This window comes from Dermochelys coriacea, chromosome 1, assembly GCF_009764565.3.
Source record: "Dermochelys coriacea isolate rDerCor1 chromosome 1, rDerCor1.pri.v4, whole genome shotgun sequence".
NCBI classification, from domain to species: Eukaryota; Metazoa; Chordata; order Testudines; family Dermochelyidae; genus Dermochelys; species Dermochelys coriacea.
In genome coordinates this window covers 286,054,603-286,167,751 of record NC_050068.2, presented here as the reverse complement: position 1 = coordinate 286,167,751, position 113,149 = coordinate 286,054,603, and the positions used below count along the sequence as shown (strand labels likewise).

Below are 113,149 nucleotides of genomic sequence, written 5' to 3'. Positions count from 1 at the left end.
ATATTTGCTTTGAAGGAACTATATTCCTTGAAAAATGTCTTGTTGTTTTTTACAAAAATTAAATTTTAAATTTAAAAATGAAATTTTAAGTTGTGTCCAGTTCAGGCCAGCAATTTATTGGATGATCAACATTAGTCTCACTCTTCATTACTAGGTGTCTGTGCCTGTTCCCTTGAAATCCCCATCACTCTTCTTTCCTTAATCAGGGACTTATTCTGAAAACTTCAGCAATGAGAAGTTGAAATGAAAATTAGAACAGTGTTAGTGTAGGCTTCTGTAATGATGAGAAAAGTGGACGTTGGTGTTATACAACAGACAAGTGTTTCCTTTTCATATCCTGAAGCCATAATGACAGACTAAAACCTACTTGTGGATCTCCTAGGTAATTTTTTATCTTAAAAGGACAGTCTGTAGGCTTGACTGCTATTTTTTTTTTTACTAACTTCCTTTCTTTATTTTGAATACTGAAGGGAACTTTGTTTCACAAGGCTAGATAAAATGCATACATTCTTTACATAACTCATTTTTCACATTCTAGCTCATAAATGTTAGAGACATGCTAAAACGTGGAGTGTTGCTCTTTCCAAGTAAATGCAAACTCCAAGTTGACATGTGGGCTTGGAGAAAAAACTCTCTCCCTGTCAAGGACTTAACTACGTTGTGGTAAAGGTCCATGGATGCAAGTCATGGTTTATGCTAGTTCAAAGAATCTCCCTCAGGGTTTGCACCAGAGCAGTTACATCAGTATAACCATGTGTGACCGGGATCTCAGGGGGGCCAGGCTGATATTGTTCAATTAGGGCAAACTGCAAAGAATGGGGCAGATATTCCCCAAAACTGGTGGTTATTCTAATATTGTACTTAGATTCACCAAGCCAGCAACAAAACAGCTTCTACAATCATAGGTGCCAACTTTCTCTCTATCCTGGGGGGTGCTCGACCCCTCCACCCTAGTCCTGCTCCCACTCCACCCCTTCCCCCAAGGCCCTATCCCTGCCTCGCTTCCCCCCCCGAGTGTCCCCCCCACGCATGCCACAAAACAGCTGTTCTGTGTCATGCAGGAGGCGCTGGGAGGGAGCAGGAGGAGTTGATCAGTGGGGCTGCCAGCGGGTGGGAGGTGCTGGGGTGAGAGGGGAGCTTGGCTTCTGATGGTTGCTAAGCACCTGCTAATTTTTTTTCCTGTGGGTACTTCAGCCCTGGAGCACCCCTGGAGTTGGCACCTACATCTACAATACCTTATTGGTTACCCAGATGCCGGTAATACAGTTCCCTTATAGTAGCCCAGTCTTGAGCTCTCACCCATACAGCCAAGTCAAATATGATGAAGATTACTAAAAATCTTATTCATCATATAAAGAGTTCTACCAATCCCAAAGGATCAGCCATATCAGCCACTAGGTTAATGAATATGTCAGATCTTACCCCAATGCACGCTTATAGCCAATTCTTATTAACTAAACTAAAATTCTATTAATTCTCCTCTTTTGCTTCCTGAGTTACCCTAGATCAATGATTCTCAACCTGGGGCCCACATGCAACCCAATTAGCACACAGCTGCGGCCCAGCTCAGCTGTGTGATAAAGGCTGTGGGTATGCCGGGGGTCTCAGCTGCCCAGGAATAGAGGATTGTGCTGCCCCACCGCCTAGTGTGGCGGGGTCAGGCTCTGGCCTGCCCTGCCCTGCACTGCGGGGTCTGGGGCCCGGGGCTACCGTCTGGCCCTGGATGATCAGGGGCCCGAAGTCCAGGGCAGTTGGCTGGCCCTGTGAGTTCCGGGTGCCTGAGCAGCTGCGTAGCGGGGGACTGGGGCTGGCAGCTAGCCTGCCCCACATGGCGTGGGGCCCAGGTAAGCCGTCCCATCCCGCAAGCTCTAAGGTCCGGGACAGCTGCACAGTGGGGTCCCAGGCAGGCAGCTGGCCAGCCCCACAGGGTCCCAGGTCTTGAGGCAGCTGGCTGGCCCTGCGAGCTCTGGAGTCTGGGGCAGCCGCCAGGTCCTGCAAGCTCCGAGAGCCTGGGCAGCCATGCATTGGGGGTCCAGGGTCAGGGTCTGGGCTGCCAGTGCCCTGCCGCCCAGCCTCTACGACCCAGTTTACACATTGTAGGCTGCATATGCGGCCCACAATATGTAATAGGTTGAAAACACTGCCCTAGATCCTAATTCTTTCACTTCTTTACTTGAACTTTTATCTCTGTCCCATTGCAGTCCTTTCTTGAGGGCTTCAGTCACTCACTTTTTCCTCACAGGGTATTCAACTTTCGCAATATGTCCAAGTCAGTTTTACTTTCTGAGTCCTATTTGTAATGGTCCTGCCTTTTGATCATACATTGCTCCTGATCAACATGCAAAATGTTTCTTGATACTCATTGGAGTTTTGCTGCCAATTGAAGACAACACATGGACCTTGTTTTTCTGCTCTCTTCCCCCTTTTTACTTGGGTGTGTGTTATTACCAGTCGTAAGGGCAACATCTTAGCTGTACTCATTCTTTTATAGCTCTGTTTTCTGCTTCATATGTTGCCTCTGTTATATAAGTAATGTTCCTGATGTTACATGACAGCTAGGATTTTGCCATAGTTTGTTCCTGCACTCTTTCGTAGGGTTCTTTGCTGTTGCCACACCTCCCATAAGACCCTTAAACGGCCTTATTTGTCTCTTTTTACAATGATTGTTCTGTTTTCTATATGGCCAATTTGTAGTATTTACTTAATTTGTTTTCATTGCATTATGGTTATGATTCAGATTCATTTTCAAATAGTGACCATCTACATTAAAACACTCGTGCGCGTCAGTTCTCTGTTCTTCATTGCAGTCATCATGTTTTTCTGTGCATGCAAGTAACTACAGCTAGTGTTTTTTTGGTAATGAAGACTTTCTTCCCGGGTGCTTTTGATTATATGCCTCAGCATGGGTACCCTTTACCTCTATCTGCTGCTTACCAGAGGCCAGTTTGTTTTCTTAGTCTTTGGGAATGGTCTCCAAGGCCATGTCTATGCTACTGGGTAAATTGACACTGCTGTGATAGATACAGTGGTGTCAATTTAGCGGGTTTGGTGAAGATATCCTAAGCCAATGGGAGAGTGCCTCCCGTCGACATAGCGCGCTGTAGACACTACTGTAAGTCAACCTAAAATTACGTCGACTTCAGTTATGTAACTTATGTAACTGAACTAGTGTATCTTATATCGACTTACAGTGTTAGTGTAGACCAACCCCAAGGGATCTTCCTTATAAAAGAATCATAGGATCATAGAATATCAGGGTTGGAAGGGACCTCAGGAGGTCATCTAGTCCAACCCCCTGCTCAAAGCAGGACCAATCCCCAACTAAATCATCCCAGTCAGGGTTTTGTCAAGCCTGACCTTAAAAACTTCTAAGGAAGAAGATTCCACCACCACCCTAGGTAATGCATTCCAGTGTTTCACCACTCTCCTAGTGAAAAAGTTTTTCCTAATATCCAACCTAAACCTTCCCCACTGCAACTTGAGACCATTACTCCTCGTTCTGTCATCTGCTACCTCTGAGAACAGTCTAGATCCATCCTCTTTGGAACCCCCTTTCAGGTAGTTAAAAGCAGCTATCGAATCCCCCCTCATTCTTCTCTTCCACAGACTAAACAATCCCAGTTTCCTCAGCCTCTCCTCATAAGTCATGAGTTCGTCCCCTAATCATTTTTGTTGCCCTCCGCTGACAATTTTCCAATTTTTCCACATCCTTCTTGTAGTGTGGGGCCCAAAACTGGACACAGTACTCCAGATGAGGCCTCACCAATGTCAAATAGAGGGGAACGATCACGTCCCTGGATCTGCTGGCAATGCCCCTATTTATACATTCCAAAATGCCATTGGCCTTCTTGGCAACTCAGTGTTGACTCATATCCAGCTTCTCGTCCACTGTAACCCCTAGGTCCTTTGCTACAGAACTGCTGCCGAGCCATTCGGTCCCTAGTCTGTAGCGGTGCATGGGATTCTTCCATCCTAAGTGCAGGACTCTGCACTTGTCCTTGTTGAACCTCATCAGATTTCTTTTTGCCCAATCCTCTAATTTGTCGAGGGCCCTCTGTATCCTATCCCTACCCACCAGCGTATCTACTTCTGCTCCCGGTTTAGTGTCATCTGCAAACTTGCTGAAGGTGCAATCCACACCATCCTCCAGATCATTAATGAAGATATTGAACAAAACCGGCCTGAGGACTGGCCCTTGGGGGACTCCACTTGATACCAGCTGCCAACTAGACATGGAGCCATTGATCACTCCCCATTGAGCCCGACAGTCTAGCCAGCTTTCTATCCACCTTATCATCCATTCATCCAGCCCATACTACTTTAACTTACTGGCAAGAATACTGAGGGAGACCATGTCAAAAGCTTTGCTAAAGTCAAGGAACAACACGTCCACTGCTTTCCCCTCATCCACAGAGCCAGTTATCTTGTCATAGGAGGCAATTAGATTAGTCAGGCATGACTTGCCCTTTGTGAATCCATGCTGACTGTTCCTGATCACTTTCCTCTCCTCTAAGTGCTTCAGAATTGATTCCTTGAGAACCTGCTCCATGACTTTTCCAGGGACTGAGGTGAGGCTGACTGGCCTGTAGTTCCCAGGATCATCCTCCTTCCCTTTTTTAAAGATGGGCACTACGTTAGCCTTTTTCCAGTCATCCGGGACCTCCCCCGATCTCAATGAGTTTTCAAAGATAATGGCTCTGCAATCACATCCGCCAACTCCTTTAGCATTCTTGGATGCAGCGCATCCGGCCCCATGGACTTGTGCTCGTCCAGCTTTTCTAAATAGTCCCGAACCACTTCTTTCTCCACAGAGGGCTGGTCACCTCCTCCCCATGCTGTGCTGCCCAGTGCAGCAATCTGGGAGCTGACCTTGTTCGTGAAGACAGAGGCAAAAAAAGCATTGAGTACGTTAGCTTTTTCCATATCCTCTGTCACTAGGTTGCCTCCCTCATTCAGTAAGGGGCCCACACTTGCCTTGACTTTCTTCTTGTTGCTAACATACCTGAAGAAACCCTTCCTTCTTGTTACTCTTAACATCTCTTGCTAGCTGCAACTCCAGGTGTGATTTGGCCTTCCTGATTTCACTCCTGCATGCCCGAGCAATATTTTTATTCTCTTCCATGGTCATTTGTCCAATCTTCCACTTCTTGTAAGCTTCTTTTTTGTGTTTAAGATCGGCAAGGATTTCACTGTTAAGCCAAGCTGGTCGCCTGCCATATTTACTATTCTTTCTACAGAAAGAAAGGTTTGTTAGAAAATAAAGTAAAAATAAAAAGTTGTGGCATAAAATCTCATTTTAAAATCTGAAAAACAACCTCACTAGATAGGATACTTTATAATTAGTCTGTTTATGGACAAATACAGTTTTTACATTCTTGGAGTTTGTGTATTTTCAGTATCTTGGCTGTTAGATCTTTCCCTCTGTGTTACCATCCCACACTCATTGGTACACTTGTCATCAGGGAGGTTATTTTCTCTTGTGTGCTTCTTTACATAGTGTGAACGTTCTGTTACCCCGTATAGGTGGGAATATTCTGTGTTACCGTGCATAGTCCTCTAATTAAATATATCGGTCATTAAGACCAATATACATTTTCCATTATGTGAGTTTATTCAATATTCGATTTCAGCCATCTCTAGTCATTTGATATGTGCTGCTTCAAAGGAATCTCTGTAACCTTCATGGAATCAGACTCCTTTCTGTATATCCTCTAAATTTAAGGCATCATTTAACAGACGGATTGATGTAGGGCTTCTCTACACTTAAAATGCTGCTGCAGCAGCACAGCTGCGCCACTGTTGCACTACACTGAAGATGCTACCTACACCAATTGGAGGACTTCTCCCGTCGGCATAGGTACTTTATCTCCCAGAAAGGCAGTCACTATGTCAATGGGAGGAACCCTCCCATTCATATAGTGCTCTCTAACCTGAGAGTTAGGTTGGCATAACTGTGTCCCTTAGGGGGGTAGATATTCCACAGCCTTGAGTGACGTAGTTATACGGATATAAGTTGCTAGTGTAGACCAAGCCTCATAGTATGCTGTGAGCAGAGACCTGTGCCTGCCTGGAGTTCTTCTGAATGTTAGGCCTTGTCTAAATTAGAATGTTTTACCAGTGTAGCTATGTCTGTTAAGAATGCGATTTTCTCCCCACGCCTTTCACATTTCTAACTGACATAGCTATGCCAGCGAAAGCTATGTAGGCAAAAAGTCTTTTTGCTAGTATAGTATATTACATTCAGGGAACTGTTTTAAGCTATAGCATATATCTGTACTGGTAAACCCATTTAAGTATAGACAAGGCCTCAGTTACGGTTTCACTGTGCTGAAGAGTTAAAGTATAACTCTCCTTTACTCATAATTCGAAAGTTTCTGTTTGTTCTTAATTGCATTTTATATCCATTATAGAACTTCTCTTGCACAAATGCTCACAGTAAAATTTGCTTATTACTATCTGAGGCTCTTCTCCTGTCTGTGCTTAAGAGACTTGTATTTTAGTTTAAATACCACTGTTACTGTATAATTATTCTAATAGCTCAAGACACTTTCAATGCATCTATGGCAGGACTTGAAAAATTTGCTTATTACTGGCAAGTAAGAAACCTTTACTGTGTGTGTGGTTCCCATAGTTTCCAACTCTGGCAATCTTGTCAGTATTGGGTGGATTTTTACTTAAAACCCCAACTCCTGGAATGAAATGAGAATTCCACTTGAAAGAAAGAAAGAAAGAAAGAAAGAAAGAAAGAAAGAAAGAAAGAAAGAAAGAAAGAAAGAAAGAGAGCTGATTTTTCTAGTCTTCATCATTGCCCTGAAAGCGCTCGAAGACGTGAGTCCTAAATGCTCCAAAAGCAGAAGGCACATAAAGACTCAATTTATTTTTTTTATTTTTTTAAAAGCTGAATTCTAAGCCATCTCATGATCTTTTAGGGGTCTGATGTTTTTTGAATGCTTTGATTGGCAATAACAGAATCCAGACCCCTCAATTTCTGCAAAATTTAAGCTTTAATTTAAAAATACTATTTGAAAGATAAGCTTCCAGATATGAACTGTTGCACTGCTTTTATCTTGAGTCTTCAGCCTCAGTTCTTCCTCAGCCCACAGCTCCTAGGAAAAACTTGCAATAGTGAGATTTTGATGACTGCCTGCACTGCTTCATCATTTACTAGGGTTACTGTACCATGGAATACCTAGTTAGGATTGATTCATTGAGACCTTTATATCCATTATAGTTTATAAAACTGGAGTACCATGTCTCCACTCCTTTCCAGAGTTGTATTATCCATGTGTGACTTCTTATTGAGTTAGGGTTTTTTGTTCTGTATAAGTCAGATATGGACATTCTTTAGCATGGTTTGGTTTGGCATCACAAAAGCTGTCATTAGAACTGAACAGATTTGTGTGATAGACCCATGGTTAAAGTTGCAACTATTCCAGATAGTTGAAATATAAAATAAGTAACTGTTTAGTTAGTACTTAAACATTTCTATGACCTGGTCTACACTACACAATTAGGTCAATGTAAGGCAGTTTACGTTGATCTAATTATGTCAAAAGAAAAGGAGTACTAGTGGCACCTTAGAGACTAACAAATTCATTAGAGCATAAGCTTTCGTGAGCTACAGCTCACTTTGTCAGATGCATGCAGTGGAAAATACAGTGGGGAGATTTATATATACAGAGAACATGAAACAATGGGTGTTACTATATGCACTGTAATGAGAGTGATCATGTAAGGTGAGCTATTACCAGCAGGAGAGCTGAGGGGAAAAAACCTTTTGTAGTGATGATCAAGGTGGGCTATTTCCAGCAGTTGACAAGAACGGGTGAGGAACAGTGGGGGAGACGGAGAGGGGAATAAACATGGGGAAATAGTTTTACTTTGTCTAATGACACATCCACTCCCAGTCTTTATTCAAGCCTAATTTAATTGTATCCAGTTTGCAAATTAATTCCAGTTCAGCAGTCCCTCATTGGAGTCTGTTTTTGAAGTTTTTTTTGTTGAAGAATTGCCACTTTTAGTCTGTAATCGAGTGACCAAAGAGACTGAAGTGTTCTCCGACTGGTTTTTGAATGTTATAATCCTTGACATCTGTTTTGTATCCATTTATTCTTTTATGCAGAGACTGTCCAGTTTGGCCAATGTACATGGCAGAGGGGCATTGCTGGCACATGATGGCATATATCACATTGGTAGATGTGCAGGTGAACAAGCCTCTGTAGTCCTTTTGTACTCCTTTTCTGCCACAAGTACTCCTTTTCTTTTTGCGGATACAGACTAACATGGCTGCTACTCTGAAACCTGTCATTATGCAAGGCACTGAATTTAGTTGTATGGAGTGGAAATCTATCAACTTCATGAAAAAACTCATACAGATACAGACAGACATCATCTTCCTTTCCAAATGCAAACAGATGGACGTGATACCAAAAGGACTGAAGGTAAAAAATCCATTACAGTCTACGTACCACACAGACTGTGCTGACAGCTTGTGCCACACACTCTCAAAGAAACTGCAGAACCACCTAATCAACGTCCTCTACAGCAAACAGGGAAAGATTAAAAATGAGCTCTCAAAACTGGATACTCTCATCAAGAACCAACCTTCCACACAAACTTCCTCGTGGCTGGACTTTACAAAAACTAGACAAGCCATTTACAACACACACTTTGCTTCTCTACAAAAGAAAAAGGACACTAAGCTATCTAAACTACTATATGCCACAAGGAGCCACAACAATGGTTCCCTTAACCCACCCAGCAATATTGTTAATCTATCCAACTATACTCTTAGCCCAGCAGAAGAATCTGTCCTATCTCGGGGCCTCTCCTTCTGCCCCTCCACCCCTAACATGATACAGTTCTGTGGTGACCTAGAATCCTGCTTTCGACGTCTCCGACTCAAGGAATATTTCCAACACACCTCTGAACAACATACTAACCCACAGAGCCCTTTCTACCAAGACTACAAAAAGAAGGATTCTGGGTGGACTCCTCCTGAAGGTCAAAACAACAGACTGGACTTCTCCATAGAGTGCTTCCGCCGACGTGCACGAGCTGAAATTGTGGAAAAGCAGCATTACTTGCCCCATAACCTCAGCCGTGCAGAACACAACCCCATCCACAGCCTCAGAAACAACTCTGACATCATAATCAAAAAGGCTGACAAAGGAGGTGCTGTCGTCACCATGAGTAGGTCGGAGTATGAACAAGAGGCTACTAGGCAGCTCTCCAACACCACTTTCTACAAGCCATTACCCTCTGATCCCACTGAGAGTTACCAAAAGAAACTACACCATTTGCTCAAGAAACTCCCTGAAAAAGCACAAGAACAAATCCACACAGACAAACCCCTGGAACCCTGACCTGGGGTTTTCTATCTGCTACCCAAGATCCATAAACCTGGAAATTATGGACGCCCCATCATCTAAGGCATTGGCACCTTGACAGCAGGATTGTCTGGCTATGTAGACTCCCTCCTCAGGCCCTACGCTACCAGCACTCCCAGCTATCTTCGAGACACCACTGACTTCCTGAGGAAACTACAATCCATCGGTGATCTTCCTGAAAACACCAACCTGGCCACTATGGATGTAGAAGCCCTCTACACCAACGTTCCACACAAAGATGGACTACAAGCCGTCAGGAACAGTATCCCCGATACTGTCACGGCTAACCTGGTGGCTGAACTTTGTGACTTTGTCCTCACCCATAACTATTTCACATTTGGGGACAATGTATACCTTCAAATCAGCGGCACTGCTGTGGGTACCCGCGTGGCCCACAGTATGCCAACATTTTTATGACAGGTTTCAGAGTAGTAGCTGTGTTAATCTGTATTCGCAAAAAGAAAGAGTACTTGTGGCACCTTAGAGACTAACAAATTTATTTGAGCATAAGCTTTTGTGAGCTACAGCTCACTTCATCGGATGCATTCGGTGGAAAATACAGTGGGGAGATTTATATACACACATGGAGAACATGAAACAATGGGTTTTATCATCACTCTCCTTACAGTGTGGATGATAAAACCCATTGTTTCATGTTCTCCGTGTGTGTATATAAATCTCCCCACTGTATTTTCCACCGAATGCATCGGATGAAGTGAGCTGTAGCTCACGAAAGCTTATGCTCAAATACATTTGTTAGTCTCTAAGGTGCCACAAGTACTCCTTTTCTTTTTGCGAACACTTTTATGGCTGACTTAGAACAACGCTTCCTCAGCTCTCATCCCCTAATGCCCCTACTCTACTTGCGCTGTATTGATGATATCTTCATCATCTGAACCCATGGAAAAGCAGCCCTTGAGGAATTCTACCATATCAACAATTTCCATTCCACCATCAACCTCAGCCTGGACCAGTCCGCACAAGAAATCGACTTCCTGAACACTATGGTGCTAATAAACGATGGTCACATAAACACCACCCTATATCGGAAACCTACTGACCGCTATGCCTACCTACATGCCTCCAGCTTTCATCCAGACCACACCACATGATCCATTGTCTACAGCCAACCTCTACAATACAACCACATTTGCTCCAACCCCCAGACAGAGACAAACACCTACAAGATCTCTATCGAGCGTTCTTACAATTACATACCCAGATGCTGAAGTGAAGAAACAGATTGACAGAGCCAGAAGAGTACCCAGAAGTCACCTACTACAGGACAGGCCCAACAAAGAAAATAACAGAACGCCACTAGCCATCACCTTCAGCCCCCAACTAAAACCTCTCCAACGCATCATCAAGGATCTACAACCTATCCTGAAGGACGACCCATCACTCTCACAGATCTTGGGAGATAGGCCAATCCTTGCTTACAGGCAGTCCCCCAACCTGAAGCAAATACTCGCCAGCAACCACACACCACACAACAGAATCACTAACCCAGGAACCTATCCTTGCAACAAAGCCTATTACCAGCTGTGTCCACATATCTATTCAGGGGACACCATCATAGGGCCTAATCACATCAGCCACACCATCAGAGGCTCGTTCACCTGCGCATCTACCAATGTGATATGTGCCAGCAATGTCCCTCTGCCATGTACATTGGCCAAACTGTACAGTCTCTATGTAAAAGACTAAATGGACGCAAATCAGACATCAAGAATTATAACATTCAAAAACCAGTCGGAGAACACTTCAGTCTCTTTGGTCACTCGATTACAGACTAAAAGTGGCATTTCTTCAACAAAAAAAACTTCAAAAACAGACTCCAATGAGGGACTGCTGAATTGGAATTAATTTGCAAACTGGATACAATTAACTTAGGCTTGAATAAAGACTGGGAGTGGATGTGTCATTACACAAAGTAAAACTACTTCCCCATGCTTATTCCCCTCTCCCTACCCCCCACTGTTCCTCACCCATTCTTGTGAACTGCTGGAAATGGCCCATCTTGATTATCACTACAAAAGTGTTTTTTTTTTTTTTTTTTTTTTTTTTCCCCCCAGCTCTCCTGCTAAGAATAGCTCACCTTACCTGATCACTCTTGTTACAGTGTGTATGGTAACACCCATTGTTTCATGTTCTCTGTGTATATAAATCTCCCCACTGTATTTTCCATTGCATGCATCTGACAAAGTGAGCTGTAGCTCACGAAAGCCTATGCTCAAATAAATTTGTTAGTCTCTAAGGTGCCACAAGTACTCCTTTTCTTTTTGCGGATACAGACTAACACGGCTGCTACTCTGAAACCTAATTATGTCACTGTCTACACTACAGCCTTGTCCTGCCAGTGTAAGTGCTGTACGACGCCAATATAATTCCACCTCCATGAGAGGTGTAGGGATTATGTAAGATTTGTTAGCGTGATGCAGCATCTGTGCACTGCATTACTAATATCGGCTGTTAGTTTTCTCCAGCGGAGCCATGAAATTGAGAAGAAAGCTGGGCAGCTAGAGCCCAGCTCCCTCCGCTCGTCTTTAGACCTGGGGCAAGAATGGACCCAGCTCCCAACGACTTTCTCTTCCTCTGCTCTCAGCTGGGAATATTGGCTGTCTTGTCATTTTCACAGCTCTGTGCTGGAGCAGTGAAATTGAGAAGGCTTCCTAGCTCATGGTGGGGAGCAGGTGGGGGCTGAGGTGGATGAGAAGACTGGGGCAGCTGGACTCCGCTTCCCAGGGGCAAGAAGCCCTGCTTCTGTTGGGGAACTGGGAAGTGAGAAGCTCCGGGAGGCCTGCTGGAAGCCTGGTAGCCTGTGGGGCAGCCAGGCTCCTGGCAGGGAGCTGCCAGCAGAGCTGAGAGATGCGGCTCTCAGCTCCCCACGTTGTGTCTCTTAGTTTGGTGGAAACACTCCTGGTGAGGACGTGCACCACCGACCCATGGAGGGTAGTGTGGACATGCACCACCGCAGTAATTACTGTGGTGACTACAAGTTGACCTAATAAAGGTCGATTTAAGCTTTTAGTGTACACATACCCTGAGTATTTTCAGTATATAGGTACATTTTCAGGGCATAGACAGTTACCATTCACAATGTTTTGCTAAGCTAATTTATGATGTTCATGCATGTTGTTCTAAACTGTAAACTTCAGAATCTTTAAAAGCTTGCAGTTTTATCATGATCTGTGTAACTACCTTCTGTTTCTTTTCCCATAATTAAAAAATAAAGAAATAAAATGAAATTACCATAGTGGTACGTGTTTTGTGATAAGCCTCATGGTTCAGACATAAAAGGAAGTTGGAAAGCTGGTGCTTACACGGTGGCTTCTTTCCTTAGCATACTCATACTCACAATTTGACCCATCCAAGGAATTAAAGGAGGAGCACCAGATATGGAAAAAACACTAATAGTTAGTGGATAGTTTCCATTCTTGGAATATTAATGAAGGAAACATTTTCCTCTTTGGCCTGTTGTGCTTGGAACTATTTATGTTAAGTGTAGCCTTATTACAATTGATTGTCCTACTTCTGTTTCAGTACAATGTAGCATAACTTTTAAAGTAACTAATCATCATATGCTGAGATATAGTCAAAGAATACATTCGTATTTTTTTTTAGGCATTTTCAAAGGTCTTAATTTGCTGTTCCGAGAGTGACCTGTGTATTCCAGCATCTTAAATGGATAGCAGCTGCATTACATTAATATATACGGCTTTCACACCAACATATTAACATTCTGATAATTTGCAATAGTTAAGCTAACTGCTGATGACTTTCTTTTTATTTTTTCTTGGAAACTGTGAAATGGTCTAAAATTAGATAATTTGGTAAAGATTCTGACCCAATGCAATAAACAATTTGTATTTCCAACAACTGAAGGAAAAATCTCAGAGAACTAGGAAAGTGTTTGTGAAGGCGAAGAGACCACATTTGAGTATGGCAACAGCCTATCTACATGCCCCCCATTTTATACTGTTGCTTTGTGAGGGAGTTTTGATTTGGCTAAGACTTGGGGCTACTCAGAAGTTTTTGGGGGCCCAAGGCAAAATAGAGAAGAAAGTTTGAAGAATTCTGTTAAAAACTTTAAAACTGATTTATTATCACTAAAGACAAATCACGTCACGTTTATCTTTCTTGCTTTTTTCTAATACATACTGTTTTAATTTATACTCTTGCAAGATTGTCCTCTGACAGCATCACTAAAGCTGATATGTGATCTTGACCCATGATTAAGGATACAATATAGTCAAGGAGGTCATGGATTCCATGACTTTAAGGAAACTCTGTGATGACTTTGACTTCAACCCCCGTGGCAGAGGCAGCGGCCAGAACTTGGGCTGTCAGTCCCCCTCCGCTCCTGTGGGGTTTGGGCTTCAGCCCTTTCCCCTGCTTGCCTCTTATTTTTAGTAAAAGTCAGGGACAGGTCATGGGTATCTATGAAATATTGTTTATTGCCCATGACCTGTCCCTGATTTATACTAAAAATAACCATGACAAAATCTTAACCTTTACCCATGGTAGATTGGGAGCGGGTGGCTTTTTTTTTTTTTTTTTTTTTAAATCAGGGCTAACTTGCTAAAGGAGCAGTTCCTTCTGGAAACTAAAATAGATAACAAGATCAAAGTCCTTGGAATGATACTGGTCTGCAGGAGAACATTCTGCAGTCTTTGTTCGTAAATCTCATATAACCGCTTAATTGAAGTAATTTTTCGAAACTGTGTGTGTCAGTATGCTTAAAAGTTGAATTTTTTCAACAAAATCCTCTATCAAATCTCTTGGGTAGCATTTTAATTGTTTGTGAGCTTTTATTTAGCTGTTTCAGATTTTCTTCTGTTTTCCCTGATAAGAGTGTCTATAGCAACATAAAGTCAACCTTGAACTTGGTTTTCTTGGTAATATGTGGTGATCCTGTCTTTGTTGTATAATGGCTTCTTCTTTTTGCCCCTGTTCTTCTGGCCCAGGCCAGCTGCTACAAGTTGGGACTCATCAAGAATCAGAGGCCAAGATTCTTGAAGGCGCTCCATTTCACTTACAGGTGATTTCATCAGCCTTGATTCTTCACACAGTGTAAGCTCAGAGTCTTGAAGTAAACATTTTACATTGTTGATGGTTTGCTGCAAGGTTTTAAACCAGTAAAATGAATTTGAAATATATTAACCAGACAGACACATAATCTCCTTTATTATATAAGTCCGCAGACAAATTGACTTCTTTGTTTGATTTCACCAAAACTTGAAGAATTTCTCTCTATGGGTATGTCTACACTTCGAAATTAGGTTGAATTTATAAAGTCATTTTTTTAGAAATTGTTTTTATGTAGTCTATTGTGTGTGTCCCCACAAAAAATGCTCTAAGTGCATTAATTTGGCGGAGTGCTTCCACAGTACCGAGGCTACCGTTGACTTCTGGAGCGTTGCACCGTGGGTAGCTATCCTACAGTTCCTGCAGTCTCTGTTACCCATTGGAATTCTGGGTTGAGATCCCAGTGCCTAATGGGGCAAAAACATTGTTGCGGGTGGTTCTGGGTACATGTTGTCAGGCCCTTCCTCTCTCTGTGAAAGCAATGGCAGACAATCATTTCGTGCCTTTTTTCCTGAGTTACCTGTGCAGACACCATACCACAGCAAGCATGGAGCCCGCTCAGCTCACTGTCACTGTACGTCTCCTGGGTGCTGGCAGACGCCGTACTGCATTGCTACACAGCAGCAGCCCATTGCCTTGTGGCAGCAGACGGTGCAATAGGCCTGATAACCATCGTCGTCATGTCCGAGGTGCTCCTGACCGCCTTGGTAGGGTCGGTCAGGAGCGCCTGGGCAGACATGGGAACAGGGACTAAAGTAGGAATGACTCAACCAGGTCATTCTCTTTAGTCCTGCCGGCAGTCCTATTGCATTGTCTGCTGGTAAGCAGGCAGGAGATAAGGATGGCTAGCAGTCCTACTGCACCATGTGCTGCCAGACAAAGATGTAAAAGATAGATGGAGTGGATCAAAACAAGAAATACACCAGATTTGTTTTGTATTCATTTGCTCCCCCCGCCTCCCTCTGTGAAATCAATGGCCGACAATCGTTTCGGTGAGGTTTGTCGGGGCACCTTGAAAAGTTTAATTGAGATTTAGTCCTCCCTGAAATACGGGGGGGGGGGGGCGGGATAGCTCAGTGGGTTGAGCATTTGCCTGCTAAATCCAGGGTTCTGAGTTCAGTCCTTGAGGGGGCCATTTTGTGTGACAGTTGTTTTTGTTTCTCCTTGATGTATGTAAAGCCACCCCTTTTGTTGATTTTAATTCCCTGTAAGCCAACCCTGTAAGCCATGTCATCAGTCGCCCCTCCCTCCATCAGAACAACGGCAGACAATCGTTCCGCACCTTTTTTCTGTGCAGACGCCATACCATGGCAAGCATGGAGCCCGCTCAGCTCATTTTGGCAATTAGGAGCACATTAAACACCATGCGCATTATCAAGCAGTATATGCAGCACCAGAACCTGGCAAAGTGAAACTGGGCGAGTAGGTGATGTCAACGTGGTGATGAGAGTGATGAGGACATGGACATAGACTTCTCTCAAAGCACGGGCCCTAGCAATGTGGGCACCATCATGCTAATGGGGTAGGTTCATGTGGTGGAATGCCGATTCTGGGCCTGGGAAACAAGCACAGACTGGTGGGACCTCATAGTGTTGCAGGTCTGGGACGATTCCCAGTGGCTGCGAAACTTTCACATGCGTAAGGGCACTTTCATGGAACTTTGTGACTTGCTTTCCCCTGCCCTGAGGTGCAAGAATACCAAGATGAGAGCAGCCCTCACAGTTGAGAAGCAAGTGGCAATAGCCCTGTGGAAACTTGCAGGGCCAGACAGCTACTGGTCAGTAGGGAATCAATTTGGAGTAGGCAAATCTACTGTGGGGGCTGCTGTGATGCAAGTAGCCAATGCAATCAAAGATCTGCTGATATCAAGGGTAGTGACCCTGGGAAATGTGCAGGTTATAGTGGATGGCTTTGCTGCAATGGAATTCCCTAACTGTGGTGAGGCCGTAGACGGAATCCATATCCCTATTTTGGCACTGGAGTACCAAGCCGGCCAGTACATAAACCGCAAGGGGTACTTTTCAATAATGCTGCAAGCACTGGTGGATCACAAGGGACGTTTCACCAACATCAACGTGGGATGGCCGGGAAAGGTACATGACGCTCGCATCTTCAGGAACTCTGGTCTGTTTCAAAAGCTGCAGGAAGGGACTTTATTCCCAGACTAGAAAATAACCATTGGGGATATTGAAATGCCTGTAGTTATCCTTAATGCCCTGGCTCATGAAACCATACACAGGCAGCCTGGAGAGTAGTCAGGAGCTGTTCATCTACAGGCTGAGCAAGTGCAGAATGGTGGTAGAGTGTGCATTTGGACATTTAAAAGCGCTCTGACGCAGTTTACTGACTTGGTTGGACCTCAGGGAAACCAATATTCCCATTGTTTTTACTGCTTGCTGTGCACTCCACAATGTCAGTGAGATTAAGGGGGAGACGTTTATGGCGGGGAGGGAGGTTGAGGCAAATCGCCTGGCCGCTGGTTACGCACAGCCAGATACCAGGGTGGTTAGAAGAGCACAGGAGGGTGGGGTGTGCATGTGAGCAGCTTTGAAAGCCAGTTTCATGACTGGCTAGGTTACGGTGTGAAAGTTCTGTTTTGTTTCTCCTTGATGAAATGTGCCCTAACCCCCCAATCCTCCCCCGGTTCACTCTACTTCCTTGTAAGCTAACCACCCTCACCTCCTCCCTTCAATCACCACTGGCAGAGGCAATAAAGTCGTTGCTTCACATTCATGCATTCTTTTATTAATTCATCACACAAATAGGGGGATAAGTGCCAAGGTAACACCGGGAGGGGTGGTGGAGGAGGGAAGGACAAGGCCACATAACACTTATTGAATGCTAGCCTTCTGTTGCTTGGGAAATCCTCTGGGGTGGAGTGGCTGGGTGGCCGGAGGGGCCCACCCCCACGGCATTCTTGAGCGTCTGGGTGAGGAGGTTATGGAACTTGGGGAGGAGGGCAGTTGGTTACACGGGCTGTAGCGGTGGTCTGTGCTCTTCCTGCCTTTCCTGCAGCTCAGCCATACACTGGAGCACATTAGTTTGGTCCTCCAGCAGCCTCAGCATTGAATCCTGCTTCCTCTCATCATGCTGCCGCCACCTTTCAGCTTCAGCCTGCCACTTACTCTCTTCAGCCCCGCCACCTCTCCTCCCGGTCATTTTATGCTTTCCTGCACTCTGACATTGTCTCCCTCCATGCATTCATCTGTGCTCTGTCAGTGTGGGAGGACAGCATGAGGTCGGAGAACATTTCATCACAAGTGCGTTGTTTTTCACCTTCTAATCTTCACTAGCCTTGGGGAAGGAGAAGATCCTGTGATCCTTGAAACACATGCAGCTGGTGGAGCGGGGAAAAAAAAAAGGGACAGTGGTATTTAAAAAGACACATTTTTATAGAACAATGGGTACTCTTTCACGGTAAACCTTGCTGTTAACATTACATACGTAGCACATGTGCTTTCGTTACAAGGTCGCATTTTGCCTCCCCCCCCACCACATGGCTAACCCCTCCTTCCTCCCCTTGGCTAACAGCGGGGAACTTTTCTGTTCAGCCATAGGCAAACAGCCCAGCAGGAACGGGCACCTCTGAATGTCCCCTTAAGAAAAGCACCCTATTTCAACCAGGTGAGCATGAATGATATCACTCTCCTGAGGATAACACAGAGAGATAAAGAACGGATGTTGTTTGAACACCAGCAAACATACACTGAAATGCTTTGTTCTGCAATGATTCCCGACTACGTGCTACTGGCTTGGCGTGGTAAAGTGTCCTACCATGGTGGACGGAATAAGGCTGCCCTCCCCAGAAACCTTTTGCAAAGGCTTTGGGAGTACATCTAGGAGAGCTTTATGGAGATGTCCCTGGAGGATTTCCACTCCATCCCCAGACATGTTAACAGACTTTTCCAGTAGCTGTATTGGCCGCGAATGCCATGGCAAATTAATCATTCAACACGCTTGCTTTTAAACTATGTATACTATTTAAAAAGGTACACTCACCAGAGGTCCCTTCTCCGCCTGGCGTGATCCAGGAGGTAGCCTTGGGTGGGTTTGAGGGGTACTAGGTCCAGGGTGAGAAACAGTTCCTGGCTGTCAGGAAAACCAGTTTCTCCACTTGCTTGCGGTGAGCTATCTACAACGTCCTCCTCCTCCTCGTCCCCAAAACCTGCTTCCGTGTTGCTTCCATCTCCATTGAAGGAGTCAAACAACACGGTTGGGGTAGTGGTGGCTGAACCCTCTAAAATGGAATGCTCCTCATAGAAGCGGCATGTTTGGGCTCTGACCCGGAGCGGCCGTTTGCCTCTCTGTTTTTCTGGTAGCCTTGCCTCAGCTCCTTAAGTTTCACGTGCACTGCTTCGGGTCCCTGTTATGGCCTCTGTCCTTCATGACCTGGAAGATTTTGACAAATGTTTTGGCATTTTGAAAACTGGAACGTAGTTCTGATAGCACGGATTCCTCTCCCCATACAGTGATCAGATCCTGTACCTCCTTTTGGTCTATGCTGGAGCTTTTTTGCAATTCTAGGACTCCCTCATGGTCACCTCTGCTGATGAGCTCTGCACTCACTGCAGCTTGCCACGCTGGCCAAACGAGAAATGAAATTCAAAAGTTCACGGGCCTTTTTCTCTCCACCTGGCCAGTGCATCTGAGTTGAGAGTGCTGTCCAGAGCGGTCACAGTGGAGCACTCTGGGATAGTTTCCGGAGGCCAATACTGTCTAAGTATGTTCACAGTACCCCAAATTCGACCCGGCAAGGCCGATTTCAGCGCTAATCCTCTTGTCTGGGATGGAGTAAAGAAATTGATTTTAAGAGTGCATTAAGTTTAAAAAAAAAAAAAAAAAAAAGGGGGAGGGGCTTCGTCGTGTGGATGGGTGCAGGGTTAAATCGATTAACGCTGCTAAATTCAACCTCAACTGCTAGTGTAGGTGAGGGCTATCACTTTGATAGTGGTTTCACTGCTTCAGTTCTTGAATTCCACTTAGTCTGCAACAAAATGTTTGCAGCTTTCTGTAGAACTTTTCATCAGGCAGGGATGGAATTGAACAAGTTTCAGAATTTGAACGTTTCCATACAAACTCTTTATGTCCACACTTGAGTCTGCTGCATGCACTCCACAAAGACTCAGACTGTGTGAACTATGTAGAGAGTAGATTGTCTGAGGGTTCTTCTGTAAAATTTAGTTTGTGCTCCTTCAGAAATTCTAGCCATGTTGGACCCATTGTCCTGTCTTTGACCTCTACAATTTTGAAGGTCAATACCACTCTTTTCAAGTACTCTGCATGTTGGCTCTGCAATGTCCTTCTCCCCCTCCCCTGCTTTGAGTCCTCGGGCATCAAAAAGCACTCTTTAATGTCCCATATGTTATCTTGAGTTTGAGCGTATCACAAAACAAAAAATAATTTGCTCTCTATGGGAGGCATCTGGTTTTCTGTCAGTCGTATCGTAGTAGAATGCCTTCTGTATATTTTGGATAAGTGTTTGGGATTTGGTTTTAACCCTCTTCTATGAACTCCATTCTGATACCTCAAACAATGGTAAAGTAGAAAAGAAAAGGCTGTTCCCTTGGTCTCCTGTTTTGCTGTTAGATTTGCAAATGAAACCAGCTAAAACCAATGTGACATTTAAGATGTATTTCAAAATTTCGTGGCTTTTTAGGGTTTCTTCCTCAACGTTGTTTTTGAAGAGCACCATCAATTCCAGTGTAGTTCTTCAAACTTTTTTTCAGGTGAAGTAGAGTGAAAAATGAACAGAAGTGTGCTCGTGGCTTTCAACCCAATCTTAGTTACTTTTGAGTCCATCACCGGACATGCAAAGCACTGATACTTTTGTTGCTGTTGTTTAGTGCATCCATCAAAAAGACAACAAGGAAAGCAGAACTGTTGTTGAGCATGCTGACTCCATACAATCCAATTTCTGGACACTTATTTTTTTCTTTCAGCAAGGCCTTCAAAAATGTTTACTGGAAAAGTATGGCCACAGGAATCTCATGGAAAAGAGATTGAATTCTTAAGGAATCCTATTCAGTACAATCAAATCTTTGTTTGCACTGGTTAGCTGTTTCCTTGTAGCTGGATCACTACTAGCCAGCCCTTAGGTAGTTTCACTCTTCAGTTCTTCATCCAAAACTAATTCAGGACTGATATCTTTGTTCTCAGTATTCCAAACAAGATATTTTTGCTTGTGAGATCCTCCTTCTGAATTTACTGGATAGTGATGGGCATCTTTTGTCATCATCTTGACCTCCAGTCAAGCTTCTCTTCCTTTCTGCTTCATTTTCAAGTAGTATTTCTGTTTTGCTTTCATTTAGTTTCTCCCGACAGATCTCACCTTCTTCCTGACGTTTCTTTGCTATTCGAGAGTCATGCTCAAAAAGAAGTTCTGTTACTTCATCTTCCTTTTCATCTCAGCTTTTATTCAGTACCAGAACTGAAAAGAAAACAGAATAAAAAGTTTTTTCTAAAGGTAAAATGGACTGCAGGGAAAGTGTGTACCATGCTAGTCATAAAAGTAGTAAGACCAAATCCTATTAACCTGAGAGGAAAAGTCTGTCCATTATCAAAAAGTATATATGTAAAATGGAGTATTACAGCTTTTTTGTCATAGTTCAAGATTATATTTAATACAATGTGTGTAGAGCACCCCAGATCCCATGATCTAGAAGAAGCTGCAGTACAAATTAGTAATGAGACTTTTGATGATATATTGACGTTAGAGCTCTACTTTTAAAGATGGGGCAAAGTAGATGAAAGGCATATCTATACTGCAGTGTTAAACCCAGGATTATCAGGACTTGAGTCCATGTACTCTGTATTTGTAATGCCAGGGCTTGAGCATCCACACTTATTGGTGACACTCTAGATTTAGCATTTCTGGACCCAGGCCCCAAAGCCTGGCTCCAGCATCCATGCTGCAATACGCAGAAGGATTCCAGATACTCTAGCGGACGTAGTCCAAGCCCAAAGAACTCTTCAAGAGGTGAGGAACCTGAGGCAGGGAAAAGCATATAGATGTGTTGATTATTTTGTATAGATGTGTATATTTTTCATACTATCTAAGTGAACAGTGGTGGTGTTTTAGAATCGTGCACTAATTCTGTCTGGCTTCCACGATCAGGTGCCCCTGAAACTAAAAAGCCAGAAAACTAGGTTTGATAACCAGTCAATTGACTGCCTATTATTTGAGCACAGTCAAACCCTGAAAAGTCATTAGATGTAGCTGTTTCAGCACTCAAAAGGAGTAAAAAATGTCACTAACAAAATTTCCAGAGAATTGCATACATGCACTTGTGCATACAAGCACGTATAGTCACAAAATCATTCACAAGCAGCTCAATAGTTTTAATAAAATCCATTCTATGCTCTTCTTACTACATACCTCAAGCAACTAGTATGGTACACTGTCCTCATCAGGAGGATGCCCTCCGCTCATTGGAAAGGAAATTGCAGCCCTCTGCTCATAGGGATAGCTCTGTACACTGCAGCCCAGGTTGGCTGAAGTTGGTTAATTTCAGCTGAGCCTCTTTTTCTTGCCAGCCTGGATTTTAGTGGACAGGTTAGTGAAATGGAGAGCCCAGAGCCAGAGGAAAGAGGGAATTCACCTGAGCTGAGCTTGGGGCTACAGGGAGCTAAGAAAGTAGGTTTAAAAACAAAAATTTGCTAGCTGGACCCCTTCCCCACTCTTCCAGGATTTGATTTCTGAAAACAGCTGGGCAGCTAACCCCAGGCCAAGACGGGGGAAAGAGTGAAGAGGAGCTGAAATCAAGCTAGTTCTACCTTTGATCCTGTAGTAAGGGCTTCATCCCTGGTGCCCCCCTTCCCACTGGCACACATCGCCCTGTCTCATCCCACTACACCTTCCATCTGTGCAGCTCTCCTCACCAGCTAACCTGCCTCCCCAATCCTGCCCACTTCATTAGCAATCTTTGCCTGTACCACAGGGTTCGCTACCTACTATGGAGCAGCAAGAAAGAACACATTTGGGTAAAATAAGCCCTGGCTAATGTGGTGCTCTCTCCAAAGTATGCCAGACTTTAGCAAAGTATTTAATTAGCCTCCACAGACTTCTTTCCTCTCCTGCAGATTATAATGATCTCAGACCAAGAAGCCCTGGAATGCAATTCCTTCTGAGGACATGCTCAATTGAGATGTAATGATATTGACTTGGTGTGCAAAAGAATGTAGTAGAAGGACATGGAATGGATTTTATTAACACTACTAAGTTGCTTGTGAATAATTTTTTTGACTATACATATTGGTGACTTCTTTGAATGTCACTAATTGGCAGTGAAAGTCGCTAGATTTGTCACTAGTCACTTTGACACTTATTTTCTTGCTAGGGAAACCAAAAGGTTGCTAAATCTAGTGACAAAGTAGTTAAGTTGGCAACAGCTTTTCAAAAGCAAATACATTTGTAAAAGGGTATTGGTATTTTAGCACAGATACAAAAGGCCAAGCTAGTTAGTAGAGAGGATTATTACATTTTATTTCCAGATGTGTACATTTCTCCATTTTGAACAATGCATACTGTTTTATATTTGAGGAACAAATATGCCCACAAGATGAATCGCATAATGTTTTATGTTTTCACTTCTCAAAACCTTAGTGTTGAGTGTTTGGGGTTTTTTCACTGGGTTCTCCTCCACTCCCTCCTCCCCTCCAAGCAAAATGAGTGGGTTTCGTCAGGTTTACAACAACCCTGGTTTTCATTTCCTTTGGTAGACTTTTGATTAAGGTTATTTATATCAAGCAGCCAGGAGATCATGCTGAATCTTGGCAGAGAACACAGTGTTTAGATTTTTGCAAATTAATTTTTATATAAAGGAAAATGTAATCTCATTCAGCAGATTGTACACAATTAGTCTTTAACTTTTACACAATTAGTCTTTAACTTTCGATGCGCTTAAATTTACATCATATAGATATATTCAAAGATCACCATTCAGATTAATTTTAATGATGTAAAATTCTTCCCAAGTAACTGTGTACTACAGTATTTCATTGATCCTATAAATTTAATCTTTCAATATACTGAAGTTGAAATAAAGTATTTTGTGCAACAACCATTTCTTTTTCCAGAATAAGGATGCGGCAACTCACTTTTTGTGTCGGTGCAACAGGATTAATTTTGAATTGCAGGACAAATCAAAATTATAGATCAAATTAATTGCATAGTACCGTTTTAGTGCTGTAAATGTGATTTTTAGGACATGACAGTAATACTGAGAGTAAAGTTCCCCCTGTATTATCTGTCTAGGTATTTATGTTGTCTAAATGTTGCTCTGCCATTAAAACAAGACGTTGATCCATTTTCCCCCCCCCCCCACCAGGTTGTGTATGAACAAGAAGGGGTTTTCATTCATTCATCCTGTGCAAAAAATGACGACCAGGACAGTATAATATCAGGAGTACTTCGTGTCATAGAAAAGGTAATCATTTGCTACAGTTGTTAGATTTTTTTTTTCCTTTCATTTACCTTCAGTGCATCTAACATACCTTTGCAAGTTTAAAATATTAAAAGAAAAATCCTCAGTGTTTGTATTTGTTAATGAACACCATGATGATTGGCAGCTATACCTAAAATAATGTATAAAGTAAACATACATAATTCTTTGCATAAATAGGGAGATCTTCATTTTCTTAATTATCTTACTGAGTTTGTGTTGATGCATAAGTGTAACTTGTATTGTAGGAAGCTGAAGTAATAGTAGACTGGAGACCATTGGATGATACTTTGGACTCTTCCAATATCCTCTGTGCTGGAAAGGTATGCTTATTAATTACTTGCATTCACCTTTTCATCTCTCTGCAGGTTTTGTATGTATTGTTCATCTGTTAAATTTAGCTAGATGATCCTAAAACTAGAAGTTCACTTATTCAGGGTGGTGGTTATTTTTGTTGCTGTAGCACCTAGGTGTCCTAGTCCTGGACCCCATTATGCTAAGCACTGTTCAGACAGAACATAAAGACGTTACGTTTTGCTGTCTGAGTGGAGGGTGCTAGGGTCCAATGAAACCTGATCTTCAGAGTATGAAAGAGGGGAGTGCTACCTCTATGGATCTGCCTACACGAGGGTTTAAAGATGTTGTGTTAGGATGTTAGCTCACCCACCCTAACTAAAATGGTTTAAGTCTAGGAGAGAAAATATCTTGATTAAAGTCTCTAGGCTTTAACTGTACTAGTTTGGTATGTGCTAAAACAAAGCTAATGTAATACAAATGAATAAAATTTGCCCTGTTTTGTTTAGAATTTTGAAAGGTCTTAAATTGAGGTAAGTAACATGACCGAACATCAGACATTTAAATCCTAATCAAGAAAGACTAGGCCTAAGACAAGTAATTATTTTCCTACTCCTCTCTTGATGTTGCAGAGATCTCTCTGCATGGGCTGGTCAGGGATCTATGCAATATTCATATGTATGTAGATGTTAACTTCCAATTTTTCTAAGTGCTTTAACAGTAAGCTTATATCTACCTCAGCTATAGTGGTTCTATCTCTCCACTATGATAAGCCCAATTTTGGCCCCTGCCTACTAAGTCTGTTACAATAAAAGCACTATAAAAGATTAGAATGTTAAAGATCCTTTAGAGTTGTTGCTTAAAACACATGACCCACAAGTCTAGAAAGCCGGGAAATTCTGTGTTGATTAGTTACAAAAAGTACAAACATATGCAAGTGTGAGAGTGCACAGTTAAGGTCAGTAGTATAAGGGCCTTATTGTCAATCAAACCCTAACCCCTTTGACCCCTTAAGCCCTGCCCCCCTTACCGGAAGGCCCGCCCCATGTGGTATTACTTCCGGGGTGAAGGCTGCCACATGACTGGAAGCTAGGTGTGTCATGTGACCCCTCTAACAACTCCTCCCACTTTCCTCTACCAACCAGGAGGGGTTTCACCCCTCTAGGACTGCCCCAAGAGGAGATTTGACCAATCAGGGCAAGTTCTGGGGTGGGGTTAGAGGGGTCACATGACCCCATTTCCGGAGAGGACACGCCACCCCACCCCGGAACTTTCCCTGATTGGTCAAATCTCCTCTTGGGGCAGTCCTAGAGGGGTGAAACCCCTCCTGATTGGTAGAGGGAAGTGGGAGGAGTTGTTAGAGGGGTCACATGACACACTTTGCTTCCGGTCGTGTGGCAGCCTTGACCCCGGACGTAATACCCCATGGGGTGGGCCTTCTGATGAGGGGGGCAGGGGTCAAGAGGTTGACAGTAGGGCCCTGATACTACGAAGGTCACCCAAATAACTTAACTTTTTCTTTTCTTCATGGCAATGTCAGTCTCCAACTTCTCTTTCATTCTCTTTATACCCTGTGGTTGAAAACTGAACTCACTTAGCTCTGTAGTGTAGATATAGCCTAAGTTGACACAAGCTATGCCGACAATCATAAACCTCTATAATTACAAAAAGAAAAGGAGGACTTGTGGCACCTTAGAGACTAACATTTATTAGAGCATAAGCTTTCGTGAGCTACAGCTCACTTCATCAGATGCATTCAGTGGAAAAATACAGTGGGGAGATTTATATACACGCACACACAGAACATGAAACAATGGGTGTTATCATACACACTATAAGGAGAGTGATCACTTAAGATGAGCTATTACCAGTGGGCGGAGAAAGCTATTACCAGTGGGCGGGGAAAACCTTTTGTAGTGATGATCAAGGTGGGCCATTTCCAGCAGTTGACAAGAATGTCTGAGGAACAGTGGGGGTTGGGGGGGGAAATAACATGGGGAAATAGTTTTACTTTGTGTAATGACCCATTCACTCCCAGTCTCTATTCAAGCCTAAGTTAATTGTATCCAGTTTGCAAATTAATTTCAATTCAGCTGTCTCTCGGAGTCTGTTGAAGTCTGGAACCCTGACCTGAGGTATTCTATCTGCTACCCAAGATCCATAAACCTGGAAATCCTGGATGCCCAATCATCTCAGGCATTGGCACCCTGACAACAGGATTGTCTGACTATGTAGACTCCCTCCTCAGGCCCTACGCTACCAGCACTCCCAGCTATCTTTGAGACACCACTGACTTCCTGAGGAAACTACAATCCATCGGTGATCTTCCTGAAAACACCAACCTGGCCACTATGGATGTAGAAACCCTCTACACCAACATTCCACACAAAGATGGACTACAAGCCGTCAGGAACGATATCCCCGATAATGTCACGGCTAACCTGGTGACTGAACTTTGTGACTTTGTCCTCACCCATAACTATTTCACATTTGGGGACAATGTATACCTTCAAATCAACGGCACTGCTATGGGTACCGGCGTGGCCCCACAGTATGCCAACATGTTCTAAGTCGGCCATAAAAAACGCTTCCTCAGCTCTCGTCCCCTAATGCCTCTACTCTACTTGCGCTACATTGATGACATCATCATCAATCATCTGGACCCATGGAAAAGCAGCCCTTGAGGAATTCCACCATGATTTCAACAATTTCCATCCCACCATCAACCTCAGCATGGACCAGTCCACACAAGAGATTCACTTCCTGGACACTACGGTGCTAGTAAGCGATGGTCACATAAACACCACCCTATACCAGAAATCTACTGACCGCTATGCCTACCTACATGCCTCCAGCTTTCATCCAGACCACACCACATGATCCATTGTCTACAGCGAAGCTCTGCGATATAACAGCATTTGCTCCAACTCCTCAGACAGACAGACACCTACAAGATCTCTATCAGGCGTTCTTACAACTACAATACCCAGCTGCTGAAGTGAAGAAACAGATTGACAGAGCCAGAAGAGTACCCAGAAGTTACCTACTGCAGGACAGGCCCAACAAAGAAAATAACAGAACGCCACTAGCCATCACCTTCAGCCCCCAACTAAAACCGCTCCAACGTATCATCAAGGATCTACAACCTATCCTGAAGGACGACCCATCACTCTCACAGATCTTGGGAGACAGTTCAGTCCTTGCTTACAGACAGCCCCCCAACTTGAAGCAAATACTCGCCAGCAATCACACACCACACAACAGAACCACTAATCCAGGAACCTATCCTTGTAACAAAGCCCATTGCCAACTCTGTCGACATATCTATTCAGGGGACACGATCATGGGGCCTAATCACATCAGCCATGTGATCAGAGGCTTGTTCACTTAGACATCTACCAATGTGATATATGCCATCATGTGCCAGCAATGCCCCTCTGCCATGTACGTTGGCCAAACTGGACAGTCTCTACATAAAAGAATGAATGGACACAAATCAGACGTCAAGAATTATAACATTCAAAAACCAGTTGGAGAACACTTAAGGCTCTCTGGTCGCTCGATTACATACCTAAGAGTGGCTGCTATTCAACAAAAAAAACTTCAGAAACAGACTCCAATGAGAGACCGCTGAATTGGAATTAATTTGCAAACTGGATACAATTAACTTAGGCTTGAATAAAGACTGGGAGTGGATGAGTCATTACACAAAGTAAAACTATTCCCCCCCTCCCTCCTGGCCGCTGTTCCTCAGACTTTGTCAACTGCTGGAAATGGCCCACCATGATTATCACTACAAAAGGTTTTTCCTCCCCTTCCCCGCGCTCTCCTGCTGCTAATAGCTCACCTTACCTGATCATTCTCGTTGCAATGTGTATGGTAACACCCACTGTTTCATGTTCTCTGTGTGTGTATATAAATCTCCCCACTGTATTTTCCACTGAATGCATCCGATGAAGTGAGCTGTAGCTCACGAAAGCTTATGCTCAAATAAATTTGTTAGTCTCTGAGGTGCCACAAATCCTCCTTTTTCTTTTTGTCGATACAGATTAACACGGCTGGTACTCTGAAACCCGCTATAATTACATCGCTTTTGCGTGTTCACACAGTGCTTCTTGTGTTATAGTGAATGCACAGTTGATGCTCTAGCATAGAGAAAGAGTGAGCAGTGCACTGTGGATAGCTATCTTACTGTGCAACTTGCCACATTCTGCTGCTAGAAGTTGTGGGAATGGATTGCAGTGCATCATGGGCGCGGGCTCCCTGTCCCAATGATGCATTTTTTTTGTGTCTTGTCATTTCATGGGCTTCCAACTACATTTTGTGGCATTTTTCAACAGCCCCTGTAAACTGTGCACCTACCATCTCTGCCTAAAAACATGGATCCTGCACTCCCCTCTGGTCTTGTTATAAGTGTTATGAACATAATTTGGCTGATCCTGCAGTATTTCATGAGCTACAAATCTGAACAGGAATCTGTGGTGCGTGCCATGGACCGAAACAATTCTAGATTACTTTTGTATTTACAGAGCAGCTGCAGATGGCGAACCATCGCTATTGGTGAATGCACACAGTATGGACACAAAGTGTAATGTTTGCCATCTTAATAACTTTTACTCTTCCTGTGTTGCTGCCTTAATGCTGTGGTCTTTATTTAGAACAAAGGTCAATTCTGTTTCTCACTATTGTATAATTGACACATGGAATCTTTGCAGGGAGTTGGGAATGATTGCTTTTAAAATAATATTTATTTAACCTGGAATTGTTAAAATGCATCCTTTTCTGTTGTCTGTGGTCGTAAAGAAGGGTGGAAGTGGCTCAAGAATTGTACAATTTAGAGTAATAAATGATACATCTGTCATTACTGGGATGAGATCAATTTGTCAATTATGAATAGGTAAGGTTGTATTAAAATTTCTACTTGTTCTTAGTGCAGTTCTAGTTGATCAGATTTAAGATTATTTGTGTGATCTTCACTGTCTTTTTCTGTAAGTTTCAAATGTTTGGGTTTCTTTTGAATTTAAACTGAACATAGAATTTCTTGGTTTTTTTCCTAACATTTGTTTGATAACTATGTTCTTCTGAGGATTTTAACACTCAAGTCTGTATTTTCTGCCTTAACTCCAATTTACCAAAGGTGTTTGTGTTTTTTAAATCTTGAAATTTGCTACTGATAAAATTCAGTTTTAGTTTTTATGACTTCATTTTTTTTTTTAAATTTTGTTTAGGATTCCAGTTCAGTTGTAGAGTGGACACAAACCCCTAAAGAAAAATCTCCACGAGGGTCAGACCACCAGAGTAATTATGAAGCAGAATGGGACATGGTCAACACAGTCTCATTTAAAAAGAAGCCATGTTCTAATGGAGGTACATGGAAAAAATAAATTCTGAAATTTTAAGTATTTTCCTTATTAACTTGGTTTTGAAAGGTCATTAGTTTATAAAAAATACTCTCAAATGTGTTCCCTGAGGAACTGAAATGCTGAGGTGGCTTGAATTACTTCCATTTTCCCAGCTGAATTGATCTCGGCACCCAGAAAGCTGTCTGCTGCTTCAATCTGATTTCCTCTCCAAATCACTGCAGGGGGAATTGTGTGGTTGAAGCTTATGTCTAACCAGCATTTTAAGAGCTCATCCTACTGTGTCATAAAGCATTGGTATGCCTGTCTTAATATGCATATGACCTTCACATCTCTCTTAAGCAAGTGAAACTTGAACAAATGTATGCAATAGTTAGGAGAGAGAATGGGAAGATTAATGCTGTATTAAGCAGATGCTACTTCACTACTGGAACACCAGAGGGAGATTGAGTATACTTCTGTGCAGTGACAGCTGGCACATCAGAAAAAAAGAGAAATAGCTGGAGAATTGTACTCTATTCACACGTAACACTCAAGTTCTGGTAAAATAAGAAAAAAATACAGGAAAATTGAAAGAATTAAAGAATTTGGAACCATCAAGTTTTCATAGCTAGAATGTGCACAGTTCTTATGTTTCACATTATTGTTTTGCTTGTAATTGTGTGATCTTCTTACAGTTAGGTTTGTCCTCCCTCTGTAATCCCCCTTCATCTTTTTATATTCATGGTCTTGCACTATATTAAACACCAGTCCTGTAACTGGGGACTGTAATGGGGCCTACAAACCTCATACTGAGCGTAGACAAAAGGGGGAGGAGAACAGCTTGTAGGCAAACAGCATGACCACACCTTCACGCAGCTGCCAGAGGAGGCAGGCTCCAAGAGCTTCATCCAGTAGAGGAAACAAAGCCTGCTATAAAGGGGAGAGTACAGAGAAGGAAAGGGATGCAGAACAGCCTGAGACAGCAAATGGGTAACACCCTTGCACCAGGCTGCCTCTATGAACAGCCAAGAGACTGAACCATACTTCTAGATTTAATTCGAGCTAAGGGTCCAAGAACTGCCCTGCCCAGGGGCAAACTAAGGAGGACCAGTCAGGGGCAGCAGAGACCCCACCAGTAGCTGGTGACAAGGGACCCTTATGTTCATGTGGCACACCATCAATGATGGTGGTTCTTAGAGTGAATGTCCATGTGTATTCCACTCCAGGTGTACATGAGCCGTCTGGGCTGGATATTGGAGATATTTAGTTAGCGGTGACTGTTCAGTCTATTCATGCACCTTGAGTTCCCCTGTACCCCAAACCAAGGGTATAAAGGACAATGCAGGACTAAACACCACTGCAATTCCTTTTCGCTGCCCATGACTGCGATGGCGTGCTCAGTGTCCTGCGCTTTTATTATCTTATTGTTGCACATAGTGATTATTTGATGTTAGACTAGTGATTTGCCTGTTGATTATCATTTGATAGCTGTTTATAATTTTTGATGGGTTTCAGTTAGCTTTGAGGAAGCTTTCATTCACATTCTCCCCCCCTCCCCCTTTTAGGTTTTTTTTTTTGTCTTTTTGGATGATAATGCCTCAGTCTAAATCACCTAGCTTCAGATATTGCTCTTCTTGCAAGTTAGCATTTCCTCTTAGTCATGGATGCACTCAGTCTTGTTTTTTGTTTATGGGAATCACTCATCCCCTTCAAAAAGCAGTGTGTATAAGTCCTTTTTGAAAAGGACTATTGAAACCGGAGACAAGACTGAAAATATGAGTACTCCTTGGGACCAGCTAGGGAGCCAGAACCATCAATAGCCCCCACCCCCCAGTTTGTTGGTCAGCAAGTTCAAAGTGTGCCCCTCAAGCTCTGCTCCCAGTAATGCAAGAACGTGGGACAAGATAGGTCTTCATCTACTAAACAATCCTGGAGGGAAATGTTGGGGAAAGAGCTGAAGGATATCCATCTCCCTCGATCTAGAGGCAGATCTCTCCATAACTGCTCTAAGAAGAGGTCTAAATTGCCTCCCAAGACTCCATGGCCTGGAATAGATAGTGGTGGATCTCTTGTGGAATGTGGTGTAACACCTGTCTGGTTCCTATATCCAGGGCATCAGCGCCTATTAGGGTGCTGTAACATCAGCACAGATTTTCATTATTGGCATAGGGTAAAAGCTGGTACTGAGCACCTTAATCACAGCTGCCCCCAAAAGAGATTATATTATTTTTGAGGTTCCCAGCTCATTTGACATTGGTACTGATTAAATACATGGTATCAAGGGATGTAGTACTGGGAAGCCTGACTCTGTTACTATCAGGAAGGGTGCATATCTCTTTGATTTGGGAGGTTAATACTTCAATGGTATCAACTTCCTCTCCTGTACTTACCCCAAAGCTGGCTCTACCTTCTATCACCCCTACCTGTGCAGCTTCTCCCTTTGAGTCGGATATATTTTATTCACTCCTAGCATAGTGGAGAAGATTTTCCCACATATTTTCACAAAACTTGCTCTCTAGACTTCCTCTCAGAGAAGTTTTAGTGCTTGAAGTACATTTCTCCACAAAAGACCTACCAGAGCTGTTTGGCGAGAAAACAGTATGTTACACTTGCTCAAAAACTCTAATAGCAAGCCTGAAATCATTAGACATATAAACATCTCTTGTGTATCAAAAAATTTATCACCTGCAGCAGAGGCAGTGGCTGCTCTTATAAATAGGCATCCAAAATATTAACCTAAGAAGCAGCCTTCTTGCTACAGGGAGCATCATCCCTGTAATCGCTCAACCTCATGCCCTGCTCAGTCTTATTCCAGGTTTCTATTCCAAATATTTCCTCATGCCCAAGAAGAAGGAAAGTTAGAGACCTGTTCTGGACCTCAGTATGCTCAATACCTTCATTCAGCAAATAAGGTTCAGGATGATTACCGTAATATCTGCGTTACCATTGCTAAATAAGAAAGATAAGTTTGCAGCTCTCAACCTGCAGGATGCTTACTTTCATGTTGCCATATATCCTGCACACAGAAAATTCCTGTAGTTTGTGGTAGGCCAAAACAGTATCTTACCCTTTAATTTATCCACAGTTCCAGAAATATTTACAAAGGTCATACCAGTAATGGCTGCTCACTTAAGAAAACATGGGATATCAGTATTTCCATACCTAGACAACTGGTTGGTCAAGAGAACTCTTACCAAGAGGGTCAGACCTCCACTCAGACCATTCTCCATCTGTTTAGATCTCTGTCTGTGAGTCAGCGCTTGCGCTGTTTCATTCTAATACAATGAATAGAATTTATCAGGGCTATACTGTACTCCAAAACAGCGAGGGCCCATCTACCTCTAGAACAGATTTGAGACTATGGCCAGACTTACCACAGTACTTTTTAGACAGTGCCTCAGAAATTGGCAAGGACTTTTATCGGCTTACTAGGTCATATGACCTCTTGCACTTTCATAATGTTGCATGCCAGATGACACCTACGCTGCCTGCAAGATTGGATGAAGTTCGTTCATATGCTGAGTTTGACAGGCTTCAATCAGTCCACCGAGCCTCTAAGGGGCAATGGAAAGCTACTGTCCCACTGGCAGGCCTTAGTCACACCTTTTGATCACTGGGGAATTAGCAGAGAAGGTGTGCTGGCACGAGTCTGCAGCGTGCCCCTTAGGCAGGGGAGCGCTGGCATGAGTCTGAGGCGTTCGGGATTCTGCTACCCAAGGCGGGTTGGCCGGGGTAGGGGAACGCAGGCCCACCCAACTCCACTCTGTTCCAGCCCAGGGCCCTGACAGTGATGGGAGGAGAGGGTCCTGCCGCTGCGTCAGCCATGCTGACCAAATACACCCACCACACTGTGCAGTTCTTCCCCTGGGCTACTTCCTACCCGGTCTCTCAAGTGGTCCTCTCCGGTCCCTCCAGCTCATTCGGGTATTCAGCTGCTGGCAGCTCCAGCTCCAGCTCCCCCTCTGTGTCAGGCTCACGCTGGCCCGGGTTACAGCCTGGCTCCTCCGGATACTTGGCAGCTGGCAGTTCTGGTCGCCTCAGTCCTTCCTCCTGGTCAGGTTTCTCCTGGCCCAGAGCCTCCCCTGGGTCGGCAGCAGGGTCTGGAGGGAACAGCCAGCAGCCTGTGTCTGTCTCCCTCCCTGGTGCTGCTCTCACTGGGCAAAGGGCCGCGCCCTTTGTACTTCCTGTTCCACCCCTCCCCTTTCGGGGATTGGAGTAAGCTTGATCTAGCCCTGCCCACTCAGGCAGAGAGGGTGGCTCTTTACCCTCTGGTTTGGAGGGGAGCCACCCTGGCTCCCTACATACCCCACCCCTCAAATCCAGCTCCTGACCATCGGAGCTGGCGTCCTCACCCTCTTCGAGGTGGGATAGAAAGTCCGCATTGGCGTTGTCCCTTCCCGCCCAATGGTGAATCATAAAGGCATAGGGCTGCAGAGCTAGATACCACTGCATCAGCTTGGCATTATTGTCCTTCATCTTATTAAGCCACTTCAGGGGTGCATGGTCTGTAATCAGTATAAAGGGAGCTCCGAGGATGTAGTAGCGGAGGGCATCGACCGCCCACTTAACTTAGGGCCTCTTTCTCAACGACAGAGTAGTTCCATTCTCCCCGTCCACCTCCTGTGAGAGGACTTCCCCAAGCCCTACTCCTGAGGCATCAGTCTGAAAGATGAAGTCACGATGAAAGTCGGGGCTGAAGAGTACTGGATCACTACACAGCTGTTTTTTGATAGTTTGAAAGGCCGTCTCACATTCGTCGGACCAATGCACCCAGCGGGGGCTGTCCTTGGTCAAGAGCTCCGTCAGCGGGGCAGTAATGCTTGCGAAGTGGGGTACAAACTGCCGGTAATAACCAGCTAAGCCCAAGAATTGACGCACCTGCCTCTTCGTGGTCGGCGCCAGATATTCCTGGAGTGCTTGGACTTTCCCGATGAGGGGGTATACCTGTCCCCGGCCCAAGGTGTAACCCAGGTAAGTGGTTTCCTCCCGCCCGATTCGGCATTTTTTTGGATTGGCCGTAAGCCCAGCTGTGCAAAGGTCCCGGAGGACAGCCTCTACTTGGTTAAGGTGTTCCTCCCAGTTATTGCCATAGATGACCATATCGTCCAAGTAGGCCACAGCGTACTTTGTGTGTGGTTGCAAAATCCGATCCATCAAACGCTGGAAGGTTGCCGGGGCCCCATGGAGGCTGAAAGGCATCCGGGTGAAATGGTACAACCCTGAAGGGGTGGCAAATGCTGTCTTCTCCTTGGACCTGGGATCCGCCAGTACCCCTTTGTGAGATCTAAAGTGGTGATATAACAGGCCTTCCTGAGCCAGTTGATGAGCTCATCGACGCGGGGTATCAGATAGGTGTCTAATTTTGAAATGATGTTTACCCTCCGAAGTCAATGCAAAACAGCCGGCTCCCATCCGGCTTTGGTACAAGGACGATGGGGCTCCGCCACTCGCTCTGGGAGCGCTCCGTAACACCCGGATCCAACATTGCCTGGACTTCCTCCGCTATGATTTCCTGCATTCGCCTAGGCAATGGCCGGGTTTTCTCTCGGACCACCACCCCGGGTTCAGTCTGGATCACATGGTAGCGAGCGTAGTCCGCCCGGGTTTCGTGGTGAATATCTTGGAGAATGCCCTTACTAAACAGAGGGCCTGTTCTTGCTGCTCGACTGTGAGTGTCTCTGCTAGCTGGGGCTCAACATTATCTGACTCTTCTGGCGGTTGGGGCCCCAGGTCCGGTTCGGGGGGGTACGGGGCAACTAGTAGTCCCTCCCATTCCTGCCAGGGTTTTAAGAGGTTTATATGATAAATCTGTTTTTCTTTACGGCGACCAGGTTGCTGGATTTCATAGATGACAGGCTCTACCTGGCGGAGGACCTCATACGGACCCTGCCAGCAGGCAAAAAGCATTGATTCCTCTGATGGGAACAGGAGGAGTACTCGGTCCCTGGGCACAAATGATCGAGCCTGGGCACCCCGATTGTAGTGCTGCTCCTGGGCTCTTTGGGCTGTGTTTAAGTTCTCCTTTGCGAGCTCGCCCGCCTGCACCAGCAGCTACCCTGCAGTTGTAAGATGTATTGTAAGAGGCCCTATGTTGCGGACGGATTGTGTTCCCAAGTCTCCCTCAAGAGATCCAACACCCCGCGGGGTTGCTGCCCATAGAGGAGCTCAAACGGGAAGAACTTCGTGGACGTCTGTGGGACTTCTCGAATTGCCAGTAGTAAAGGAGGGAGCAGTTGGTCCCACGGGCGGAGGTCCTGGGTGGGGAAACGCCGCAACATTCCCTTCAAGGTCCGGTTAAAACGTTCGACCAATCCGTCAGTCTGGGGATGGTAGACCGAGGTTTGCAGTTTCTTAATCCCTAATGGGCGCATACCTGACAGAACAGCTTAGAAGTGAAGTTGGTCCCTTGATCAGTGAGTATCTCCCGTGGGAGGCCCACCCTTGCAAAGATCTTCACGAGCTCCACAGCGATAGTGCGGGCGGTGATACTACTTAAGGGGATGGCCTCGGGGAAGCAGGTGGCGTAGTCCATCAGGACAAGGATGATTGATGGCCCGCTTACTTTTTGGAAAAGGCCCCACCAGGTCCATCACTACCTGCTCAAATGGTACACCTATGACTGGTAAAGGGACCGGGGGGCCTTCCGTACCCCTGTTGGGGCTGCATGTTGGCAGTCTGGGCACGATACACAGTAATCCTTCACCTCACGGTGGACGCCGGGCCAGAAGAACCTGGCCAGGACTCCAGCCACAGTTTTTTCATGCCCTAAATGGCCTGAAGCCGGGATGTCATGTGCAAGCTTCAGGACAGCCCAACGATGAATGCGGGGAACCACGAGTTGGGTCCGGACCTCTTGGGTCTGGGGGTCTCGATCAATGCGGTAGAGCCACTTACGATTGAGTTCAAATCTAGGCCATTGGGGTGGTGTGCTGGGCCTCCACGATCTCACCATCCACCTGGGCCAGCTGCTCATAGGTAAACCAGAGTGTAGGGTCCTAGGCTAAAGTCCACCAGGTCAGGATGGGGGCCAGCCGTTTCCAGGCCGTCCTGCCCGGGTGTGGGAACTGGGGCAACTCCGGAGTCCGACCTCTTGTGTCAGGCGGAGCTCCCTCAAACGCCTTTTTGGTGGGTAGGGATTGGAGCACCTCGACAAAGTCTGGCCAGTCGCGGCCTAGAATAACTGGATAGGTGAGGGATGATGTCACTGCCACGTTCATTAACTGAGTTGCTCCGTTCACTGTGTTGGGGACCTGAACTGTGGGGTACGATTTCACATCTCCATGTATGCACTGAATCCGTACTTCCCCAGTGGTCCGCTTGGTGTCCGGGAAGAGCGCCTGGCGGACAAGGGTCTGTCCACAGCCCAAATCAACTAGACCAACGACATGGGTCCCGGCGACTTCCATGGGGGCTGTCAGTTTGGCCATGGAGGGCAGACGGGCCCGTCGCTCCCCGGTGCACACCAGGCCGAAGTTGCAGTCCATCTCAGGACAGCCCCATTGCAGATAACCGTACTCGCCACACCGAAAGCAAGGTCCTACCTCTGGGTGCCCCGGCCGCGTGGGTAAACCGGTGGGGCTGCAGGGTTGGCTGAAGCCTGGTGGTCGGGTTAAGCGTCCAGAGGCGGAGTGGACTCAGGGCGTTGGGAAAATCAGTCCTGCCGCCATCTGGTCGTTGGGTACGGTGTGGTGCGTCTGCTTGGGAGGTGGGCCCCCTTTCAAGTTTCTGTGCGCTGGGTCCAGAGTTTGGGGGGCGGGCTGTCGGTTCTATCTGGGCCTCTGCCTCTAGAAAGTCCACCATAAGCGCGGCGGCCGCACTCAGACTTTTTGGCTGGTGCTGCAACACTCATGCCCTCCCCTGGGTCGGGAGGATGTGCATGAATTGTTCGAGGATGATCTGTTCAGTCACCTCAGCCGCTGTTCGATGCTCGGGTTGTAGCCATCGGCCACCTGCGTCCTTTAATTTCTGGGCCATGGCCCGGGGTCTGGCGCCCGATGGGTAGACCTTTTCCCGATACCGTCGCCGAAAAGTCTCCCGGGGTAATGTCGAAGGCATCCAAGATAGCCGTTTTCACTCGAGCATAAATGTGGGCCGCCTCATCTGGGATCCATGGTAAGCCTTCTGGGCAGGCCCCGTCAGATATGGGGCAAGGAGGGTCACCCATTGGTCAGGTGCCCAACCAGCCACTCAGGCAACCCGCTCGAAGGTCACCACATAGGCCTCCGGGTCATCCTCAGGCCCCATCTTGGCCAGGTATATCAGTGGGGCAGGAGGAGTCAGGGTGGTTTCCCTCTCCGGTTGAGCCCCGCTGTAGCCTGGCCACAGGGTTGCAAGCTGCTGGAAGCTTTGGGTTTGTTGTTCGTGGTGCTAGACCCCCAAGGTTTGAAGCAACTGCTGCTGGTGGGCACCAAGCTGCTGTACAAGTTGGTGCTGCTGCTGTTGCTGGCTCTCAGCCAGGAACTGGATAAGCCTTTCTATTTCCATCTTTCAATTAGGGGGGCTTCACAGGCCTCCTTGCTCTAATCCCTTCCTGCAGGGATAGGGATCGGTGGCCACATTCTCCACCACTTTTGTGACAGGTTTCAATTGGTGCACCGAGCCTCTAGGGGGCGATGGAGAGCTACTGTCCCACTGGCAGGCCTTAGTCACACCTTTCGGTCACTGGGGAATTAGCGGAGAAGGTGTGCTGGCACGAGTCTGCAGTATGCCCCTCAGGCAGGGGAGCGCTGGCATGAATCAGTGGCGTTCGGGATTCTGCTACCCAAGGCGGATTGGCCGGGGTAGGGGAACGCAGGCCCACCCAACTTCACTGTGTTCCAGCTCAGGGCCCTGACAGTGGCGGGAGGAGAGGGTCTCGCTGCTGGGTCACCGGGGAACCATCCGCGCCATGCTGACCAAATACACCCACCACACTGTGCAGTTCTTCCCCTGGGCTACTTCCTACCCGGTCTCTCAAGCGGGCCTCTCCGGTCCCTCCAGCTCATCTGGGTATTCAGCTGCTGGCAGCTCCAGCTCCCCTTCTGTGTCAGGCTCACGCTGGCCCGGGTTACAGCCTGGCCCCTCCAGGTCCTCTGGGTACTTGGCAGCTGGCAGTCCTGGTCGCCTCAGTCCTTTCTCCTGGTTGGTTTCTCCTAGCACAGGCCCTCCCCTGGGTCGGCAGCAGGGTCTGGAGGGATCAGCCAGCAGCCTGTGTCTGTCTCCCTCCCTGGTGCTGCCCTCACTGGGCAAAGGGCCGCGCCCTTTGTACTTCCTGTTCCACTTTTCCCCTTCCGGGGATTGGAGTAAACTTGGTCTGGTCCCGCCCAATCAGGTTGAGAGGGTGGCTTTTTACCCTCTGGTTCGGAGGGGAGCCACCCTGGCTCCCTACACTAAGCCAGCATAGTTTGTACCTGCTGCTAGTGGTCAATGAGGTTCTTGCCTCCATTAATTGGTGGAAACACCCACACTGTGCATGGGAGTTCCCTTCTCCCCACCTCTTCCAACAAAGGTGATAGTTACAAATGCATCTCTATTGGGTTGGGAAACCCACCCAGAACATCAAATATTCTGGAGCTAAGAGTAATCCAAAATGCCTGCATTCAGATTATGATGGACAATACAACTATTATCTTTTATGTACACATGCAGGGAGGGGCACATCATCTCCCCGTGTAGAGAGCAGAGCAGCTGTGGAATTGGTTCATACAGCATTGCATTACATTCACAGCAGTTTAATTACTGGGTCTGCAGGACCCATTAACAGACAAGCTGAGCAGACACTGTTCAGCAGATCATGAATACAAAATACACAACTCTAATTTAGTCAATCTTCCAGAAGTGAGGTCACACCTCCGTGAACTTATTTGTGACACACAAGAACAAGAAATGCTCAACTTTCTGTTCCAGAGGTGGTCAGAATATGTAGTGGATGTGTTCCTCATTCTGTGGTCTTGTGTTCTGATGTATACATATTCACTAATTCTGTTTTTTTCAAGAGCGCTCAGGAAGGCCAGGCAAGATGCAGTCACACTTTCCCTCATAACTTCTGCATTGGTAGCCAAGATAGTTTTGGTTTCTGGAGCTCATATGTTTCTCCAGCAGCTCTCCCAACATTTTTTTTTGCTAGTACTGTATGAGATCTCTTATCTCAGGATGGGCGTCGAACCTGTCTTCCCAACCTATCCACACTTCATCTCTGTGAATTTTGGATGCATGTTGGAAGTAGAAAGAGCATGTTCTACTAGCATTCAAAATATTCCGATCAGCAGAAAATACCTCCACTAGAAAAAAAAACTATGATGCAAAGTGGAGAATTTTCATCACCTGGTGTGAGCATTGTAGACTTGTGCCTCTCTTCAGTTGCAAATTCCCACTATCTTAGACTATCTGCTGTCATCAACAACCTTAGGTATATCACTCAGCTGTCTCAGGGTACAAAGTGGTGCCATAAGAGCATACTACCCACTTACATAGGGGTTTTTGGTGTTTTTCTACCTACCTTTGATCAGATTTCTTAAAGGCCTAGTGAGTATATTCCCACCTATAAGGGAATGGAATCTTCTATATGGGATCTAAATGTAATTTGATAGATCTCCTGAGACCTCCATTCGAACCTGTGGTTTCATGCTTCCTCTTGCACTTGTCTATGAAGACTTCCTTCTTTATAGCTATCACATCAGTAAAGAGAGTGGGAGAAATAGGGGCCCTTATGGCTGATACCCTGCCCCCACAGTTTTTTTTAAATTTGATAAGGTATCCCTTAGACATGTCCAAAGTTCATGAATTTCCTTTAAATCAGGCCATTCATTTACCCATATTTTTTCCAAAGCCCTGTTTGTAAACATGCTGAAGTGAGATTATAGACCCTGGATATTTGAAGGGTCCTTGTCTTTTACCTTCAGAGGACAAAACCCTTTAGATCTTCGACAGGACTTTGTTTCCTTTGCTGAAAGGATGAGGGGCCATCATATTTCTACTCAGAAGTTGTTAAGGTGGGTTTCAGGGCATCATGAATTGACTAAACTAGGTCCACCGAGTATTGTCAGGGCCCATTCCCCTAGGACATAGGTGGCATCAGCTGCTACTTTGAGGGGAAAAAAACCCATAATTGATATTTGTAAAGATTCCACCTGCGGTTCCATACACACCTTAGTAACCTATACTGTGACAGAAAGATCTAGAGCAGGCATTTCTTTTGATAGAACATTCCTTCAGTCTCTTTTTAGATAAGATACTGAGCATCTAACACCTTAATTTAGATCTCTGCTTGGGGGGGGTCACCTAGAATGGAATGCACATGTGGAGAAGCATCTGCAGAAGAAACGTTACTTACCTGTGCAGTAACTGGAGTTCTTTGAGATGTTTTCATATGTATATTCCATGACCTATCCTCCTTCCCCTCTGCTTTGGAGTCATCCTATACTCTCAGGCTCCAAGATGGCAAAGAAACTGGAGTGGTAGTTAGTTCTGCACTGCCCTTTATACCCTTGGTATGAGGCACAGTACTCAGCGTGCACACGCAAAACAAACGGACGCTGCTAGCTAAAATCTCCTGTCTCAAGTACATGAGGTGCATTCATACTATAAGTTGTACGGACGTAGTCCCAGTTCATGAATTCTGGTTGATATTGTGAAGCTGTACTATGAAAACCTGCTGTATCATGAGTGCTTATGTGTATGGGGATCAGCTATTGCTGACAGGTCTTGTAGCAGGTACACACTAGTAGGAACAATGGGAAATACTCAAGGTTAACAATGGTATTTAGACCTCAGAAAGGTTAGGCGGAAAAGCAGTTGCATCCTTAGAAATCTGGTTTTAGCATAACCTTTTTGAAGGGAGTGGGGAAGGTAAATGCAGTACAACATTACCAGGAGCAGAAGAGAGGCAGCCCAGGGGACCAGGAGGAGTTGAAATCAGGGAATGCACAAGAACAATGAGTCTGACAGGAAAAGGAAATGTGGGATATGAGAGAGCAGGACCACGAGCTGGGAAAAGGGCTTCATGAGGGAGAGATGAGTCACCATGTAACAGTTTGCATGAGGCAGGGGACATCTTGCCTACTTTTCTGGACCTAGATGGTTTCCCAAGTAGGAGTCACTAGCTCACCTTTCCTTGTAAAGGACTCTGTATGTTTAAGATGTTCGTTGTTTTGTATGAGTTGTACTCTCCTGTGCTCTGTATGATTAAGTAAAAGTATTAATGTGTTATGTGGTTCGCAACTGCTTGTGTGCCCCTGAGAGATTGAACCTGTAAAGCAAAAGCTTCACGCTTCCGTGATGGAATTCTGGGATAGGGTGTATTTAAGTAACTTGAGTATCTTGAAGGTCAGTGCTGATCCTAGGGGCTTAGGGCAGGTGGGCTGTGGAGCTCCATTTCTGAGAAGTGGTAGCTAGCAGACTGAGAGTCCATGCCCAGGAAATGTGCTGGAGAGGTCAAGGGAGGAACCAATGCTTTAACCAGCTGAGGCTCCAGGAGCTTGAAACACCATGGTAATCTAGTGCAGGAGAGGCTTGGATTCCCCTCACAACAGTCCTAGTGGGTGGCCAGGAGGCGATACTTTGCTAGGATCTGTGACACGTACCTAGAGTGGATACACGTATGGACACCACATCTCAAAGAACTCCAGTAACTTTACAAGTGAATAACTTTTTTTCTGACTGGGGTGAGGGGTCTACTCACATGTATATGGCTGCAGGATCAGGGCTTTAGATAATGGTCCCTTTGAGGCGAGGATTCTGCCTACCCGTGTGCTTGTACAGCGCCTAGCACAACAGAGCCCCAATCTGATTGGAGCCATTAGGCGGATCATGGGACATGGCACTTGTAGTTGGGATTTCATATAACCAGTGAATTTACAGATGGTAGACAAACTGTGTAGGAAATAAGCAGGAAAATGACATCTGATAGCTGTATTAACTGTTTAGAAGCCTCTGGGATGTGGACAGGTATAGTGAGAACTGAAGAATGCTACAGTTTACACTCCATTCCCAGAGCTAGTGTTACATTTCTGAAAAGTGGGCAGTATTGATATGGGATATATGCAGTGGCAGATTTAGAGTTAGTGGGGCTTGGTGCGCAGCTTCATTTTCGTGCTCTCGCTCCCCTCAGGACCCAGCCAAGAAAAAGAACATTCTCTTATCTCCCCTGCCCACCCGTTTTTCATTCTTTTTTTCTTCATTCTCCTCCTATATTATAAGTAAAGGGAAGTAAATGAAAATAAAGTGAGGTACCTTGATTGGGGCAGGAGAGGGTGAGGGGTGTGGGCTCCGGGAAGGAGTTTGGGTGTGGGCTGGGGCAGGGGGTTCGTGTGGGGGGGGGTGTGAGGATTCGGGCTCTGGGAGGAAGTTTGTGTGTGGGGTTTGGGCTCTGGGCTGGGGTAGGGGTGCGGGAGGGGGTCAGGGAGGTGGCGTTTACCTCGTGTGGCACGGCTCCCAAAGTGACCAGCACACCCACCCCTCTGGAAGTGGCTCCTAGGCAGGGGAGGGCCAGAGGGTCTCTGTGCGCCACCCCCGCAGCTCCCACTGGCTGCAATCCCCCCCGCAAGGGGCCGCATGGACAAGCCAGCCGCTTCAGGGAGCAGCATGGCCGCAGGGTGGAGGGAGGGAGGCAGGCAGAGTGGGCAAGGAACTGCCTTAGCCCTGCTGCTGGCATGTCTCTGTGCGCCCCTTGTGGGGAGGGAGGGCAATGAGTCTCGGGCAGCACTCGGAGCCCCCTCTCCCTACCAGGGGTTCGCAGAGATGTGCCAGCAGCCGGCGGCTTCTGGGAGCAGCGTGGGGCCACTGGTCACGGCATGCAGGCAGCCTGTGCCGCTGGCCGGGACTCAGGAGCAGGTTGTCAGATGAGATTTGTCTTGCATTTTGTGAGCCCACCTGTCGCTGGGGGCCCTGTGCCACTGCACAGTTTGTTTCATGGTAAATCCGTTCCTGGGTATATGTAGATGCTAATAGTGGAAACCAAACTGTAATTGTCACAATTTTGTCTTTAAAGATGCTACAACTCGTGCAAATGGAGAAAGCAAGTGGTCATTCCAGTTCAGTTTGACAGATCTGAAGTCAATTAAACAAAACAAAGAAGGCATGGGATGGTCTTATTTGGTATTCTGTCTAAAGGATGATGTCATCCTCCCAGCTCTTCACTTCCATCATGGTGATAGCAAATTATTGACTGTGTCCCTTGAAAAATATGTGGTGTTGTGTGAGTAAGTATCAAACAGTTCTTAATTATGTTAATATGTCATATAAATAACGGCAATAATTGTAAATTCAAGTAATACATTTGCAAGTATGAAAGTAGGTTCTGAAAATTTAACACTGACAAGTTAATAAAATCCCTTCCCTTTAATCTTATTTCTCACTACTTTAATAATTTATCTCATTTCTAACAATTGATTTAATAGTTCATGTTTTCATTTCAAATGTTTTGATATATTTAAACAAGCTTCATCAATCTACTGAAAATCAAACAACCTTTGCAAAAAGCTATAATTTATGATATTAGCACCCTCTAGTGGGTACAGAATGGGAATAAGGAGACTTATGTTCTGTTGCTCACTTCACTATTGTCAGACTTTGACTGTGAGTTTATCCTTTCTTTCAGTTTCCTCATCTAAATATGGGGGTGATGATAGTAAACCGGTGTAAATCACTTTAGATCGTCTGCTTTCTTCTCCAGACCTGAAAAATCCCTGTGAAGCTCAAAAGCTTGTCCCTTCCACCAACATAAGTTGGTACAAAAAAAGATGTTCTCACCCACTTTGTGTCTCTCATATATAAGCAAAATAATTATTATTGGTGGTGATGATTTCTATTGTAGGTGACATTGTCAGGATAAACGAGTCTAGAAGTTAAACTTTGTTTAAAAAAAAAAAAAAGTACCCTGTCATCCAAATCTATATATAAATGTTTCCTCCAAAGTGGTCTTCAGAATTCCATTTACTGCTGTTTTGATTTTAACAACTTCACATTCTCTTAAGGATTTGAATGGGGAAAAAAAAAAACTAGCCAAGAAAACTGACCATGGATCCTTCCAGTTTCTGATAAAGTTGTTCCTGCTGACCCAGAAATGAAGGACTAAATACAAATTTTGAACTCTGATACCCTCCTGAGAGGATATTACATCACTATTAGACTAGCTTTATGTACAATATCAGAGGGGCTGGTTTTCTCATTGGGGTTCTGCCTTGCAGGAACTTCTTTTGTGTTGGCCTCTGGCTAGTAGAATTTGTTTTCTGATCAGATGCATAGTTTGTTTCGTAATACCTCCCACTGTATTGAGCTCCAGAAGTTATTGTTTGATGTCTTTTAATTATTATTTGTATTGTAGTAGCCCATAGGAGCCCCAGTCATGGACCAGGACCCCATTGTTCTAGGCACTGTACAGTGTAAAGACTATGTCCCCAAAGAGCTTAGAATCTAAATTTTACACATCAGCTCTCTAAGCATTGTCAAGTATTTTGTAGGCATTATGGCAAAGAATGGATTAGAAGGGTGATAATGAGATGACTTTGTAGATTTTTATGGGGAGCTCTTCCTCCAATGTGAGAAGGGCAATATGGGAGAAAACATGAAGGTGGTTAGAAAGTAAAGCAAGAAGGTGATGAAGGGTGGCAACAAAGGCAGAACAGAGGGGCAAGTCAGCATCTCAGTAGTGTATGAGATATGATGGATGGGGTATAGATTGTGAAGGATCTTGAAAATGAGGACAAGTAGTTGGTTCTTGTGATGAAAGACAGTAGATGTGGTCAAAGTTATGAGCCAGGAAAATGATCTTTACAGCAGTATTTTGATCTTTCTCCACTTCTCTATCTCTCCCCTGTTTATGTTCTACTACCCTTGCCCTCCATGGGTACAGAGATTTGGTGGTAGAAATCTTCCATTCCAGTCTGTGGAGGGGCTAGGTGGGCATGGGGTGAACCCCCCCTTTTGGGGAGGCTAGCCCCCTGACCTCACCCCTTCTGCCTGAACCTGAGCCCCTGCCCGCCAGAGCCCCAAGGCGCCCTGCGGCTGGAGCAGCCTTGGCCGAACCGTCCGAACCGGTGCAGGCCACTGGCCTGACCCCCAAGCTGGTCCAGGTCACCGGCCGGCCAAGCCCTAGGCTCCAGGCCACTGGCCTGAGCTGAGGCCCCACTGGAGCAAGGACAGGACCTCAAGGCAGAGCTAGGATTGCCAGACCTCCCAGTTTCACTGGGAGTCTCCTGGAATCAGGCCCTATCTCCCGGAGGGTACTGAAGCCAAACTAGGAGATTTTCTGTACTGATCTGTGAGGTATAAGCAAGGAGATGCAGTTTTAGTTGAGGCTTCCATTTGACCCAACAATTTTTCTTAGTACAAATCTGATGGTTTTACATTAGGCCACAACATACCACCTTGTCAAAAAAGGAAATAGTGATTATGAAATTTTGTAATAAATATTTTGTCACTGTGTGACAAGCTTTACAGGGTTAACGTAGTTACTATAGATAGTCATCATTTCTAACTGAAAAATATCCTTTCGATATGCAACTCCCCTCTAATTTGAAAAGCTGTCTAATGCTTTGTATTTTCTTACAGATCTATCTAGTGTTTAAAATATGTTTTGGGGATTAGAGCGAGTGCTTCATGTTCACGTACTTTAAGTGACTCAGAAGCATGTTAGCTATATTTGTGAGTTAATTCTCTTTTTTTTTTAAACCCAAATGTTTTCTAGAAATAACATTAAGGTAGCAACACATTTAATTTATTTTTCTTGTTACATTAGAAAAGTAATTTAAGGCAACTAGCAAGATAAATTATGAATCTGTAAATACAGTAATTGTAATACTCACTTTAGTTTGTTAGAACAAAAGTTTAATGCTTTTTTTCTTTTTTATAGCTGAGTATAAATCTGATGCATTTGGAGAATAAGCCCAGAATAATTTTATCCTTATCTCCACCTATCGGATTTGGCCCATATTTTACTCTGTACTACTTCCTTTCCAGCATGATCTGTTGTTGCATTAGTGTAGCCCAAAGATGAATGTATGGTCTCTTATTTTCTTGACAACCCTCCTTTGAAGTGGCACTCTTTCGACAGTAAAGTCGATACCTTCTCACAACATGCATTCAGTACTATTCGTAAGACGTTAAGTGTGCTCTGAACCAAAACAAACACCCTATAATAGCAGTATGACAAAAAGAAATAAGGCAGGATCATTATACCTTGTTTAAAAGGTTTGCTGGTATAGCTACATATACTTTAATGCTTTTGCCTGAATAATTATATCAGCAAAAAATCATACTCCTAAGTAACTTAGCTATACTAGCAAAACTCTTAAGTGCAAACCAGGCCCAAATATATAACTGCTGCTTAAAGTATACTTCTACCAAAGACTGGATTGTCAGTTTGTGCTCCAGTCCTTAGTAAAGAGCTGCTCCTGGAGCAGCCTGGGAGAAAGATTGTGACTTAGGAAGTCGGTTTCCCTGCAGATTTCCCTAGACCATTGGGAGGAGTTTACACTTCATGATGCGCTGGTGTATTATGCTGCCAGGCCCGTTGGAGGGGTGCCATGATGACTCCCTTCCTTCTTGCCCACCTGTCTGGGAGGGGAAACCTAGCAGTTCTGCAAAGCCTAATTCCGTTTGCCACAGGAAGCAGTGGTACAAGGGAGTAATAGGGTGTCCCCACGTCCACCCCAGCCTCTTCTCCCTTGTGCTGGTATGCAGCACAGGCTGCAACCTGGCCCCAAAGTAGCATGTGATTAGGAGCATGTGAACTACTATATTGGATCAGACTAATGGTCTTCCTAGTATGGTATCTTCTTTCTGGAAGTGTCCACTAGTACTGGTGATGAAACACTCTGAAACATTTTTTCATTGGAATTTGGCTATTGGTTGAGATCTAAACATTTTACAGAGACAGTTTAATTTTGACAAAGTTCTGACAGAACCCGGGCAAGATTCCATTGGAAACCTGTCTGGTTTCCTGCCAGCTATCTCCCCCAGGTTTCAAGTGTTCCCAGTTCTGGTGTAGTCTATCAAGAGGGTCTGGGTCATTGAGAGTTCTGAAATTTTTGGTTTTCATTGCAAATTGGAATGAAACCAAATTTTGAAATCCTCTGCTGAACATAATCAGCTTTCTCTATCCAGATCTAATATCCAGTACCAAATGCTTCAGAAGGAGGAGTAAAATTCCCAAAAAGAATAATTAATACAGTTTAGGGAGAAGTCTTTTCTACTTGTTTGTTCTGATTTATCTTCAGTGTGCCCATTCTTGAAAATTTTTAGCAACTTGTCTTGGTCAGGACTTGTGCATCCTATGATAATGGAACTTTTATTTTTGATGTGATCTAAATTAGCTGTTACCTCTCAAGAAAGAGATTAAAAGATTGTGGATTGTTCTCTGAAAACATCTGCTCAATGTACAGAAGCAATCAAAAAAGCTAACAATGTTAGGAACCATTAGGGAAAGGATAGATAAGACAGAAAATATCATCATGCCACTATATAAATCCATGGTACACCCACAACTTGAATACTGCATGCAGTTCCGGTCACCCCATATCAAAAAGGATGTATTAGAAATGGGAAAGGTACAGAGAAGGGCAACAAAAATTATCAGGAGCATGGAACAGCTTCCATATGCAGAGAGATTAAAACCATTGGGGCTTTTCAGCTTGGTAAAGAAATGACTAAGGGGGGATATGATAGAGGTCTATAAAATCATGAATGGTTTGGAGAAAATGTATAAGGAAGTATTATTTACTCCTTCACATAACACAAGAACAAGGGGTCACTCAATGAAATTTAATAGGCGGCAGGTGTAAAACAAACAAAAGGAAGTACTTCTTTACACAGTGCACAGTGAACCTGTGGAACGCATTGCCAGGTGATGATGTGAAGGCCAAAACTATAGCGGGGTTCAAAAAAGAATTAGATAAGTTCATGGAGGCTTGGTACATCAATGGCTGTTAGTCAAGATGGTCAGGGATGCAACCCCATGCTTTGGTTGTCCTTAGCCTCTGACTGCAGGAAGCTGGGAGTGGATGACGGGGATGGATCACTTAATAAATTGCCCTGTTCTGTTCATTCCCTCTGAAGCACCTGGCATTTCCTGCTGTCAGAAGATAGGAGACAGGGCTATATGGACCATTGGTCTGATCCAGCATGGCCGTTTTACATTATTACATTTTTATTGTTGCCTCATTATAGATGTTTCCTTGTTCTGCCCATCATTTGTTCCTCAGCTTGTTACTGTGCATAGTACATTGATATAAAAACACTAAAAGTGCTTTCTAAAGTTTTTTTTTGACTAATAATGATTTTTATTTTAATATGGTGAGAAGTAGGGTGCCTTGAGTTGCTCTAGAGTTATGCATGGTTGTGGTAGCTAATAAAAATCGAGGTTGTTAGTGTGGTCCTAGCTCCATGCAGATCTATAATCAAGTGTCATTGACTTACCTACTTTTAAAAATCTTAATTTTAATTAATGTGTATTTTTGAAATTCTTCAATCTTCTTCTCCCCTCCTCAACTTGGAATAATGTTTTCTCATTCTGTATCCCACATCTTCCCTCTCTTCTAAACCCACTTCTTTCCATAGTTTCTCCAACAAATATTTGAACTTCTGTGTCTGCTTAATATGATCAACATAAAGAAAAATAAGAGATCATATGTTCCTTGTGAAAACAACCAACTTCAGACCTTATTATGTGTAAATCTCTTTCCTTCCTCTTGCTAGTATTATCTATCCTTGCTTTATTTCCTGACATGTATAACCTCAGTTACAATATTTTCTGGGAAAAGGCACTATTTTTATTATCTCTGTGATGTGTCATAGACACCTGTGATAGTATATACAAATGTTACATAATCACTTATTTAATTTGCTTTCTTGCTGTTTCCATTATTCATACATATTGTGCCATTGATATTCATATAGGGATAGCATAACTGCTTTGTAAAACAATATAATAATAGGGCAGGCTGACATTTCCCCCCCCCCTCCTGAACTTTGATAACCTTTTTGCCTTCCATCTAATAATATTCTGTTATGAAAGTATTCAGTCACTGCTCAAGTCAGTATGTCTGAAGTGGCTGAGATGGAACAAATATATTTATTGGATTTGTCACTTTGAACACTCTGTGCTATTTAGTTTGGCTTTGTATCTCTGTTTTTATTGAATACAGTGCTGTTCTGATGCCGCATTGTCAAAGCTGGAATTTTGTGAATAACTGCTTTTGTGAATGTGCGTAGCTCCACATTTTGTTTTGAACAAGTATCTGTCCAGAGAGAGAATGTTTAATTTAAAATGGAAATTTCTTACAAGGGTTTTCATCCTCTTGGCTTGACAAAGCATAATACATGACTCAACCTTTGCCCCCTCTGCTGCTTTTAGCAAAACCCAGTTGAAGTTTATTAACTGCCATTGCCAGAGACCTATGACTGTGGTCTGACAGACTTGAAATGAGATCTCTTGTTGAATTTCATATCCTCCTGCATTAACATTGTATCCTGTCATGTTGGAACTGAAAAGAGATAACAGTTATTAAAGTTCTTATCTTAGGTTTTAATAGCCAAGTATATGTTCTATGTAGCAATGAAATAAAAAGTAATTTTTGTTCAAAGACTAGAAATAGTGAATTTAACCAATTGATTTCCCGAATAGTGAGCCTCAGGTGAAGGGCAGTGGAGGGTAGGGTTTGACATAATTTTTTAGATGCTTCTCTGAAATACTAGATTGCTCAAATACATTGAATTCAGCCATCTGATCAGGTTTCAGAGTGTATTTAGCATTTGGATTCCAAACTAGAACACCTTTTTGCAGGGCTGTAATATGACAGTTCTGTTTCAGAATATAATGAGTATAACAAAATTAATGCACCTTGTAAATGGCAATCAGACTCTGACAATTAAATAGATTGAGAACTATGTATAAAAATGAAAAAAATGCATTTTGTAAGTGTATTGTGTAAAGGGGCTAAGAACGATTTTATGTTCGGCATCAGCTTTTCTCACACACAGCACCAATTGTAACTTACAAAACCTAAAATTTTAAAAACATTTGTAGAAAAACTGGCATCTTGTAATACAAACTCTATTTTATTACAGATCTTCACAGGATAAAAGAATTCTTCTTGTCAATTGTCAGAACAAGAGTCTTTCACAGTCTTTTGAAAATCTCCTTGATGAACCAACATATGGTCTAATACAGGTATGTACTATGTATAAAACCTACTACTCCTCAGTATTCCTTTCAGATTTTAAAACTAAGTCACCTAAAAACACTCTGCCCTTCCACTGCCAAAAAAACTTCCCAAACAATTAAGCAAACTTTCTGTAGAAAGTGAAGAACTTGTGTGAAGAAGTGAAGAACTACATGTTCATAAAATTTCATTATTTTTCATATAATCAGCCATTTCTTAAGGTCCAAGTGCTGCTCCTCCATGTTGTACAGATTTTATTTCAATAGGCAAAACCTTGTTTACTTCAGCTGTGCCTACAGCCTTATACATAAAGATATAAGTATTTTAGATTATTCAAATATACTCCATAACTTTTTTCATAGGGCGGGTGGGAGAAGAAACACAAGGCAAGTCTTGCCCAAATGTTAGGTAATTACTCAAGGAAAGAATATTTCCACCAATAATGTTTTGATCTAATATATGTGCTGTTCAGTGCACAATATTGCACAAATGGAAACTATTCTGTTTTATAACTGCCAATTACTGGGTGAAATCCTGGCCTCACTGAAGGCTGTATCAAAATTCCCATTGACTTCTTTGGGGCCAGGATCTCATCCCATTGATTTGATTTACAAAGGAAGTAATATTGAGTAAATTGTATTAGTTTTCAGATTTAGTGATCAAAGAGTTTTTCTGTAAGATTTCTAGCAGGATGCTTCTTGCTTCAAGATGTATTTTCTCTGTGAAGGTAGAGCAACTAGACAGAAGAAAGACATTTTGGGCCATTCACCATTGGAAAGTAAGCACTGGACATGAGTTGTTGTTCTAATATAAGTAGGCTAGATTTAGCTAGCACATCACTGGCCAATCTCTCAAATTAAATCATTAGTGTTAAACTACTACCTGTTGTGATTTCTCATTTTAGATTTTTTTAGCACATTAAAATTATGCTATGCAAAATTGCTATTACAAAACCTTTAACTTTCAGAATAATTTTTGAGAAATTTTGGTTATAATTTTGTTAGGGTAGTTGTGTGAAATATGAGGCTGTTACAGTTAACTTATTTTCCTCTCCTACTATTACATAGAAATTGAAGAAGGATCCATATACAGCAACTATGGGAGGATTTTCCAAAGTGACAAACTATATTTTTGATAGTTTGCGAGGAAGTGACTCTTCAACTCAACAGCGACCACCATCTGAAATGGCAGACTTTCTCAGTGATGCTATTCCAGGGCTAAAGATAAATCAACAGGAAGAACCAGGATTTGAAGTTATTACACGAGTGAGTGTGTAGATAGCATATTAGCATAATATAGACATAAAGCACATTTCTTACGTACTGACTCTCTTCCCCGCTACAATCACTGATTTTAAAATTGTTGAAGCATGTTGTGTTTGCTTTTGAGGCTTTGGTTTATGTCTTGTCTATAAAGTAGAGGTCTGCTCAGGCCTAACTTTTAGGCTGAATCCAAGCCCACCTAACGTAATCTGAGCCTGAGAGGGTCAGCAAATTTTACAACTCAACCAGACCTTGACCCTTCTCCTTGAACCTGTGCTAGCACTGCCACCTCCTACCCATGAGGTCAGCTTCCCTCTTGCCTGAGGGGTTGGCATGGAAGCAGTTGCATGCTCTGCTACTGTTGAATGCTGGCGCCTGCTGTGCAGTGTGTGTGCTGCAGAGTGAAAGGCACAACACCGCAAGGTGGCAGTGGATGGCGAGAGCAGGGCACGCAGTCACTGCTGTGCCAACCCCACAGGCTGGAGGAGAGCCCAAGAGAGTCCAGTTGTTTTTCCACATGATCCAGACCATACACTTGTAGTTGTGTCCCATTTTGTTGCAGGGCACTACTATAAACCATGACCTAGCATAAGATCAACATTAATAGCTTGAGAATGTATATCAAAATTCTTCCTTCCATGCATTGAGGAAAATAGTGTTGTTGCTTATTAGCGTCCAATTTATCTCCCATTGACGCCAGTGGAAGCTCAGGTTGCTCATCTTACAAAGACCATCCCCATAGAAACTGGTTCAGTTCATGTTTGGCTTATTTTCTGTGTTTGATTTTAGATCTATATTATGTATTTATACCTTCAATCTCTCTTAATATATATGTGCAATTAACCTTATTTTTGTATGGTTCATTTAAACAGTTTAGAATATCCATTTATACTTAAACAGGTCTAATTGTATTAAAACAAAATACTAAATGGAACGATCAGTTGTAGTTGTGAAGACTGGGGGATGGCAAGTAATTCCATGCACTTGTAATTCTACCATGAATCACTTATTGTGAACTCTGTGGATATATTTTACAGTTATATAAATAAAACACAATTATTTTATTAAGTGATTCATGGCAGTGAGATTATTTAAACAGCCCAGTGCTTTGAGGTGGCATTAAATTTATCAGAAGCAGTTTTTATAAAACTTTTTAAAACTTAAATCATTCAGGTTTTCTCAATAGCTGAAAATGAAAATTGTCAGCAAGTTCAACGTAATCTGTAGATTCCTTGGATTTACTACCCAGCAGTTGTTCATGGATGTTGCAGAAAGTATGAGATTTATTTGAGATAATGTTGACCTGTGTGCTTTGATATGCTAAACTTGTGTGGCTTCTACGCAGTTAAAACCAACTTGAGCTGAAGTAGGCTTTGTTGCTGCCATAAGCAAAATATTTTGAGCAGCAGGGCTAAACTAGAAACTATGTCTGAAGCCTGAGCCTTACTCAGTGCTCACATATTTGGGTTGGGGACTGAGGGGAAAGTAATTTCCTGGCCATGGAGCTTTGCTGCACTTTCAAAACTGCCTTCTCTCCGGAGTTGAGGGGAGAATGGCCAGTGTATGTACACAGCAATTGATCTGCTAATCTCACCCCCAAATCCCTACTATGCTATGATGTGCAAGAACCTCCTGTGGAACTGTGGCATGCTCCTCAAATCCGTCAGTTTCCTCCTTCCCTTTTAACTCCCTATACACAGTGCATCTGCTGTGGCCATAGCCCCAAGAGAATATGGAGGAGAGAGCTGGATTTAATACTATCGTGTGTTTTTTTTTTTTTTTTTTTTAAAGAAAATTAATGGATCAATGTAATGGCATTCATGTAACATAGGGTTTTTTAATACTTTAGATTGATCTAGGTAAACGACCTGACGTTATCAGAAGAGAGCCAGTGTCTGCTGAAGAATGGACTAAGAACATGGATTCAGAAGGAAGAATCTTAGATGCTGACTTCATAAAGCAAATGATATTCAAAGGGGTAATTTATGTTCATTAATGAAGCTATTGCTAGGAACTGAGTCAACCAACCCCTTACGGTCAGATTTTAGTTCTCTTTCCACTTCTCTGCAAACTCTGCTACTGAGCTGATTTTATCATGCTTGCAATTTCCAGAAGGCTTTGAACTTGTCAGTGTTGTTGGACAGATTAAACAAAGTCTGTTGAAGTGTTCAAACAATGTTAAGGCAAGTCTGCAGCAACACAAAGAAATGCTGTCCCAAGACACAGAGGACTTTTATTAGCTGGTAAGAGAATCTGGAAGTAAAATGGCGGAGATAGATGACTGGACCTTGGCCAATACAATAGAAGAGGCAAAACTACTTAAGGAGGGAAAGTGTTCTAACTATGGCCATGTCTATGCTACAGATGTTGGTTGACGCAAGTTACATCAGTGTAAAAGCCTTTGTGGTTAATACATCACTTGTGAGTTCGTACTTGGCTGCTTGCATTGGTCTTTGACTACTCTCCAGGAGTGCTTGTGTTGATTCAAAGTGTGGTACGTCATGGATAGATATTACAGTATGCCACACACTATTCTGTGGTGCTGTGCCTTTTGCAGAATTTTTGTAGTGCATTGTGGAGCACACACAAGTTGTGCTTGGGGGAGAGCGGTGTGCAAGTAGTCAAGTTCCCATCATGCAACTTTTCCCATCCCATAATGCAGTCCCCATCCCATAATTTATGCCTTTTCTAAAAATCCCACAAACCCGCATGGCACTTTTTGCTGTCAACCATCTCTGACAGAAGCATGGAGCCCATAGAACTCTGCGCTATTGTCATGAACGTTGCAAACACAGAATGAACGATATTCTGGTATTTTCAGAGCTGCAGGAAGTTCTGCAACAACAGAGGACATGTTGATTTCTTTGAGGACAGATGACTGTGGGACATAGTGAAAAACAATTCAAGGTTGTTGGTGGCATTAATGGAGTAGCTGCAGATGATGGAGCTTTTGGGCCTGGGAAACAGGCACCAGCTAGTGGGATCACATTGTAGTGCAGGTTTGGGACAATGAGCAGTGGCTGCAGAACTTTCAGATGTGAAACGCTACGTTCCTGGATCTGTATACAGCGCTCACCTGAGCCCTTCAGCGCAGACACCAGAATGAGAGCTGCACTGACAGTTGAGAAGCAAGAGATGATTGCACTCTGGAAGTTTGCAGTGCTGTATTGCTACCGGTCAATTGGAGATCTTTTTGGAGTTGGAAAATCCATAATGGCAGCCATTGTCATGCAAGCGTTTAGAGCTGTTAATTGTATCCTGCCATGCAGGACTGTGACTCTAGGCCGTGTGCAGGATATTGTGGCTAGATTTGCAGCTATTGGGTTTCTGATTTGCAGTGGAGCGATAGATGGCATGCAAGTGACTCCGGCTTATTCAAGTGGAAAGCTAGGGTTAGAAAATGGAGATTAGAAATGCAAAATGGAGTCTGGGGAGTTTCTCCGGTACCAGCCCAACAGAAAGGGCTACTTCTGTATGGTTATGCAAGTGTTGGTGGATCAATGGGGGTTCTTCATGGATATCAATGTGGACTTGTCAGGGATGCATGATACTAAAATCTCTAAGAATGCAGGACTGTTCAGGAAGCTGCGAGCGGAGATATTTTTTCCCCAACCAGTGGATTGCCATTGGTGATGTTGAAATGCCAATAGTGATCCTGGGAGAAGCAGCATACCCCTTGCTTCTCTGGCTCATGAAGCTGTGTGCTGGTCACCTTGACAGCTCCAAGGAAAGTTTCAGCTACTGGCTCAGCGGATGAGAATGACAGTTGAATGTGCTTTCAGTAGACTGAAGGGATGCCGGCAGTGTTTACTCACTGGATTAGATTTCAGTGAGAAAAATATCCCAATGGTTATATCTGCCTGTTGTGCCCTGCCTAATGTCTGTGAGGCAAAGGGGCAAAAACTGCTGCAGCAGGAGTGGAGGGCAAAGGTGGAGAGGCTGTCTACTGACTTTGAACAGCAAGATGAAAGATAATTAGAAGAACTCAGCTTGAAGCTATGTGGCTGATAGGAGAACTTGAAAGAGCACTTTAATACTCTGCCACGGTAGTGTGTTCAGCTGGACTATACTCTACTTGGCCCTGAAGTTTTGAGGGTTACTAGGAATTGCATAGCACTTGGTGTACGTTTATGAATCACCTCTTTAAATGAACCAGTGAACTTTGTGCTGTCTATTTTACATTTATAATCATTACATGACTTTTTCACTGAACCTATGAGTTCTATGGCCCTGTTCTATTACAAGTGATGTGCTTTGAGTGTCCTAGGCATGTTATTAATAGGACTCTACCAAATTCACGGTTCACTTTAGTCAATTTCACAGCCGCAGGGTCTTAAAATTGGTCAATTGCACAATTTCAAATGTTTACATCTGAAATTTCATGCTGTTGTAACTGGGGGGATCCCGATCCAAAAGGAGGTTGAGGCGGGTCCCAAAGCTGTTGTAAGGGGGTTGCAGGATTGCCATACTCATTTCTGTGCTGCCTTCAGAGCTTAGCTCTGAAGGCAGCAGCTGCAGAGTTTTCTGCAGCTGGTGGAGGCTGGTCCAATTTCACCAGTGCTGCTGGGAACGCCCCAACCGGGGGATGCTAGCTGCTAGTCAGGGCCAGTGGTGGATTAATGTATGGGCCCAGGGGCTCTGGACAATTTGAAAAATGAGTGCCCCATCCCTGGCAGGAGTCACGGGGTGGAAGCCCAGGCGGGAGAGGGGCTGGAGCTGCAGGGGGTGGCAACCTCCAGCCCAGGTCCCTGAGCCCAGGCAGGAGCCACAGAGGGTGGAAGGCCCGAGTCCTGCTGGAGCCGCAGCATTGAAGTGCCTCTGTAAATGGGGAGTCTGACCTGCCAGGGATGGATGGTGGGGTAGGAAATGAGGCAATTGTTCAGTTGCATAAAACAATAAAATTTCATCCCGTTTCCATGTGTATGAGCACAGGGTAGTGGGAATGAGTACTGGCACTATTTTCTACCGGGAGTAGTAATTTCAGCTGATACTTCATTGTTTGAGGCAACAAAGGCACAGTGAACACAGCTGCTGTTGGTGTCCTAAAGCTGCTTGGGTCTGTATGCTCACCCGTGCCCGGCTGGTAGGACTGGTTAGATTGTAGTGGAGTCTCAAAAAGATCCTGGCTCGCAGCACAGCTGGACCATCCTGCTTCATCTCTCTCCTCTGCTTCTTCCTTGCTTTTCACAGCAGAGGCCTTAGGCTCCTTGGAGGTATCCACAGTGGTATGTGAGGTGCGTGGTGGGGTCTCCGCCAAGTATGGTGTACAGCTCATTGTAAAAGTGGCAGGCCTATGACTCAGCACTAGATCAACTGTTGGCCTTTCTGGCCTTGTGGTATGCCTGTCACAGTTGCTTCACTTTCGTGTGGCACAGCTGCTGATCCCTGTCATACCCCTTCACCTGCATCCCCTGTGTGATCATTTTGTATGTTTCTATGACTGGTTTGTAGCTGTGCCTGCACAGCCTCTTTTCCCCACAGGCCCAGGAGATCCACTCCAGGCAGGAGCAAGTGTAGAGCATGTAGCCAGCAGGTCAGTTGGGCAGTCGCATACAACGAGGGAGAGCTGCTAGGTGTGCTCTCCAAGGAGGGCAATTGAGAAAAAAACATTTCAAAAATACATAGAGTTTTAAAGGGGGTGGCTTCTATGACCCAGGGGCAATGGAGCTCACAAATGTGACTAGAGCAGTCACTGTCAGTCACTGGGGAAACTGCTGGAGGATCATTAACGTCAATACGGGTCTCACAGTGTCAGTGCTCGCACTGTGTTGACCACAATATGTCATCCATGGCTCAACGTCATTTGAGGAGGTGGTATTGCTGCCTTGCCATAATGGGGCGCTTACATTGACAGGAGATAAATGTGAGTGCAAACAAGTTGATGCAAAGCTATTTACATCAATCTAACTCTACAGTGTAAACCAGACCTAAGAATGTGCCTCCCAAGAAACTGTTAATGCTTTAATGAAAGTGCTATTTTCTTTAGGAAGTGAGTCCCCTTTTTTCTGAATTTGTAGTCTTCCTCTCCTATCCTGCCCTTGTTTCTTGCTCTCTGTGGTTTGTTCTGGTAGCTAAATTGTTGTGGGCTGTGCTGAAGCTGACCCTGAAGATTTTCATTAATTGTAGCCTTGTTTTGTAGAGTCCTGTATTATATGAATTCAACTTCAGTAGTGAAAATCTAGTAGTAAATACAAACTAAAGTTATGAAGAACAGTTATAGCAAGGACACATCTCCTAATCAGTTGTTGTGTGTGATGTTTGTTTTTTTTGTTTTCATGCTGCTCCAGGTACCCAGTGGGCTCTCTTGCTCACTTTCTAATCTCTACAGTGTGCTAGGGAGGTCTTGCTTGTTTGAGCCAGGGATTTAGAAATGCATGACATCTTAAAATGGAGTAATAACCTTATCCACCATTTTTATTTTGGGCCACCACTTTCTTTGATACGTACGGTCTTGCATCCATTTTTAACTATTTCTTGTATGCATGAAGATGGAAAACATGCCTTGGAGGGTGGAGCAAGAATGAGGACCTCTTCCACCTGGCCTGGGTGTGTTAACTACCCTGTACCCAAAGCAGTCAGTCCAAGAGCCTGTTGCAGAGCAGGCTCATTGGCTGGCTGTTGTCACAGTGCAGCCCATGTGCGTGTTGCTTGCCCTCTCAGCATTACCCTACAAACCCTAAATGTAGAAGGCCAGCATGTTTTAATGCCCTAAGCATCTGACAGCCCATGAAGTGAATCCTTGAGGCCCTTCTGAACCCAAGTTCCAACTTGCTTCTCATCTGTTGGGTTTGATTACACTTGACCTGGTGGCATAGCCAAGTGATGCAGCAAATATTTGGCACTATTGTACCTGTTTTAACCTAGTAGAAGAGGGGAATATAGTGAGGAGTAAAGAAATATTGTGCTATAGTGGCTAATATTTGATTATTGAACAGTATTCAAGAAGTAGATTTGTTTTGTCCTCCCAGGTACAGTGCAGATGCTTGCCCATAGGAGATGCAAGGGCTTGTCCTATTTGAGGCAAATAACATTCAGGCAGGAGTAGTCCTTGATATAGGAGAGAAATGTGGTAGGAAGTGCCAGATTTACTGTGAAAGGTTATTGAGAAATAAACATTAAGTACACACCTATATTATGAGTTGTGTGGTGGGATCATCTGCATGTTGTAGGCTCTTATTTATAGTTATGACACCAGGCATATTTTATATTACAAATGGTGTACCAGACCTTGGAGTATTGGGTAATTGGGTCTAATGGAGAGCAGGTTTGGGGGTTGCAAAATAAAGTTTGGACTTGTTAGTTACAGTACAGTGTTTCAATATTTAAGTCTAAAATTTTATCTTATCTTTTAATGCTTATACAAAGGTTCAAGAATAATGTTTCTGGGGAGGGAGAGAAGTGTAGGGTGAAATGTGACTTAATCTTCTAGTGATATTTTCTTTCACTGTTGCCAGTTTCTGCCTGATGCTTCAGTAGTTTTCACCAATATCTATGTAATAATTTGATTTTATTCCAGTCATTTGGCAAACAAATTGCATTGGTTCTTTAAATGCCTTTCTAGGTAAAGGCTAATCAGATTCTCTCTGTCCAAGTCTCTGACTGTCTACACTATGAGCTTAGGAGTGTGATTTCCCCTGTTGGTGTAGATCCTCATCAGTAGGGTCCTATCAAATTTCTGGTCCATTTTGGTCAATTTCACAGTCATATTTTTAAAATAGTCAATTTCAAGGTTTCAAATGTTTTCATCTGAAATTTCATCATGTTGTAACTGTGGGAGTCCTGACCCAAAAGAGGTTTGTGGGCAGGTCGCAAAGCTGTTGTAGTGGGGTCATTGGATCGCTACCCTCATCTCTGTGCTGCCTTCAGAGCTGGGCTGGGCTCTGAAGGCAGCAGCCACAGAACTTCCTGCAGATACGGGAGATTCTGGAGGTGGGCCTGATCTCCCTCCTGAGAGCAACCATGCAGGGGAAGAGGAAGTCCTATCCCTCCCCAGCCTGGCTGGGACTAGCAGCTAGGAACCCCAGCTGGGGCAATCCCCAGCAGCACGGGGAAGATCAGACCCATCTCCAGCAACCTCCCCCAGTTTCAGAAAGCTCAGTGGTTGCTGTCTTCAGAACGCAGCTGTGAAGACAACACAGCCTTGGAGCTTCCTGCAGCCAGGGGAGGTACCCGGAGGTGGGTCTGATCTCCCTGCAGGAGCAGCTGTGCAGAGCAAGTCTCATCCCTCCTGAGCCCTGCTGGGACTAGTAGCTGGAGCCCTGTGCATGGGAGCCCCCAGTGAGGCACCCACAGCCGTGCCAATCCCCCTCCCCTACAATAGCTAGATTTCACAGGGGAAGTTTGATTTCATGGTCCATGATGCATTTTTCACGGCCGTGAAATTTCGTAGGGCCCTACTCGTCAAGCTAGTGCGAATATAAATAGTAGTGAGGCCACAGTAGCATGGATAGTGGTCTTACCCAGGGTTTTCAGAACCCCCAACAGAGGCAACTTAACTATTTCACTCCAGGCGGTATAAGGAATAAATCAACAGGAACTCAGACTTTTGTCTGATCAAGGAAAACCGCAGTTTATTAGATTTAAGCACACACAAACATAAGCAATAGATAAATACCTGGGATGTTCTAAACCTAACATCTGGAATGGTATTGAGTAATTAACAGCAGGTTTGCAGTAGCCAGTGGCCCACTGGAGAGAAAGGGTGTCAGGAAAAATGTCTCTCAAGATGGCTTCAGAGGACTGTTCCAAAGCACACTCTATTAGCTAATCTTTTATAACTTACTTCTACAAAACACATAGGTCATAATGACCCCTACTGTATCATCACTTTTCTAACTTTCAATAAACTTTTAATATCAGAGGTGTCTAAATTCAAAGTTTTCCAACCACCAAGGTTTTCAGACTCAGTTCTTTACTTGTCTGTCCCCTCCTCCCATTCTGATTAGCAGAAACTGCCAGCTAGATTTGACCTTGTTTCTAAAAGCCTGTCTCAAATTAACCCTTAACTATGTGGTGTTCTGTTTAATTACTTCAGGGTGGCTGAATGCACACAACATGATTGCAATTAGCTTAATCACATTCTGGGGTTTACACACCCCTCAAATCCAGGGCAACAGTGGCAGTGGAGGCACGTCTGAGCCGTGCTGAGTACAAACCCATCTGAAATCAGTGGGCATGTACTCGGCACAACTCAGCTGTCTCTCTGCTGCTGCTACCTGTGCTACCATGGCCACGCTGCTATTATACTTTTGCTAGTGTGATGAGAATGTGTACACAAACTGGGGAATCACACCCCTAGCTTGTAATGTAGACATTGCCTGTGAAACCTAATAACAAGGTGAGGTGGTAGGTACTGTAACGCTCTATGGGAGGATAATCTTTGCCTTCAGCTAACCTGAAAAGTCATTTTAACCTTTGTTTTCAATTATTAATTTACGGCGTGTCTGCTTACTGTGGCATTGTTTCATCACTAGAGCTAGAATCTTGCATTCTTTGATTCTTATTTATTGCATATGCATATTTTCCCTTAGGGACTCTGCCATGCTTTGAGAAAAGAAGTATGGAAATTCCTTTTGGGTTATTTTCCTTGGCACAGTACCAGAGAGGAAAGAACTAATTTGCAAAAAAGAAAAACGTGAGTACAGACACACTTTTATACTATGAAGTGGGTTTAAATAGTTTCAGAATTTTTTCAAGCATATGCTTATTGTAGTGATGTGGAAGTCTTCCTAAGTCTGCAGAAAGCTAACTGTTTAATGTTATTGAATGTAGTTATCCAGGGCTTACTCCTGTTTGCGCCGTTCTTTTATTTTTTGAGAGATTGTGACATTCAAATAATGAAAAGTGAAATGACTTAGCAAGTTGCATTTAGTTTAAAAATGACCTTTCTTTTTCTTTAGAGATGAATATTTCAGGATGAAACTTCAGTGGAAATCAGTCAGCGATGAGCAAGAAAAACGAAATTCAAGATTAAGAGACTATAAGAGTCTTATAGGTAATTTTCCTTTTACAGATTTAGTGTGCAACATCTGGATATGGATTAGATTAATGGCAAGATTTAAAAAAAAAAAAAAAGAGAAGTGAATCTCTTGAGATTTAGATTACTAGAGCCGTTGGTCAGTGTATCTTGTGGCCAGAGAATTTGCTGCATAATCAAGCTCCAAAATCTCAGCTTTCACTTAACTTTCTTAAAAAGCTTCTTGGAGTCCATGGGTATGTCCTCAATTAATTAGAGACCTCCCCAGTGAAGAAGGGCACTGGCTTGCTCCAAAGGAGTACCATCCAGTCTTCAGTGGCTCTGAAATTATGAAAGCAATATTGAGTATAGTTTGTCATTTTTATCTCGTTTTAAGATAAAAATGAGAGCGAACATAATCCAGAAGCTAGCAGGTACGATGTGGGGTGCATCAGTGTTGCGAATATCTGCAATAGCACTTGTATATTCAGTAGCTGACTATTGTGCACCGCTATGGAGCAGATGCAGCCACACACAAATTGTGGATACCCAGCTAAATACAATGATGCGGTGCATCATGAGAACCCTTAAGTTGACTCCAACACCATAGCTACCTGTCCTGTCTAACGTTGCTCCCCCACCAATACGCCAAACTGCTGCAACGTTCTGCGAAGTTCAGTGAACCTGTGAAAACAGATGTCTTCCTGTTCACCAAGACCTTGACACCTTTCACCCTACAATGTCTTAAGTCCTGCAAGCCTTTCTGGGAACATTCGTTTAGCTTCATGCAATCAGGCTATGATCAGAAGGAGGCTTGGAAAGCAGATTGGGCTAAACAAAACTTAAAATAAAAAGCACCTTGTGCCAGATCCCACGCAGAAGGTTCCTGGATTTGACCTTCTACAGTTATCTGGGTCACCTCTGAACCGAATTTGAACCAACCATGCTATATGCGGACATCTAATACACAAATGGAAAATCAAGGACTCCTTGGTGTGTGTGTGTATGGTTCCCCATAGCAGACCATTGAACATATCCCTATCTACTTCCCAATTTATAAATATGAGGGAGGCATTACTGCAATAAATTCTGCTACTCCTGATGTAGCCACTTGGCTCAATCAACTTTAGGTGAAATTGTAGTTGCTGCTCTACATCAGCCATACAAAAGAAGTGCAGTTTGTAATCAAATTCAGGCAGTATGAACTCTGTTCATTGGAACAACAAAAAATGTACAGTCTATATCTAGGAACAAGCTGGCAGTTTCAACTTAGTAATGATTACAGAAACAAGACAAACTAAAATTTAATAATACTTGCTATAATGAACCAACCAATTACAAGTGTAACAAAATCACTTTAAGCTTGTTTGCATATTAGCTTTTTCCCATTATAGTTAATAATCATGAGGGTTCTGTAAAAAGTGTGTACCAATTTAAAAAAAAAAAAGAGAGGAAAATCTGCTTGTAAGTATATCATCTTCTTCCAGACAGGAAGAATTCTTTTAAGTACTTACTCTCAAAAGCCCCTTTAAAGCATTTTATAATGACATTCAGTGAATATAGTTGGTTTAATAAACACTTCAAAGCTCTGTAATAGTGTTTTGAGAAATCAGTAACTTAAAGAGCCTTGTGCATTGGTTAGATATAGGCTTAGTAAAAATTGTTTTGAAAATGTTTTGTATCTGTGGGTTATTTCTCAGAAAAAGATGTAAACAGAACAGACAGAACAAACAAGTTCTATGAAGGCCAAGATAATCCAGGATTGATTTTGCTTCATGACATTTTGATGACCTATTGTATGTATGACTTTGATTTAGGTAAGTGGGACTTGTCTGAATATTTTTTTATAAAAAGTTAATGGTTAGTGAGCAAGGATCACTTTTCAGAGTATTACTGCATTTCAAAAATCTTTTAGTGTATAATTATATACTTTCTGAAGGTTGTTAAAGTTAAATTAAGTAGATATATGGGTGTACGTTTTCTAAAGATTTGGAGAATCAAGGGTATATATGTTTACAGTTTCTTTCCATATTTGCAGAAAGTAGACTTTTAATGATCAAATGCAGGTATTTTTTTAAGTCATACAGAGGAAATGGAATTTTCAAACTATTTGGTTATGCTGATTTGGAATATACCTACCAGTCTGCTGTACCATTGAATAATTGTACAAACAATGAGTGTTCAGTAACAAATTTGAAGCTTGGCATCTTGGAAGATAAGAAAGGAAAATCATTTAATTTAGAGTTCATAATTGTGTAAATCACTAGTTAACAGTCTAAGATTAAGTTTAATTATTTCTTTTTTTAAGGGTATGTTCAGGGAATGAGTGACTTGCTTTCTCCTGTCTTGTATGTCATGGAAAATGAAGTGGATGCCTTTTGGTGCTTTGTATCATACATGGATCAAATGGTAAAAACAAGATTATTTATTTCATAGTATTCATGCAGCTTTTATTATCTGAATTTAGATGTAAAACGTTGTCATTTTATCTCTTATGTCTTCATGACTAGACTTGAAAATTTTGCACTACTTCCTCTGTTGTCTTCAGTGAAAAGAAGTGTTTAATATTGGTGTATGTATGACTGTAGAATAGCTCAGAGGCACGTTTGTCCAATAGATGGACTATGCCTATGTAAAGTAGGTGGCACTTGTTTATCGTCTTTTTAAAGATAGGAGGATCAAATGCCCATCATTGCCAGTCAGTCACTAGAGGTTTACAACATCTGTGGACTGATAAGTACACCGCCACCACAACCCTTCAACTTCCAAGTCCTGTTACACCACCAGTGAGAAGCTGGCCATATTGTGTTACCTAAAAGTGCTCATATTTATCAATGTGTATATATACTTCAGCAACAGACAAAAATTGGGAAGATGGGGTTTTTTCCAAGTCTCCTATTTTCTCCCTTATATTTCTTCTGTTTGTTTATGTGTAAAATAAACACATTTGGTCCTTGACACAGCTTATGGTAGCTTTTGATCTTCTGGGAATATAAAGCTTCCAGAAAGTTTACCAGCTACGGGGAAATTCTCCTAGTGTAAGAGGAGGTCTTGGGTGAGACAGAGCCTTCTCTAAGGACCCCTGTTTCTTCTCTGAGTGCAGCTGTGATCTCTGTATGCCAGAACATAGCTCTTTTGGGAGGGCTTGCGGCCCTGAAGCTATTCTGAGTTATGCAGATGGCCAAAATAGACCCTGGCTAGCACCAAGATAAAGCTACCATTCTTCTTCTTTGAGTAGTGTCCCAATGGGTGCTTCAATATAGATGTGTTTGTGTTCCTGTGCTGCTGACCAAAGAACTTTGGTAGCAGTTTCCTTTTGGCTCACACATGGTTTGTCCATCGTCCGTCCATCCGTCCTCCGCACCTGCGGCCACCTTTGTGCTCTGCCACAAGGCTAGCCAGCATTGTGCAGATGAACCCTCCTCAGTTTCTTCTCAACCATCCCTGGCTAGAGATGGAGCTTTTAGCTGGCTGTTTATCAGATTATTAATTTACCAAAGACTTGTTAATCATTTCTTTTCTAACTACTCCTTGAAGTTTCCTTTGTGTCCTTTCTTTTAGTTTTAAAAATATATCTATTTTTGATTTTGGTTTCTCTCTCTCTCACTCACACTCACATGTCTGGGACCACCCCATCTCAGCTGCAAAGAATCCATCCTGGTGTCTGTTGCCTTGGGGAAAATCGCATTGCGCAGAAGTGTGGATTTTGCCAGCAGTTGAAACTGTGGTCCCGAAAGGATAGAGAACTGAGACTTAAACTTCTTCCAGTGGAAGCAGCTCTCCAACTGCCTTCAGACCCATGTCAAGACTCAGTATGGTGGGAATCCTTACCACAGCTCTCTACATCCAAGGAGGGTGAGCCTAAGAAGACACCTATGAACCACTCACACAAGGCTTTTAAAAAGAGAGCCGGGAGTCCCCACAGCAAGCCCTGAACCAGCCGAAAACTGCCAGTTCACTCAGTATCATCGGTACTGACGGTACAGAAGCCATCCAAATGCAGTACCTAGAGCTCATACGGTACTGTCCCAGCAGAACACATTAGGCTGCCTAAGGACCCAATGGGCCTAGGCAATGAAACGTCGGTAACGACTGGGTGAGACGGAGATACTCTGCCTTGGGGAAGGCTCCGTTGGTGTGGACAATGGCATCTGTACCGTCAAAGGTATGCCAACCACCAGTGAATCGTTCAACCAGGACCGCATCACCAATTCCATTGGTATAGTCACTCCGGCACCATCGTCCACCCCCCAGTAACCAATACCTACTGCACCTCCTGACTTCAGATATTCAAGAGACCTTATAGTGTCTGATGTACTGGAGTCTCCTCTACTTACTACCAGGGCTCTGGTACCAAGTCTGCCTTGAGTTCCAGATTTTCCTTCTGCATTGTGCCATTCACCTGCATTCTCTAGCAGGGAGTCAGACAGTGAGCAGGAGGAGGTAGTCTCCCATTGCTCTTCATTTACCTTATGGTATCCATTACCAATCTGGACCTCTTCAGGCTCCCTGTCCATCTGACCCTCAGCCTCCCTGGTATGGTCAGCCATGGTACTAAACACTGAGACCTTTCCTGCCATCCCAGTGGCCTTACTGGGATTCATGGCAGGCATATAGACATTGTGCCTCCTGAAGTTCTAGCATGGCTTACCAGGAACCAGTGAGGCAACCTTCTTCTGCCACTGCAGCCAGAGCCTTTGAGCCCCCTGACGAGATGAGGGAAGAACAGGAGGATAATATTGTGGAAGAGGTTACACCCCAAACTAATTTCTCATCTTCATCACCAGATGAAACAGTGATGTCTCTCCACCATTGTTAGCAGACAACTTTAAATTTTTTTCAAGAACTAGCTCAGAGGGTGGCTTACATACTGCAGTTACCACTACAAGAGGTGACAGAATCCCACCATAAATTACTGGACATTTTACACCCCTCTGCCTCATCCAGAGTAGCTCTCCCTATCAGCAAGGCTCTGTTAGACCCAACCAAACTTGCGCGGCAGACCCCTGCATCGGTCCGGCCAACCTGTAGGCAGGCTAATAAGAAATATTACGTGCCAGTGAAAGACACAGAATTTCTCTTCTCCCACCCCCACACCCCAATTCAGTCATTGTGGAGGTGGTAAACTCCAAAGGTCAGCACCACCAGAGCTTTCCCAAAAGTGCGTCAGGGCAGTGCCCCCACTCCCTCCGTGGCCCTGCCCTGCTCCTTCCGCCTGATGCCCCACCCCAGGCCAAGCTAGAAGCCAGAGCAGGCCAGGAGCCATGGACCCTCACCTCATCTGCCCAGGGCAGGTGGAGGGGATCATGGCTCACCACAGTTGCCCACACGGCATTTCTCGACCCAGCCATCTTTTACGAGAACAGATAGACCAAAGGTTTCTACTCTCATTACTTCCTGATACCAAGAAAAAGGGAGGTTGGAGACCCATTTTAGATCTCTGAGCACTCAACAAATTTGTCAAGGCTCAAAAGTTCAAGATGGTCACTTTAGCAACAATTATTCCAGCGTTGGAACAGGGAGACTGGTTTTCAATCCACTACCTCCAGGATGCTTATTTCCATATTTCAGTCATGTCATATCTCACAGATGATATCTCAGATTCACACTAGGGCAGGAACACTACCGGTACAGAGAACTCCTTTTTGGCCTCTTGTTGGCTCCCATAGTATTCCCCAAGATCCTCTCTGTAGTGGCAGCCCACCTACGCTCTCAGGGGATCATAATCTACCTTTATCTGGACAGTTGTCTGTTCAGGGCACACTCCTTTGACAAAACTCAGCAGGTTACCCATATGACTTTGGATTTATTCAGAAAACTAGGCCTACAAATTAACGTACAAAAATAGACATTAACCCCAGTATAGAGTGTAGAATTCATAGGAGCCAATGTTGACTCTGTCCAAGTGTGAGCGCTCCTTCTATAACACAGATTGCTCAGTTTCTTCATGCTTATAGAGACAGTGCAAACCAGCCCTTAGATATTGGCCAGACATTGCCTTCAGCTTCTGGGACACGTGACCATGGATACATTTGTGATGGTTTATGCCAGACTTCGTATGAGATGCTTCCAGTCATGGTTCAGCTCGGTTTACAGACTGAACAAAGACAGCCTGAACAAACCACTATCTCTACCGACCAAGATAAAACAATCTTTGAATTGGTGGAAGAACCCAGCAAACGTCTACATGGGGATCCCATTTGTGCAACCTCCTCCTCCACCACTGCTCACCATCAACGGATACCCCCCATAAGGTTGGGTGCACATCTCAATGACCTCACAGTACAGGGTAAATGGTCACCCTCTGAGATGTGTCTTAACATCCACCTCCTCGAGCTCAGAGCTGGGTGCCTGGCCAGCACCCGCCGGTATCAGGGTGCCCTGCCAGTGCTTAATTTGTGCCAGGGCTGAGCTCTGGCATCTCTTTCAACACAAATTCAACACTGGGGGAGGCAATGGAGCCCAGAGGTGAAGGGGGTGGGGGAAGCCTAGCAAGCCCATGGGGGCCAGGGGTAATGGGGGGTGCCAAAATACAAGTTTGCCCAGGGTGCCATTTCCCTTAAGGCCAGCCCTGGATACCCCATAACATACTCCAGTAATGGGGGACATCAGTAGTAGACTTGTTCACCACTTACCAGAATAAGAAATGGTCGCAATACTGCTCCAGAGCAGGCCTCGGAGAGCGCTCTTTGGGGGACACACTCCTCCTCTCATGGGACAAGGGCCTTCTTTACGCCTTACACTGTTTCCTCTCTTGCTGAAAGTCCTGTTGAAAATAAAGAGAAAAAGAGTAAATGTCATAGTAATTGCTCCTACCTGCCCAAGAGAGATGTGGTACCCTTAACAGTCACAACTTGCAATGTGTCCACCGATCACACATCAACCCAGTCCTTATCTCCTCTCGCAGAAAGAAGGATGCACTCTCCATCCCAGCCTATGTATACTCTGGCTCAAAGCCTGGCTTTTTTATGGTTCCAGCATATAGAGAGATCCTTCTCCAAGGAGATACAGGAAGTGTTATTATACAGCAGGAAATTAACTACTCGTCGTACTTACCTACAAAAGTGGACCAGATTTGAGATGTGGTGCATTCTAGAGGAATTACTGGACATAAACTACTCTACCACTAGTCTTAGACTATTTTCTGACTCTTAAGAAATCGGGACTCTCTATTAGTTCACTAAAGGTACGCTTGGCGGCAATAGCAACTTTTCATCAAAAGATAGAAGTTTTCTCACACCCAATTACAAAATGGTTTTGTAAAGGCATAACAAATCTTTCTCCAACCCAGATATTCTACCCCACCATGGGACCCGACTTTAGTATTAAAAGGGTTGACCAGATTGCTCTTTGAACCCATGGCCACTTGTTCACTAACACACCTTTCAGTGAACACTGCCTTTCTAGTCATCATCACCTCAATGAGTATAGGGGAGATAGTGGCTCTTATGGCGCAACTCCCTTTCCAGTGTTCTTTCCTGACAAAGTCATGCTCTGACCACACCCAAAGTTCACCCTCAAGGTGACTTCTACCTTTCACGTGAATCAAAACATTCATCTCCCTGCCTTTTATCCCAAACCTCACCAGGATAACAGAGAAGCCATTCTACACATGCTTGAGGTAAGGAGAGCCTTGGCTTTCTATTTGGATAGGACAGAGGCCTATATAAAATCTAATAGGCTCTTCCTCTCCATTGCGGATAGGTCTAAAGGCATAGTGATTTCAGCCCAGAGATCTCTGAGTGGGTCTCGAACTGCATCAAACTCTGTTATCAGGCTCGCAATTTAGTACCTCCATCTACAATCCATACACACTCTACAAGGTCGGTTTCCTCCTCGGTCACCTTCTTCAAGCATGTCCCCGTCCTGGAAATCTGCAGAGTAGCTACTTGAGCATCTGCACACACCTTTGCAAAACATTATGCCATCATGGGAGACTTATGCCGATGCTAGATTCAGCTGTGCAGTCATCCATAGCAGACTTGACTCCGAAGCTCCAGCTTCCCATTGGGGATACTACTTGGGAGTCACCTACAGTGGAGCACCCATAGGAGCAATACTTGAAAAAGAAGAGGAAGTTACTCACTTTGTGCCATAACAATTATTCTTGGAGATGTGTTCCCCTATGGGTGCTCCACGACCCTCTCTCCTTCCCTCTACTTTGGAGTTCTCATTATTGACTCTGCGGTAGAGAAGAAACTAAGGAGGGTTCGCCTGCATGATGCTGGCTAGCCTCATGGCAGAGCACAAGGGGGGGCCCAGCCCATGTGTGGGCCAAATGGACACTGCAACCAAAGTTCAACGATCAGCAGTGCAGGGATGCAAACACACCTAGTGTGGAACACTTATAGGGACGCACATCTCAAAAAATCATCGTTGCTGCACAAGGTGAGTAAATTCCTCTTCTGTCCTGCTGGATTGGGCGTAACAATAATGGAGCTGAGGGTCTGGTCTATAAAGAATGACTGTTGTTACATATACGATATACTGCCTGTATGATACACGGCAAAAATGTTGATGCCCCAGCTCTTGTAGGGGTAATATAATTTTTACAGTTTTGATCATTTTTATTCATTTAAACAAGTGCTCATTTCAAAGAATAACTTTGTATATGGGATGTTGTGAAACATAAATACAATGATTTAGAATAAAATACCCTCAGTTGTCTTCTGATAAAATTTAATAATTTTCTCCAGTCGGTCTATTCCTGCCTGCAACTCTCTAGCTCCAATTTGGAGGCAGAGGAATTTATTCACTCCAAATTTTGTATCCAAGTTTCAGTGTAAGTATGATTGTGGAAGATTAAGTACAAATATCCCTGAGCCAGAGAGACACAGTTTGTTGTTTGTTGCTTTAAGCTTCCAGTTGAAGGCAAATATTTACCAGACCTTGGCTCCATCCTTTTAAACGCTTAGTATGTGAAACAGTTAAAGGATCAGACAGTCTGTCATCAGGACAATGAATTTAACTTGCATGTAAACTAATCATAGTTTTGTGATTTTTTATAACAGTATTTGACCTAGTGAACTATTTACCAGTATCAATACCTGACAGAATGCTAATATTTATTTCCCATCAAGCATGAGAATTTTGAGGAACAAATGCAGGGTATGAAGACACAGCTAATTCAACTGAGTACTTTGCTCCGCTTGCTAGACAGTGGATTTTGCAGTTACTTAGGTATGTGTAATAACTCAAACAACTTGTTACTTTTAGAGAGATAGATGCATAGACATTCTAAAGTGCCCTTAAACACTTTTCCAACATGAATCTGTTTCATTATTAATGCAGGACTGCCACATTCTAATAATTTGGCTTTAGTACAATGCCTCTGAAAGAATAGAAACTTACTGTTGTATTTCTCTGAGCCCTAGAATGCAGAGTCCTTAATGTATCACTATCTATGCTGTTGTCCTAAATGAACAATAAAAAAACCCTATTAAATGTTTTTAATTTGAATATTTAATAGGTTTTCGTGGATAGCAAAATATAACAGAGCTATGTCATGCCATTGATATTTAAGCAAAACTTCCGACTGACTTCATTGGAGACTTAGTTTTCCAGATTGATGGCAGGATAACAGCCCTATAATAATCATATTTTCTTTGTTTGATATTCATAAGAAATGTGACATTCTTGCCCTAGAATCTCAAGACTCGGGTTACCTTTATTTTTGCTTCCGATGGCTTCTGATCCGATTTAAAAGAGAATTTAGCTTTCAAGATATTCTTCGATTATGGGAGGTAAGAACATAGATATTTAATCTAAACTTAATTCCATTTGTCTTTGGAAGGTGGCTGAATGTGGTTTCAGATGTTATTCAGATAAGGAGCAATGATTATGGAAGATGACTGAGAGCAAAATCAAGGGCAGAGTAGTAAAACAGTGGAATAAATCTGACAAAATGGGACAAACTAGTACAGCTTTTGTAGATAAGTTGTGGCGCTCTAACCTATAAGAAGACTTTTAAAGCTACACTGTAATAGTGGAGTGATGTGATGGATATAATTTACTTGGCTTTTCAAAAAGTGTTTGACAAGATCCATCAGAAAAGATTCTTAAGGAAAATAACCAGAGAATAAGGGGTAATGCTCTGTCAGGGTTGAAAAACTGGTTAGGTCATAGGAAACAGCCAAAATAAATGGCTGCTTCTCAGACGTGTGAAAAGTCTATTGGGGCATTCCCAGGATTGGTACTGGGGTTAAAGGTGTTCCATATTTTTATAAATGACGTGTCTAGAAGTGAATAGTGAGACAAGGAAACTTGCTTTTAACACAGAACTAACTAAATTAATCCAGTGGAGGGGGTTGTAAAATGCTATTGGGGGATCTAATCAGTCTGGGTAATTGGGCTGCACAGTGCCAGAAATATGTAGATTAATATAAGACAATGCTTACTGGAAAAATGGAAATACTGTTGGACTCTGAGCTAGTGGAATACTATTGTGGTCTGAGGTGGTCTAGGAATTATCCTGATGATGCCAATTAAATAAATTAAAATCTTGAATCTATTTTTTAAAAGTGAGAAATAATACAAACTAAAATACAACTCCATATTAAATTTTAGCATGATCTTACCCCAAGTATATATTCAACTTGCTTCAAAAAAGGTATAGTAGATAATAGAAAAGGTTCAGACAGGATAAACAGAATGGCTCAATGCAGATTGAGTGGGTGGGTGGGCAATAGAAAGATATTACATAAAACTGAATTAATTGGCCTGGAACAGAAAAAAAATGGAGACAGCCGGATTGAGGTATGTACAGTTATTACAATGAAAGCTGATTTGACACTTTTATTCACTTTATCCCATAAATGAAAAAGGGGTCATTCAAAGAAAGGGAAGGGCAGTAAATTTAAAACTGCAAAGAGGACATCATTTTTAGCCATTGTAAAGTCAGCCTGTGGAATCTTCTGTTTTAAGAGGTTATTGAGGCAAATAGTTCATCAGAATTTTAAATGATTAGGTAACTTTATAAACAACATTTACTCATGAACTAGAATTCACAAATACAACAGAATTTAGCCTATTATTCCATGGCATAAGGTGATCATAAAAGAGGAGTTTGGAAGGAGTTTTTTCCTCCCTCTTTCCTTTTCCCTTTCCAATGTTGTAGCACTGTATGCTGGCTATTTTATGTTTTTCTGAGGTTCCTCACCCCACCGTTTTTGAAGCATCTGCTGAGACAGGTTACCAGACAGTGAATCCACAGGCTGTTCTGATATAGCAGTTTTAAATAGTTTGTGTCTCTCATATTTGGTGGGTTTTTTTTATATCCTCAATAACATCTTCCTTAAGTTATGTGCTATGAGCACAGAACACCACTGCTGTCATTTTTCTTCAGTGTGTTGTACTGTGCACAAAGAGGCTGTAAGATGAGACCCTCAAAATTTAATCAGGAGAAATCTAGTTCAGGATAATGCCATTTTGAGCACTATTGATTCTGAATGAACTATATAAACACACACACATTTCTAAAAAGTCTATAGAGGAATCTGAAACTCAGTATTCTAATTATTGGTTTGACATTTTATGTCAGTTTTGTATAACATTTCTATCTTATTTAAATATTGTGTGTGTGTGTACACAATTTATTTTCTGTAGTGATTGTTTTTTGCTATTTTAAACCCTTTCAACTAATGTATAAAGACATCTAAAATATTGGTGGAATCCTGCTAAAATAAGGGTCCTTATTTTAGTTGTTGGGTCCTTCCAGTGCATCTTAAAAAATGTGGTACAAACATTATTTTTCAGTTTTGTTGCTAGGAGAAGCGGAGCTAAAAATCACATGCTTAGTTTGCTTTTTAAAATATTCAGAAACCCATTTAACATATAATCAAGTTGAGGCATTTATGCCAACATTTTCTCCATCTGAAGATTAATGCCTTTCTTTTAGAAAGTTGGAGCCTGATTCACTGCTACATCACTCCAGTTTTATACCCAGGCCATTCTACTGATACAAAAATAGGGTGCTGTCAAACATACAATATAAACAGGAAAAATACTCAATTTCTTAAGTCAAACTTCTTTCACATACAATAAATGTAGGGGTTACTTGTTTACAGTAAATGCAATATTTTCAGACAGAAATATGATTTAGCAGAGTTGGACCATTCCACTCTTTTGTCACGGGTATTTGCAATATGTACTAAACACATGTAAGGGCTTTATTCACCATTGTGTTAAACCCATTCTACGCTGGTGCAAGTCAAATGACATAAGACTTGAATGACACTGGTGAACTGGGACTTTTGTGTTAGTACTTGTTACAAATATTCATACCTAGTGAAGTAGCAGTGGACATAAGTAAGCCCTAAGATGACTGTATCTGAAAAGTTAGAAGTGGGGATAAACCTCGTTCTTTATTTTTTGAGATTGTGCATTTTGATAGCACTTGTATATGTTCAATTTAATTTTTGTTAGTTGGCTTCACTTCCTTTCGCATCTGCTAATATGGAACATTACTGTCTTGCACTCCCTTGGAGGACCTCATGTGTTTTCTCTTCTCCTTGTTTTGTGAAAGACTTGTTATCAGAAACAACAACAAAGTCTGGAACGGAAGCAGCAGCTGGCAGCTGTGTACGTGGATAGGATTGGGATAAGCCCCAGCACATTCATTTGCTCTCTCAGCTGTATTCTGTTCCCAATAAAATTGATGGATGTCAACAATACTTCCATGGTAGTTAGATCAGGCCCTATAAGATTTCATCATGGAGCAGAAAAACTGTTCTTCAAGAGATGTCCCTGTGGGTGCTCCACTTCAGGTCAAGGTGTGTCCCAGTGCCTTCGATTGGAGATTTCTACAGCCATATCCCTACGGGCTGCGCACGCGCTGTGCCTCCCTCTCAAGCTGTCAGTGTTTGAATAGTGCGTGCACAGGCTAAGCTCCTCAGTTCCTTCACTACTGTCCCCGGCTAGAGATGGAGTTCAGCAGTGTCTTTGACACTAGCTAGTTAGTTTATTTCTCAGTTTAGTTAATTTCAGTCACTAGAGTGATAAGTTACATTAGCTGTTATATTTATTTAAAAAAAACACAAAAAAACAACCACCTCTGAGGTTTCGGAGATGCCTGGCTTCCCAGGCTTCAAGAGATGCGCCTCATGTAAAGATGCCATCCCCATCTCAGACGGGCATTCACAGTGCGTGTGCTGTTTGGGGGAGTCTTGTGTACCCCAAAAATGCATCCACTGTAACAAATTGAAAGCGCGGACCCGCAAGGACAGGGAGCTCAGGGTTACAATGCTGCTCCTGGAAAACGCCCTCAGACCTGCGTCTGACCCTGGCCAGCAAACCTCTGTGACACTCTCCAGAGGCAAAAGGAAAGCAAAAAAACAGCCAGCTTCCTCTCCCCTCAGGAGCCATTCCTCGGGGGAAAAAGTTAAAACTGGCTCTCCGGTCTCCGCTAACTCTGGCTCCGCGGCTCAGCACTTTCCACGCAGCGGGCACCTCAGGCACTGACCGTGAGTCAGCTGCCCCACTACATGGTGCTGAGGCTTCCAGTTGCCCTCCTTTCAACTCTCCTTCGGCCACCTTTGTGAGTACGGTGCCAAGAGCTGCTACGGTGCCGACCGTACAAGCGGTGGCTGCAGCCCTGTGCTTTGATCTTGCAGTGCTGCTTTTACAGCTGCTGCTCTCAGCCCCGAGCCTCCTGAGGTCTCCAGCCTCCTTTGCAGTGCCTCCCTCAGGAGCTCCTACTCTGCGAAGACAGCTTGCGCCCCCAGGACACCCTTTGGTGCGCCAGCAGATGCCCCAGCAGACTCTGCCTCCACCAGCTACACCAGCAGCGACTCTTGGTCACTCACCATAGTTTTTACAGCGAGAGGAATTAAGGGTGTCCCATGCTCCTGACTCTCCTCTTCTCTGCACCAGTCTATCACTGAGACCTTTAGCACCCTATTTCAGTACTCCTCTACCACTTCAAGCCCCTCCAATGAAGTGTGGGAGGATGAGGAAGAGGAATATGATGATCAGATGTTTTCCTCTCAGTACTCTCCCCAGATTGTTACCTACAATTGGGAGGTGCATTACAGCACGATTTCCATATCCTCAAAGCTATCCACACTGGTATGGCAATTCCTGGATGGGACCACCTATTCCCTCTCCCCCCACCCCCCCCCCAGGGCAATGGCCACGCTGGGGTTCATGGACCTACACCACAGCACACTCAGGTGTTCTGCAGGCTGCTCAGAAGAAAACTGTCGGACCCTCCCCACTGCCTGCTTACACTGAAACCCAGATAAGACCTGAAGTGGCCATGACCCCTACAGAGGACACTGCCCCCGCACACCAATAACACCACAAGATGCCATGGTACCCCCACCACCTCCCGCTATTGATGAGCTTGCTCATTTTCAAGAGTTGTTTCACAAAGTAGCAGAAGAGCTCAGGATTACCCAAGAGGAGGTGCCTGAAACACACCATGAGCTTACTGACATCCTGCAAGCCACGATTTCCTCCAAAATAGCCCTACCTGGGACATTATGGAACCTGCTAAAACTATTTGGCAGACCCCAGCTACAATAACACCCACGAGTAAGAGATTGGACTGCAAATATTTTATCCCATCTAAGGGTTCTGTGTTTCTATTCACGCACCCCTCACCTAATTCGCTAGTGGTAGATGCGGCCAATCAGAAAAACAAATACCAACACTTCCGCTTCACTCCATCTGACAAAGATAACAAGAGACTGGACTCCTTCAACTGCAAAGTGTATTCTTCTTGCATGCTAGAACCTACCCAACAAATTGACTTCATTGGCACCCACCTCAATTCCCCCAGGACAGATTCCACACAATGAGCATCCTTATTACCCAGATATGTGCCAGCCCACAGACTGCAGTCCGAGACTTCCTACAGCTCTTAGGACATATGGCTACTTGCACATTTATGGTCGCAAATGGTCGCCTGTACATGCGATGCCTTCAGGGTTGGCTAGCCATGGTATACAAACCAAACAAGCACAGGCTAAACAAGTTACTAACTATGCCCCAGAAAGTCAAGGAGTCGCTTCTCTGGTGGACCTCTCCCATCAACCTCTGCACCGGTATTCCCTTTGACAAGATCCCCCTTGAATTGCCATCACCACAGATGCATCCCTCACAGGATGGGGAGCCCACGTTGGCCACCTCACCACTCAGGGTCTCTGGGCCGCTTCAGAAACCAGGCTTCACATAAATTTGCTAGAGTTCCGGGCCGTACACAATGCCTGTCTCCAATTCCTTCCCATCATCACCTCTGCCTTCAGAGCTGGGCGCCTGGCATGCGGCTACCACTCTCCAGCTGCCCAGCTCTGAAGGTAGTGCAGCCGCTGCCAGCAGCAGCACAGAAGTAAGGGTGGCAATACCATACCCGCTGCAGGGTTCTACCCCCTACAGGTTTTTTTAGTCATTTTTCCATGCCGTTTCCCAACCACTACCACATCTGGCTGTGCACCCTGGGCAGATATGCAGTTTGCCCCACCTTAGTTAGAGCCCTACCCAAAACTCTCCAAGATTATTTAATGTACTAGTGGGGAAAAAGGTGTGTTGCAAACCTCAAAATGTACGTAAAATTGTGGACTGTGCAAAGTAAGCTAATTTAAAGCAAAATTACGGTGAAAGCCTAATACTCCGGAATCCACAATTTCCTCAATATTGCAAATTAATTAGGACCTTAATAATGATATATCTACCAGGGGAATTTATGAGTATATTGCAGGGGTGGGGTGGGCAACAATTTGATTGCTAGCAACATCCTTGTGTGGCAGTCAATGTGTGTTCATAGTGTGAGAAAAGCAGAATTAAAAGAAAATTAGCACGGAAGTGGACTCTGCATGCAATTCACTTTGATGCAGTTTGTAATATTTATCAACCCTTTTACATTGTTTCTCTTTTTAAAGAATGAATTACAGTTAATTACAAACAAAATCAGATATTTGAAATAGATTCTTAATCTGTGTCATGGCTTAGTAAAATGAAAATTTCAAGGTTAATTGCATTATAATTAAACATTTTTAATTGAATTTAGTTTGGCTATCACTCAGATTTATGCAGTTCTAGTGAAGGGCTGGTCCATTGCAATGACACTTGTGCAAGAATGAAATAGACTATTCTTTTAGCTTCAATAGCAGTGACCCTGAATCTTAAATAGAGCAGAAACTATAATTGTGCTAGCTAGGATAGAAATTACTTCTAATATCAACCCCCTGACATCAAAGACACAAACGGAGCACTAGAAGATTTCAAGGAGGAATTGCTTATACCTTTTCCCTGTTACCAGGCTTGTTTAACTGGCCTAGTAAATGTCTGCCTTCTGTGCAGCATTTGCTTTAGGGAATTTATTGACTTCTGGATGTAACAGCATAAAACTAATGATGCATTATAGCAGTTCCTGTATAGAGCTGAATATCCTTCATAAAGCTTGCCACAGGAAATAAGTGAGATCTATATGGTAGTAAAATTAAATGCAACAGGTGTTTACAGCAATTTGAAAGGTCTGCTGTAACTCTGAATTGCTTAAGAAATTTAAGGCTGGCAGTCTCTCCTTACTTTATATCGGGGGTTATATATATATATATATATATATATATATATATATATATATATATATATATATATATATATATATATATAAAAACACCAATGGCACGCGTGCCAATTTTTAATGCAATTAAAAATCCTGCCCAGCCTGGCCCATTCTTCTCTGCCCCCTCCCACCGCTCTCTCCTTGCAGGGCAGGCAAGCTTCCCACCTCCCCCCCCGCCTCTTCCCTCAGCGTGCAGGGTTCCTGCCCCTCCTTCTCTCCCGCCCTGCGGCCAATCAGCTGATGGCCCCTGCTACGGAGTGGAAGAGGGAAAAGCAGAGCCAAAGCACGCTCTCTGCTCTGGAGACCTTGGGGAAGCGGGTGGAATTGGCATATAGCCTGCAGCCCCCTGCTCTGAGCCGCTCAGGGTAGGGGGCTGGGAGCATCCCCAGGACCCCTGCACTTCCCACACACCCCAGCCGTCTGCCTTGACTCCGACACCCCCCACACATACCCAGTCTCCTGCCATGACTCTTGCACCCCCCACATCCCCACGCTGGGCACCAAATGGGAGATCCTGCACACACACCCCCACATTCTCACCTGCACCTCTTGCACCAAATGGGAGCTGCCCAGGTAAGTGCTCCATACCCAAACCTCCTGCCCCAACCCTGAACCCCCTCCCTCATTCTAGCTCCTGGCCAGACCATGCACTCCAACCCCCAGCCTGATCCTTCACCCCCAGCCCTGTTCTTAGTGCACTCCCACCCTCATCTCAGTGCAGAGAGAAGAGGAGAATAGGCTAGAACCAGAGAGAAAGTAGGTTCCTACTCTATGTGGACAGGGCCGGGACCCCAGACTGGCAGCGGGCTGAGCTGCTCAGCCTACTGCTGGTCTGGGGTCCCGGCCGCTGGCCCTGCTCAGCCCGCTGCCGGTCTGGGATTCTGGCTGCCAGCCCCTTTGCAGCTGGGGTACCGGGTACAGGTCCCGCTCAGCCCGCTGCCGGCCCAGATGAACGGAACCCCAGGCCGGCAGCGGGCTGAGATGGCTGGCGGTGTAAGGCCAGCATGTTAATTTAATTTTAAATGAAGCTTCTTAAACATTTTGAAAACCTTGTTTACATACGACAATAGTTTAGTTATATAATATATAGACTTATAGCGAGATACCTTCTAAAAAACGTTAAAATGTAGTATTGGCACGCAAAATCTTAAATTAAAGTAAATAAATGAAGACTCGGCACACCACTTCTAAAAGGTTGCTGACCCCTGCTTTATATGCTGCAAGATCAACTTATAACCATGGAGTAAACCCATTTTTTCATGCTCCTGTAATAACTAAATATAGTAGGTTGAGTGAAAGAGTTCTTACTTGAAATAGTCAAGTAAAGTAATACTGTGCAAAAATATTTTAAAATGAAAACATGTAATAGAATAGTGTGTGAAAGGTCATTCAACACCAAAGTACTACTTCTTTCCATTCTTACCGTGTAATTGTAATAATCAACTTCTTCAGGTTAAGCTGGAAGAGAGCTTACATGTCTTGCTAAAACTTTTGGAATGGGATAGAGCTAACAAGCTGTCTTTTCAAATTGACTCATTCATGGATATATGTATAGTGACATTTTTTGTAGAAAAGTTTGTTAGGTTACATCCAAGTACATAATTTCAGCATTTACCAGTATAATATTGGAATGTTCTCATATTGCATATGCATACAAAATGGAAATATTGTAAAAAGTTATTACCCTGTATACACCATCCTTTATAATTAATGTTTGTTTGATACAGTTAAATGTTATCAGTTTAGGATATGTAGAAAATTCTGATAAAATGTGAAAGTAGTTCGATTTATGTTTTGAGCGTAGTATATTATACCTTAGAAATGCTGGATGTAGGACATTAGTTCCTGAATCAAGAGCTTCATATGCTATAGGAAGAAAGAATAAATGGTCAATTTTCAGAATGGAGAGAGGTAAATAGCAGCGTGCCCTGGGGATCTGTACTGGGACAGTGCTGTTCAACATATTCATAAATGATCTGGAAAAAGGGGTAAACAGTGAGGTGGTAAAATTTGCAGATACAAAATTACTCAAGATAGTTAAGCACAAAGCAGACTGTGAAGAGTTACAGAGGGATCTCACAAAACTGGGTGATTGGACAACAAAATGGCAGATGAAATTCACTGTTAATAAATGCAAATTAATGCACAATAGAAAACATAATCCCAATTATACATACAAAATGAGAGGATTTAAATTAGTTTATACCAGTGGTGGTTAAACTTTTTTTTTGCAGACCACTTGAAAATTGCTGAAGGTCTCGTCGAACCACTTAATGATCTTTCCAAATGTTGTTTGTACCGTTTGCTAATTGTTGTAAAGCACTTGGGATAAAAGCGCTATATATATTTAAAAAAAAAAAAAGTAACAAAACTTAACAAGTTGGAAGTATTGCTCTCCGAGGCTTCCAAGAAAGAGTTCCGAGGGATCCTCGATGAGGGCATGACCGCAGTCAGGGTGGCCCTCCAGGTGGCGTTAGACGCTGCTGCTGCTCACACTATGGCTTCCGCTATCTCCATGCAGTGAGTCTCTTGGCTGCTCCTCTCTGGGCTGTCCACCAAGCCCCAGGCGTCTATGTAGAACCTGCACTTCGACGGCTGGGCCCTATTTGCAGAGCAAACAGACAGAAAATTGCATTGCCTCAAGGACTCCTGCACCACTTTGAAGACCCTGGGTCTCTATGTCCCAGTCCCGGCGCATAAGCAGTTGAAACCACAGTAGCCTCAGGGCCAGGGGAACCAGCCTGGTCAGGACCAGCCCCATAAACAAGGGCTACAAGCACCCTCTGAGCCACCCACCTCCACCCTGTTCTCAGTCGGGCTCGACCCAGAATAAGCAGAGGGCTAAATGGTCATTTTGAGGGTACGCCTGAGGGCGACCTACCATACTATTCCCCAGATCCATTTTTCCCAGTGTTCTCCAACCGCCTTTCCCTCTTCCTCCCCGCCTGGACGGCTATAACCTCAAACCAGTGGGTCCTCAGCACAGTGGAACAGGGTTGTACTCTATAGTTCCTTTTTACCCCCCCCTTTCCAGGGTGGATAAAAATCAATGTTTTTTTTAAAAAAAAAAAAGAAAAAAAATCGTATTTTTTATTTAAATAGATTTTTTTCCTCAAAAAGCATTTTATCAAAAAAATCCGATCTGAAGATAGTTTTAATTAAGATACATTATAGCCAGGACCAGCTCTAGGCACCAGCAAAGCAAGCATGTGCGGCATTCTGGCTATCCTTTTTTGCTTGGGCAATTGTGCTCTCGGAGCTTGGGGCGACAAAAGACATAGATTTCAGAGTAGTAGCCGTGTTAGTCTGTATTCACAAAAAGAAAAGGAGTACTTGTGGCACCTTAGAGACTAACAAATTTATTTGAGCATAAGCTTTCGTGAGCTACAGCTCTCTTCATAGCTGTAGCTCACGAAAGCTTATGCTCAAATAAATTTGTTAGTCTCTAAGGTGCCACAAGTACTCCTTTTCTTTTTGAAAAAACATAGTCGGCCCTGATTATAGCTCAAAGATATCTCATCATGGAATAGAGATTATAAATTCTAATTCTATAGTATGAGACAATATATTCATGTACTGTTTAAGAAAAGTTTTGTAAATGATTTCCAGTAGTTCATGGATTAGGAACCCAATTTTAGGGGTTCAGGGGCTCTTGTATAGATTATTTAGGTTAATCTTTCAATCTACCCAGTGGGATTCAGTGCTCAGTCTAGAAGATACCATCCAAGATGCTTATTTTTGCAGAACTCAAACTGTGGATTTGTCTCTCCAGAGGTAACATGCTTGCTAACAGTAAAAAAAATGTTTTTAAATAAATATCTAAATATATAGAGGTGAGAAATAACAGACCTCCACCCTATTGTCCCTCTGCAAATTTGTGTACACAGAGTCAACCCCTTAACTTTCTCTAAAAGTACAATGTCTGGAGATAAACGTGAGAAGGGAGGAACAGGCAGTAGAAACAAAAGTGAAACTTCTTTAAGCAGATTATTACAGAAGTCTTGAGGTCTTTTTAAGTGTAGCCTTCATTTATTTGAGATCTACCATTCCATTCTCTCACTGGAAGTGAAAACCTATAATGGCAGCAGGTCGTAAAAGAGACCCAGTTTGGGAATATTTTAATGAAGTTCCTTAAGACAGGCATGTGTGTAAAATGCAAACAGTGTAACAAAGAAATGCTGAAAGAAATGGTGGTGATGTCCTCCTAACACAGCATGGCAAGAAAATCCTCCAAATATTGATGATTAACTTGCTGAATTGAAAATCACCTCCCAATGATTTCATAAATATTTGCTTCAGTTACCTTTGATCTGGCTGACGTAGTCCATTTAATTTAATTTTGTTTTTTTAAAATATTTCATTTAACTATTTTAATTAACAACAATTTTAACAAAAACAAACCTGATTTTAAAAAACTGTTTAACTAAATTCAAAAATTCAAATGCTTGTTTTGTTAAAATATTACGTTTGCTGTTGAAGAAAAAAATCAAGAGTACATAACGTTGTTGTTTTAGTTAAATAAAACAATATAAATGTCTGTCTGGTGGTGATTTCCTCCTAATACAGCCTGGCAAGAAAATCTTCCAAATATTAGTGATTAACCTGTTGAACTGGAGATAGTTCACCTCCCAATGACTTCATAAATATCTGTTTCAATTACCTTTGGTAAATGAAATAACCAATCAATCATTCATTTTCTAATATAGCTGTAAAACTAATCTGAAAAGTATTCAAAATAAATCACTTTAAAAATGTATAGTGTGTACCTTCTAAAAATGAAACCTACATCTATCTGAGTAGATAAGGTTGTAACAACCAAAAAGAATGCACTTTTATTTAAAAATCCATGATTAAATAGTCTTCCTGACTAGTAATTTAAATCAAATTCACGTTGCCCCCTTCCCACCTGCCTTCCCCATCCCTTTTCAGGGACCCCCCCCTCACGAAAGTCTACTCGTGCAGGAAGTAAAGGGGTTGCTACAGCTGGGTGCAATAAAAGATATTCTTGAGTACAGGAACAAGGGATTTTATTCCTGGTACTTTTTAATCCCAAAGACCAAGGGCAGTTTGTAGCCAATCTTGGACTTGCAAGACCTCAACAAGTATCTAAAGAAGCTAAAGTTTTGCATGGGTTCCCCGCCTTCTATTATCCCCTCCCTGGATTCTGGAGACTGGTATGCCGCTCTCGACTTGAAAAATGCATACTTCCACATAGCGATCTTTTAAGGACACAGACACTTCCTTTGGTTTACAGTGGGGCCCCACCACTACCAGTTTGTGGTTCTCCCATTCGGCCTGGCAACAGCACCAAGAGTGTTTACCAAGTGCATGTCAATAGTAGCGGCTTACCTCATGCGCCGGGGTATCCAGATCTACCCGTACCTCGACAACTGGCTTGTCAAGGGCAGCTCCAGGTCTCAAGTCCAAAGGGATGTTATGGTGCTTCAGGCTACGCGCCACTCTCTGGGCCTACTGGTAAATGACAAAAAGTTGACGTTTGTGCCAGTGCAGAGGATAGAGTTAATCGGAGCAGTCCTCGACTTGACCTGTGCCAGGGCATTCCTGCTGCTGGAAAGGTTCCACATAACGGCGAACCTCATCAAAGAAGTCTCCGCATTCCCTCTGACTACAGCCAGGGTCTGTCTGCATCTCGTGGGTCACATGGCAGCGTGCCCTTACATGTGGTCCACCATTCCAGGCTCTGGATGCAGCCCCTGCAGCAATGGCTGGCAATGGTCTATTCCCAGTCCCGAGACCCCCCCGGAGAAGATCGTTACCATTTCCCAGGTGATATTTATCTCGCTGTGATGGTGGACCGCCCGCAGGACAGTCCTGGAGGGGGTTCTGTTTGACAACCCTCAACACTCAATTAAGTTGGTGTCGGCCGCCTTGGACCTTTGCTGGGGGGCACATACCGGCGTCCTCTGGACTCAGGGGATGTGATCCCTGGATGAAGTGCGGTTGCACATAAATGTCAGAGTTCCGAGCAGTCCATCTGGTGTGCGGAGTCTTCTTGCCCCACCTGTCGGGCAAGGTGGTACGAGTCCTGACAGACAACACAGCCTCAATCTTCTGCATAAACAGGCAAGGGGGAGCACGCTCATCGGCTCTCTGTCAGGAGGCACTCTGTCTATGGGACTTCTGCATCAGCCACGAGATCCACTTGGAAGCTTGTCACCTTCCTGGCATCAGGAATACGCTGGCGGACCAGTTCAGCAGGGACTTCTTCTCCTACCACGAGTGGTCACTCCATCCAGAGGTAGCCTGCATGATCCCCCAAAGATGGGGAACTCTCCAAGTGGACCTGTTTGCTGCCAGACAGAACAGGAAATGCCACCAGATTTGTTCTTGGCAAGGTCTGAGCAAGGGCTCCCTCTCTGATGTCTTCCTCCTGTCGTGGACAAGAAGCCTGATGTACACATTCCCTCTGATTCCACTCATCAACAGAGCCCTGGCAAAGATCAAGCGAGACAAGGCACAGGTCATCATGATTCCCCTGCAATGTGGCCTCTCCAGCACTAGTTCAGGATGCTCGTGAGCCTGTCAGCGCCCCCTTCCTGGTCCCTGCCCAACTGACTGGAACTACTGTCACAGCACCACGGTCGACTCCTACACCCCAACCTATCGGGTCTCTCCACCTGTCTGTGTGGCTGAACCTGGAGGAGTGGACCTGTTCTGAAGGAGTCCAATAGGACCTCCTGGAAAGTAGGAAGCCCTCAACTAGACTGACTTATCTGGCCAAGTGGACGAGGTTTTCCTGCTGGGTCCGAACGGTGCATCTCTCCCTTACATTCCTCCATACAGGCTGTCCTGGACTACTTGCTCCATTTGAGGAACCAGGGCCTGGCGCACACTTCCATTCAAGTGCATCTCGCAGTCATCTCTGCTTTTCACCCTCTGATCCAAGGACAGACAGTGTTTTCTCATGACATGACAGTCAGATTCCTGAAGGGTCTTGGGAGACTCTTCCCGCAGGTACAGGCCCCTGTCCCGCAAGTGGGATCTTAACTTGGTCCTCTCTAGGCTCACTGGCCCACCCTTTGAGCTGCTGGGTTCCTGCTCTTTCCCACCTCTCGTAGAAGGTCGCGTTCCTGGTGGCAGTGACATTGGCAAGATGAGTCTCTGAAATTAAAGCCTTGACTTCAGAACCTCCATACACAGTCTTCTACAAAGATAAGGTTCAGTTGTGGCCCCACCCAGCCTTCTGGCCAAAGATGGTCTCCACCTTCTATATGAACCAGGACATCTTCCTCCCAGTGTTCTGTCCCAAACCACACAAGACCAGTGAGGAGAGGCATCTTCACACCCTGGATGTTCAGAGTGCCTTGGCTTTCTACTTAGAACATACTAAGCCTTTCCGTAAATCGACTCAACTCTTCATCACTACAGCAGATAGGATGAAAGGTCACTCGGTGTCTTTGCAAAGGATTTCCAATTGGATCACCTCGTGCATTAGGACCTGTTAGGACCTGGTGGGGGTTCCACTGCCACCAATTGTCAGAGCCCACTCGTTGAAAGCGCAGGCGTCTTTGGTAGCCTTCCTGGCACACATTGCTATCCAGGACATTTGTAGAGCCACAACGTGGTCCTCTGTTCACACGTTTACCGCTCATTATGCCATCACTCAGCAAGCCAGAGATGATGCTGGGTTCGGCAGAGCTGTGTTGTAATCTACATGTCTGTTAACTCCTCTCTGCATGGGTATTGCTTGGGAGTCACCTAATATGGAATGGACATGAGGAAGCACTCAAAGAAAAGACAGTTACCTTTTCCGTAACTGGTGTTCTTCAAGATGTGTTGCTCGTGTCCATTCCGCAACCCGCCCTCCTTCCCCACTGTCAGAGTTCCCAGCAAGAAGGAACTGATGCGGGGGTGGGGAAGCCGGGGGTATTCCTTATACCACGCCATGTGGGCACCACCCCAGAGAGTGCCAGAGTCGGTCCCCTATGGATACTGCTGAGGGAAAAACTTCTGGCACTGGTGCATGTGGCAAGCACACACCTGATATGAAATGGACATGAGCAACACATCTTGAAGAACACCAGTAACAGAAAAGGTAACTGTCTTCGCATAACGCAGAATTTGGGGTCAGCCAGTGAAATTAAGAGGCAGCAAGTTTAAAACAAACAAAAGCAAGTTCTTCTTCACACAGTGCACAGTCAACCTGCAGAATTTGTTGCTAGGGGATGTTGTGAAGGCCAAAACTAACTGAATTAGAAAACGAATTAGAAAAAGTCATGGAGACTAGATCCACTAGTGGCTATTAGCCAAGATGCTCAAGAATGCAACCCCATGCTCTGGGTATCCCTAGTCTCTGACTGCCAGAACCTGGGAGTGGATGACGGGATGAATCACTCAATAATTTTCTTGTTCTGTTCATTCACTCTGAAACACCTGGCATTGGCCACTGTCAGAAAACAGAATACTGGGCTAGATGGACCATTGGTCTGATCCAGTATGGCCGTTCTTATGTTCTTATGATGGTTTGTTGAGGTAGAAATGTTCTGTTTAGTATGATTTTTGGAATGACTTTTATTATTCATGAGTTGGAATACTATGAATAGGTTATGCAGTGGCAGTAAAACCTTTATACCTCGTCATATGAGCGTGTATTTGGTTTAAGCCACATATTTTCCAGAAAAACTCCAGAAAGTCCTCAAAAAAAAAAAAACAAAAACAAAAAAAAAACCCAAAAACCCTTTACAAAAAATAGAGCCAATAAAATATTGTCTTGTTTGTGATCTCCCAGGCTGCCAAGATACCAGGTCTTCGAAGGAGAGGAAAATTATAGCTAACTCATTTGAGAAGCCTAAATAATGTATTTCTAAAAAGTTGTAATAGATCATCTTAATATTATTTTAATGTCTATCTCACACACAATAAGGGCTAAAAATAAATGACAAATTATTTTAGAAAGGGGGAATTCCCAGTGCTTCAATGCTATTAAACATCCATTTCTACCATTGATAGTTTGCCAAATATCAAACCATAAGTTTGTAGTTTTATAGGATTGCCCTTTATTGTAGACCAGTATAATTACACAGGGAAATTCCACATAAGAAGGAAAAGCAGCTGTGTAAAGCTGCTCAGAAGTTTAGAATGTTACAAGTAGTCTCATTAGAGAGGGATTATTGGACAGACTGTTGCTGATGTGGTAAAATGTGCATGATATATTGTATGGTGGTGGTGTTTATCACATGGATATTGCAACCATAATTGAGATATAAATATGTTTTTATGTAGTTTAAGTAGACATTACTCAATACTTAAGGTATTTGAAACTCTGAAGCATAGCTAGTTTGTCATTCCGCTGGCTTCTTTAAAATAAGTCATCCTAAACCACTGAGTGGTGAGATGACCAAGCAAAAATGTGCTGGGCTCTCCAGTGACTGATGACTGGCCATGACCTGCTGTAGAATCTTTAGCTGAGAGGGAGCCACGGAAGAACTGACTGAAAGGGGTGGCAGAATAAGCCTCTTAAAGGTCTGTGGAGGAGGCAGGGAGATGTGTACAGAGCCTCAGAGTGGAGTAAGTTTTTGTTTGGCAAAAGACTTCTGAGAGTCCCTGAGCTACCTGTGGTGAGCCCTGCACTCATGAGGTAAAGGGTTTTGGACTTCTGTTGGATTTTATTTTTTTGTTGTAGTCTTGTTTATGCTTCAAGTGCAGGCGTTTTTTTTTTTGGTTTAGGGTAGGGTTAAACTATGGTTCTAAGAAGAGAAGACACAGAGGCAGCTGCTGCACTTGATCTATAATAGAGAAGCTACTCCTGTGCTATCCCTGAGAAGTCTTAAACTGTTCTTTGTCAGTTAAGTCTCTCTTTATCAATAGCATAGTGTTGGCCATCTATGTCAACCAATAAGAAAGTCCTGAAAAGCAAAGCATCATTATAGAAAGCATCAAAACTTCCTGCTATTTGTCAGATCCACTGTGTACCGGGAAAACTGAGTTGCACGTTAGATTGGCCCAGTCAAACTGCCATCTGTCTTGCCTCATGAAGGCTAAAGGAAATCTGCCCATCTCTTACTGTGAGATTTGCTTATTGGTGATAGGATAATTGAGAACACCACCAAGTAAATATTTGCTATAGAGATTGGCACCCAGTGGCAGTAATACAAGATCCTGGCCTTTCAAACAAGGTCTTTTCCAGGTCGCCATCGTTTCGAGGTTTTGCAAAACATGGGCAATGTTCCTCTTTTTGATACTTGGGCAGGGATGACTGGAGCTAAGAATTCTTCACTCTATTTTTGAGTTTGTCGAAAACGGATGTGGTAGAATTTTATAATGGAGCTTCCTTCTGGTTCTTTTCAGCCCTGGATGTTCTGCAGAGGAATTTCCTCAGGACTTCTAAGTGCTTCCCTCCTAGGTTCCTTAAAGTGTCTGCCTCATTAATAATCATTAACACAACTGATAAAACTAGACCTGAGGTCTGTAAGGAAAGAAAATCTAAACTGTTTTCATTATTTGTAGTAAAGCATGAATTTTTGAATTGGGAGAAAATGCAGGGAAACTTTAATTTATAGAAAAAACAAGCAAAATAACAATAAAATGGACATGCTATGACCTATAGAAAAAGGTTTGAGTAGAGCCACTGATAATGTTAATGAAATATTTTATATCTTCAAATGAAAATCTGTATCAGAAAAGAATAGTCAGTCACCCTGCCAAATGCCAACTGGATGATTTTTTTTCTGAAAAATATATTTGCTAAGGTAATTAAGTTCCCAGAAAGATAATTTAGGTCAATCAGTTGCAGCTCTGGAATTGGTATTAAATTGATTTGAGCTGTAGAAAGACAGGCATGTTAAATGACGTCTCAACTTAAATTTTCAAACATTTGTAGGAAAATAGGGGAAGCATTTTGTGTAATGTACAGTACAGCCTTCAAGAGGGCTTACTGCTTGTTTCTCACAGGAGTGCACTTACAACACTTGATACTGAGAGGAGATAAATGTAGTAACTATATGCCCATCTCATTTAAATAATATAGCTTGCAAGATATTAGCTAAAGTGGAACTTTAGGGATTTGAGATAATCTTGCTGGAAATAACACATTAATCTGTTCGTAGTAATAATAAAAAAAATTCAAACAATGAAAGATTACTTGCCAGTACCAAGCTCTCAAAATATATTGCCTCTTCACATTGCCACTGTAAGAGTCATTAGAATAGTTCTGGGATAATAAAACCTAGCAAAAGTAATGTAAATGCTGTCCTACAGTTCAGATGTTCCAACATGGTTATAAAAGGTACTATCCCATAACCACCTTTAGTTCCTCCCTGACTTTTCTAAACTAGTTGTACAAATCTGAAGAAGTAGGGAAGGAAAGGGGGTCAGTGTGGTTGTGCAAAGTAAATATGTTCAGAGAATTCCATATTCAAGTAATTTTTTTCCCAACCTGAAATTACCTATGCAGATGTACACTACAAGAGATGAGCAAGTGGCAACATTCCTCAGAAATACTACTTGAAAAGTGGTTAGCTGATTAAACACTGGAGGACTACTTCACTGAAATGAGCATTCCGTTTGGCTCCAGTTATGAAATAGTAATATTGAGTAAAAGTGAATTGAGCAGCAATTGGCAATCTGACAAATATCTATGATAAATACATTTTCAGAGAGAAATCTTGGAAGTGGTTGCTGTTCTGGCAGAATGAGTGTCATATGTCTCTAGTGCTGATTTAAATGTAAAACTTAAATTGTTTAAATAATCTCGGGACAAAAATTGCTTCACCTTAGATTTTTTTGCCAAAAACCTCGAACTAGGATGATTTCCAGAGGGTTTGATGCTTTTGCATAATACTCTTTGATGCCAAGGATTTGGTGCTCTGCATAACATACCTCAGAATTGCTGTGCTGCTTTGTGTATTAAACAAAGAAACATCCCAAACAAACTAACTGGAAGACATGATTACATCCCGATAAAATTCAGAAACCACTTAGGGAATCTCCATTTTTCTGCATTAGTGTTCTAATTCCTGACAGAGGCAAGGCAAACACATATGTGGTAGTTGTGTTGTCTTTAAGAACTTGGACCGCTTTTCCTGTGGTTTGTGGGAAGAGAGCTCTGCAGCGGCAACCTTATACCCAAAATGGCCTCTCTTAGCTTCCAAAACTGCCCTAAATAGCGGATGGGCCTCTTCTCCGGTCCTCCTCCTATAAACTGGGGATGGCTAGTATCCCTGTGAGGAAGATACTATTAAATCAACTTGTACCTTATAGTCCCAGGGTGTTGGATGGGCATAAATTTAGGATGAGGTCACCCAGTACTAATCTTTTCAAAGGGAGTCACGGAGGTACATGAGACTGTTAAATAAGAATAAATAAATAGTAGTAAAAAGTAATCTGTCTCCAGCTGAAATCTTCTTGCTGTCAAGGCTGCTACTTAGAACTCCAGAAAAAGTCAGAAGGAAGGAATGCAGCTGATGCCCTTGAATCCCAGTGTGATTATTGTAAACATTATCTGTTAACTAGAAGATGAATTTATTTTGGATGCCCTGAAATAGAACAATTAACTTAGAATTTTAATCACATTCCTTGAGGGGAATTTTCTTTGAAGGACAAATCATCTAGTTAGTTAAAAAAAAACAAAAAACAAAAAAACCCAACCCCCCCCCCCCCCAAAAAAAAAACCCCAACAACACTACAATACTGGTTGTAGAAGTGGTTGGCTACTAGTGCCAGAGGTGGTGAAAACTGAGTGTTGATCCCACTCCAAATGGAATGGTTAGGAATGGTCAGAACTGACTTCAGAGAACTACGTATGATCCTATTTTACTGAGAGGTAGAAATAGTTACCTTCAAACCTGAGAGCTCTGAATCAATTGTGATTTCATTGACACCTGCTTTTCATTGCAGCGTGTAGCTACACATACCCTACATGCCACTGCAAGAGGTGTGCAGTGTAGATGTGGCCTTTGTCCACTGACAGTTTCTCAGGAGAGGATCCTGGAAAAGTTATCTTTTTTTAGACCTCAGACTGTAAACTTGCCCTCTCCTACAATTCCTAGGGCCCAGTGGGTTCCCATAATCTGCATGAAGAAAGAAAATGGGATAATTGGTCTCCAAAGACATGGAGAGAAAAATGGAATATGAATGGATTGCTGCAGAGTTCTTTGGTGAAATCAGAATTACTGCTCTCCAGAGAATGAAGCATTTGCTGGAATCAGAGGAGCAGAACATCACATCCTTCGCTTGTTCTGCTGACTCTTAACATGATGAACAGTTTTGAGGCTGCCTTTGTTTGTTTGCTCTGAGAGTTGTACAAAATTGGGCTCCTGACTGTTGCTGAAAGTACTGCTGCTTATACCTAAATGAAAACATTTATTTTCTACATGTAGATTGGGAAAAAGTAACACAGAACTCGTGTGTGTTTTTCTCTAGTTGTCTAAGTTATTGTAGTAAAAAAAAATCACTTGTTTTTTCTGTAATACAGCAAAAGAATATTTTTGGACTATATGGGATTCCACAGTAATGTAAAGAAATGTGGAACACAACTGCTGGATACTTGCTGAAACATGGGCAAGGAGGTGAAGGGGAAAGGACATTTCCTATATTTATTATGGTATTACTCTAAACCAAAACAATAGTTTGGCAGGACATTTGAAAAAGGTAAATGTAAACGTAGAAGGTAACGGTGACTCTTGCTGAGTTCTTGCCATTACCCTTACAGTGAGAATGGTGGGGCTTAGCCTATACAATTGACTATCTGCTCTGAGAATTTTAAATGTTTTCTAGTTCGGCTTGACGGTCTCTTAATCATTAGTTGATTTAAGAGTAAGGATGGTCTTGCGGTTAAAGCACTCACTCAGGAGATCTGATTTAGATTCCTGGCTCTACTACAGACTTGCTGTGTGACATCAGGCAAGTCACTTAGGTTACAGCGTTTGGAAGGTGTAATTCCCAGCTCAGGGAGACATACGCAGGAGCAGATTTACCATGAAACAAACTGTGCGATGGCACGGAGCCCCCAAAATGCAGGACAAATCTCATCTGACAACCTGCCTGAGTCACGGCCGGCGGCGCAGCAGGGCGCAGGCAGGCTGCCTCCATGCCGTGGCCAGTGGCTCCACGCCGCTCCTGGAAGGGGCCGGCTGCTGGCATTCTCTGCGTGCGCCTGGCTGGGGAGAGGCAACTCCGCACACTGCCCCCACCCTTGGCAGTGCACGGAGGCCTGCTGCCTCCCTCCCTCCAAGGGTCGCGCAGAGATTTGCCAGCAGCAGGGCTAAGGTGGCTCCTTGCCCGCTCTGCCTCCCTCCCTCTGTGCCGTTCCCGGAAGCAACCGGCATATCCCTGCGGCCTTTGGGTGGGGTCATCTCTATACGTTGACCCTACCCTGAGCACCAACTCTGCAGCTCCAGGCCGCTCCCAAACTTCCTCCCAGAGCCCGACCGCCCCCATACCCATACCCCTACTCCCTCCCAGACCCGCACCCCAACCCTCTGCCCCAATCAAGGTACCTTGCTTCATTTTCATTTACTTCCCATTACTTATAATATAGGAAGAGGATGAAGGAAAAAAGAATAAAAAATGGGCGGGAGATATAATGTTCTTTTTCTTGTCTGGGGTGGGGTGCCAAAAATGAAGCTCCACACAGGGCCCACTAACTCTAAATCCACCACTGGACATACAGTCACAATGTGACATTGGTCTGAGCTGGGGTTGCAAAGCAGTACTTTAATATAAGTAATGAATTATATGTAATTGTATAGCCTCACGCTTTAGATTTTTAGGTCGTAATCTTTGTATGGTTAGTGTAGTGTTCAGTTTTTTTGCTTCCTTTTTTAAAAAAGTTGTGTTTCTAGAACATGAACAGCTCAGTCTAGAAAACCAGAATCCAAGCGGTCTTTGGATAGCATAGTCTGGTGGGTTGATTTTGGACCTCTGAATCAAGAACTCCTGTGTTTGTAATCTTGGATCTACCGCTGAATCACTGTGACCTGGGCCAAGTCATTTAATCATTCTGCCTCAATTTTCCAGAAAAGGGGTGTTGAGGATTGTTTGATGTTTGTACAATGCTTGGAAGTGTAAAATGCTTTGTTTCACTATTAAAAGTAAAAAATCAATAAGATGCTGTCAGGAAGGCTATTCTTTAATTGAAATATGTTAAGAATATTGCTTACCGACTGTATTGTCGACTGCCATCATGCCTGTATGTATATGGGGGAAAATACCTGGCACAAAAGATGTTTGATTAACCATTTCCATACTATTCCCTGAAGGATATTCAGTGAAAAGTTTTCTAGTTAGAAAAATCCTCTTTTATTGAATTAAGAATCAATATTTTTCATTATATCAGTCATCTTGCAATGATGGGTTGCTACAGAAACTACCCAAGAGATTGGCTTAAGTTAAAAAATCTGATCATAATTGTTCACGTACAGTTGTATACTCTGTTCTACAAAACTGTCTCTGCACCTTCCCCCATGCCGCATTTGTGCCTGGATTGTCCTTCCTGATCTTTCTTGCCATTCAGTTTCCTTTTCCTCAGAGCATCCCTCTTTCTTTGGTTTTGCTGTGATGACCCACTCTCATGCCTCTTTTATAAAGTGAAATATTCTTTTAGTGTGTGTGGAGGGTGCGGGGGTGGGGGGAGGAGGAGGAGGATAAACCTGTGCGGGCCTTGTGGAAAGCAGCAACTTCAGAACCTTATTTTATGTAAACCTTCCTCTCTCTCTCTCTCTCTCTCTCTCTCTTTTCCCCCCCCCCCATGTCATATCTAAACAAAGCCTGATTCCCTGAACTCTTACTCTTGTTTGTAATCTTTGCTAAAGGAGTAGGTCCCATTAACTTCGGTGGTTTTACTCACTTGAATAAGGACTACTCTTGCAAGTAGATTTTGCAGGTTTGAGTCTTTCATTTTTGATTTCCCCTTCCCTCAAACAATTGTTATAATCTACTCTTTTAGTCACCAATCCTAATGTTAAAATGGAGCCATCATAATTATAAATGTACTGTGTTCAAAGAGCTAAATCTTGGTCCCATTGAACATAGTGAGGGGTTTTTCTGTTGATTTCTTTGATCAGTATTTGACCCAAAGCAGCAAGCCATTAGTTTGCATATATGATCTTTGAATACAGGCTTGTTATGGAGTGATAGGGTGAGGATGGAGGGGCAGTTTGGCTTATAGAACCTTTTGTAAACATTTGAAAGCACAGTAAGTGTTTCTGTCAATTTGCTGGATTCTCCAGGCTTTATATCAAGACCTGTTAAGCCATGTAAAACAATTAGAATTCATAAATGTTTTGTACACAATTACCTGTCCTCTTGTTTGCGTAAGTGTTTTTTTTTCTTGAACTAGGACAGAACCAGCAGGATCAGTAAGACCATAAAATCACATTGGGCTTAAGAGTATCCATTGTAGACATCCTCAGCTTGGTCTTGACCTATGGTCTTGATGAACTGTGCATGTAACTACTTAGACTTATTTATCACTAACTGTTTTTTGGCCAGTGATGATAGTATTCAATTGATTTAAAAAAGGAGCTTGTTGTTTAATTAAACCATTAGGCTTAGAAGGCATACTGAAGCTATATTATTATTAAATGTGAAAAGTTGTTATACTTCAGTGTCTTTCTTGCTCTTCAGAAGAAAGGCATAAATTCTCATTTCCAATTTAAAAAGCAGTTTTAACATTTTAACAGGTAATGTGGACAGAGTTGCCTTGCCAGAATTTTCATCTTCTCATCTGTTGTGCTATCCTGGAATCTGAAAAGCAGCAAATAATGGACAAGCATTATGGTTTTAATGAAATACTAAAGGTATCTGCTGAGGTTCTTAATTTTAAGTGTAAATTAACCCTTTGAATGGATTCTTTTCTGGTTCTACACTGAAAAAGACATAGATGTACAGTGTGTCTCCTGAGTGGTTATAGTTACTTCATTCCAGAACTCTTTAAGGGGCAAGGCAACCCAACAAATGTAATTATGGATCAGTAATTTTTCACCTATATTAAGAGGTTAAACCTCTAGTGTTGGGTTAATAAGTGTCAATAATACTTTCACTCTAGTAGATAGAATATTAGCACTTACTCTTTTTAAACTGTCTAGGAAGTTGCATAAATCTAAATCATTGTTACTTTCTCTTCTATACACTTTTATTTATTATTACCTCTTCAGCTCTGGGAATTATAGTTGCCTGATGTGATATGCTATTGTATATTACATTAGAGTAAGGAACACTGATATAGACTCATTTTAAAAATCCTATAAAATGCTGATCAATTGCTGTGAGAGATTGAACACATTCAGCTCCTGTTTATCAATGCATGTGCAGTGTTTTGAGCATTTTGCAAGTTTGACCCCTTAATGTCCATTGTGGCACTTACAATAGAGGAGAATATGATTATTTTAATACAACAGCATATTTTTTCTAGTCTACTATTTTCCATTCTTATTTTTTGTGAATATATTTTTAGCATATAAATGAACTGTCTATGAAAATTGATGTGGAAGATATACTCTGTAAAGCGGAAGCAATTTCTATCCAGATGATGAATTGCAAGGTAAAGTTATTTTAAAGTATATCTATGAGTATTTGAGACAGTAAAAAAATCATAGTTGTCTATATTCATATACATGTATAGCTTTTGAAATAGTCCCTTTTGAAATAATTCAGTTTTTGGAAGTGATGGAAATATGCTGTCAGCCTTTGATTAGATATTTACAAAAGCCTCATACACCTGTCTAGGCAAGAGTTGTACATTCAGTATCAAAAGTGTATTACTGTGTGAAAAAAGCTGGAGTTTTGCTCTTAGATAGGTTATTTTTACTTTGTTCAGGTTAGATTAGCTGGTATACAGGTGAGTTGATTTTTGATGTGTGGGGAGGGATGAGAGAGGAGTCTGAGTTACCCTGCTGCCTACTGGACTAAAAGCACATAGACTTAGTTTTGTTGTGTGCTGAAAAGTTGAGTATTGATAGATTGGTAGAAAAAGTTTTAGGCAGTGTTATGAAATTTATAATGGTTTGATTTGACTTATACTTTGGGTTCAGAGCAAAGATGAATAGCATTGTTAATCAGATAATAATTACATTAATATAGTTTAGACTGTGGCATAAAGGTTTCCCTATCACCTTTAAAGATCCTTTCAGGGAGCAAAGATAGCAGCTGGTAATTTTCTGGAAAATAATCAACCCTTATGCAAAATTAATATTTAATCATATTTTCACTGCAGATTAGACTTTTATTCTTATAAGTTATTTCAAGAAGTTATTAAGCATAATATGCTTGCTAATATGTTTCAATTAACTCTTCAATTTAATTTGTTTAATAGAATAAAATACAATGATAAATGTTTCCTCCTCATAGGAATTGCCTCAAGCAGTTTGTGAGATCCTGGGGATGGAGAACAGTGCTGTAACAACACCAGATTCAGACACTGGAGAAGATGAAAGTGTTACTATGATGAGTCGTTCTGCATCAACATCTCAAAATATCTCAATGCCTGTAACTTCTGCCAACGGAACAAAAGATAACGCACAACATATGGCTGTGACACGTAGTGCCCATAGATTGACACCTACATAATTACACTTGGTTAAATTCTTGAAGAGACACTTTACTGCAGCTCTTTTTTCAAGCACTTGAGAGGTGGATGTTTAAAATTTGGTGTTTGATTTAAGCTTTAAGGTTTTGGAAAGAAATTCTGTACTGTAATGCTCTTGCATTAAAGCTTTACAACATGAGCTGACCTAATTATTTTTGTAGTTACTTCTACTGAAATAGCCTTTTGTTTTCAATAACATTCCTTACTATTTTTGTAGCAAAGTGCATTTCTTTTTTGGTGATGAACTGGAAATGGCTAATAGTTACAGGGTGGGTGATTTGGAAATGATGCATCTGCTGAGTTTTGACTTTTATTATTCTAAGCTTTGGTGATTTTTTGGTTTGATCAGATTCAAAATGGGCGAACTGAAGCTCCTGTACAGCATTTCCATGCTGAAAAGATGCTGATTTCCAGAAGAGGAACATTTTGTAAATGAACAGAGGTTTTTCCTTCTCAAATGTTTACAAAAATTTGTTGCTGTTTGAATGGAGATTTGAAATGGACGTTTTGACTTATGACGTTTTAATGTCCAGATTCTGAATTTTGTGTAACCCAGGAATGGATAAACAATATATTTTTTACATTTAACATCTCTTCACTTACATATATATATTATCTACATAAGCAATTATTTGTGAATACTAAAAGGATAGGCATATTTTCAATATTTGAATAAACTTCACTGTTCATTAGTCAGTTTGACCGAATTAATATACAACAATTTCACAATAATACACAACCTGGGGTCTTTTTGAATACTATTTTCTAAATAATAACTGTTTCTTGTGGGCATGATCAGTCCTACACCTGGTGTAATTTTACAATTAATTTCTTGCAAAGTTTATCTTTACCAATAATGTTTGTTAAATTTGCTAGTAGTATATTAACTGATCAGTAAACTCCTACTTAAACTGTTTCTATGTCCGACTCCTTAGGGCATTTAAAAGCAGGTACAAAACTATTGGAAAATAGTAATCACAATGATCTTAATAAAACATTCTTTTGTATATGAAAAACGCAGTGTGAGTTTATACCATGCCATGCTGTATGATCTTCTTAAGTCTTGTGGTATTTAACAAAACTGATTCAATATATTCATTGTTATTTTGCAACTATTGTACATATTATAAAATAAACCTCAAAACCAATTTAGTGTTTTTTAATTAAATCATATTTAGAGAAAAAACTTAATTGTCTGGTTGTTGATATGAGAAAACAGGAAGAAGATGGGACATAACTAATGGCAGTTTCCAAGTCACTTAAATTTTGTTTTGAATGGGTAATGAAGGGCAATGGAAAAATCTGATTTCTCCAGAGTAGAATATATTGTTCATCTCAAGGCCATTGTTGATAGTGAGTTGTCAGAGGAGGTATTTCCCCCTCCTACTTTGGAGCAACTTACTATTACAAATGATGCTGGAACTGTCCAAAGCAAATACTTAAATTGACACAAAAAGGCTTCAGTAGGTAAAGCAAATCATTGCAATGACTGGAGACCTGGTTCAACTTCTCACACCTGTTGTGAGCAAACATGGCAAAGAGTTAGTTGAATCAGTACAGATTTTGTTTTTAATATCATCAGTGTGTTATCTCTCATCAGTTAATAACTAAAAAACTCATTCAGCAAAAGTCAAGGATTCAGAACTCAGCATCTCCACAGTCTTTAATTTCCTGTTTTACAGGAAATTGCTTGGAAGCATCATGATACCTTTGTTCCCTTTTGGGTAATTCTTTTTACATAAGACAAAATCTAATGCTTTATTTGTTCTAGTATATTATATGAGTTAAAAGTATAAAATTAACAGAGTTCTGCTTTAGTGTGTTCTAGAGCAAAATACCTTGTTTCACTGAGAACCTTGCACAATATATTTCTAGAATATTTGCATGAATAACCCTGTGAAAGTAATGTTATATAGGTAATATGGCTAAACCATACACAAGCTCTGAAGTTTTAGTAGGAAGACTGTCATGGCAAGTTTTGCTCAGTTCTTTGTCACGATCTCATGTATTCTATATTATGAGACCCCTCCCACCCCCCAAAAAAGTCCCCAAAGTGTAATCTGCAGGGTTATTGTGGCTTTTTTCTTTCATGAAAAAGCACAATGGAACAGGTTCCCATCCCTCCCAAATGCACAAAGATTTTTTTAAAGGCATATTGTGTGGTTCATCTTGTATGTGTATGCATTTCTCAAATCTAAAGAGGCATGCATTTTCCAAATTATAATGGTTGCCTTTCTGTTCATTAAAATGTAAGAATACAGTCCCTCGGTCTGATAATGCAGTAGGCCTACCAATCTTCATCCTGTCCTTAGATACCAGCATCTTTTACCAACTTATTTGCATTTGTAATACCTATCCTTATTACAGAATTTAAACCAAAACAATCTGTGTGTGTTAAAACGTGTTCCATTGATGCTGAGCTGGCTGGAAGGAATGTAGAGGTGTTCAGAATTGTATAAAATTCTGAATTCAACATATCCTGGCTTCTATGAACAATGTCAACAATTTGATATATAATGAATTGTTGAAAAACCACCTTTGCAAATCTATATTTGGGATACAAATCTGGATCTTCGACGTTAAATGGTAGAAAAGGAAGGAACTCATGTTTGTTTCATGAGCTAGCATTAAGCTTATTCTTCCTCATGCTTGGATCTTCATATGGGCACATGCTGTGACAGTTATTTTTTTAATTCAGTCCTGCTGGCTCAGAATCTTATATTTGAAGTATCTGTGTGTGGTTCCAGTGTTTTGTTAATTAAATCAAGCCATATTGAAACTGCAAAAACAATATCTTCAGCCTGTAATTTGTCAAGCCCTATGAATTGCGAAAAGCCACCTTCAAATTGCTTTTGTAAATTGAGTCTCTCCACAGAGTTCTGTCCTTTTTGTGTAAAACAAATCCTATGTTTAGATCAGACTGTCCTGAGTTCCATGGATATTTCAATACATTTATGGAAAATACAAAGAAAGACAATCTTTGAGAGTTCCACTAAATGCCATTGGAAAGCTGGGATATCAGTCCTCCTTTTTCAGACACCGCTGACGAAGCTAGTGGTTGCAGAAGAAATGTTGAACTTCTGCAGTGTTTCTTAGAACTGTGCTACCTGTTACTCCTTTCTCAACAAGATTTGAATAGTATGATGAACATAAGTATATTAGAAGTTTAGGAAGAATATATTCAGGTTGAATTGTTTCAATCATTTCTTTAAATTGCTTATTTTTATTACACAGAAGATGTTATTAAAAGAAGGTTACAAGTTTCTTCGGTTAAACTCTGCCTTTCACTTGCTGTAATGACCGTATTGACTGATAGATCTTTGCCACTTTTGGGGTGTTGAAGATTAAAAGGGTCAGCACTTGAACTGGTGCTAAAGAGTTGCTGGAAGGCTTGGAGTGAGTTGGGTATGTTTTGATGACAATGATGGCTCCATTGCAAGATCACTCATTAGTAGACTCTTCTTCTGTAGACTGTTCAGTGATGCAGCTGAAGGGGCAAAACCTACCACTGATTTTTATGGATACATTACTCTAATCTGAGACCACAATCAGCCTTAATCATTTGGTAGTATGATCTTGGATTTATTTTAAGTGTAAACTTGACCCTGAATTTTTGAGTTTTATAATGCTTGGTTTGGGGATAATTACAACATCCCTGTATTTTTTTTAAACTGTTAAAGTACTAACACTCTCAACCTTAATTCCCTTTATTACATCAGTTATAAAAGTATATATAGTTTTGCTTATCTGATTGTCCACAATAGGTGATTTTGCTCTTACAGGCCTGCTCATACAAAAAATTACACTAGTTTTAAAGATGCCTTCTCTTGGGTTTTTGTTTGCTTTTTGTTTTGGGCAAGAGGAGAGCTATGGGGAAAAGGAGAAACCTCAGCGGTTCCTTGAAAGTTTAAACGTACTCAAGTGTTTGATTTATAGTAGCTTTTAATGTTGCCAGAAAGAAAGGATGAATTAGTGAGAGAAAGAGCGTTACTTATCTGTACCCATCTGAAATTTTAAATCTAGTTCAATTCAACTGAAATAAATGTGTAGATGGTTTGTGTGTCAAACATGGTTTTTAAACAATTGTGTGTGCACCATTGGGGGGCTAGTGAATGCATCTTAAACACTCTTCAATGGAAGAGAATATATATTGGTTTGGCATAAATGATACCTCTGAACAGTATAGGTGCTACATGTGTGCTATAAGAGTTGTGGTTGCTTTAAGGACTATAATCTCAAATTCCTTGATTTCTATTTTATTTAGCAACTTTTTTGCATTAAACTGTAAATTAGAGTGAAGTTGAGCATTGAAAGAATGTTAATAGATCCCATCTTGTTACTGATTTTGTCCACTTGGAGAATTTTTTAAAAAATTTTAAATGGTATATTTCCGAAGGACAAATTAGTGACTTAATGTTGCATTGTTGATTATTCTGCTCTAATTGTATTTGTATAGTGATTGCTTTTTACATTCCTAGGACTTGTCTATGTGGTGCTTTAGTCCGCACCAAAGGGGTGTAAATTAGAGTGTCATGCACCAACTGGCCAATATGGACTCTACTGGTGAGCACTAGAAGTTCTCTAGTAATTTCCCATTTCATAACTTGCATCCCGGCTTGGAAGTACATTTTATTCTAAGTGCTATGGTATTCGCTGCTACAGATGTTAACAGGAGCTTTGGGACAACCAGATTTTAAAATGCTGCAGTTTCACTGGCTGCTCATGGCTGTTCAATGTGATGCAAGTGAATCCTTATCTAGTTAGAGATTGACATTGCCCATCAGAGAAATATTACTTCCCAGAAAGAAAGTTTGTCTCCCGCCCCCACTCCCACAAACACACATACCTGCTCCTTTTCAGCCTGCTTTTTAAATTCCACTTTTTAAAGCAGAGTGCTGTTTGTTACAGTCTCGTATTGCAGGCATTCTCAACCTTTTTCTTTGACACTCCCCCTTCTCCCCCACGCGCGCAACATGCTATAAAAACTCCATGGCTCACTTGTGCCACAACAACTTTTTTTCTGCATATCTAGCAGATTAAAAGCCCGGGCCGGTGTTAGGTGGTAGCAAGCAGGGCAATTGGTCAGGGCCCCACGCTACAGGGGGCCCCATGAAGTTAAGTTGCTCTGGCTTCAGTCTCAGGTGGCAGGGCTCGGGCTTCAGCTTTCTGTCCTGGGCCCCAAGGAGTCTAATGCTGACCCTGCTCTCTGGTTTATTTTGGCAGACCCCCTGAAACCTGCTTGCCGCCCCTTGTTAAGAACTGCTCTCATATTTTATCTGATGGTTTGTTTGCCTGGGGATAGTGACTGGAATAGCTATTTCAGAATAAACTATTCTGCAATAGCTATTCCAGAATAACTCCCCTCGTGGACACAATTCCAGAACAAAAGTAATTTTATACTGGAGTACTACTTCTGCTTAGAAGGGCGCACATTATTTCTGAATGCGTTTTATTAAAAATAGCATTCCCAGGGGGAGCTATCCTTGAATAGTTGTAGCAGAATGACTTATTCCACAATAGTTATTCTAGTCAATTTCCCCAAGTAGACAAGTAGAGCCCTGCGTGGATACAAAAATAGGGATCCACATACAATCCGAATCTGCCAGAATCAACCCACGATGCGATTCACTAGCCATCTTTTACCTGTATCCATATCCGCAGCAGCAAGCCATCTCACAAGGGCTAGCGACGAGGGGGGGGGTGTCTTGGAGGGAAGAGGCAGTGCAAGGATGGGGACTGGAAGTAAGGGGCAGTGTGGGGGCACGGTCTCGAGAAGAAGGGCGGCGCGGGGAGGGGGGCTGAGGGGTGTCACATTGTATGCTGCTGCTGGGGGCTCGCAAGCGATGGCACATGACAGCAGTACTGTCATGTATCACAGTGGGGCAGATGGGTGAGGCGCTGGAGCCCTGCCCACTCCAATCTCTGTGGCCAGGCCCACAACTGGGAGCGTGGCCAGTGCTGCCGGGCTGGATATGCTGGCGCTGCCTGAGGAGGCCCAAGCTGCTGGACAGGAAGCGGGACAGTGAGCGAGTGCTGGACAGCCCCATCTCCAGCCTGCTGCCCAGTGCCAGCCACTGGCTGCTGGCCACTGTCCCCGAGTGCACTGTGCACCTTGGGTTGCCTGAGCTGGATGCCGCGGGCCAGGTGCCACCGGTGGGTAGAGCCCTGCATGGTTGTATCTGCATCCAAACCATTATCTACAAAAATGGTAAGATATCCACGGATTTGTAGGGCTCTATAGACAAGCCGTAACAGTGAATTTCCCCAGAGGTGGTCCTCTGCGGTTGATGGAGAATGGGATGGTCACATGGCTCTGGGTGCTAATATACATTAAAATAACCAGAATACATTAAATGTTAATAACATTATTGTCTCATGTAAAAAATTGCTGTATTTGCCACATTGGTGTTGCGTGATCATGGATGGGAGGGAAGATTCTCTATGCAGTTAAAAATAGGATGGAATTGGGCTATACAACCATGGGGGAGGGAGATGATCCAGAAGATCATCTTTATTTTAAAATGGACAATCCTGCTTGGCCCTTAAAAGACAAATTTTTAAGAGGAGACTGAAGCTCTGTCCAATGCACCTGCATTAGGATAAATTATTGCTGTGATTGCACATGCAAATTGAGTGATAGCATGCACAAATGTCCAGCAGAGTATTTCAATAGACATTTACATGTGGAACCATTGCACTTGAGTGTGCAAACATTTGTTCCTTCAATGAAGACATCAGGAATATTTACTTGGGTTGAAGAAAGAAAAGGAATTATGACTCAGAATATGTTTTGTATTCTTGAATTTAGTAATAATGTGATAGTGCCCTAAGATGTGCTGTATTATGGAGGCACTGGTCCCAACTCCAGACTTAAGTTTGAATTCCATTTTGCAATTAAAGCAGGGATTTAACCTCTTTGTTTGGTATGAAAAATACAGTGTATGCTTCCAAAAATCATACCACTTAATCTGTGGAACAGACTGAATTTTCTGAGAATTTACAAGAAATTTTGTTATAGTTTGAGTTTTAATTAAAATTGGGTCTTTTAAGAAATTTAGCACTTGTCAGTCTGTTTTCTTTTTCATCAGCGATCTTCACAGTGGAAAAAAACACTTTCCAAACTGTCCATATAGTTAATTGACCTTCTCTGCAGAGACTACATGTGAAGAAACCAATTTATAATTAAACTAAATTAACAAATGTATCTAATTACTAATATTGTTTAGGTTAAACAGCTTTCGGTCAACAGCTAAGGTAACTCTTAGGCTGTGTTTTCATTAGTTAATAAGACACCTTTCTTTCCTAACCTGAGGTAAAATCCTAGCAAAAACAAAGCAGTTCATAGTTTTCACAGTCGTTAGCAAGTTGAGTTAGACTAATTTTTTCCTCAACTTTCCTCCACTACTAACTTCTGTAAAAACTACAAACTGCCATCTTCACGGGATTTTAACTTGAGTTAAGAATGTACCTTTTTTCTCAAGACCAAGCTGAAATGAGGTTCCCTGAGACATCAAAAGTAACTCCATCATTACCTTTCCACTACAGGTAATTTGCATGCAAGAGTTCTGTTGGTGTAATGATCTCAGTGGTTTGAGGGAGATGTCAGACATTCTCATTGATTCATTACTTGGCCCAACTGTCGCTGTTTTTTTTTTTTTATAGATTCCATGTCTGCATGCATCAGCGCTTAAAGGCAGTAGTGCCTTGGCTCCACTGCACACTGAAGCAGTACTGCTGGGGAAACCGAGGCAGAAGTGCAGGAGCACCCCTCACCACGAGGCTCTCCTTGCTCCCACTTTACACATCTCCAGTCTCAGTAATGCACCCCTCTAAGCCAGTATGTCAATTTCAGATTAAAGGTCAAACTCACCAATATGCTTCATCTGTTCTGTGGTGACCTGGCAATGCAGAGCAGTTGTAAATGCATTTTGATGGGCTGGCTGTGTTCTGGGTACATTGCTGTGGTGTATCAGTGAAATGTGCCCTTGAATGTTAAAATAAAATAAAGATTTAAGGTTGATACTACATGTCTTCAAATCAATAGAAATATCACATGGTAGCATTCTTTGAGTTTCCATGGAAATTCCAGAAAAAAAACCTTAAGTTAAAATGGAATTAAGGTTGAAAGTATGTATCAATAAATTAAGGGTAAAAATAAATTACAGAGATGTTGCCATTATCTCAAAACCAACCATTATAAATCCAGGAAATTCAGAGGTAAGGGAAATCCAAAATCTTTTAGGATAACCTTAAGTGTAAGAGAGAGACAATTAAGGCACCCAAACAATTTCGCTGTGCCCTATAATGATGCTAAAATCAGGAAAAATCTCTCTCAAAATCTGGGACCACAAACACTAAAATGCCCGTTTATCATAATTATATGATTATTTCATGGTGGTTGTTTCTTACACTCCGTTTTAACTGCATCTTAATTAGTTTTTGGTCTGTGAATTTGTATTGAGTATTTACTCAGGTGTTCTACTTTTTTGCCTGTAGTACTATGAACTGAAGGTAAGTAGTTCAGAGTTTAATGAACTCTGAATGACTTCTGTAGCATAAACACTGGTACTCCCAGAGAAATATGTACACTGTAATAAAGTAGTGAGATATGAAATAAACATTTATTCCAGTAAATATTTGTCCCGCAGGGTAGCCTTAATATGGCAGAGTCAAACTGTTAAAATGGAACACACCAAAGACCCGTTTATGAAATGAATTGCAGCGGTAGGATTGTTAAAACAGTTGAGTAATCTGATTCATTGATCATCCATGAACGCTCTATAGTTTGTACTGTCATAGTGCATCTTCATTCACTTTGTCTTCATCAGTCATGCAAAAGAGAATTAAAAGAATGAAAAAGAGAGAATACCTTTACTACACACTTGTTACCAAACTCAGCTGTGATAGATGGGCAATGCTACTGTCTGGGTAACAGGGTCATCTTAGTTTTGTGTGATGTCCTAGCTGGAAAACTAGAATCTAATAGCAGAGGCAGCTCTGCTCTGTCATTCCAAGAAAAGAAAAACCTGCACAGCAGTGCTTGTTGTAGTCACTGGAGCGTTTCAGATAGCGACAGGCAATCTTGCTCACATAAGTCAGGAAATTTGTCAAGATGCCTCAGATCTATCAGTGTGGTATATCAGGGTCTGGAGAAGATGACACACACTTCTTTCCCTGAACAATAATGAATAAACATGAAGGAATATCTTTTATGTAATCCAGATGCAAGGCCATGGAATAAGTAAACTGTATGTGTGTGCGCATGCAACACGACAAGGAGGCCAGTAGCACCTTAAAGCCTAACAGAGTTATTTGGGCATAAGCTTTTGTGAGTAAAAAAACCCACTTCTTCAGATGCATTTAAAGTCTACCAGACTCCTCTTGTCTGTCAAGAAATCACTTATCAATAGTTGTGGTTGTGAAATCCTAATTTCTTTATTGTTTTGTCATTATGGTCCCCACTTCCCTATTGTTTATCCATATGGTCTCTGTCTGGTTCTTTAATTGTTTGTCTGTTACATAATTAATTTTGCTATGTGTAAATTAATTAAGGTGGTGGGATAGGATTGGTTAGAGAATTTTGTTACACTGTTAGGATTAGTTATTAAAATTTTAGTATAATGATTGGTCTGTCTTATTGGGAGTGGTGAGCATTGTATGTGTAGTGTGTGCATTCTGTTTTGGTTATTGTTAATAAATAGAGGTTATGTACTATATTACTGAGTAAGGCACTTTCACTGGTAAAAGACCCCATAAACCCACAAAAGATTAAGCCCTGAGTCCACAGGGAAAGGGTGTTTGCCTGGAGCCCACAGAGGATTAGAGCCCGGAGCCCACGGAGGGGTAAAGTTAGGTGTTTTTGCCTGGAGCCCTAGGAACTGGGAAAGGGTGGGGGTGCCTAAATTAAGAGGGTTACACCTTGAGCCCTAGGAACTGGATAAAGGTAGGTGCCCTTAAGTGGGTGAATAACAGAGAATTTTGTGCTGGTAACACGTTCACAAGCTCCTCAAAATATAGAGGGAAGAGTCTTCAGTCATATTGATAGCTCCAGCCTGGCCCCGCCAACACTGGTACACATCACTCTGGGAAATGTCAGTGGAAACCTCATTCACCTTGCTGCTCCTCTCCGACTTAATAACTAAGGATCACAGCCGTTTCCAGCATCTGAACCTCGAGTCGTTGTACCTCATGGTGTGGAAGGTCCCTGGCTGAACCCCACGGAGCTCTCCTACTTGGACCCGGTTAAACAAGTCCTCTTTAACAGTAGGAAATCCTCAACCAGGGCTACCTGCCTTGCCAAGTGGAAGAAATTCCCATTCTGGTCAGCGCAGCATCACTTGTCCCCGATGCTCACCTCTGTACCACTCATACTGGACTACCTTCTCCATCTCAAGCAGCAAAGTCTGTCCATATTGTCAATAAGGGTTCACCATCTCTGCCTTCCATCCAGGCTCAGAGGGCTGGTCGGTGTTTGCCAACCTTATGGTTAGCCGTTTCCTGAACGGTCACGACAGGCTGTATCTAAATGTCCGGCAACTGACCCTGACCAGGGACCTCAATCTGGTCCTTTCCAAATTGATGGGTCTGCCCTTTGAACCACTGGCGACTTGTTCTCTACTCTGTCTGTCATACAAGGTGGCGTTTCTGGTAGCGATAACCTCAGCTAGGAGGGTATCTGAGCTCAAGGACCTAAAATCAGAGCTCCCTTACACCGTGTTCTATATGTACAAGGTTCAGCTCAGGCCACATCCAGCTTTTCTCCCGAAGGTTGTCTCCCAGTTTCACAACCACCAGGACATCTTCCTCCCAGTGTTCTATCCTAAGCCGCACTCGAGTGGCAGAGAGCAGAGGCTTCATTCATTGGATGTCTGCAGAGCGCTAGCCTTTTACATCGACAGAATGAAATAGTTTAGGAAGTCCATTCAACTGTTTGTGGCCGTGGCAGATAGGATCAAGGGTCTTCCAGTCTCCTCCTAATGAATTTCCTCGTGGATCACATTCTGCATCCATGAATGCGATAACTTGGCAGAGGTGCCTGCCCCTCCACTCACAGCGCACTCCACTAGGGCACAAGCTTCTTCAGCAGTGTTCCTGGCACAAGACCCAACCCAGGAAATATGCAGAGCGGCAACGTGGGCCTCCATACCTACTCTCACTGCGCATTATGCGATTACCCAGCAGGCCAGAGGCAATGCGGCCTTCGGTAGATCAGTGGACAGCTCTGATGCCACCCCCTGAATTTAGGCTTGGGAGTCACCTGATTGGAATTGACTGAACAAGCACTCGAAGAAAAAACGGTTACTCACCTTCTCGTAACAGTTGTTCTTCGAGTTGTGGTGTTCATATCCATTCCAATATCCACCCATCTACCCCTCTGTCAGAGTAGCTGGCAAGAAGGAACTGAGGAGGTGGCAGGTCAGTAGGCCGTATATTAAGCACCATGATGGTGCCACTCCAGGGGGTGCTTGGACCCCGACACGACTGATACTGCTGGGGAAAAATCTTCCAACTGCCATACACGTTTGCACACACCTGATTTGGAATGGACATGAACAACACATCTTGAAGAACAGTTACAATAAGGCGAGTTTCCATTTTTGTTGTTTTACAGTAGCAACTACAGGACCTAACTGAGATTGAACTAGACCGTCTACATATTGTGACAGATCCAAACCAGTGGGATACAGGAGTCTGATAGAAGGCAATTATATTGGCCACTGAATGAACAGTTTTCTGTTCCCTGAGTGACCAGAGCAGGGGCTGCCGTAGAGCAATCAGAAACCTGCCAGAACCAATTAAGACAGGCAAACTAATCAAGACCCCTGGAGCCAATTAAGAACTTTCTAGATTCAATTACACCAGGCAGGCTAATCAGAACATCTGGTTTAAAAAGGACCTCCCATCAGCTAGTAGGGGGCGCGCCAGGAGCAGGGAGTGAGAAGGTGTGCTGCTGGAGGAGTGAAGAGTTCAAGTGTGATCAGGCTTCAGGTGGAAGATCCTGCAGTGAGGATAAAGAAGGTGCTGGGGGGAAGGCAATGGTGAAGTAGCCCAAGGAGTTGTAGCTGTCACGCAGCTGATACAGGGAACATTGTGGACAGCTGCTATCCACAGGGCCCTGGGCTGGAACCTGGTGTAGCGGGTGGGCCCGGGTTCCCCCCCCATCTCCCCAACTCCTGATCGGACACAGGAGGAGTTGACCTGGTCTGTGAGAAACACCAGAAGGGAAGGTCTAAATTGGAAAGGGATCTGCCCTGTCCCCGACCCACTAGGTGGGACACAGAAACTGTGGGGATTGTTCTCCGTTTCCCCCTTGCTGGCCAGTGATGAGGTTAGCTGAGTGGACGGTAGGTTTGAGCCACTAGCAAGAGTGGACAAACTGAGGGCTGCCGTGAATCTCTTAGGCAATAAGCACAGGACCCACCAAGGCAGAGGAGGAACTTTTGTCACAATATACGTAGCAAGCAACAGTCCCTGCTCTCATGAGTGAATCTAAATAGACAGGCAAAGGGTGGGAGAAAGGAAGTATTGCCCTACTTTATAGATAGGGAACTGAGACACAGAGATTAAATGACTTGTCCACGGTCACACAAGAAGTCTATGGTAGAGCTGGGAATTGAAACTATGACACTTGAATTCACAGTCCTAATCCTCAACCACAAGATCATTCTTCCTCTGGGGAGAAGTGGCTTGATTGACAAAGGCCAGGCCTACCACTAGAAACTTTTGCCAGTATAGCAATGTTGGTTAGGGGATTTATGTATTGCAACATTGCATAAGCCCTAATCACAATTATACCAGCTAAAAGTGAGTTTTGCTGGTACAGCAATACCATTTTTTTTCTCGTATAAGCTGCATCTATGGTAGAGAGGGTTGCCACTACAGTGCCCATAGAACTTTTCTAGTGTAGCCCTGGACTAATAAACTAGTATCCTAGTCACTGACACATACTTGCAGTCTCTCATTTGCAATTCGTATGTATTTTATAGTCATATCATTTTAGGCTTTGATCTAGTTAATGTGCTTCTCAGCTAGGTTGGGCCTAGTCAGTAGCTGGATGGGAGACTTCTGCAGAAAGCTGCGTTGGTGGTTCAGTAGAGGGCACTCTTTCATTTGAAATAGTAGTAACCAATGCCCCAGCATGGCGTTTCCTCTATAAAGCTGGAAAGAGTATGTTTGAATGAGACTTAAAACAGAGATTCTGACACTTATTAAAAATCCTACTGCATTGGTAGCTCAGTTTCATTTACATTATATAAAATAACTTCTTTATTCAAAGTGTTTTTATGGCTAAGCATCAGAAAAGGGAAGAAGGAAAGAAGAGAGCAAAAATAAGAGAAAGCAAGAGCAGATTGCCTTGTGAAATGGGATATTTGAGTTGGTCTAAAATTGTTAATTTTGTTGGTTTAAAAACAAATCCTGAAACAATTCCAATACTAGTCCTCCAAAACGTAGACATTCAACCATGGTATGCTGGCTAAATTACCGTTTGAGTAATTAAGTTCTACTCACTTAAATTATCCAAGTTTTATTTGCCTAAGCTACAATAATCAATTCCAGTACTTATGTTGTCTTGGGCTGCTTAAAAGCTTTTGTTTCACCGCTTCAGATGGACATGTATAACTGAGGAATGAAGTCATGGTATGTATAAGCAGAAAAAAACCTCTGAGGTTTTTATAGAAGAATTCATAGAAAAAGATTGATGTATAGATTTGTAAGGTTAGATGGGATCATCATGATTACCTAGTCCAGGGGTGGCCAACCTGAGCCTGAGAAGGAGCCAGAATTTACCAATGTACATTGCCAAAGAGCACAGTAATATGTCAGCAGCCCCACATCAGCTCCCCTACCCCCACTCCCGGTGCCTCCCACCCACCGGCAGCCCTATCGATCAGCACCGCCCCCTCCCTCCCTGCACCTCCCAATCAGCTGTTTCGTCACATACAGGAGGTTGGGGGGGAGGAGGAGCAAGGGCACTGCAGGAGGGCGTGGGAAGGGGTGGAGTGGGGGCAGGGCCTGTGGCAGAGCCACGGTTGAGCAGTGAGCACCCCCTGGCACATTGGAAATTTGGTGCCTGTAGCTCCAGCCCGAGTCAGTGCCTGTACAAGGAGCTGCATGTTAACTTCTGAAGAGCCACAGGTTGGCCACCCCTGATCTAGACCATCCCTGAAAGGTGTTTGTCTAACCTGTGCTTAAAAATCTCCAATGATGGAGATTCCACAACCTCCCTAGGCAATTTATTCCAGTGCTTAACCACCCTGACAGGAAGTTTTTCCTAATGCCTATTGCTTCTTGTCCTATCCTCAGAGGTTAAGAACAACATTTTTGTTCTCTCTCCCTCCTTGTAACAACCTTTTATGTACTTGAAAACTATTATCCTGTCCCCTCTGTATTCTTTTTTCCAGACTAAACAAACTCAATTTTTTCCATCTTGCCTCATAGGTCATGTCTTCTAGACCTTTAATCATTTTTGTTTCTCTTCTCTGGACTTTCTCTACTTTGTCCACATCTTTCCTGAAATATGGCACCCAGAACTGGACACAATACTCGAGTTGAGGGCTAATTAGCACGGAGTAGAGCGGAAGAATTGCTTCTCGTGTCTTGCTTATAACATTCCTGCTAATACATCCCAGAATGATGTTCACTTTTTTTGCAACAGTGTTACACTGTTAACTCATATTTAGCTTGTGGTCCACTATGACCCTCAGATCCCTTTCCACAGTACTCCTTCCTAGGTAATCCTATTGAATGTGATCATCTCTTAAACTCTCTTTGACAAAATTAATTAAAATGAGCTCCTTAAATCTATCAGGCATTTTTTTTTACAGTCCGGGCATAATTTGTATGGCTCTTCTCTGAACAGTCTTCAATTTTTCACATAAAAAGAAAAATTAAGTGAGTTTCCATGAAGAAAAAGTTCTGCATCTTGAGTTTCTTTCTAAAACTAAAAAATCCACATCTAAATCCCTGGCATAGAAATTTTCCATGGTGAAAATCCTCTATAGAAACTCATTGTGTAAGGATTTTTCTGTATGTCACCTATTTTAAAAAGTTTTCTGTTTGAGGGGTTTGATTGTGTGGGTCAGTGTTTACTCCCTTTGAGACCAGACTCACATGGTTTAATAATTCCAGCTTAGTTTCTTACAGAATTCAGTTCTACTGGCTTTGTAAATTCCTTAAATGGGAGCTATGTGACTCATGGAATTTACACACGTTTTTGGGTGTTCCTGTACAGTTTGTAAGCCCACTTAATGTAGTTAGTGGTCTGTAGACTTTAGGAGAGTCATGGGGATAATAGCAATAAACACAGCCTACAAGTTCTGCGTAATCATTCCACAAACTTTGAAAGTATCAAGCCTTGCTTGTGATCCTACTTAACAATGCCTGTGGACCTTGAAAGCTCTGTAGTGCTAAATGTGGTCCTTGTAGTGAGCAGGGTTAGGCCTAGTGTGTGGGTTGGGCTGTAGCTATGGAACTTCTAGGGCAGGAGTTGGCAACCTTTGAGAAGTGGCATGCTAAGTCTTAATTAATTTAAGGTTTTGCGTGCCAGTAATGAATTTTACATTTACAGGGGCCCCCTGATGGAACCCCAGACTGGCAGCGGGCTGAGCGGGTCTGGTGGTCAGGACCCAGGGGGCCGGGCGGCTGGAACCCCAGACCAGTAGCGAGGTGAGTGGGGCCAGTGGCTAGTATCCCAGGCCGGCAGCGGGCTGAGCAGGGCCGCTGGCTGGGACCCTGGCTGGCAAGGGGCCAGTGGCTCGAACCCCAGACTCTTAGCAGGCTGAACAGGGTAGCGGACAGAACCCCAGACCGGCAGCGGCTCACCTCCTGCCAGCTGGGGTCCCGTCCACCGGCCCCACTCAGCCTGCTGCCAGCCTGGGGTCCCATTCACCCAGGCAGGCAGTGGGTTGAGTGGAGCCAGCGGCTGGGACCCCGGCTGGCAGCAGCGTGCCAGTAAAAATCGGTTTGCGTGCTGCAGGTTGCCGACCCTGTTCTAGGGTCTGTAGAGAACACTTGAGGACCTGGCATGTTCAATAACAGATCTTTGGTTCCTGGAAGCTCCAAAGTGTTAATTCATTGTAGGGAATGATTATGCACTGGCTGGAGGATGAATTAGGTTGACACCTTTAAATCAAG

The 113,149-nt window shown here is 43.0% G+C and overlaps 1 protein-coding gene across 8 annotated transcripts; it reads left to right on the top strand.

The window, feature by feature from the left end:
- Window positions 1–20,205: 20,205 nt before the first annotated feature.
- Window positions 20,206–98,163, top strand: TBC1D15 (TBC1 domain family member 15). 8 transcript variants are annotated; one of them, XM_043493291.1, is made up of 18 exons: window positions 20,206–20,238; window positions 23,708–23,902; window positions 24,166–24,240; window positions 29,440–29,578; window positions 43,520–43,730; window positions 50,596–50,698; window positions 51,418–51,468; window positions 51,758–51,955; window positions 53,802–53,930; window positions 61,483–61,586; window positions 61,852–61,946; window positions 63,608–63,724; window positions 64,216–64,316; window positions 70,988–71,087; window positions 71,553–71,650; window positions 95,112–95,228; window positions 95,885–95,971; window positions 96,778–97,154. In XM_043493291.1, the coding sequence occupies exons 1-18, from the start codon at window positions 20,221–20,223 to the stop codon at window positions 96,994–96,996; spliced, it is 2,157 nt and encodes a 718-aa protein (XP_043349226.1). In that variant the 5' UTR covers window positions 20,206–20,220; the 3' UTR covers window positions 96,997–97,154. The 8 variants fall into 8 exon arrangements, 7 of the variants coding, with proteins under 7 accessions (XP_043349226.1, XP_038258141.2, XP_038258161.2 ...); XM_038402213.2 differs by lacking the exon at window positions 20,206–20,238 and having other exon boundaries at window positions 23,669–23,902; XM_038402233.2 differs by lacking the exons at window positions 20,206–20,238; window positions 24,166–24,240 and having other exon boundaries at window positions 23,669–23,902; window positions 96,778–98,163.
- Window positions 98,164–113,149: the final 14,986 nt, after the last annotated feature.

Bases quoted from the DNA above. Each gene is read 5' to 3' on its own strand.
- TBC1D15 (XM_038402213.2), top strand. From the start codon at position 23,684: ATGACAGTAATACTGAGAGTAAAGTTCCCCCTGTATTATCTGTCTAGG. The intron at 64,317-70,987 runs GTAAAAACAAGA...TTTCCCATCAAG, and splicing joins TATCATACATGGATCAAATG to CATGAGAATTTTGAGGAACA. The intron at 95,972-96,777 runs GTAAAGTTATTT...TCCTCCTCATAG, and splicing joins TCCAGATGATGAATTGCAAG to GAATTGCCTCAAGCAGTTTG.